At 38.1% G+C, this 144,179-nt stretch overlaps 1 protein-coding gene across 9 annotated transcripts; it reads right to left on the bottom strand.

Annotated features, from left to right (window-relative positions):
• Positions 1-66,517: 66,517 nt before the first annotated feature.
• On the bottom strand, positions 66,518-133,664 carry RAB28 (RAB28, member RAS oncogene family). 9 transcript variants are annotated; one of them, XR_014618349.1, is made up of 9 exons: positions 133,479-133,664; positions 124,237-124,333; positions 118,836-118,924; positions 111,996-112,125; positions 77,505-77,608; positions 74,561-74,638; positions 70,801-70,894; positions 68,290-68,390; positions 66,518-67,369 (listed from the first exon to the last, which is right to left on the bottom strand). XR_014618349.1 is itself a non-coding variant. In XM_084285524.1 (9 exons), exons 1-8 carry the CDS (start codon positions 133,554-133,556, stop codon positions 68,295-68,297), a joined length of 714 nt encoding a protein of 237 aa, XP_084141650.1. In that variant the 5' UTR covers positions 133,557-133,664; the 3' UTR covers positions 66,518-67,369; positions 68,290-68,294. The 9 variants fall into 9 exon arrangements, 6 of the variants coding, with proteins under 6 accessions (XP_084141650.1, XP_084141649.1, XP_084141652.1 ...); XR_014618350.1 differs by lacking the exon at positions 70,801-70,894 and adding an exon at positions 69,967-70,025; XM_084285524.1 differs by having other exon boundaries at positions 70,853-70,894.
• Between the last annotated feature and the right edge of the window lie 10,515 nt (positions 133,665-144,179).

Raw genomic sequence — 144,179 nt, 5'->3', positions numbered from 1 at the left:
CTCTCCTTTGACAGTTTCTACTTTTCATCAGACATTTGGATAAAACCACTTAGTACCCAGCATACTGGTTGCTCTTTGTAATGTTAACAAATGCCTACAGCTAAACTTCAATAAAGAAATAATACTTTTTTTTGTTGTAAATAACAACTGTAAATAGCAATAGAAGTTAATATTTATAACATACTAGCAATAATCATACAGTGCATTAATAAACAAATAAGCTACCAGTTCTGGTATGCTTTAAGATCACCCAGAAAATTAAAAAACTCGCCAGTCACAGTCAGTACTGAATCTTAATCTCTTCATCCCCTTTAGCTACTTCATTAAGCTCCATTCCCTTTTATTATGTATTAAACTATCTAATACTTCATTCTACCAGCTAGAGCTACTGAGAAATCTGTCTGAATATGAAAACTGTTCAAGCTAAATAGCAGCTCAATATTTACCCATCAGGAAAAGGAAATAATCAAAGCCATCCCCACCTAAGGTACTTTAGTGCAGTACAGCAAGGGCATAATAATGTATAGCAGCTTTTGTACATACATGACAAATGAAGCAAGACCTGATGAATTGTGCAGCAGTTCTAAAATGGCCTGTAATTTCCCTCACGTGTCACTCCATTAGTTGCTAGCTCCAGAACTTGCCACATAGAAAAATTACTTGTGATTTGCTGAGTAATAAATACCCATTTATATTCAACAGAAAAGTTTGCATCTCCCAAATCTTGAAACGTGCAAAGCCTCGGATCCTATTATTGCTTCTAGATTAGGATTCTGTGCATGTAGCTTAACAATCACAAATTTTAGCAATTTAGGCATACTGAGAGAAAGCTCAGACAAATTTCCCTAGAAGACCAGTGAAATAAAATGTGATCTCATAAGGGTTCCTAGCTGCAAGTTCAGAGAAATCCAAGGCTGCAGACTCTGTCCTGAGTCTCAGACTTAACAGTGCTTTGCATTACACTGTGCTTAAAATATAAACCACAACTGTTACAGACCATGAAAAATCTACTGAAATGTTGCAACTTTGGTTCTAAGTCGCAACTTTGGTTCCCTCACATTGCAGTGTCTTCATTTGAAACTAAAGCTCTCCTAATGGAGTAATGAGTAGAATCTACAAATAAATAAATAAATAAAGCCACAACTTTAACACAGTTTTTTCTTAAAAACAGACAAGGACCCAAGGACCCCATGAAGTTTATTACAGTCTCGATGGTTACTATTTCTTTCATATGAAAGATACTCGAGTGCTGCAATGGTGAATAGCAACCTACACTTGACATACCACAAAATGACGTAACTGCAAGCTGTGCCCTAACAGGAGTTATACTCAGCCTCTTCTCCTGAATGCTGGAGCTCAGGCAGCAATATTTATTTGTGAAACTGTTTACATGACCTGAGCTGTGTGACATTTTAGTGATCCAGCGGGTAGATATTCGCTTGAGTTGTGAAAATGAGCTTGTTGGAGCATGGTCATAGCTGTCCAAGAGCAGCTGCTCCTCAGAGGTATAGGAAGACTTCTATTTTGCAGGCTGGTCTCCTTTCAGTGACGCCCTCTCTTTAACCTGCAGGGATCATGCAGGAAACATAAAAGTTACTGAGGCCTTGCTGACCTTGTCAAGGCCACGTGTGGGAATTTTTGAAGTTTGCATTGCTCCAAAATTATAGCAATTACTAGAAATATTCCAGGGAAAAAAAAAAAAAAAAAGACTCCCTTTTTTTTTTTTTCTTCTGCCAGTTCAAATTTCCCAACTGAAATTGCCATTTTCATCTGCTAGTGCCTTAAAAAAATAGAATTATAGATACTTTTTAGTCACTGGATAACAGATGTTATAAAACAGTGTGGCACTCAGTCATAATTAAGTCAGGCCTAATATGCATCTGTCAGAAACCATTGACCTTTGCTGATGATGGTAGGGAGATTGCTTTGATACTCTATCACACATTTAAGGATTTTTGAAGGAAAAATGTCAGAGGTTTGGGTGTTCTGGCAGGAAATTACCTCTTGCGTTCCTAATGACAAATGTTTTTAGCTTAATCTAAGTAAACAATGAAATGGTGATACTTCAATTGGGATTTCTAATCCAAAATATCATCTTTCCTATGCTTTCCCTTGCAAAGAATCAAGGGATTGTAGAATTTATGTAATTTTTAAGTCAACAATCTGTCTGAGCGAAGGAATAAAAGCTCCTAATACAACTGGCAGCTTTCAGCTACAGAATGTGGAGATGAAGGAAAGCTTGAAAATGGAACTAAAAAAAAAAAATTCAAACAGCATCTATGACATACCTTACATGTTGTGGACAGCAAGAGGACTGACTTCTCGTAAAGCTCCAAGTATCAGTGGCTGTCAAGTATCAGTAGCTCAGCAATAGCCAACCTATTGGAACTTGTACCACAGCTTATGCTGTTGTATTACTCAGTCTCTTACCTTAATTTCAGCACAAATTGAATGTTGGATGCCTGCTAGCAATGCCTGTTTGCAAAGAGTAGAATCTGAATTAGAGCTGCCCTGAATGTACACCAAGTTAAATGATCACACCCTGCTCATACAACACCATGATGTAGGCACATTATGAGCAAACACCTGTGAGGATTGGAAGGTGGGAAGCAAAAGTGGAGAGAGGGGCAGAAAGGAATGCTACACCATGGCTAGAAAACTAGCCTAGCATCTCTGTGTGATCTCAGCTTCAATTTCCTGCTTGACCAAGGCTCCCAGTGTTTTCTTGGCCAAAAATTTTCTGCTCAGATCACAAAAGTCCCCAGGCATTTGTGGATACAGGCATCCAAGTCCCACAGATATCAGCATAATTGGAGGATTTACGCCACAAAACTCCCTTATGAGCCCAACCCTTAATATCTTTCTGCCTCAGCTCTCTACATATAAAATAGTAGTAATACTCTCTTTCCTCAGGGAAGTGTAGAAGGATTAATGAGTTAAAGACAAAGAAGAGTTAAGGGAAAACATTAAAAACTTTCAACAGAGAAGGGAAACATTATTTTTCAAGACCTACAGCTTTGAGAGAGTCACACATAGTTTTCATATATTGAGAAGTTACAAACACTTCTAAAGTCTTATTTAGGTTCTCCTTTAGTTTTAAAGTCTTAATACCTTCTCCTTGAAGCTAAACAATACAGTAACCTCCTTAAAAGAATCAAGCTATGACCACCTTTTTCTTGTGCATAAATTATTCCATAATCTATGATTCTATGATTTCAGTATTTTACATAAATTTATACAAATTAACCTTTCCTCAAATTATTTTTTCTGTCCTTCAAAGGTGTATCAACTCAGCTACCACAGTCCTAAATATCTTGTGGATTAACTGGTACACAAGAAAAAGGTGGTGTTGTCATAGCTCGATTCCTTTAAGGAGGTTACTGTATTGTTTAGCTTCAAAGAGAATAGAAATTTACTTAAGCCCACACAGAATCTCCAGCTTGAAAGCTGTACAAAAGCTATGACAAACAAACAAAGAACTTATTTGGGAGATGAAGGAACATAATCTTTTCCCAGTGCATCTGCAGAGTAGACTGCAAGACAAGTGTCAGTGAGCAAAAGATCAAATAACATCCCTCATTGCCTAAAACAAATAAATAATCTAATACCAAGGATTAAAGCTCAGAAAATTTAATATATATTTCTTCTTGGTCTTTGGAAGAAGTGTCTGTGGTAGCATATAATGTTTAGCTTCATGAAAATTTGCCCCAAATGCAGGGTTCTCTGCAAAATCAACTTTTCAGCTTCGGAATAGCTTTTGCCTTCGTATTCCATAAAGGAAGCTAGTGCTTCCCGGCTCTGCCCTGGGAATGCCATTACTGCACCTACCTAAACAACAACCAAAAAAAAAAAAAACCAGAATGGAAAATAAAATCACATGGAAGAGAGGGCAACAGAAAAGCAGCAGCCCCAAGACAGGAAAATAAAACCACCCCACACATTCAGAAGTAGAAGGTCTTGTGTTAAAGACACAGTGCCAGGTGATTCAGTCATCATTTACTTTCTGTGGTTTGACAGCACATAATATTACTTGTTCTATTGAATTAAGAGGACTTTAATGATATTTAAACCTCTTGCTGCTACATTGGCAACTTTAAATTTTGAAGCACATTCATAGCTTTTTTGGAAAGACAGAGAAAATCACTCCAAGTAAGGAAGTGGTGTTCAGAAGGAAACCCATGACTGTGCTCCTGATTCGGCATTTATGCAATGAAACATAGGTGTTTCCATTAAACTTTTTTCTTTTCTTGGCTGTGAAGAACTACTGTAAAATTGACACCACCTTTATTATGAAGCACCAGACCTTTCTTCTTAAAGTTATTTTCCAATTAAATTAATGGGCATGGTAATTCCATCTGATAGCAATTTTCTGCAGCTTGATTTGCAAGGGTAACAGAGATAATACTTTCTCCAGTTAAACATTACTATATTGCATTTATTGCTAATCCTCCAATTTCCAATTTTAATTAATCATGACAATGTTCATTACCAATGTTTAGAGAAATCAGCCCCATCACCCGAGTATGTTCTTTACATCAGGAATATTGATATTTTATTCAACCAGACACACAAAGGACTCAAACTGGGAACTTTAGAGCTGTCCTTACTGAAGAGATTTTTGGCAACTCACCTTGTCTTGGTGCAAAACCAGTGTCTCACAGCTGCCACACTCCATTTCCCTCTTCCACTCTCCAGCACCTACAGCCAGAAATTGCCAAAGAAGTCTTCAGTGATAACTTTTAACTCCAGATGAATCAAGGCCTAGTTACTTCCACTATGCCATTGAAAACTTGTTTCATTTTACATTGTTTTTTATCTTCCATTGTCTCTCATCTGTCCTTTTTATCTGTGTAGTGTTACTAAAGAACATGGGTGGACACCCTTTGCATTCATTCTTTATGTTTCCTGTTCACATTTCATTTCTTTATTAAATGCTCCTTTCTTTTCCCTCTACTTTTATGAGTACCAAACCTCCATACTGATCTCCAAACACAGCAAATGGTGTGGAAATTTGGACCCAAGCCTTGTGAACAGCTTCTATTTCTCTTATGGTCCAAACTAAATGCCCTGATCTGGCAGGAGTTCAGAAATCCAAACAAGAGTGCTGATCCCACAAAGCTCCAGCAAGTATCACACTGCGAGGAGGTGAACGGGCTGTTTTGCTGCCACAGACCTGCTCACACATTCAAAGCTAAGTGTGCATCTAAGCTGCCAAAGGGAAATTACAGTCAGAGCTCTCTTTCACTCATGCTAATCCTTCATTTCTGGAACAACATCTTACTTTCTTCTTGAGGAGTGGGTCCACATGCAGATGTAACCATCCCTCGCCTGTCCTCTTCTCAGGGTGTACCCAGAGCCATTTGGCTGCAGACAAGGATTAAGGGCTACACACAGGACAGAGATGTCACAGCTGACAAGGAAGCATTGGATGGAGTTGACCTTACCTCTAAAGGGTTTTTTGCCTTGTTTTGATTTTTTTTCTCCATATGGAGGGTCTAATATTTATCTGAACATTTGGGTGAACACTCAATGCTTTGTCAGGACTCTGTATGAATGCTGAATTCTGAAGGACTTCAAGTGTACCATGAAACTGGAAAAATTCAGTTGCATGCTGAGAGAGGTGGCTAAGATAGAGGATAAGGTCACAACCAGGAGTGATAGAAACTATAAATCTTGAAAAAATGTTGTTTGACCAACAAATATTCTTCCCTTGATGTCCATTAAATTTTACAGTGCAGGCAGTGCTTGAAAACTCAGAAGTAAATGTGTTTCATGCAGCCCAGCCTTGATGGTAAGCGCTTGAGGGGGGAAAAAAAGCCTTCAAGAAAGATGGTGAAAGGTTTAAATCTGAACTTAGATGTTTCTTCTTATTTACAATCTTGCAGATTCAGAAATAACTGACCATTTTTGAAGGGATGAAATTTTCTCCAGGAAACAAATGCCAAAACTTCTTTATCTGAGCCTGGTGAGCACTGGGAACCCAAAACTGCCTGGAAGTCTTTACTGGCCAAACTGTGGTTTATACCCCCACTCTGATGGGTAAAGAACTGATGGAAGAAGAGTTATGCTAGTGAAGCTTTTAAATACCTCATTGAGGGAAGGCAGACTCTTGGTTTCCTACAAAGGCACTATGCTTAAGAAACCATCACTTTGTTCATACTGTTCAAATTTCCACTTTCCACAGAAGTAGCTGTGATGAGACAACTCTCACAGGGCTGAATTCTCCATGTACTATTGTTCCTTTATAACCTGAGCAGGTCAGGAGCTATGAGCTGTTCTGTTGGCATGTCTTCTCATGGCTGTGGGTAAAGGTCGAATGCTTCAGCTGGTATTTGCTTTGAGAGCTCCTGAGCTGTTAGATAGGTCACCAACCACAGCAAAATTTTGAAGTTTTTTTTCTTTTCCAAAGGACGTCATGGGAAAATGTTGTGCTTAGTGTTGAGGTTCTCATATAAGACATGCTTTGTCTTGAGACAATTGGACATAGGTTCCCTGAAAGAGTCAGGGAGCAGCTCTGCTTTTATGTAGTGTTTTCAGAAAGCAGTTCATGTTGCCCAGTTCCTCTGCATCCTCTGAGCTGTAGATGACCTGCATTAGAGACGTGTGGTAACTGAGAAGTAAGGCTCAGTGTTGGTAAATCTGAGCCAATTTTGGCTGAAGAGAAGAAAGTAGCTATCAAACAATTCAAAGGAGTCATCTTTGACTGACTGCACCTACACGTATCTCCTCTGACAACTATGCAACCTGTGGGGGCTTATATCTCCACCTGCTGCTCAAAGTTTATGTAGCACCAGCTACCTTTTTTTTTTTTTTCTTTTACTGTGGCTGAGCTGTGGCTCTTTCACAGACAAATGTAGAAATCTGATCAACTTGTAGCCTACAGCCATAACTAAGAGGAAGTAGGTGTGAGTGTCATGCTGGGGAGGTGAAGATGAACCCCAGTGGTACATAGGAACATCATTAATCGGCAAAGAACATAAGTTACATGAAGCTTGCCCAAGGCATTTCAAATTTTCATTTAGTCCTAAATCATAAAAAGCTTCATACAGTTCCTAATGCCGTTACAACCATGTAATTGGGTTACAATATGAGCAAATATATAGCTCAACAGATATAGGTAGCCCACTGTATTAGGAGCCCTACGCATGCACAGAGATACAGCTGCCACTTAGAGCTGTTCAGAAACTGAGTTGGGCTGTTTTAAAGTAGTATATTCACCATGAGAAATGGTATTTCAGCAGTGGTCTAGAAACTGTGCTGGCTGCTTGTCAGTTTCCAGAGGAACAAAAGTGTTGACACTGACAGGTAAAGCCCTATGAAAGTTTCATACTTACTGTCATGATACTAGAGCTGTTGGTGGCAGAGGTAACTTAAAATGAAGTCCTAATCCATACAGAAGAGACAGGTTATTTAGCCAGAGAAAGGTCCTTTATTTTTTTCTTGTCTTTGGGCTAGCAGTCAAATCCAGCCCCTTCACTGGTGAGAAGATGCAATATTACACTGGTGTTGCAACTGCAAATGACAGAAACGTGCAGAACAATTGGAACTCGGGTCTCTCTTTCCCCATGACTTTCTGCTACAGTTTTCCAAGCTGGGCTCAGGTTTCTCCTGGTTTTCATGTCCCTGAAAATCTGAAAAGCAAGAGCAAGCAGAAAACTGGCTGAACTCTAACAAGTAAAAAAAGAGGAACTTTTATAGCCCTCTTCAGCTAAGGTGCAGACAGCAGTTAACCCTAAGTTTCCCTCCCCTTGCACACAAGGGGTCATGGATAATCACTTATGACTAATTGCACACTTGTGTCAGGGAGATGGCTTTTCACATCTGGTTCAGATAATCCTGCAGTCCTGAAATGTTCCACCAAATGTTGCAAAAAAATACAACCTGTGCAGTATAACAGCTGGTGGATGACCCAAGCCTGCAGACTGACACCTAATAACACATTTGCACCCTGCAAGAAGATCTTATTACACTACGGTCATTTTACATGATGAAGGATTATCATCTTCAGGATGAGAATTCCACCTTTAAAGCAGAGCTATAAACATTCAAGGAAATGCTGACTGAAGAACTGACCAACGTATGGCATGTATGTGCTATAAAGCCAAATGCTAGACTTGGGGAGAGGGGTCAGGACAGGAAAAAAGATCCTCTTTATAAAGTTTGAGTAGCAGCTTCCCAGGCAGGGGGCTGAACTTTCTGACACATCCACAGCTTCAACCTGCCTCACTATTTTTACTTCATAAAGTGCCACCTACACACCTAAAAAGTCATCTTCCTAACCAATCTCACCTTCCCCCCCCCCCCCCCCCCCAAAAAAAAAAAAAAAAAAAAAGTCAGAAAGATTAAGAGTAGCTAGATGTGGCATTTCAAATACATGAAGATATGAAAAATATTTCTTTACTCCCAAGAAATCTGTTGCAGGTTGTCAAATGGCTTTGCCAAGATATCCTCTACTTCATTTACAGAGGCTGACAGTTTTTTAGTCCACCCTCTCACAGTCGTTGCAACTGTTCGTTAATAGTGAAATATCTCCCACTAAAGCTTTTAAACTTTGTTTGAAAAGTTGATTACGTATATGACTGTTCTGTACGTATGGTACAAGCAATGTAAGAAGTGATACACTCACCCATTGCAGACTGCTGAGTTTGAGTTCACAGCACAACTCTTATTCCTTATGTTACCTTCAGAAAAGTAGCTCTCTATACCAAATAGACTCCTCCGGGACACTAAATTACTAATACAGATATGTCCCTCAAGAGCAGGTAGAATTATTTCCCTGATCTCCAAAGGTATGAGCAATAGTTTTAGAGCACCTGTCCCCCAAGGTAAAACTGTAATTTTGTATACAGTATATCCAAACATGTCTAAAGATTGGTATCATGGATAAGAGAGGAAACTGATGTGAAGAATGACATCAGTGGGTTGTTTTTTCACCTTCCAGGCCCCAGATATTCAGTCTAAAGATGTGGGGTTTGTATATTTAATGAACTATAAGCACAGTGGATATCTGCAGGAAAAGTATCTCCAGAAATGTTGATATGTACTGTTCTGCATTGCATGTGATATAGTGAGTCACACAGTTTAAAGCTGCTGCCCCTTTGTAATTGTATTATACGAGTACATTTAAACTGACCAACAAAAACAACTGTTGACAATATGGTAGGCCTCACTGCTTTAAATACATTAGGATGAGAATATAAGAACAGATATAGAAAAATTTGTTCCAAAGAATAAAGGATTCTGTGGAAGTGAGTTGAAATAATGTACAAATACTCTTGCATATTAATAATGAGGTAATGATAATAAAGAATGGAAATAATGTGTGCTTCTCCAATATTGCAATATAGGGAAAGACAAAAAGTAGATCTTTTATACATCTAATTTAGTAGGAAAAAAATAAAATAAAATAAAATTATAGCAGAGAGGAAGTAGAAATTAAATAAATCACTAAAAGTGAAACAGACATGGGATTATAGCCTTCAGTTCCCTCTAGAGTGCATTTCATGAAACAGTCCTGCTGGTTAAAAAGGTTTTGTTTGTGTTGCACATTAGGAAGGCATGTATGTAAGAAATTACTAAAACCTAAAACACAGCCTCAGCTGGTTTTAAGCACTCTAATGGCCAATATGTTGTTCAGGGCACTGAACAACAGTACTGTGTTACAACAGTACTATCCTCAGTAGTGTGAGGTCTGCTATGTCACATGTTGCTTAAACATCCCACCCGCCTCACTGGCTTCCTTCTAGGAGGACTCTGCCTTCACCTTATCTGCCTGACATGAACCATATGACGGTACCACAGGAAAGCTGTGATTGCAGTGCACCTGGCAGGTCCTCTCTCCAGAGAGGGACAAACTCAGATCTGTACTGACACGTATCTTAGTCCCAAAATGCCTCATCTGGCAAGCACTGAAGCTTAATTAAGGCCACACCAATTTATGGGCTTACAGTCACACAGTTTGGACAAATGACAAATTTTCACTTGAGTGGAGGTCTGAGTCACAAAACACAAAGTGGATGTAGTCAGGAGGATTCAGCACTAGAGTAAGGTATGACCTCTTACTCAAAGCTGGATAATTAAACAAATACATATATATTAAAAAAAAAAAAAAAAAAAAAAAAAAAAAAAGGTTCTGTCTTTTCTTTTAGACAAATATGGAGTCCAGCAGGAAAAAACAACCCTGTTTTCATGTTTTCATGAGAGAGCAAATACATTTAAATGAAAAAAGTCCCTATTTGCCTCGCCAGAAACTGTTTCATGGAACTGTAAGATCAGTCCTTCTAACTGGAGGAAAGGGATCTGGTGAATGATGCTTCCTTTATATGAGCAACAATATGACTCTCTCCCTCTAAAATATACATATATATATTTATATATACACATACATATTTCTATTAATATAATCGAGGATAAATTCCAGTATTTCAAAGTCTGAGCTAGAAGAGCCAAAATATTTGCAAAAACATTGTTCAGCATTGACAAAAGTAGGTCTCCAACACACAACTGGAAACCTACATTAATGAAACCAGCTGGGAGTTCCATACATCCCCTAGCACAAGGTCTGTGTGTTCCACAAATCATGAATCACAGATGTAGGATAAGCCCTAAAAAGTTTATTTTAGGTGAGAGTCCGCTTTATGGGTAATACTGGCAGGACTCCACAACTCAGATCAGTTTTGCGTAGTGAACTACGCTCCTACAAAATAAACTCAGCCCTGAAGTATGACCCAGTTTCTTGGAACTATGCAAGATAAACTTCAAAACTGAACAGCAACCTCTCGTACATTTTATTTAGTTAAAGATATAACAAAAAATAACTTTTAGAAATGCAATAAGGAAAAACAATTATAAATAAATTATAGCAGTTATTTAAGGTAACAAATATTACTGCAGCTGGGACCATATTCATAACCTCAGCTCTTCAGTAGATCCACTGAGGTGAAACATGCCGTCAGCTACAAAGAGCACACGTGCTTATTCATATCATATTTTTCACTCTATCTATCTATTTCACTCTATCATATTATTCACTCTATCTATCTATTCATGCTAAAGTATTATAAAGTATTATAAATCTCTTGGGCAAACAGAACTTGAAAGGCCATGAAAGGGGTAGTTCTTAAAGCATATTACAGCAGAAGGCTGCATTCAAACACAACAGATTCATTACCAGCTCCTAGTCATTTAGAAGAGCCCCTTTTCATATTGAAATATATCAGAGTTATACATGTAGATCCATCTCGGAATTACAAAATCTAAAAACCCAACATATCATAAGATTTGTTACTAAAATTTGAAACAGTATTTTTGTCTGACTACTGTAAAATATTATTTGGATTTCTTCTGATCCTGGCTAGGTAACACAAGAAAAAAATACACTCTGAAAAACAATCCAGTGAAGAACCTAGTAATGATATAATACAAAATTATTACAAATGAGTGTGAAGATTGTGATTCCTGTCACTTTCTGGAATTATACATGCAAAAACTCCCATAACCCACTGCGGCCTCTTTATAGTACTCCAGCAGAGCAGAGGTAGCATGAATTGGCCCCTAGACATTCCTAGAGTTCAGGAGTGGCCAGAAGCCAGCGCAGGCAGAGCTGTGCTGCCCTGCTGCACCGACAGGTTGGGAAGACACTGGAGGGAAGGACCTGCTCTAATTTACACCCTGGAGTAGTCCAGACTCTTCTAGCCTTCATTTTTTCTGGCACACTTTGCCTCTCTGGAAGCAGAGATCCTGAAACTTGAAATGGCGTTACATGCACTTTACATGAAACTAGGAAAAACTTCTTGATCACACCTGTTTTCCTGACTTGGATCCACAAAAGGAGCTTTTAAGAGCCTTTATGAAATCCAGAGACAGGCTGGAGAATTAAATAATAATAATAATAATAATAATAATAATAATAATAATAATAATAATAATAATAATAATAATAAAGTGCCTAAACCACAGTGCCTCTTCTCTTGTGTTGTGTACAGTAGTTGTGATCTACAATTACATCAATGGTAAAGTACAGCTAGGAAAACTTCTCAGCTGTGTGCTTCTTTGCTGAGCTAAACAGATAAAACACAAAAACAGGTTCATGTTCATCCTTTGAGTTTTGTTTAGTGGTATTACTGAGCAGGTCTAACATGGTTTTCTTTTCCCCCTTCAATTCTGGGTACTCTTGGCTGGTAGATTGGGTTGCTGGGGGAATATTTGCAGTGGAAGACAGAATTTTTTCCTATATGTTCCTGTTGAGACCTTCAATAAATTAAATTGGTGGTTTTGAAGTTTTTCTGCCTACTTGCTACCATAAGTCTCTAAATAGAGCCTCTATAGTTTTTTCTATATAACCCATCTTAGTGTTTATAAGGTGGTAGAAGTTGTGGAACTTACCTGCGGGCTTGCCAAGGTCAGTGTATGAGCATAGCCCTGCTTTATTAGACTTTGGATACATTCCCATTTGGAGGTTCATTTTCAAATGTATAAATCTCATTTGGTAAAATACCATGACCTTCTAGCAACTTCTAAGCAAAAAAATCTACACTCACCTCATACATCAGCATAAATCTAACTCATATCACCTTTTATTCTTCCTTCTTCCACAGCTGGTCCAGCACTCAGTGGGAAACTGCTGAGTTTCACATCTCAGGGGAGCACTTTGCTTTGCAGTGGTTGCCACTGTGCCAGTGCAGCAAGAGCCATTTTTATCTCTGCAGGTTTTGCTAGAGGGAAATAAATAAATAAATAGAAAACAACTAAAATGACTTTGAGCTCCCAGAAACAATTACCATAGTAAATAACCCTGAATTAGAAAATGTTATAAATAATTATTGCTGCTTCTTCCCTTTGCAACTGAAAACAAGAGCTTCATTTTCCCACATAATTTCTAGAGTTGCTACAGAGACATTAAAATCAATTTCAAAAGAGCATCACAAGCCAGTTTTACTCTTGCAGGTGCAGGGAGATGGGGTTTGCATGATCGAGGGCTATTGTTCTCTGCAAGGGCTTCTCTCTCTGCTAAAGGAAGAGCGCACAGAGCTTCCACCTCTTTTCCATGCTTCCCTGAACACAGCCATCCCCAAACAAGCTCCAGGACAAGAACTTCCTGGGGGGTGCACTGAATGAGCCTTGTATATCGGCAGCAGACAGCTTGTTTTAGATGACCCTTAGCAAAGCTAACTCCATCTTCAGATTGTGGCAGCTGCCCAGCGGAGGAAAGGTTATGGTCATCCGTGTACTTACTCAAAAAGGCACTTAACATAGCAGTCCATGTTGCTGGATGTTCTTTTCGGGGATGTGCACAGCCAATTCACATCAAATGCAATGGATTGTACAGAAACTCTACCACATTACCTCTTGGGCTTGGGCTTTTTCTCCTTCTAATACCACATTTCTTCTTGAGAATGAGGCTAGATCCCTTCCTTAAGTTACTGATTCTTTTTCACAGTCAGCTAAAAATATGAAAGAGAGCTTGCATCTCTTCAGGAAGGATGGAAAGATGGAAGGACAGAAGGAAGGAAAAAATGGCAGCTGAGCCATAGAACTCAAATTTCAAATTTACAACCTCTTTATTGTCAGCTGTAACCAAACAAGAGTTTCAATCACTGTGACTGAATCTACTCACAACATCTCGTAGGCTACATGCATTCACAACATTGTTCAGTGCAAACTGTACACTTTGTTATACATAAATAGCCATGAAAGAGAGGATGAACATGAGCTCTGGGAAAGGTCAAATAAGTCTAATTCTTTAATGCAGAAACCATTTCAACTATATTTTTCCACAGAACTCAAAGTCCACACCTGCAACAGTATTATAAAGAAAAAATATTGGGGAATAAAAGAGGGAGACAGGAGAAAAATAAACTTTTTTCTATTCCTTTTTTTTTTTTTTTTTTTTTTTTTTTAATGAGATAGTGAAGTTGCAGAAAACTAAGAAAAATTAGAAACCGAGGTCAGAAAAGCAAGAGGGTAAGGGAGCAGATTTTTATTTATTTATTTTTCTGCACAGGAACAGTTATAGCTGGTGTAAAAGACTGGTCTGTAAATCTGTGCAGGTGCAGAGAAAATAGTAAAAGTGATGAAGGGATAAGGGAGAAGGTGTTCTTGCTGCAGACAGTGGTGTAGCTGGGACAAGGGGCTCCTCCAGCCCCAAATGAAGGCAGGCAGGAGCAGCTCCACCCTGCAGCCTTGCAGCCACCACCGGCTCGCTGCCTGCCCACCAGCCCCATGCTGAGCAGTCAGTGCTGGAGGCAGGAGGAGCCCTGTGCTCATAGGCACACGTGCACGCAAGCAGAGAGCGAAACCTGCAGCCAGGGCTGTTCAAAGCATTCTTTTCTAAAAAGACTTTTCATTTTAAAAAGTCTCAGAAATCCAAGCCTCCCACACCATTATATTTCTTCTGCCTCCCGTGAATGCCAGCATATACTCAGGCAGTGTTATGCTGAGGAACGCACTCCTACCACCTTGAAGGAAAAGATTAATTTAAAGCCTCCCAGAATTCCCTAAAATCAAAATACTCCCTGGCTATTACCCTGTCTGAAACATTACAGTCAACTTCTCACAAATGGTATTACAGAAATAAAATAAGCAATAGCATACGCTACTAATTAATTTGTTTAGAAAATGCCATGCACATTCTAGATGTTCAAAAAAAAAAAAAGATATATCCTACCCAAAGAATCCAGTTCATGGTGTAATGACAGCACACTGGATAGAAAAGAAAGCAAACAGGGAAAGCAAACAGCAAGAGAGGCACCATTAAAACACAAGCGAGACTTTCTGCATTGGCCAGTCGTAAAGCGGAAGATGGAATAATAGCCCTTCTAGCACTGAATCTATACAGCTATGAAAAGAAATGTTTTAATTTAAGATTAGTTCAATTCACCATAGTTAAATCTAGCTGAATTACAGAATCGTACAAGTCAGATATTTGTGTGTGTGCTGCTGCTTGTGTAATTTACACTCCAGCCCTAAGTGATTACTGGATCAGCCAGCTGACATATGGGAAATATTTGCACAGAGCTGTGACACGGGGAAGCTTGTGGTTTTTCAAAAAAAAAAAAAGGAGGTGGGGGGGAAGGATTGGGGAAGGTGCTGTTAGTATGGAGACTGTGCCACTCCAGCTGAGTGAAGCCAAAGTTTCACTTGGAAGTTTTCCCAACAGAACTTCCATCCTCTCAACAGTGTTAGCAAGAAAAGTCTTTTGCATTCATAATACTTCACTTTCACAGGAAGAGAGACCTATAGCTGCAGAGCAGCAAATGCATCTCCCTCTAAGAATCTGCCCATTCAAAGAACTCTGACAAATGGAAATATTACAAAACGAATATGGGGCTGATGTAGGAACTCAGGTGTTGAGCTCTACTTGTGTCTGCTGGGCCTACTTAGAGGAGAAAAATACACTGCTCTTGCTAGCAGTGCTGCCAACAATTTCTAAATTTCTTTCCCTCTTCAGCCCGCAACAACAAACTGCAGCAGTTTGGGTCTGCAGTGTTAGCAGTCCACTAAGCAAGGCTCAAGATTGAGCTCATCATGACCACTGTCACTATCAACCCCAGGTTATGTTTCCCACAAGTAGCCTCGGGTCGCAGGTCCTACCTAACACACACTGTGCAATGTAAATTCTCCCTCCCAAGGCTCCCAGGGCTGTTTCAGCTGGAGATGTTTTCTGTGCTTGCTGCCTGCCATGTTGCCGCTTGCTGCTACACGCTGTTGAACAGATGCCATGATTCAGTTCATAAGTGGCTGGCTTTCAGTGGCGGGAGAAGTAACACACATTAACACATTGTATAAATGAGCTGGGCTGTAAAGCCCTTTTAAATCCACCTGAATGATAATTGCTTATATAGCCAACAAGGGAGAGTCCACGTTCCATTTGTCCTTTCAGGGGTTATTACCCGAGATGCTGGGTTGTTTTGCAGAAGATGCAAAATCTTGTAGTGTGAATTATTGGTTCATGTACATTATTTGGGCCCGATCCTGTCTATTTAGTCAGCTTGCGTTGCCAGGACAGCTACAGAGGAGGGTGCTACCAACCTCTCAAGTTAAGCCTGTGCCTGACAGATTTTGCCGTTATTGAATTGTTTATATGAAATTGCTTCTCCTCATACCACTAGCTTCTAGTTTGAGGGGGAAAAAAAAGAAAAAAAAAAAAAAGATTCAGGATTAAAAAAAAAAAGATTTGACACTTCATATATGAGATGAACCAAACCAATTCATGGAAATGTACATCCTCTAACTAGGGAAAGTATTTTGTTACCATTGGTGTTACCAGCTTATGAGAACTGACAAGATCACAGCCCACAGTGGTGTGGCTAAATGCCTGCAGAAAGAAAAAGGCTTTTGTAAGTCTGCTGGAAAGAACCTACTTGCAGCTCTGACTTCTGACTGCAATGGAAGAATTAGTCTACTTTCAAATGGGAATCAAAAAATATTGCTAGCATATTTCTCTCCATCAGCCAAACAATTTGTCTTATAAATATGCTTTTTTGCTAATTCCTCAGAGGATGACAGCTGGGTGGTAGATTTATACAGCTAAGAAAAAATTTTTGAGAGGAATCCAAGCATTTTGAGGCATCTGAATTTTTCCAAACTTCCAAACCTTTAGAGCTTCATTCCTCACTACTGAACACACAGTAGTTCCTCTAACAGTGTGTCATTAGAGTTCACCGTTAAAAATAAAAATAATTAAAAAAAAAGTATGAATCGAAATAAATAATATAGTACAACTTTATCTGAGGTAAGAGTATAAATTGTATTCTTAAACTTCAATGACAGGGAATTCATTATCAAGGATATTTCAGGGCTCAGGGAAAATAAAAGCAGGGCTGGGGATGGGGAAGAGACCACTCAGTCTTTGACACTCTTTCCTTTCTTTCTTAAAAAAGAAATGCAAGGTAAATTTTGTTAGACTTTTTCCATACTTATCTTATAAATAAAGGAGGAGCCAATGGAGAAAATGGTGGTGAGGCAACTCAGCACTAGAAATCAAAAAGTACTCGTATTCAAATTTCTAATGCAGGATTTCAGAGAACTTAGGAGGAGCTGTTAGTATTACCAAGAAAGCTTTGAAAAACATTTTTCTATAAACTGAATAACTGTGATAGATATGCATTCACACACACATTAAAAAGAGAAATAAAAGCTAATGAGTTTTTAGTCTGGCCTCACTGAGAAGAAATACTAAGATAAATGGGGGAAAAAAAAAAAAAGATACTAAGATTTTCAAGTAAAAACAAAAACATCTGCATTTAGTCCAATCAAATGCAAACAAATACATTTGGATCAAAGACAAAATACTGAATAAGGCTTTTTAAGTGGTAGCTCCAAGTTCACTAGGGAAGAGCTGACAGCTTAACATCCGTAGAGTTCAGTGCTATGTGAAACATAGAAAATTACTATACGAGGGTTGTGCTGTGCACTCACAAGCATGATCACAGCACAGAGGCATGCTCTGTCTCAGGTACCTCTGTTCCTCTGTTCTTGGTACCCAGCTGGACGCATAAAATTGACCAATGTGGCTGACAACACTGAGATCACATCTCTGGCTTCATCAGGCTCAGCTATTGGCATGAAAGAGGCTGTAGATATGAACAGACAGTGTAAGCAGTTCAGTACAAGAAATAATAAAAAATAAATAAATAAAATTAAAAAAAAAAAAAGAGAGAGAGAAGAAGAAGAAAAAAAAATAAAATAAAAAAGGTATTCACGGAAGAGCAAAAGAAGTGCCTTGGCTAAGTGACTACATATTTATAATATAGCCGTTTCCTACAGTTTTCTACATTTTTCTTTTGACACTCTGAAGTCAATCATCAAGGACAGACATATATCAGAAAAGACAGACATATTCTGCATTTCATAACTCTAATATGTTGCATAATTATAAATGCCCTGCCATTTTTACAGTGAGTTGTAATTTCTGCCCTAAGCACTGTGTAGTTTTGCTGTGTGCCGTTAAATGGCAGCCATGTTTTGACACAGGATTGCTGTATTCCAGGGGTGAGAAAAATCAATGCGCTTCTGTGTGAGTGGTCTGTGGAGCGCTTTGAGAACCAACCAACCAAAGTGTTCTGTATTTATTTCATTATTTATTGTTATTATGCAGGGGTGGCTATAAAGTCTGCTGGAATTAACTCCCCACATGCGTTTGATCACAGCACCCGTGCATGGACAGAGGGCAGCTCTGTCCCATCAGGAGTCTTCCGAGAGAACACGGCAAGACGTATTCCCCCCAGGGACTTTGTTTTATTTACTTTATATCTTAAACAGAAATATCAACCAATTTTCCAATGCTACACTGGTGCTCATCATGTGGGAAGGCAAAAGAAGTTTTTTTATTATTATTTTATTCTTTAATTTACACTATACTAAGAACTGAAATAACTGAAAGCTCTCCTTTGTCAACAATGGCAATACACTTACTAAGCAACCACAGGAGCAATATGCATTTCATTAAAATAGCTGTTTACTTAGTTTCCCTAACAAAGACATACATGTATTTTTCAGTTAGATCCAGGAAGGGATGCATGATGCTGAGAACTTTTCAGATCTCCTGAATTCCTTCAGTTACTGAACTACCCACAAATGAGAGGTTCCAAATCCAGACTGAAACAGAAACTCTACAACACACAGAGATGTGTGACAGCACATTTCCTTTGACTTGCCTTTGTTGGGTTTAAGGAGTTTTACCTCTAGCACGAACATGCATTACTATTAAATTGTGATCACCCATGTACTACATATTTTTAAGCAAGCACATGCCTAAACAATAATCCTTAAGAAAACTGTAAAATGAATACATGACTCATCCTTCTCCTGGTGTTAACAAACACCAGGTAGTAGAAAGCAAGCAAATTCTCTATGCCTCTAGTAGGAACTCAACAACATATAATAATAATAATAATAATGAAATTTTAATATATTTTTTAAATATAAATCATTGTTATCCATTTAAAATATTTAATAGAATTGACAAATCTACACAAAGAAGTCTGACATGATAACTCAGCCTGTTTGAAAATGAAACTTACTTTTTTATTCATTGGGTGATCTCAGAGTTTGGAACATTGTATTGAATCTGTTTTGTTACTCCATAAAATTTTTTCAACATTTTGAATTCTTTTCCATCTCTAACTCGAACAAAAATTCAGATCAACAAATTTTGTACCAAGCAGTGCACATTAAAATTTCATAATAAAAAGTTTTCTGAAAAGGGGGAATTCGTTATCTTTCAGAAAAGTCAGAAAGATATTTCAATAAACCCTTCTTTAAACTCTTCTTTAAAAAAGTTTGCATTAGGAAATTTAGCTATGCCATGTTTTTCTCACAGATAGCTTCTGTTTCCACAAGCCAGAATTTTTTGATATACTGTTTTTCACCAGAAAATTCCTAAGTCTGTCTTGATTTAGTGTATTTAGTGTATGCATACATTAACAGCATATCAAATTCCATAGAAAATTATTTTCATTTAAAAATTGTCTCCTCTAATTTTAATTCCTGGAGAAAGATACTCTCATTTGTGCTATGGGCTGCACAAGCTAAAGAAGCTACCTTAAAATGTACATTCAAAGCAGTGAAGAATAAAGGAATTCTTTGTGTGTGTGTGCGCTTTACAACTATATGATTGGTTTTGAGTACCTTGCCCAAAGTGTTGTGTTTTCTCTGTTCTGGAGCCAGATGTTAAAAATAAATAAATAAATAAATAAAAATAGACCTCCCAAATTAAACTTGGATATTTTACTAACCTGCTAAGCTTTCTCTTCCAGAGATAAACAAGGAAAAAACAAAACAAAACAAAACAAAACAAAAAAAGACAGAAGTGGATTTCACCCCTATGAAACCTCTTAAAAGATCAAATTTTACATTTTCATTTTATTTTTTTCCATTTGCAAAACTCAGCTGAGAACAGTTCATACTCCCATGTTGTCTCATGGATTACTACCCCAGAGAGTAATGACCACTCCACTGAAAAACCACTGTCATCTGACTGTCATCGCTATCCTCTAGTTTCGAGCTATTAGGAAGTATCCCAGGAACTTGCCAAGAGATGCACCAGGTGCCAAAGGTAGAATCACTTGTGTGAAAGACTCGCCGATTTCCTACTTGATATTACAGACCCCTTTAAAATGTACATTTCTGGAAAAAAAAAAACTCCTGAACTCTTGCTTTCAGGCTGGAAAAAAAATGCAACCTGTAAGCCCTCTGAGAGAAAGAGAGAGGCAGCAACAGATAAACAGGGGTAGGGAATTTCAGGATATTTTAAATCTTTTCCTGAACTTTTTTTCCTCAAGAAAGAGCCTTATGTCTGACTACTTTCATGGATACAGATTTAAAAATAGCTGGGTGACTTCCTGGCTGAGGGAAACAGAAAGATATAATTCAAGTTTATTGGCTGCCTAGCAGACATTACATTCTGTTTTCCTCTGCACATTCACACAAGTAATTGCCTGTACATACACAGCCCTAGATGTGAAAGTTACATTCAAATTCATAACATGCTTGTTCAGTTAGTTGGGTGCCTGGTGCTTTCAGGAAGCTACTGCATATTCCATCAATTCATATTCAGGTCTTCAGATAAAATACTACTGTAAATAATTAGATACTTTACTATTCAAGCAGAGACTGAATTCTCTGGTTTCCATTGCATCAGCACCCATTCATTTCCAAATCAGCAAACATTTCCAAACATTTTAAAGAAAACAGTAGTTCCTCTTGGGTTTTTTATTTCATAATTCCATTACTAGAGGCCTTGGGAAACTGTTGAGTTATGCCTTGTTCAATACTATGCAAAGGAAATTAATGTATCTTCCAAGTGTGCTGGAAGAACACAACTGTAGAAAACCCAGGAGAGCAGCCTATTTGAAAGAGGCTAGAAAGCTGAAACCTGCACAGCATCGCACTATGCACAATGCTCACACATGTCCATGAAGGTGATTCTCCTACTGCAACATGTGGCCACGCTGGTGATGATTGAGGTGTCATACATAATATATGCAAAACACCACTGAGAGCAGAGCCCAAAGAGTCGTATCCTGTCTCTTGTGCTGTTTAGGTTTATTTACTTGGCTTGAAATTAAATAGGTTTTTCATCTCTGCCTCTGTCTTAACTCTTCACTCCCAAGCTATGGCCAAAGACTGTTATGCAGAACTGTGTAAATATCCCTGTTTGTATAAAAACAATGTCACTGCATGTTGTTTATTTTTAATAAACATTTAACTGCTAAGAATCACAAGAGAAATCACATGAAAAAACATCTTCCTCAAACATCCTCAAGTACAAAAACCTCTCATACGAAGGCATCAGCAAAAAGACAGTAAAGAGTGAAATCTAGATGAGTCATAACACTCACAAGGAAATATGTTTAAATATGGTTGACTAAAATGTGACCCAGTCAATGCTTACAACCCTTACATTCTCAAAGAAGCATTGAAATTAGTAGGAAACAATTTTAACAGGGAACATCAAGGATAAATATATATATATCTGGGAACAGTGGTGCTTTTTTTGGTCACTAAACATCCTTTTTGAATTCCTGATTTCCCAATTTTAACTCAAACAAAAGCAAGGATTCACTTAATTTTTTGTCAAGAATTATTCAAGAAAGATTTTCTGCAATAGACTCTGAGTGTTTTGAGAGACCTTTCACAATTCTTTTTTCCTCTCCTACCTCTGGCGGAAGGCACCACAAAAAATATGCCAAAAGCAGTGGAAACCAGAAGCTGGATTGAACAGATTTCACTTCTGACACTACATGCAGCAGGACTTACAGGGGAAGCATGTGTGAGGTCCCCCACAGTGAGGAAAGAAAATAGAAAATCTCATACTGGAAGGCTCTACATGGGCTCTCGGATCTCACATCCCAGTGAACGTGTCCAAGTGACCAAACAAACTCACAGCTAGAAATAGTAACTTAATCCCCTCTTCCAAACACATTTTAGCAACATGTGGAAGCCACTAAGTGGGCCGCAACAGATAAGTGACCACACAGGACAAAATGAGACTCATCAAAACAGTTGTAACCCATTGATGGGGAATAAATGAAAAGAAAAGAAAAGAAAAGAAAAGAAAAGAAAAGAAAAGAAAAGAAAAGAAAAGAAAAGAAAAGAAAAGAAAAGAAAAGAAAAGAAAAGAAAAGAAAAGAAAAGAAAAGAAAAGAAAAGAAAAGAAAAGAAAAGAAAAGAAAAGAAAAGAAAAGAAAAGAAAAGAAAAGAAAAGAAAAGAAAAGAAAAGAAAAGAAAAAAGAAAGAAACAGCACACTTAAAGTGAGCATACTACTAGTGCAGATCTGATAGATCTGAGTGTAGCTGAATTTATGTTACTGATACAAAATGTGATTTGAAAAAGGGTGTGTGATTTCAGCAGAGCCTTCAGATTTACTGAGCATGAAAAGGGTTAATAGGAAACAAGTGGCAGCATGGCATGGAGCTGGTATCGGAGAGCACAGCATCAGCTTTCAGCTGGCAGGGTCAGAGGGGGAGTAAGCCCTTGAATGAGTAATCTACCTGCTTTGTATGAATATGAGTTAGCACAACAAAGGAGAGAATCAAGTCCACACCTTTCTGAAACCAAATGACTTTCAATAGAAACACACCACACAAAAATTTATAGAAGCAAAAGGGTGACTCACCGCTTGCACACTGAGTTTATTTAAGAAATGCTTGTCTTACTCGCAGGGTTACATTTTAAGTAGGTGGTCTCCCCTTTTTGAATGAATATTTTCTTCCTCTTCTCAAGCAGCTACAGAGCTTATAAAATGTTAAGATTTGTTTCAAAGTCTTGCCATTCTGCACTGTTTAAATAGCACAGCTCAAGAAACCTACACATTTTGAACACATTACCCACCCACATTACTGGCCATTAAATGAGCAGCTGTGTCCCAGTGCTCCGTGCACACCGGAGGAGCTTGGAGGATCCCAACCTCAGTGTCGGATCTACTGACCCACACCACTCCTCATCTGGTGCTCTTGCACAGGAGATGAGGCCACTGTTTCGAACACACCTCATCACCTTGCTTTGCTTCATTCTTTGTGCTTTTCACCGGGTGACCTTTTCAGTCACCTGCACATTTTAGTTTAGAGGTCTTTGTTTGTTTTCTGAATAGCTCATATTTGTGGCTCTCAAGCATGTGCCCTTTGACTCCGTCTTCCCAAAGGACAGTAATTTTGGTCATACCTACTTGCTTTTCTAAACCACAAAACAACACTCTGAGTCTCTTGATAAGGTGGTTACTTCTGCTGCTAAGCTCCAGACACACAGCTCTTTACATCTGTTGCTATTGTGTTAATTCTCTTTGGAGATGTTTTACTTCCCAATGCTCATTTCAGTTTGAGCATAACTGAGATAGATTTCTTCCATATTTGGTCAAATCAAAATGGCTTTTGCTTTTTCCTCTCTTCAGGAATGATTTCCTGGGAGAGTTTTAGAGTGCAGAATTCTACATAAATAATAAATATCTACTTTTATGATTTGAGGTAAGTAGTAATGTAAGCTAAGGAGTAAGGTAATGTTAGGTAAGGAGTAATGTAATGTCATAATTTCTGGGCATACTTATGTATGGCAGACACTGAAGATGCAAACTGGCCAGGAAATACACAACATTCAGTGATCTGTGACAGCAGACACTGGACTACTGAATAAGGCTGTTTCCTGACAGTGAGTGTTGACCTAAAGGGAAAGGAAACCTGCAAAGTGGCTGGATGGAGAGATTTTTAAGAATTGAGAGAAAAGATCACAATAATCTGTGACTAAAAGAAGTCTGCAATAAGAGTTTTCAGTTAGAAACTTCTCTGCAACTTGTGGATACAAAAGATTTGAAAGAGTCAGCTAGCAAATGTGGGGGGCTCCATTGTTTTATGTGCTGTGTGTCACATATAAACATACACACTCAGAGTGTTTTTTCTTCCTGTCCTTCAAGCTTTTACAAATCAAGAGAAAAGAGAAAGAAGTACATATTATAAAAATTACAAAAGAAGAGGTGGTTACTAAATTTTACATCAAACAAATCCATAATTAAGTAGGAAATTCAACACAAAAGCCTCAATACCACTACAACAGAGTTCCTAACCTCTAAACAATAATAGCCCGTCTCTCTAATACTGTTTTGTACATACACACATAAACATAACATACATCTAAGATGTATGATTAGAAGATTGAGAGGCTGTTCTCAGTTATGACAGAATTTCCAGCTGAAGATAAGCATTGTTTTCAGGTAGTTTGCATCATCACAATTACACTAAAATCAGTAATCCTTGTTAGCAATTATGTGTACAAGCTTCAGACATCAAAGTTATGTTCAGGAGTACTAAACTGAATTATATGCATTAAAACATCTTGTACTGCATCCCACTTCGACTAATTAAGATAAAATAATATTTTTTCCATTAAATAATACTCTAGAGAAGCTTAAAACTATTGTTTAAATTTAGTAGGGTTAAGACTGTGACCCATCTCCCTTGATTTTTCAGACACACTGACCATCTTTAGCTTGCACTGATTTCAACCAGAGCTGCACTCCCATAGTTTGTATGAAAACTACACACCCCTGTAAACATAGGTGTAGCAAAGAACTAAGTACAAAACCAGGGACCTAAAGGGACAGAACAGAAATATCTGCATATTTCAGTAATCAAAATTTGACCTCCTTTGTATTCAAATTGACATTGCGAGGGAACTCTTGTCAAGCTTTTGAAAATAGCCCTATTGGTAGCTGTAGAAAAGCTGTCAGAGGTACCTGGCCTTCTGCTGCTGGGTCACTCTCTTGTGAAAGATTTTTAGCCAGTTCAGCCTCCCACTAATAACAAACAGATGTACTTAATGCTACTGAATGTAAATATTATTCTAACACACTTTTGCCTAGTTTTCCATGAGGCCCTATTTTGAACCGTAAATGCTTGTGAATCCCCCTGCCCAAGGGTTCTGCAGGTGGCCTATCTCACAGTGCCATTAGAAAGTTAATTACCTACAAGGGAAGTTTAAACAAGTTGTTCCAAAAGCAGTGGAACTAATAAAGCCCAGTTTCCTACAGATTTGTGGCTTGCATCATTCCCCTCTCCATAGTGCAACAACCCAAACCCCCTTTCCATATTCCTTTGATAAATTCTCCTCCCTGCAATCCACACCACCCCCCATTCCTCCTACATCCATCAGCTTCAGGTCATGCAAGAGGCAGCACACACCCTGCCTGTTTCTGAGCACTGTGTGTACCACTTGGCTGGCCAGGATATGCAGGCTTACTGGCTTATGGTCTATATTGAAACTTTTCCTTCCGTAGGGGTACTCACGACTTTCTTAGCTATATTTTTTCACAATAAACAGGAACCTAATAATTTTCTATGACAAAGTGACGTGCTGGGTGGACGAGGGAAAGGCTGTGGACGTGGTCTACCTTGACTTCAGCAAGGCTTTTGACACCGTCTCCCACAGCATTCTCCTCAAGAAACTGGCTGCTCTTGGCTTGGACTGGCGCACGCTTCGTTGGGTTAGAAACTGGCTGGATAGCCGGGCCCAAAGAGTCGTGGTGAATGGAGTCAAGTCCAGTTGGAGGCCAGTCACTAGTGGCGTCCCCCAGGGCTCAGTGCTGGGGCCGGTCCTCTTTAATATCTTCATCAATGATCTGGACGAGGGCATCGAGTGCACCCTCAGTAAGTTTGCAGATGACACCAAGTTAGGTGCATGTGTCAATCTGCTCGAGGGTAGGAAAGCTCTGCAGGAGGATCTGGATAGGCTGCACCGATGGGCTGAGGTCAACTGCATGAAGTTCAACAAGGCCAAGTGCCGGGTCCTGCACCTGGGGCGCAATAACCCCAAGCAGAGCTACAGGCTGGGAGAGGAATGGTTGGAGAGCTGCCAGGCAGAGAAGGACCTGGGAGTGATGGTGGATAGTCGGCTGAAAATGAGCCAGCAGTGTGCTCAGGTGGCCAAGAAGGCCAACAGCATCCTGGCTTGTATCAGGAACAGTGTGACCAGCAGGGCTAGGGAGGTGATCGTCCCCCTGTACTCAGCTCTGGTGAGGCCGCACCTCGAGTACTGTGTTCAGTTTTGGGCCCCTCGCTACAAGAAGGACATCGAGGTGCTTGAGCGGGTGCAGAGAAGGGCGACGAAGCTGGTGAGGGGCCTGGAGAACAAGTCCTACGAGGAGCGGCTGAGGGAGCTGGGATTGTTCAGCCTGGAGAAGAGGAGGCTCAGGGGCAACCTTATTGCTCTCTATAGGTACCTCAAGGGAGGCTGTAGCGAGGTGGGGGTTGGCCTGTTCTCCCACGTGCCTGGTGACAGGACGAGGGGGAATGGGCTTAAGTTGAGCCAGGGGAGTTTTAGGTTAGATGTTAGGAAGAACTTCTTTACTGAAAGGGTTGTGAGGCATTGGAACAGGCTGCCCAGGGAAGTGGTGGAGTCACCATCCCTGGAAGTCTTCAAAAGACGTTTAGATGTAGAGCTTAGGGATATGGTTTAGTGGAGGGCTGTTAGCGTTAGGTCAGAGGTTGGACTCGATGATCTTGAGGTCTCTTCCAACCTAGAAATTCTGTGATTCTGTAATTCTAAGAAAGTAATGGCGTTTTGTTAAAATTGGCCTGAAGGTTTGGAATTTATTATTTTGAAAATTTTTCTCTGATCAAAATAAAAGAACAATTTTACTAAGTGCCTTCCCTTATAAATTTAGTCTGAAATATTCCCTGCTCTTAGATCACCTGTGTATATCTCCCCACTAGTTTCAAAGATGTTTTCTCTTTTTAACTAACTGTAAATCTTTGAGACTATTCCAGTTACTGCTTCCTCTAGTCCTACATCTCAAATATAGGTAAGGCTACAGAAAGACAAATGCATCCTTACCAAAATGTACAGATTATCATATAGCACTAAAATGAAAATGAGAATGTTAATCTCTCACTGCCACAGAGAATGAGATCACAGTTTGAACCACTCTCAGATCCTTGAACTCTTCAAGAACCAAAGTGTTTTATTTCCTGTTGATAAGCTTGTCCCACAGCTCTCATGGCATCTTTTCTTCACTAAGCAATGATCTGAAAGTGCAATTTTTCTGTGACTTTCCACCCAGTCCTTAGGACTATTTATGAACTTTGTAGGTCTGTAAGCTATACAAGGCAGGTTTCCTCGACCCTCGCTCACAGAGAGATTAGACTTTTACAAGAGAGACTTTTCCTAACTGCAAAAAAAATAATAATGTACCTCCTAAACTAGCATCTGTGAATGTGGCCCAGCCCATGCAGAGATATTTTTCTATCACCCAGTAACTATAATACACATGTATATTACTATCCCTGAGGTTTCTGGGCCAGTTCTGATTAATTTTTCCCCAGGACACAGCAGCCTTCCAAGCCATGAATCATTTTGCTTGATTTTGTCTGCACTTTTCCATGTCAGCAGTTTTCCTGCCCCACCGCATGATGACAAGAGCAGCATGCAGCGTTTGTTGACTGCCAAGTGTTACGCTAACTGTCACACCAGTAGGAAAGGCAGTGGAAACAGATCTGCTTTGTTTAAGGATGTGCTGTGATTTCACAGGCATCTCCCTGCTCTCTAGCTCCATCTGCAGAAATACCAAATCTCCCTTCCCAAAATAATCCCCATGTTGGATTCCCACAGAGTCCAGGAATATTTGAGACAAAATTGCTTTACCACAGGGTAGTGTGATACAGCCTACAAAAACGTAAGTGGTGACTCCACGGTTACAGCACCCAACCTATTTTTACAGGCTGATCCATCTGAAGAGCCTGACCCTGTAACACCAGAAATTCCCCGTGACATACTTGGCCTCCCCAGCACACTTGCATTGCCCTCGTTAATGAACACACAGCTGCTAATGCTCACTCCAATGCCCATCAGCCGTATCTGCCTTGCCCTTTGAATCTCTCCCTTGGTTGCCCCCAACTTGATGTGTTGCTGACTCCGCAGCAAAGCTACACCCTTTTTCTTTTCTTTTTTTTTTTTTTTTCTGGTGGAGAACATGTTAACTACTTTTTCATGACAATAGTCATTAAAGATCTATCATGAGTCAAGCCTTCGGTCAGGACTTTGTTTATTCTGCATGAGAGCTTCAATGGAACTTGTTCCAACTGTATGCATTCATCTTACAGCTGATGAGAGACGTAAAATTTTGTTTTGACCACCCAAAATAAACATTTTCAAGAAAAGAGATACAAAGTAAATAGTACAAATACCGTTAAATATTAAGAGGAAACTTGGAATGTCTGAAGAAATTACATAGTGTCTTCCAATTTAATTAAATTAATTTATTTTCAAACTCTTCTTTAAACTGAAAATTATCAAATAAACATCTATTTCAGTAATTACTTAGAATTTTAAAAACAGGGTAATGAAATTGGTAGTGAGAACTATTAGAGGAGCGGGAAGATAAGGCTCAAATTTATCTTAAAACCTGCCCGAACAGAAATCTCCAATAGGGTGCTGTATGGAAATGTATGGACAGCAGCAAGAGGCAGTAGAGCAGCAAAAGGCTCTCACCATGCTGGGTGTGGAAGAAGAGGTTTGGGGCAGGCTCCATGCCATTGACAGGGAGATATTACTCCAAATCCCTCAGTGTCTTTGCTCTTCTTCATCTGATTCTGCCTCTATCCTCCTCCCCCCCAGGCTCATGAACCAGCAAGCAGAGGAAGAAAAAGTGTTTTTCCTTGCAGTATTTTCCCTTCCCGTGCTCCTCCCCATTTCTTCAAGGAACAAAGAGGGGCCTAGGAGAGGAGGAGGTGGGAAAAGAAATGAACGTCTAGTTGTTCTCTGCAAGGGCAGGGATGAAGAAATAAACAACTCACATTACTCACAGGAGGGGGTGAAAGGAAAGCAGAGCCAGTCTGGACAAGCTGTATTTTCCTGGCTCCAGCAAACCCTTCCTGGAGTAATATATTGAGCTACCTCACCCCCTTCATTCCTTTATCTGAAACACACTGTCCACTCTCAAGCAGCCCTTTGCCTTCCCTCGCAGACCTGCCTCTAGCTGCTTCGTGTAGGCAAAGAAACAGAGGAACCAAGAAGCCCGGAGGCCTAACAGAGGAGGAAAACATTACAGGAGTCATAAGCACCTGGGAACTCCAGTGCCATGCTGGAAAGAGAAGGGAATAGCCTAAATAGTTGGAAGAGAGGCATCCTAGCTGCAAAGTTGTTAGCTTTCTTTTTGACCTGCCACCGAGTTCATTTTGTGGCTAACACACAGCAGGCTGGTAAGCTGCATAGAGCCTAAGGAAAGTAAAAATAAAAGTTTCTATTTATTGCATCAGATTCAAAACTTGATTGGCAGAGCAGCAAACTGACAACACAGAGAGAGGACTGTAATAGTTTCAGTTATTGTAACTGTTTGAATATTTTAAATCCAAAGCACATTACCAATATTGAAAGCTGGCAGGGGCAAATTACGTATTTTACCTCCTTGAGTACTCACTGCAACTTAAATTGCCTTTATCGATACTTTCATATTATCAGAAAGACTGCATACGCCCACCCATTTCTTTATGCTCTCCAGTAACTATACAAGATAACAAAATGAGATCACAACCAATCACAATTTTACATAACCTCCCAATAGCAAAGAACATACTGTGATTAGTAGAAACTGGAAGACATTGACATCCAACTGCTGGATGACTTTGCAACAGATCTGTAACTGTATTAGGAGGGTAACTTGAAATTTGAAGGTAACCTTTGTGATGAGTGATAGTATTTGAGTTATCTTGGAAGACAGCTTACTCTTCCACTGAAGATACATCATAGCAGAAGGATTTACAGAATACAGTTTTCATTCAGTTTCATTCAAATTCAGTTTTCTTTTTTTTTTTTTTCCTCAAAACAATTCAGAATGAAGAGAGAGTGATCCACAAGGTCCAGGTCAGACCTGAAAAGATGGCAGCCTAGCAGTGAATAGAGGGTTCAGTCCCCAACTGAACCAGGACAGCGTACAGGCGAGAGTGCTGCATGGGCAGGACACATCCTGACCCAACTGCTCTGGTCACCTTGGCCTCATAAAGTACCTACAGCACAATCCTCCTGTGTGTAACTGTGTAATTTCATTAGAGGCCTTCAAAATAGGTATCCCACATCCAGGTCTCAGCAGGGACCAAACAGCCAAATGGAAAGACTCAACTCTCATTCACCTTCTGCAAACCCAATCTTTGGTACTTGATCCTCCTTATTCGTTATTTGAGATGACTCCTGGCACTTACCTTGAATTTGAAAACTTGTCTCCTAAAAGCAGAGGCCAGAGGTCAGGCATAGACAATGCACAGGAACACTTAAACTCCTCTCTGCCTCTGCTTATCAGTAGATAAATGATTTTGGAGACCAGGCCCATTTTTTCAGATACAAATGATGTATCAAGGACTTCAAAATCCACTGGCCTGCAGTAGGGCTAGGCCTAAACACCTGAGACTTCAAAAAACATTCCTTAAGTTCCTAAGTCTCTGAGTTAGCTTCTGTGTGTTGTTTCCTACAAAGCATTTTGGAGACAAGCACAGATCAGAGGACCCAGTTGAATGAATTTGCATTGACTGAATGTCTCTTTCTCTCCACAGAGGCAGTATAAAGCAAAACCCCCACTGTCCAAGACCTGCAGATTTTAAACATCCTCCCCTGCACCATCTAATGTCACTGCTAGCTATGTTACAGCATTGACAGAGATCCCACGGGACCTGGCCAACATTCAGATCCCACGCGGAAGCTTTTCACTGGTTGGCCCACATTTACAAGACAGCTCTTTGACCCGGCACAGCCTAACACAACCCACAGCCTAGCAAACGTTCAGGCTTTATTATTGGGTCCCTAGTCTTTCATCAAAATATTGGTGTGCTCCAGCTAACAAGAGTCCATGCTAAGATCATCAACGATGTACTTTCCAGGAAGAAAATTTCTTGGGAGTCATTTTGCTGTCTAGGTCCAGGATGAGGCAACTTGCAGTAGTAAAAAAGAAAAGCTTAAATGTAGCTTCATTGGAGCTGGCCAGTGACTGAAAAGTAGAGAATTCACAAATAAAATCCTGGCCCTGCTGAAGGCAATGAGCAAAGTCTCACTGATTTCAGTGAGGTCTGGATTTATCCCAGATGGACTCAGAAAAAATGGTCAAAAAATCACCACAGAGACAGAGCCAAGTATTCACATTCCTGCTTCTGTAAAGAACCAATTTCTCTCAACCCTCAGCGCACAAAAACCACTCCCATATCTAATGTAATTGCTTTTATCTTCAAAAGCATAGTAACTGGTCCAGAAAACGGATCAAGAGGCTTGTTAAATGTTAAACAAGTTACACTTTTCTGTCTCTCCCCTATGTTTCCTCCTGTTTATTTTAAAAGGGAGCTTTTTAATCCAAGAACCTAATTCCCATCCTGCAATGTTTCAAGTGAATGAGTTATGGGCATTACTAGACCGATAAAATACTTACAGGATTTCTGAATTAGCTTTACCTTTTCTAAAATCATCAATTCTTAAAATAAAGTAAGAGGAATATCCGGTGGAAATGTGTTTTATCAAAAGGAAAAAGAGTGCACCTATATTTAGTCCCATTGAATACAGACAGTTTCAAAGAAGGACTGTAAGTAAAACTCTTAGACAACACTATATAAACACATTATTTAAGCTACATTCTGGATCTGATTAATTATAACAGGAGATCAAATGTTAACAACTTAAGAATCTTCACTCCCATCTACACATATGGAGTACTTTAAAAAGTACTATAATTTCAGAGTAATAAATAAGAGCTCTCACCTAAATTATACAAGCATTATCTTTTGGTTTCTTTAAAGGTGAACACACAATACGTAGTTTTTATTGCAGGTTTGTTTGATAGAAGTTGCCCATATATAGGCTATGAGAGAACCAAAAAGGAAAATTATGTCCTTTGTAAGTACATTTAATTCACATTCCTGTTCTGTTTTCTGTACAGCAGTTATGCTTATGACAGGTATGCATTCCTGCACTACTTACAATGTGTTTTTATACAAAAAAGACATTCATATTCATTCGTAGCTGAGAACATGTCTTGCATTGCAGTGTTACAGTAATCCTTGGTTTCTTAACAGAATAAAGCAGGCCAACTTTCTCAGTATTCAAAGTCCAAATTCAATTTGTATCCTTACCATTTCTCTTCCAGTTATTATTCTCAAATACTTGAAAACATCCACTAAGCTCTAAATCTTAAAGAAAACATATATTGAATGTTTATTGCCTGATAACAATTACAGCAATTTTCAGTATAATCAGAATTGCCACATCCTGTAGTCACCAGTTTAACAGAAGGGGAAAAACCATCTCCAGTCCAAACCATAACACAGATAGTCCAAGTTCATTCCAGATGAGAGAGAGCAGAAACACAAGCATGTGATCCCAAGCTACCAATACAGGCTTTTATATGCCACATATCACCTTATATAATACAAAAATGGAAATGAATCTTCCATTTGAGGTTTCTTTTATTTTCCTTTTTCCTCCACTGTCCTAAAAGTAGACATAGTGAGCCAAAGCTTCATTTTGAATTAATAGCGAAAATGATAAACCTCAAGATGGGAGACTTACAAGGAAAGAAAGCCCAGTATTTTGGAGAAATTACAGCTACAGAACTAGAGCTGAATTCTACCTCCACAAGTTTTCATGGTGGGGGATACTCCTGCAAGAAACACATGTACATGTCAACAGCAAGCAACCTACCCCTTTTGTGAGGGCTCAGCAGTACTGCGCCCTGAACTGGGTAAATTCAGACTATGAAACTCTGGGCAGGGGGAAAGCTTTTATTCTTGCATCAGTGCCATGTTTCAATAAGAAGTAGGCAGGATTTGTATCAAGTGTCACCATAGCATTATGTTAAATCAAATATATGCTATCTTTATTATGCTGCTGTATCCACCCTCCATTTACAAATGAACACCAGAAACCAAGCTATGGTTTTACATATTCTCATCAGTGGAACAGGAAAAAAAATGTTATTCTGGAATTCAAAATAACCATTCACTTAAAACACTCATTGCATGTCTATCCCATTTCACAGCAGGTAAATCAAATAAAAAAGATTCCTCATTTACTCTACTTTAGAAATCAGCAACTATGTACAATATCAAGAGCTATAAGCACAAATAGAAGAAAATCTCTCTAAATATTCATTGATCTTCTAAAAGCACTCTTTACAGACAACAAAATAGCTGGCCAGTCCAAAATAGAATGAAAAGTGAAAGTGATGAAAAAAAGGTTAGCAAATAAATAATAGTGCTGGCAAACTGAATTGTTCATTTCGAAATACTTGCTGTTTGACCTGCTAAATATATGCACTTTTTCCCTCACAACTCAACTACAGTTTCAGAGCAAACCAACTTTGCACTGGAATCAAAAGGCACACACACACAAACTTTCGTTTGGAAAATAGTTAAACAGGGGGAAAAGGCTTGGTTTGCTTTGTTTTGTTTTTATTACAATACTCAAAGTACCCTTATTCTTTAGATAATCTCATTTGTTTTCCATTCTATTCTGTTGTTCTCTAACAATAAATGCATAATCAGAATATATCCAACCAGCTGAAATTTTCATTTCCAGAACCATTAAGAGATGAATCTAGATAGTTGATTGATGTCGGAGCTCAACAGAGCAGTGACTTAGTTTAACAAACTGCAATCTGTCCTGAAATGAGACTGAAGGCCTCGCCCCTGCACTATGCTCTCTTCCTCTTCTCTACCCTCCCAGAACCTTCATGTTGCATATCGATATAACAGGGTGATATCATCTCATCTGATGTGATATCATCACCTCATCTGAAATGTGACTTTTATTTCAGCACCTCCATTAACTTCTATGCTTGCAGAAACGTTCTTTTCTCACGCCTTGTGTCCATAGGCATGGTCCATGTTTTCTTTATATATTAACCTGATGCTTGCACTTGAACATGCTGTCCATAAAATCCTTCAGAAAGAAAGGCTAAAACTCAGGACTCTTGCATGCTTCGTCTTGCTGCTAGGGAAAACAATTTGCTGTAGGTCTGATGTGACACAATATTATTCTTTAGCATTAGCCAACTAAGAGCATATAAATATTTCTGCATAGTATCATTTCCTCCCAGATTATGCCTGATATCTAAAATCTAGATCACATGGTTATGATGATTTCTGTAGTAAATAAGTATGAAAGGTTACAATGATGACAGTAGTATTAACCACTTGAAATAGTACCATTAATTTTTTCAGTATGAACTTCCAGTATATTTCAACAGTGTATCATAATGGCTTGACTCTAAATTACCATTTCAAAATTGCAAATGGATACTCCTGTAAGTGCTTTTCTGTAAAGTTCCAATTGCTTGATTTCCCCAACAAAGGAGCAAGTAATACACCCTCCAAAATCTTATGCAGTGTTCCTAAAAACATCTTTTTTTCTAAGGAGCTTAAGCACGTAACTTTTGAACATGCAGTTAAGCAATAATGAAAAACATTAATACATATATGGAGAGGTAAAGTGTTCGGGTCTAACAAGCAAAAAAAAAAATTTGAAGGGGAGTCAAATTTTTCCTTCTTCATTAAGTTAATTTACAAAGATACCAACTGCTAGAAGACTTGAACTAGCTGGTATTAACCTTGTGTAACACGTTCACTCTTATAATCTTAGTTTGGGATTAACCAGTAACATTAGTCAGAGCAAGGGTGAAATCTGGAGACTGGCTTGTTGGGAGATAAATGGATAGCAGGTCTGGATTTTTTACTTATACAAGGGGTCAACCACATGAAAGCTGTAGCTCTAGGTTAAAGGTACATACATATGAAGCAGGTGCTGCCCTCCTCCTTTTCAGCTAGTACCAGAGCATTTCTCACACAGTAATTTTTCATCTGCTCATGGTTTTCGCTGTTATGATGTTAAAGTGACTTGAAGGAGGATCAAGCCCTAATTTTTTGTCCTGGTGCAGAAATCTCCCCTCCAGGTGACTGCGTATGTGGTTCATGGATAACAAGTAGATATCACGCAGCAGCACTGAGTACAAGGAATGGTGAGATTAAGCAAAATGGCAAGTCTCTTCATCGTAAGGGACTTGCTGCTCTTTGGGGACCTCTTACAGGCCTTGTGAACAGAGATGTTGACAGGGCCAAGCTTCTGGCTGTAATGGAGCCCATCACTACAGGCACCTAGACATGTACAGGTACTCTTGGTGTCATTCAAATGTAGGTCATCAAATGCAACATTAATCACTTTTTTTTTTTTTTTTTTTTCTTTATTAGGCCTTTGGGCTTTATGAATCACAATGGCCTAATCAGGCCTACTGACCATCAACAGGCCTGAGCTATGCCAGAAGATCAAAATGATTTCATCTTTTCTTTAAGTAGCTTAATCCAAGGAGATTGGGACTGAGTGGCTTCCTAGTTATAGGAAGAGATCTTGTTCATTGCCTTCATCCAGTAAATGATCCTTTTGGGACAGACATGATTGACACAAACTCTGTAAAGGGCTGTAATTGTTACGGGCTGCTTCTGAGGGATGGAAACTGCTGAGGAATAGTAGAATCTGCTGGGACATTTGTGTCTCAAATAAATATTTTGCTGTTATACATGAACTGTCATTAACTTCTATATGAATGGAAGTCTCACAAATTAATGGAGGTTCCCCCTCCCTCAAAAAATAAAAATAAACAACCATGGGTGAGCCAGTGTAAAAATTCACATCATAAGCAACAGAGTTCAATGTGTTAAAAACCATTAATCATGCTGAGGTCAACCAGTGCTTTACATATTTCCTCCCCAAACTCTGTCTTGTGGGTGATCTGTGTCCTAACAGGTTTTGTATTGCTGAGTTGTAAAGCGTTCCTGATGAATTGTTTTTGGCACTCAGTCCAAAGCCTTGAAAGCTTGAGTCCTTGAAAATAAAAAGCAGAGCCTTCCTTTAACATTAGTCTTGGACACAACACTGGAACACACTCTGCATTGTATGCATAACAGGAGAACAGCCTACGGACTGCTCATATTTTTGGCTGTGACTTTGGGGGAAGTCAGAAGGCTATCAGCAGTGTCATAAAGTAAAGCCATTAGAGAAACAAGCACGCTGGAAGGGAAGGCTATTAATATTAACTTTATTCCTCCTTCACTCTGTCACAGTGACTGTGTGACTTGTTACAATCCCACCATCAAACAATGACCCAGTCCATTCTCCCTGCTGTCCCGTTACTCTCCCTGCCTTTCCTTAACTTCTCACTCACATTACTTTCCTCACATGTTTGACTCAAACATGCCTTAATCTTCTACACTGTGTGAAGAAGACACAAAAAATCCTCTGTCTTCCACCTTTTTATCCTACTTTTTGTACAGTTGCCATGAAAAGTCTTTCTTTGAAGTCTTATTGAAGTCTTCCTTGCCAATTTCATCCTTCACTCAGGCCAGCCTGGCTTCTCCCTTTAAATTACATCCTTCCAGGTACAGTGAAGCATACCTCCCACCTGAAGCTAGATGGGCCTGCCCTACCTTCATGGTCCCTCAACTTTCACATGCTTTTATTAACTCTTTCCTGTGCTTCTCTTCTTTACATCTAATCTTCTACTTTTTGCCTTTCGATTATGCATTCAATGTGTTAGTCAGAATAACTCCTTCCTTTTCATTCCCACTTTCAGCAAATGATCCAAATACTCTATCCTCTACCTGCCTTTTCTACTTGAGCTTCCATATCTATGTAAACTGGCTGTCCTTTCTATCTCCATTTCCTCTCCAGTCTACAGACCCATTACAGAGTTGTTTTCAAGTAAGAAACATGTGTTGGATGGCCTTCTTCTCTGTAGGGAACTGTGTGTTTAGCATAATCTTTTGTCTCTATCAAGATTCCACATCCTCCAATTGTTTTTGAGTAATTTTCACCATGGCCATTTTACACATCAAGTATATGTCTAAAGTATTCTTCTAGCTTTCTTCTTACATCATCAAAATAGTATCTGTTTGTTGATAATCAACAAGACCTTTATTCAAGTGTCTATCACTTCACGTCTTTGCGTGAAGTGATAGACACTTGTTCATATCTTTGTGGTCTGTGCCCTAATTTTCTGCCACTTGTTAAAGAGCCTTTAGTGAACCCCTACCTCAAAAAACTCCTCTCCTAGAGCTGGTGAAGACTTCAGCATGAACATTTCAGTAAGTCATTTATATGTAAATTCTGTTTTCTGACAAACTGAACTACAAGAATTATGTATAGCTAATAGATTTAAGCAGGAAAATACTCTGCCTCCCAACTAGAAATAAGTTTCAGAGACAGTGGACAGTAAAAGAACAATTCACTATTACAACTCCTTCAGGAAACAGAAAAGCACAACTACAGTTAAATTTGTGATCCAGAGAAAGTTCTCGAGCAGAATGACTATCAGTTTTGCATGATCAAGATGTATCATCCTATGCTCCTTGTCAGAGGAATTTTGATTCTGCGGTTTCTGCCACACCATGTTAGAAATTACATGTGGCATAATCTTTATTTATGAAGATAAAGAAAACCAACTGTATCAACATTAAAAATCAACAATATTACATTCCATAAATAAGCAACACTTTAGGAGTGCACAGAAAGACACAGAAACATTGTTTTTGCTCTTGTTCTCTTATCATATAAAGTTATTGACTAAGAACTCTTACAGTATTTTTAGGCAATAAATAAAAAGCAATATGTAATTCACTTTCATGTAGTGCTGCTATATGATATACCTAACAGGTATACCTCATCTATACATGCATAGACACTATCTCTGTCATAATTTATTTTGACCTTCATAAGACCACCCAGGTCTTCCTAAATTACCCATAATCGATAATGTAAAAGGACAACTCTTCTACTGTCAGACAAAGTTTTCCATTAATAACCCCCTTCTGAATGTCTAAAAATTATAGCACTACTACTTTCTTATGGCTGAGGGTCTATGTGATTTAAATCTGTATACTAACTTATAATAAAGTTTGCAAGCTGAAGTGACAGATCTTTTCTCCATTTATTTTCATCAATGTCAATAGGAATCTATTCGTGGGTTTCAGCAGAAGCTGGATAAGACACCTATTTTCTGCAATATTCAACTTCATTCATCATTGTTATCTACTATTTATCCTGCACCACTTGAGTAGGGTTGTGATTACAATACAACTAAACTAAACAACCCAAAGAAAGTTAAAAGACTTATTAAAAAACATAGCTGTCTTAATGAAATAATAGATGGCAAATAACCATTTATAAAAAGACAAATACCATCCGTATAAGAATTTTTAAAAAACTTTAATGAATAATATTTAATAAAATTCTGCAGTGCCTTCATTCCAGTAGTTTGTTGTTTGCTTTTAAATGAGATGCGTACTTTTAAAAAACAACTATGGATTGTTCATAGTAATTACATTTTTACCCATGATCATGAAAAAGAGTATTAACATGGGGCTGTGAAGATCATTTCATTCATTCATATGGTCACTTAGTTATTTCACCTTTGGTTGGTTATTTGTCCATGTCATGCCATGTCCTTTTTTTCCAGTAACTTCTCAGAAAGAATTTTCTATTCTTTCTATTCTAATTTATTGTGCTTAAAAATAACCAGCACAACAGGACCCCGATCCTGGATACAAGATTCAGGTGCTTCCAGAAATAATTTAACTTCTATTTATAGTGACTTCAGCTTTATTTATGGCCAGCCACAAGAACAGTCCCATTTAATTCTGTGTTAACTAATATTGTAAACAACATTGCTGTCAGACCCATGTTTTTGTGATAGAAATACTGGATTGAATGAATGCTTCAAGCATCATAATTTTCTCTCTCAAGTATGAGAGAAAATGTTTTTATATATCCTCTCATGTCAATAAACACAATGTACCATTTAATTCTTCATGGAAACCAGTGATCGATGTTCCACCTCAAAATTGCTAAGAAGCACTATGTTAGCCTCTAACCTCAGCTGCCCCAGTATCTGCTGGGGGTAAGTGGATGCAGCAAAAAATTTCTTGGTCCTTCGAGCCTGCCAATGGTCTGATTTAGAGCAGCCCACGTCACATCTGGCTAACTATGACCCCAGAGGGCTGCCTGCCAGCTGGGATTTGCCAGAACATAGTGTGCTTTGGACATTCCCCTGTTCCCACAGTAACGTTCTTGTCAGGGGCTGTGGGGAATGTGCTAAGCAATGAGAATACCCAGCTGAGGAGACACGGCAGCTTTCCAAACATCTACACTGCAGAATAAAGGGGCTCAGGCAGACACCCTCAGTTCTTTGCAAGAACAAAACCCCTTATACCAGTACCGACAGATCACACTGACATTACACCAGAAGGAGAGAAGGAAAAAATGTTGCCTACAAAGGCATTTCTATTTTAATTAATAAGATAAGAAGTGTTAAGCTATGACTGTATTTGGTAGGAGTACTTAAGTGAAATCCAAACAACAAAACTTTGTGCTTACAGGGCTTTCTGTCCTGAAGCAGTCGTATCCATCTTTCACAGGGTTTTACATGTGTGCTTATCACTGTCCATCAGCATCTTTATAAAATTAGTGTATATAAATACAGGAAATATTCTGAAGAAATGAAATATGTTTGTGCTTTGTCTCGTTTTGCAGGGTTGAACATCTACTTGGGACAGGCCTGGACCAACACCCAGCAGCGTGTTAAATTATGGCTTTCTCAAAAACAAACACCTCTGAACGAGAGTTGAAAGTGAGTCTCTAATGACTAAGAGCACTTAAAAATCCCAACTCATTTTAAACAAGGACCCTATCAACTACCTCAGCTCGTTATCTGCTGCTCTTTCCCTTCCTGTCCCAAACCACTACCCAGGACTGCTCCACAGCACTGGGCAGTTACTGAATTCCTCCTCCATCGATCACGGTCCTCCAGTGCTGTGCTTCCGAAGCTGTGAATAGTTTTGCAAATCCCTGATGAAATGCGTAAAGCACTTTGGGGGAAGGTTGATAAATGAAAGCTCAGTAGAACTTTTTTGTTTAACGCAAGAGCTTAATGGAGCATGATCGTGGTGGGTGGTGTGCACCTTCGATGGGTGGCGGGGGGAACCAGAGAACAACCTCACTGAGAAAAAGGATGAGACAGACAGTAAACATGAAGCCATGGACTTCTTGAGAGATGATTTCTTAAATAAGTGTGTTCCAGTATGCAGCACACATTTTCTATTGCTTTGAAATTGCATCTGCTTCTTATAAGAGTAGGGTGATTATTATATAAGAAAAGCCTATTTGCCTGAGTATGTGGTTACACATTTTCTACTGACTTCACAAATTGTTCGAATTTCAGTACTTGTTGGCTTCATTATAAACCAGTGTTATTACTGGCAGCTACTATAAGGTATTAAAAAGTTTTTTTTATTGTTACTGTAGTGTGGCATTAAGGATCAGAAACTCATCTGAAAAAAAAAAAAAAAGTGAAAGCTGAAAGGGCTCAATATTCAATACTATAAAGTACAACTCAAAGCACTGTACTTCATTTTTAAATCCTATTAAAGTAATTATATTTTCCTCACCGATCCAAGGTACCTGCAGACCCCCTGGATGTGTGACTCGTAAGGTCTCATCAGCTGCAATTTTCTCGCTCAAACCAAACACTGCTGATCACAGTGCTTCTTGAAAATATTCACTTTGATCTTTGAGTTTTTGTATGCCTCCTATGAAAGTCATTTCTGGACTCTTCATGGTTGATTTTTTCCTCCATATTTTAATATTTGCTATTGATTTTGGTCTTGTATCACCTGAAAACAAATTTTTCACCACAATCACCCATTAACTTAAGGCAGTAAAGAGGAACACACAGCACAAGTTGTGAACACACAAGCCAATGAATTATCATAGGTCAAAACAATAATAAACATCCTTATTTTTGCCAAGTTTCCCACCATTGTGCAAGATGTTTCAGGGTTGCATTCCTGCCACAGTGTCAGAGAGACAAACCAAGAGACTTCCACCAATCACTCATCAAAGCCAGCATGGTACCTGGTACTTAGCACTGGGCAATCCTGTGACATGAACACAGGCTTTCTGTAGCACCTGAGAGGGAACACAGATTCAAGTATTGTTTTCCAAAGAAGCAGGCTTGGAAGTACCCTTTAGGTCATCAGATCCAGCTCTGGCTCTCACAGGTATCAACTCAGGTAAGTGTTTTTATTCATCTCAAATAATCTGTGGTTTGTTTTGTTTTCATGGGTTTTGTTTCTCCCATTCATTGTGTTAGAAGACTGTTTCAGACATTCACTGCTCTGAAGGGTGGGAACATTCTCATTTCCAGTCTGCATTTATGACCAATTTATATCCATCTCTTTGTGTTAAGGTTGTTCTTGGTTTTTATTTTCTCTTTCAGTAAAAACTCCAAATAAAACCAGATTTTTTTTCAGTGAAGCATCTGCTAAGTGATTAGTTCTCTTCCTTACTGTAGCTAATTCAGTCCATCACCGTGGTAAGCAGAGAGAGGGGAGTGATTTTTAGGAGAGAGATCTTCCAGTCAGACCTATGCCTGGAATCCTCATTGAAACCAAAAGGCTGCCTCTTTTGCCACATGTGGGTGACCAAAATTGAAATAAACTGGAATTAATAGTAGCAGCACCCTTCACAAAGGTCAGGCAATCCATATACAGACACATAAGACATCTTGAGGAAACTAGAAAATCAGATAAAAATACATCCCGAAAGAGACAGGTTAAACCTCTGCTCACAGCTTGTGTATTTCACTCTGTTCCTTAAACTGAAACACAAAAAAAAAATGGTTTATGACATCTACTACTATAGATGCAGATAAATATCCCCCTTCACAATACTAAAGCAGAATTGCACAAGCAGATGAAGTTTTAGCACAGCAGCAGACCCATGCTCACCTACATACAGGTACACTGAGACCACAAAATATACTCATATGCATTATTAAATAGGAAAACTTCCGGCTGAAAAGAATAAACTTACACCTGAAAGTTCTGTGAGCTGTTGATTTTGATGGGGGGGGGGGGGGGGGGGAGTCAATTATTTTTCTGTTTTCTAAGCCAAAGTGCTCAAAGACCATGCAAGTTGTTCCTAATCCAAATGCACCAAGAATGTAAATAGTCTCCCAAGTGTTTCAGTGAGACACCAAATCCGAATAAACTATTTCACTTCTTAGGGTCACCAAGAGCAACCTTGCACCCTGAGGGCTCATCTCCTGTGGTCTGCTCTCAGGCACAAGAAGCTCAAGAAATAAGGTTAAGGTCAACTGTGGAGGGACAAAAGAGCTGAAAGCAAAATCAACAAGACCAGCAAAGGTAAGTGTTCATCTAAATTTACGGGAGCACAGCATGCAGACTATTAGAAAGCACACATCCAGCATGCTAAGTAAATATTCAATACCTATTGAACCAAATTTGAGACAGTGTCTGTAATATTATTTTTTACAGCAGGACTAAACTCTTCGTAAATTGCCTCAACATCAGCTCTGTTCTTGGGTAAGGATGCAAGATACTCACTGACCCCAATTCTTCATAAAACATAGCCAAGACAAAAGATTATCAGTTTCCTGTCAGTAACACACTGCAGTTGTTCAAATGACAGGTTATTTTGACACCTACTGGCCAACCCTGAGTACAGCATTGTTAAATTTCCAGATGAGACAGTGCCAATAGTAGGCAGATGTTTAAACCAGTTAAAAAAAAAAAAAAAAAAAAAAAAAAAAGATCCTTTTCCTGACCCTCTGAGCCCCATTCCCTCCTCAACTGAAGGCAACATACAGTTGGAAACTGGAAAGGCAGGACCAGCTGCCAAAGCTGCTAGGCTAGTCTGACTGTTGGGGTTACCTTAAAATTATTTGAGAGAATAGGGAGAGGAAGGAAGAGAAGTATGGAGACTGGGGAGCAGGATGTTGCTTTGAGAGAGCAGCATCTACATTTGTAAGCACTGGTGTGGCTAATGGCTCTAAAATAGCTCTTAGGCATTGATGCATGAAATCCATTGCCAGGTCCAGGTGTTGAAAAAGGACTTGACTGATAAGAAAAGGCTGGTCAGAACTAAGAGCGCTATCAATGATATAAACAACTGCCAATACGGGAGGAAAAAAAAAAAAAAAAGAGAGAGAGAGAGAGAAAAAAAAAGATTAATCACCACTGGAAGCTAATCAGAACACCATTGCCCCTAAATACTGTTAGTGGATTATAGTATCAGGGTCCATACAGAGAGAGGGGTGCTTGTATATTACAAGTCAGTTAAAAAAAATACAACATGGAAGTAAGGTCTAGGAGTATAAGATGAAAAGATTATGGAGCCTTGCTAGGTTTTGACACTGGAAATCAAAAAACATGGTCATTGTCAACTCTCCTGCCAGGCTGATAAAAGTACAGAATCAATGGATATGGACACAAAATAATAATCCAGCACAATTAGTTTGGTCTAAAAAACAGAGAAATTGTGAACATCCAGATATAGGAATTATTTGGAGAGAAGAATCGGGTGCATGTATCAATCCTGTGATTTTCCAGTCTTCTTTCTAAGGGCTTCCACATTTCATATTTCCCTGGCCATGCACCCACATGAAGCAGGGATCCCCAAACACAAGGCAAAAAAAATTCAGATAAAAATTCAGATAAAAAGCCCATCTGAAAACAAAATAAATTTTCCAGCCTTCAGCTGTTCCCAGCCAGTCCTTCGGACTTAGCTGAACTGTAGTCAACAGTCATCACATACTTTTTGCAAGCAAGAAATATAAGCAACATGTTGCAAGCAAGCAAGAAAGCAAAACATACTTGCAAATTATTTTTACCAAGTAGAATATGGAGCACCACAATTGCCATATATCATATTATGTAGTAAAAAAGGGTTAAGGAAAAAGAGATATAGGGAAAGAGAAATATAGGGAAAAAGACTGTAATGTAAGTGTTGAAAGCTAGTCCTGTCGCACCTTAGCAAGCCAGACTTAGACATGCAGCACCTGTTCAGCTGGAAAACTGAAGAAAATGAAACATTGATCAGAAGAGATGAACAACTTTTCCCAAGCTAAAAAGTTTGTGAAATTTCTCCTGCTGAACACTGGTATTAAGTGTGCTCAAAGTTTTCAATTTTTTTCTTTCTTTCCTCTTTAAACCTTTTTTGTTATGATAGGGGTAATGTATTTTCAACTGTTCAGTTAAATGGAAACTGTTCTGCACAGCGAGGGATACTTCTCCACACCCAGCCCACTGACTGGCCCACACAGTACAAAGAACATTTTCAAACTGATTTCTGCCCTTTCTAGTCCTGTTTCTTTATCCTTTACCACCTTCATATTTGTTTTTCCAGAGGAAGAAGCACTCAGTAGGCTTACATTTTCACTGCATTTTTTTTTCTCTGACTACCTCAATCTTGGAATGAAACATGAGCATGGTAATGTTCAAACTTCAGCTGAACCTCAAAAGCCACAACATCTGAGTGGGCTTGAAGTTAGACAAAAGAGTTGACCCCCTCCATTTAAGTGCTTGGGGGAAGGTGTCAACCTGTTTACGGAGATTTGGGGACTGACATATTTTCAAACAGCACTGAATGGTTTTGCAATAAATTTGTGCAGTATTTGGGATACTGAGGCACTTGGACTCCACACTGGGAGAGCTCATGCAGCCGATTGAATTAAAACTTCATTGGATTCTTAGTGAATATAGCCATTTTTGAACAAACAGTTTTGCCAGCTAATATAGCCTTTGCATCATGGCTATGAAAAGACAAAATGAAGTCGCAGACAAGATACTGTGAGCATCATTTCTGCAACTTGACCTGATCTGGAAAAAAAGTTTTTTCTGCTCTGCTTCTGTCTGGGATGGAGAACATTTTCCTGCTTTCCTCTGGGGGAAAATAAACAAACAAAAAAACAAACAAGTCCCAGATCCCTGGTAATGTGAAGCACTGTGTTAAGAGGAATATGAGCATACGCATGCATACAAGAAGAATTACACTGTGAGGACTTCGTCTGCACCTGTAAGCAACAGCCAGTGTAGGCATCAGCAGCAGAGAGGTGCTTGCTGACTGCAGCTCCTGAAGCATGCTTCAGCTCATTTTCGACTGTATTTTTACTAGCTGTGGGAAGACAAGCACTGGACATGGACATGAGTGTGTGAGGTATAGGAAGACCCTGAGCAGAAAGGCCCCGTGACAGAAACATCTCAATGAGGTACAGGACAAGAAGGTAGAAATGCAGGTGGACAGATGGAACTGGTCATCCTGGGGTGCAGCAGTCTCTGCTTGTCTGATACCTGCCTCTTTTTGTAGGCTTTGTGGAAAAAGAGATGTTTAAGAAGTGATACTTAAAATTCATCCTCACATAAAGCCAGTGTCAGTCTCTCTTATCCAATAAAGTGAAGAGAAAAATTCTTGAGATCATGCCCTCCAGCCAAGTTGTCTGAAGAACTAGAGGCATCATCCACTGTACCTAAGGCATTTGCGGGGCAGAATCGGTGCTCTTGAAACTTTATACCAACAAACGATGAAGGTAAAAGTCAGTGGTAGCTATTGAGCCTTAGGTCAGATATTCCACAGCTGCACTCCTAAAACAAAAACAACTTTTATCTTAAGCCTCCCACAATACTTCAGGTGCCTAAAGCAAAATTCCCCTCTTACACATGCACACTAGGTTTCATCTCTGTTTGCTCTCCTCCCGTGGGCAGAGCCGGTGGGATTCCTGCTTGACCAGAGCAGGCAAAATAGCCCAGTAGAGACCTCTGTGACTCCAGAGGGGAAGAAGTTGGATTTTAACAAGGCTGCCCAGGAAGACCAGCATGGATGTCATCACTGAAACATTCACATCTCTCCAGCATCACAAATACAAGTATGCCCGTCCCAGTCATGTACACGGGAGAACAGGAAAAGCTTGTGAAAACAAAACAAAACAAAAACATATAAATGGCTTGATTGTGCAATCTCACCAAGATTTTATCTGCTCATGCTATCATTAGAAAAATAATAAAATAAAAATCTTCACTTCCAGGGATCAAGGTTCCATGCAGGCACTACAGAGAATAAGCATGGGAATGACAAGGCTGGTGCAACACCAGCATTAGTGCTGCATGCTACTAGCTCTGCAGCTGCACTTGGAATGGGTATGAAGAGGCCATGTACAGTGAAGGGGGAGAAGAGGGAGGCAGTAGCTGGGCAAACTAAGGTAATTTTGCAGCTATATGGGTTACAAAAATGCATGGGTGAAACAAAGGAAGCCCCAGAGCCCATTTTTCCTCCCACTAAACTATCTGGCCTCTGATCTCCAATCATCTGCTCTCACTACAGCTATACTTCTCCTGGCTTATTTGAGGATTTAATTTCAAATTATACATGTGAAAATACAGACTGAAAGCCCATTTTACCACCAGTTTGATCACTAGTGTCTGAACTATAATTTTAAAATGCAGTGGCTGTAATGTAGTTATGTTTCTCGTCTGCTATGTGAAGTATAATAAGACACAGAAGCCAGGAACCCACTGTATCAGGCACTGTGCAAACATATCCCTGTACAATTCTTCCTCCATGAGTTTACAATTTCAGTACACAAGTGTTGAACTATGTTAACACTACTGCTACTTCCTTCTTTTTCTAGGCTCTGAAAGACCAAAACATCAAGTTGACTGTATATATTATAAATATTTTCTAAATATTATTTACCCAAGAGGCAGGATAACAGCTTTGAAAGTATAAGTGCAATGTAGAAACACTTAAAACACACCCAACTTTCCCATGCTTCTCCCTTCCAGTCCATTTAACACAAACACCCACTACTGTTTTCTCCTAACACCCTTATGTTAAGCATTTCCAAGCAAAACAAAGCTCGTCTTTACCTTCGAGGCACCACTTAACAACCATCTTGTTTCTTCGCCCAGACAGCGGTATCTTCTAGCTGTCCCATCTCATATTTATTTCTGACTGTGGCTTTTTCCACATTACCATAAAGTTAATGGAACATCCAACCAAAAAAGGGCAGAATCCCCTTAAAAACACTTTGATTTCCCCCTGCTACGTATAATTGCTAGCAGGCTTCCGTACTATGCTAAATTGCCTTTTCTGCCCTATGGGTACCCAAAGATGGCAAGTCCTGTAGGGCCTGTAATTGAAGTGGCTTATCCAATGGAGAACTTGACATATTTCATACCAGGGAAACAGAACTGAAGTTTATGATAAATATGATGCCACCCTCACTTCTGAATTAATTCCATCTTCTTCTGCCTAAAAACATAACTTGTAAACTAATCCTTCCAGTGGGCTTCCCAACGCATATTCTCTTTCCATCCTTAAGCACTGAACGCAATGAGCAGGGGACTGTTTCCATTTTGTGTCTTGCACAGAACTGAGTGGTTCTGTAATTTGTGATGAATGTGTGAAAGAGAACAAGAGAACATACCACCTGAAGTTTCCATTACAGGCTACTGAATAAATTTTTATCATGACATTAAATGTGAATTTCTGCAAACAGACTGGAATAGCTTCTCCTTGGTGACCTACTATCAGACCTTTTGTGACTTAATCTTTTTTGCTTTCAGGAATCTTATTTAGACAGAAGTAAATCTCTGTGGAGATTTTTATTTAAGAATTTTTCTTTTGGTAGCCCTGTTAGAGAAGCTATTACAGTCAAAAAATGTGTAGAAATTATTATAATAAAAGAATACCTCAGAAGCATTTTTCAGCCGTACATGCTTTGTTCAGGAAAGGTGTCCTTATTTTAACCACAGGCAGGTTGACCATCACTACCATGAATGCATTCATCTTAATATAGTGAATTCTAATGAATCCAATCTGGTGATCAAAAAGATCCAAAATTTTATTTAATGGATATTTAATTGCTGAAGACGCTACAACTCTAAAGCTATTCATCATGTTTTAAGTAGTTTATTACATGTAACTAGCCCATTTAAAACTCAAGGAGCTTTGATTTCACTAATATTAATATTTGTCCTAAGTTACTACTAATGATGGATACCAGTGCGAAATGATCCCTTTTCTTTTATATATCTGACCTGCAACCACCCAGGCTGTGAGCCCACTGCAGATGCACCAGAGAATCCATCTTATAGTTGCAGTCATGTCTAGTTTTTCCTCTTTGCTTTACAACTTATCAAAACAGCTGTAGGAGCTCGGAGGGAAATGAGCAATTTAAAATTATTGTGTATTCTAAATAGTTGACTACTCAGCCAAAATAAACTTTGGCCTTCTAGTAGCTTTAAGGCAGTATTGGCACACGTAAAACAAAACATACAACAATACATACCACGATGAGTGCCAGATGTTCCCAGGAGAAAACACACAGCTGTTGGGCTTAGATCACCTGAACTCCTTTAAAAGCCAAAGACACCGGTCACCTTTGTTGAGCTGTCAGATTAGCAGAAGGACGGCAAAGACTGGAAGCAAGGAAGGGTCGTCTCAGTTACACTGAAGAATGCCAATTTATGCCTCATCAGCCAGCTGTCATGTAAAATTCCTTATGATAGACAGGACTAAAAATAACTAATTTGTCTTAAAAGTACTGTTAGGCACATTGAAATAATCTAGTTGTAGTTACTCTTCTATTAGAAGCTGAGGGTTTCTCAAGTTTACTGTAAAAATCCAATTGACTCTAATTCTGCTGTTCTTCTATCCAGAAATAGTGTTGAGCAATTCATCATGAACAGGTCATTTAGCAAGACTAAATTTCGGCATGCCATGAATTACAAGCAAGTGGAATGCAGACTCCTAAATTCTATATAATAATAAAATAATAGCTCAGAATTATGATTATCCCATATACACAAACATAAGATAAATATTGGGTGAGATATATCCCTGACATGGTAAGTAAAGATGAATTTTGTTCAAAAGATGGAGATAGATTACAAAAACTCCTTAGACTATTATAGGTAGAGTTGCTCCACTGCTGAAATACATTCTGGTAAAATTGGTACTTCCCTCAAGAAGACAGGACTAAGTCATTTTGATGAAAACCATTTGTAACGCTAAACACTATGGTCCATTCCCAGTGCTGAAGTACAGTAAAAGCAATAAATAATTTCCCATTTTCTGAGCATCCATACAGCAGGGTCTTGTATGCTTCTAGAAGGATTCAGAAGATACAGGCTTTGGATCAGTTATCTAAAATTGTACTAATGTACACAGTCAGAAACATAAGCATACTATTTTTCAATCATAATAACCAACTAAACAATCTATCCTTAAGGCTATTTTTGCTCAGCTGTCATGCCATGCATGTATCCAGATGAGGATACCTAATGACATGTTGTGTCAGCACACACAGTTTCATCTGTTTCTCTGGAATTCGGTCAAGGCTGGTTCCATAAGGGTGTTCACTTGTCCATATCCTAATTTTTATACTAATTCCCACTGAAATTTGGAGATTAAATACTTCTAGTGCCTGATACTTAGAAATCAGCTCTGCTGAGCTTTACCTCACATCTCAAGACAACAGTTTTGTTCTCACTTTCTTGATAACATGAACAGATGCACACATTTTGAATTGGCTGGTTTGTGTTCATGGTGAATCTAGAGTTTTATAGCAAAATATTTTAAAGGCATTTCTCACCACAATTTCTGGGACTATTCACTTAATATATGAAGAATTCAGAACTGTGCTGATGGTGGCTAATCACTATTCTACATTTTATTCTCTCCTCTTCTCAGTATTCATCACTGACCTTTTTTGCTTTGTGCAAAGGATCTATCAGGCCCATCTGCTTTCCATAGCATAAGAGAACCTATGGGATTCCTACTGCTTCTTATTCTGCTGTTAGTTAAAGATTCAATTGTTCCCTAAATAAATACAAGTCAATCCATAAACTCAGTACTGTATCACATGTTGAGTACAACAGGTCTGACATTACTCATCGGAACACACTTACTAAAACCAGGTGGACATATTTTTGTTCAAAGCCCTGTATTTCTGAGCTGAGAGAATCATAGAGGAAATGTGAAACTATCCTAATGAAATGTAACATGTATCTTAAATATTTTGGTTTCAGTAAAATCTCATGGGTGGTTTCACGGAAGTACCCCCTTCTTATGAAGTCTAATTAATTCAGTGCTTCCTTAAATGGCTGCATCAACAGAAGATTTTAATTGTTATAAAAGCACAAAAAATATTCACGCATCTGGTTAGAACTCCTTTTCTTTGACAAATTTAATCAGTGTAATTATCTATTTGACAGATGCATAGTTAGACAAGGAGAAACCTCACCAAGATGTAATTTACATGCTTCAATTAATCTTTCTAAAAATTTGTACAATCTAGCAGATGGATCAAACTCTATGTGAGTATTTGACCAAAGGCTATAAATCAACAGTGACATGTTTTCTTTTAGGCAGTAGCTTGAGAAATTAATATTGTTTCACAAAGTTAGACAAAGGAATTGTAAATCTTACACTTATAATAGCTCCCTTCCTCATAAAACTATCTACTACATAGAATATTAATGATGTAGCATTCTTAACCATGGCAAAGAAAGGATAGGTTAAATATATATATACACACACGCACTGTTCTTGTTCAAACATTTTCTTTTATTCATATAAAGAACTTCGTAGCCCTGCAGCACTGCAACATAATTCACACTAACACGGATGAGCAAGTAGTGAAAATCCCTAAAAGGCAGGCACCACCATTACCATGTGATGTCACAGCACTTGCCTGATTTCACTTTTTCCATTAATAAATAAATAAATGTGCAAATACTGCAATATGAAAGCAAAATCCAACCTAGGGAGATGATATTTTCCTGGGGAAGGTTCTGACAGATGATTTATACTGTGCAGGAAGGAGGACCATGTCTATTTAGGCATCATATCTATTTAGGCAACCTTTAAAATAAAGCTTATTTCCTAGCAGAGCATGCTACCTTACTGCTGTCACAGTATGCTTCAGAGTGAGATGCATTTGAGAAAGAAGCAGTACTTCTTACTCTTTCAAGCACCATGAGTGGGAGAAGCCATAGGAAGAAAGTTTGCCTGGCATAAAAATGCAGTCTTGTGGTTGTGACTATCCTGGTTCTGCACTAAGGGAAGTACCAGGCAATTTGAGAGCTAGGGAGCAGCCAGCATGCAGTGCAATCCAGACCGTCATCACAGAATTGGGTGGGAGCAAGAACTTCATTCAAATCTATCACTTGTTAGATGCATTTCCCCATCCATCTCTAACTTGGCAGCATTCCCCTCAAGGCTGATGCAAGGCTCAAGAGGAAACAAAACTGCTCCCAAACATTTTCCAACTTCATTTATCAAAACAATATTTAAAATCTCTGAGGTTAAAAAAAAAGGGGGGGGGGGGGGTTACTCCTTTCTAAACATGAATGAGTGCACTTCAAATGTGTGCTCTTTCCACTTCAATGTGAAAAGCAGAGCTCCAAAGCTGCAAAGTCCTAATGCCCTTGATGTCTTAAAGATTATTGAAAATAAAATAAAATTAAAATTAATACCAGATGGGAAGGGGCAAGGAGGCCAGAGAAAGTTAAAAAAAATTAACATTCTCTTTTATCTGGAGTTATTTTTGGCATTTCATATTGGTACTTTAATTTTTTACCCTTCAGTCTGCTATGACTAACTAATTCCAAGCTTAACTGGTAGTGACTATTGGCAATTTTGCTCACTTGTCAGATAATCACAGCAGTTAATATTTCCAGATCTTTTATTTCATGCTGGCTAATATGCCAACATTTATTTGCAAATACTATCCCCTTGTCAATTATTTCTTCTGGTGATTCACTGCACTGGTATTTGCACCCTGTTTGTTCCCTCCTGCCTTGGATCCTGCTCATGCCTGTGTGCACAAACTCTTGCTCACGCAGAGCCAGCCAGCACCATGCACACACAGATCAAAAGCCATCCCATGCAAACCACGGATACACACTCTGCATTTACAGGAAAAATAAAGCTGTTATTCCACAGTATAGAAATAACCATTACAAATCTGTAGGCAACTTGGAAACAGAGAACAAGATAGCACATTTTTCAGTCTTAAGCTTTCCATAAGGAAACAAAAAGAATAATGTGCAAAACCAAGGAACGATCATATGGCATGGATCATTTGTAGCAAGCAGTATAAGAAGAAGAAAAAAGTAACATGGAGTAAAATGAATTTTCACAGATTACTTACTGATTGAATGTTAAGAATATGAACACATTCCCCACACAGTCTGTTTGCGGTAACTTGAAATAACCTTGAGGGATATATTTTAAACAGCTGAAAGTGCCCCTTTTTACAACGTTGCTGGGGCAATCTATCTGAAAACTCAATTAAGACACAAGATAATTTGCTTTAAATTCTACTACACATTGCCTTACAGGCTTGGCTCCACCTCAGAGCAATTATTTATATGTGTGGATCAGGTTCCACCTATATTGAATTCAAAGACACCATCGGAAGGAACCTTAAGGCTCCGAAGCGAAACACCAAAAAGTAAGCAGAAAGCCAGAGTCGGGGTCTATTGTTCTCCCCTAGCACTGGCAACTTGTGCCCATGCATTGCGGCACCATCTCCCATCACACGGCCACTCACTCTTTTTTCTGGGCACCATCCTTCAGACACAGCACCAAGAGGTGCAGCACATCCTTCGCTTTACTGCGCCTGAATGAAAACCTTGCTGCGAGAGCAGAATTAATTTTCTCTGCGGGCTATTTTGTGTTGAGTATCACCATGGCAACCTGCTTGCTTCTGGCCTCTTCGCGGCATCCCCGTCTCCATCCTCTGTCACCTCACTCAGCCCCAGCCCCTTTGGCCGACGCTCACCTTCTGCGCATTCTCACGCCCCACTCACCCCATTCCTCATCCAGCCTTGGGCTGAGCCACACCTAGACAGTGAGGCTTCCATCCAAGTCGCAACTCTGGGCAAAAAAACACTTTAGGTTATTCTCCTGATTTCTTTGAACCCCTGCTGGTGAAACTCCTCTCCCCATTCCTGCAAAGTACGTTTTTTTTTACGAACTGAGAGCAGGGAACTGGAAGGGGGAACGTAACGGGGTAAATCACTGCAGGAGCTGCAGCAGTTCTGCAGACAGTCTTTACAGAAGAAAATACTAACTTCTGGGGAAAGGGAATTTGATTTATATATTTGATTTATATATATATATATTATTAAATTAATAATGGGTTAAAATCACCACATGGAAGAGAGAGAGGCACTCGCTTGCAAAGGCTACCTCCAAGGTGAGGGGTGCCTCATTTTGTACCACTTCAAGGGCCAGTTCCCAGAAAAGCCTTCTGAGGAAAGAAAGATGATCCAATTGAAGGCAGGCGATGCTAACGGTTGTGGTGAAAGGTGTTGTTCCTGCACATTTTTTTAATTCTTCAAAAAGGCAAAGTATATTACACATTCTGAGCTAACCCTTGCTATCTTTGTAGATTTGAGGTTTTGTTAAAATAACAGTAACATGAAATTCTACTTTTTTTTTTTCTCCTTTCCCACAAGCTCCAATTTCTCATCTCTACAATAACTGAAAAAGAATTATTTGAAAATTTCTTACATTAACCTGCATTTTGGTTGTCAAATCAGCACACTCCTGCATGTTGAAGAAAAATTCGTGTTGATGGGCTGGTCAGCCACAAGCATAAGAACAGATGCGCTTTTTAAAACCTGTGTTTCTCTGCATCCCTTGCTGCAGGTTCTCCTCATCCAGACACACAGCTACCCAGTACAGATGTATCAGTGGTGGGTGCATGCCTTGGATCATACACACATCTTCTGCAGTATCTCTGCACATCAATTACACTAGATCCTAAGAAGAAACCAGAAGGATGTAGGAAATGCTTATTTAAATCTTTACTGTCCTGAAATCAAGCTGTCTGCTCTCTATTGGCTTCTGAAGAGAGGCCTCTCAAACACTCCATCACCATCAGTTGCTTTAAGCCTCTGAGTCTGAAGGAAATCCTGGCACTGCCTTTACATCCCAGAGTTCATGGTCAGAGTGTGGATGTTCAGTGCAGAGATCGGCAGCATTCAGTCTAAAGGCCGAAGGCCTGTCTGTACTCCTTAGGTCACTGGTGGGTCTTTGGAGCTCCAAAACACCTGGTATGTCATTGTATTATCTACAGCTATGCAGCTTCATTTGTAGACCGAATGAGACTACAGAAGCACAGAGATGCTGGTCCTCCACTGTGCAGTATCAGCTCTGGTAGCATACCCTGGTTGGAGGTGTGAGGCAAAATTAATTTTTCCTTTTATCAAATTCATATAGCAAAACCTCACAGCAACCAGGAGCACTCAGTCTTCATGGGGAGTGCCATAAAGACTTGTAAGATCAGAGACCACAACAGAAACAGTTTTCCTACTTGCAACTTTAAGACCAAATGAAATGCCTCAAGTTAAAAAAAAAAAAAAAAAAGAGCAGCACACTGACAAAAAATAATATGCTTGGGTTTATTTCAGCTTTATCAAATCCCTGTGACTTTTTAGAACATTTATTCAGCTGGCCTGGATAAAAAGTAAGATCTAAAATATTTTGAAGTATCATCAGATGTAAGACTGGTTCATAAATTACAAATTGAAAGGTCAATGACTCTGTGAGTGTAAATGGTAACCAATTAGCAATCTGGGGCAGGAGTCCAACTCCATGAAATCCATTTCCTGACTCAATACAGTCAGTATTAGATTCAGTAGTAAGTACTGTGTAGCTGCATGGATAAACTCTTAGTCATTTATGCATCGATTATTCATTAAAATTTAGCAACTCTTCTGAAGGCTATACCATCTAGTTTAGTGTAGAAACAACCTGGAATCAAGGAGCCTCTGCTCTCTTACCATAATTAGTTGTACTGCTTGTGGTTTTAACATTTTGAAAATGGATGCTTTCCAGGTGAAGGACATAAACCCACCTGATTATGTTTCCAGCTATCTCCTTGGGTTGTCAAGTATTAATGTGGGCTTGGAAGAAAAGAAACCTTGTGATCCTAACATAAAACTCATATCATATCTGACTATATGCCACTGTTAAGCACAGAACAGGACAATTTTCCATCAGGAGCACAGAAGCCCCTGTGCAGCTAACACATTCTCTGAATTTAGCAGAGATGGCTCATGTGATGCCAACAAACTCACAAGTCACAGATCCCAGCCACAGGCTCCTATTTGGAAGATGTTTGCAGCACCACCATTCAGTTTCTGTGCAACACCTCCATCCAGCTTTTCAGTGCAAGGTACAAGACCTTCACACTGAATATATGATGCTGATATCACCATTTTCGCCATACACGAACACACTTGTCTGAACAGTAGGAGCTTGAGCAGACTCCCTTTGGTCTCTGTGGGAATCCAGGAGGCCTCATTTGGCCTCCACCTTGAGAGGGTGGAAGCCATGGCAAACAGAAATGTTTCTCAGTCTTTAGTAGAATCTAATAAGTAAGTTTAATTGGAAAATCAGTGCCACCAAGCATCCCAGATACAGCAGAACAGTGAGCTGTTGCATTGGTCATACAACCAACCTAGAGAGCTTCCCATTTCCACCTGTAAAGGTACACTATTCCTCCCCTTACACTTATGCCTATGAGGGAGATCTACATTTGCCTATGATGACAGCTCTTTGGGGCAAACGTGTTTCTTTCTGCATTTGAACAACATACCTTCAGGAGTTCCAGATCACAGTTAGAGTTTTTAGCACTTTTTGATAAAGATTACAATTAAATGTATTTCTGTGCTTCCCAAAACAAACACACACAAAACAATCAGGAGGGGAATACTCTTCGGTTTGAATTATTTGATAAATGTGTGTCATTTACATGGCATAAGCATTTATGTATATAACATACTCCAAAGTATAAATTAACAAGCTATGCCCAGGCACTATAGTTTCTGTTTGAGAGGGTAACATGCTTTGATGCATGTAGACACAATTACATGAACTTCAGTTGCAAGTCACTATACTGAAGTAAGCATACACATTTCTCACACACATTTTTGATCCAGGAGCAGAATTAAACAAGAAAGTTATCAGTACAGAGCCATCACTGGCATGATGTTGCACTCCCTTTCTCAAGTCAGTTATTCACAATCAGATGGAAGAAGAGAAAAGCCAGGTATGTTAAGAACAGCAACTGTTCCTTTTATGAAAAGAAAAAAAAAAAAAAAAAGCCAGCAAACCCAGAGAGGAATGTAAAGTATTTCTTTATAACAGACTTCAGATAGACTGAAAGTCTATCCCAGTGCATTTCTTGCTCTTTCCTTTGCTGTTTCAAGAAACCACTGTAGAGATGAAGAAGAGAAGGAACAGGTCATTTTATGTTTATTGTAATTATCTTTCTTTATCGAATTAAAAGAAGAAAAAAAAAAAAAGCAAAAAAAAAAAAAAAAAAAAGCAAGATTTTATAGAACAAAGTGAGAGAGATCAGTTTGTACAACTTGGAGTAACCCGAGTCCTACTGTTAGATGCTCAGGTATTCAATGTCTTATTTTTGATATTTTCACCTGTCCAGACATACTCACGAAAGAAATCCATATACAGAACAAAGCGAGGTCTGTCTTTTTGTGCCAGAAGTTGTTTGGTAAGCCAGCTGTCTTGGCAAAAGAAGAGGAAATTCTTGAAAATCATTGTCTTCTGTGCCCTTGCCATTAATAGCAACATGCAAGGAACTGTGAATTGAGTATCTGGGAGCCCAGGAAAGGATGTGTTTTCAAACTGACTTTCTGCAAGTGAATAGACATCAAGAGGAGGTCATACAGTGGTGAGAAGAAGGTCAATTTTCCTTAAAACTTCTGTATGGCTTGAGGAATGCAGGTCATAAAGACCCACACATATTCCCAAGTTTACAATTCCATGAGAAGTTGCCTTCACAGAGATATTGACCAAGGGTATGTCTGTGCCACTGCTCCCTGTTCCCTCAGCTATGCTTAACGAATGTGTGTTGCTCCACACTCTGCTCCTGTTTTTTAATAAAAACTGATTCTCTTATGCTCCTCTTGCACATTTTTTTGGCAGGCTCATTTTTCTAGTCCAGGTTGTAACATGGCCAGACAAGTAACTGTGCTGCCTTAGATGGTGAAGAGGAAGGAGGATTTGAAACACTATAGGCTGATACTACTGGCAATTTCCAAGTGTTTTGGAGAAATGAGAACAAGACATAGTTTGACAATTACTCCCCAGCCATGTTCCCATTTCTATACTTATTCCAGCACCATGCAACTGCACCCAACATGTAATTGGAAGTCAATGAGCTCTGAGCAGGCATGTCAAGTCTACACCACCATAGTGTAAGCAACAATGCACCACTGCTCAGCAGCATTCCTTGGAGCTGCTTAATCTACTGTAATGATATAGTCATCATAGTGTAGAGACAGCTATACTTCATGCAGTATTTTATACATAATATCAGTAATTGTAGGTACTTCCAAGTTTTAGCCAAATGACCTAATATGTAATTTTAGTGGTACTTAAAAAAAACACGTTAAATCAGTAAGAAAAGACAGGTGAGGAGAGAATCATCTAAAACAACTAACACCAACTACCATGAAATATATACATGTGCAAGAGTATGCACATTTATATATACTTATACACACACATCTGTGTGGGTATAAGCAATATAATGTCCCACTAAAGAGCTCAGCAAGAAAAGAGTCAGTCGTGCTTAGAAGAAACTTAGGGATGTATTTGTGAACTTGCAAGACTAAATCAAGTTCTGGATGAGGCAGATCCAAGACATAACTTTCCATTGAAAAGTGCATATTGGAAGTTTAATGCTTAAATGAAGATAAGGATAAGGAAAGAGTCAGTTATACATTACCTGCTTGATTTAAAGAGCAGAAAAAAATAGACTCCAAAGAATATGAACCCTACTTGTGCTCTTCAGAAAAATGGTAGCTGAAATGACTATAGTTTGAAACAAAGCCGAAGATTTCAGACCAAATGCTTTAAGAAAACAAAAACAAACAACAAAAATCAGATGATGTAAGCTAATATTAACAATTCTTCTGCAGTTGTATGTCTTGAATAGATATATGTAGATACATGGCTGCTGTTTAGATGACTGAAGTTGCCAAATATACAAGAGACCACAGCTCTAATGAGTTAAGCATTTTAACAAGGTGGTTTTGTTAAATTCTTGGGTTTTACTAGAATAATTAGGGAAAGGGCCAAAACAGTAAAAAGACTAGTTTTTCTTTTGTTAATTCAGAAGAATCCCAAGACTGACTTACATGGCTTGCAGTCAAGCAAACCATTCATCCATCCCCAGGCTTTGCCAAAATACCTCAGCAATCACTTGCATAACAGAAATAGACTTTTTTAATGTTGTATGGTTTGTGTGATGCGAAGAGTCAGCTAACTCCACAGGGATAATTTGTACACTTGAACCTATTTTCCACTTGAAATACATCTGGCCCAGTTCTCCACTGCGCGTGTGATTATAGCACAGACACCATCAGACTGCATAGTTGCACAATGAAAGCATTAGCAATAATACCTAGACAAGATTGCTTGACGCCTCCCATGTCTCAGCAAGATACCAGTCAAAACCACAGCTCCACAGCCACAGTATATAAGCAAAGGGCATCCCCCATCGTGTCCATAGCAGTCCTGCTGGGTGAAGGGTTATGGTCACTCTGCAGAAAGTCCTGAGATCCAGACAGCTTGAGTGTTGTACAAGGGCACACGGGAAGCACTTGTACTTCCTCCTTGTACACCAGAGATGCTGTCTTGCCAATTTCTGCTGAAAATGCCTGCCTGCAAAGCCCAGCTCCAAACACACAAAATCTGCCTGCAAAAAATACCTAATAAAAAATGGAGGCTTATGTGCACTTACAATAGTAATAATTTGATTAGTCACTTTGAAGTATCAAAAAATGGGTACAAAACCAGTTAAAATAATTTAAGGTTAAAAACCTATAATTAAATGCAGAGCCAACAGCACAGTTCTTGCACTGATCCTGTCTAGAATTTTTCTACCTTTCCACGTGGTCAGCTCCACAAATCTGTGTAGGACCTGCATGAAACGGAAGGCTCTGCATGGACCTTGACCACAACCTTCTTTCACATGTATGATTTACGCCAGTATGGTAAAGAGCAGATGTGCACAAAAGCACCTCCATTTTGAAATTGTTGCATTTTCCTCAGTTCTGTCATTCACTCAGAGTTCTTCCCTTATTTCTATTTTAATGAAACTATTAATGGGGCTACGTTGTATGAATTCAAGTACATTCTTATGGAGTACATATATATAGCAAAAGAGGAGATGACTATTTATGATATAACAGCACAGGTATCATGTAAGTACCTATATAATAGCTGCAAGGAACTGGATTTACTCTGCATGTGAAATGGGAACATTCACCTGGAATTCCTAGACCTACAGAAGCAGGCAAAATCAGTACAGTTAACATCTTTATACCGCTATGATTTTCTCACCCAAAGAGGAGAAGACTATGCACACACCCAGGATAATGCAGAAAAATCCAGCCTGCTGTCGTAATTACAGAACTACAGTAAACTTCTACTCCCCTTAAAAAAATATCAGTTTGTCTCTTCTCCAGAAGAGTGGAAGACATTCAGCTGCCGGTTGCTGTGTACAAGTCAAACTGATCACATACAGTTCTGCAACCGCACAACTTGGCTGAGCTTTCCCCAAGCATGACACCACCGCCTGTCATCTCAGTCTCTGCTGCTGGGGACCCGGCAGGCTACCAGGTCCTCTTGACTGAGGAGATCAGGCTGTTAACTGCATGGTGACAGACTCACATTCTGACTTTCAAAGGTTCCCCTTTTAGTCGGAAAGAAAAATTAGTCAAGACAAGAAATTTTAAAAGGAGGAAGCATAGCAGAACCACAGTGGGGGGAAGAAAAAAAAAAAAAAAAAAAAAAAAAAAAAGGAGCTCTCTCAAGACTCTTGATTGCACTTGAGCTTATTCTCTGCAAATGCAAATTGTACTTTTGAGAATGTGTAATCTGTCAAGAATAGGCCAATTTCCATCCCTGAATTTCTGGGTGATAAAACCAGAAAAGATGTTATTCTGAAGGACATCTATTTCCTTTCTTACATCAGTGTGTGATTCCTGGGGGATATGATTAGTTTTCTTGTAGTTTATGCTAGGTTGTTAGCTCACTCTGTGTTATAAATGGGTTGTCTGTATAATTGTTACCAATTACATGCTAATTGCTGCTAAACGGCACAGACAGCCCATTTGTGCCAAATGTTGGTTTACACTTTACTCTCTTTCCAAGACAGTGGGGAGATAAAAAAGCAATTGGATTGATGAGTGGGATGTCAAAATTTCTCTCCAGTTTCCATTATGCAGCTAAACATTGCCTCACCGTTCTTTGACAAATACTGGAATATATCCAGAAATCACACTTCATTTTTTTCCAAAATGATGATCAAATACCTCTCCAAATCTGAGCAACAAGTACCAGCTCTTGTTTATCCTCCTTGTCAGATCTGCAATTCAGACGCTACAAATATGTTTTGGTGCACCATAGGTCCAGCATTCAGACTTCAGTGTGACTTGCCTATACCAAGCCTCTCCAGATTATTTTCTCTGTTTCTGGTTCATCATGGATCCAAAGAACAGTTGTTCCAAAAATGGCAACTCACCCAATGACAAGTAAATACTCACACTGATGAACCACATTTCAATTTCTCACCTTCTTTTTTTTTTTTTTTTTTTCTTTCTCTCTCTCTCTCTCCACATTCTGTATCATTCTTGCTAGGAAAAGGCATCAGAAAGACAAATGAATATCTGAAAAACACCTTTTCCACTTTTTTTTTTTTTTCTTTTGAACTTGGGAGTGGCTTTAGGTTATACCCTTCACAATGGATAGTAAATTTCAGAAACAACATTGAAATTCCTGAATGAACTTTAGCCTCAAAGACATTTACTTCAATGAAGCCAGAATTTCTGTGTCAGCAAAGTATGCCAAAATGTATTTAACTTCAAGTGTGTACTTAAATCTTGTAGACTTCAAGGGAACTTAAATATGCGCTTAATTTTGAGCATATGCTTAAGTGCTTTTGGTGAATAGTATTGAACCACAGCATTCAGGTCTCTGTAAAGGAGAGAATGCTTTCCAAAGCAACATTTACTTCTCAGGGCACGGTGTGTGTCTTTTAAATCCTCCTTTGATGTTTCTTGGTCTACTTTGTTTTTAAAAGCTCACCAGAAATCAAAAAGGATTAGTAGGTCATGATCTTGCAAGCTACCTGGTATGGATCAGCCCAGGAAAGGACAGAAATGGAGCTTAGCTGGCAAAGAAAAAAATGTTTGCCTGGAGCAGTTTGCAGGATCCATTTTTCTGAAGTAGAAACTAGCTAAAATCAGTTTGGTATCTTTTTTGGTATCCATAATCATTCTAGGACATATTTTAAAATAAAAGTAAAAAGCAGAATATGGAATATTCAGCTTATTTTAACTAGTAAAGCTGGCTATCAGTAAGTATCAAACACTTTCACCTATTCCACTGACACCTCATACATGTGCACTTTGGTCCAAAAATCCTGAACAAATGCATAATTACCACATTTTGTTTTTTAAACAGGGACTTAAATCCATATCTTTATGAAAATGCTGATAGTCAATATGATATTAGGGAGCAGATGTAGAGAAAGTCCTGAAAGTGAAATTAAAAAAAGATCTGGATTCCTAGCTATTTCCCCTAGAATTCAGTGCTCTAAATGTGGTATCTGGGCAAACACAAGCTCTTGACCTCAAATCTATATTCTTCTCAGAGGTTTGTCCACCAGAATAAGGAACTCAGTGTAGCGGTTAAATACAAAACAAACCTGAAATTGGTACCTTCTTAGGTTTGGTTCTGACCAACCTTTGAAACAAGATTGCTTTCAGTCAATTGGTTATTTCAGCACTTGACATCACCCCCACATAAAACAAGGCAAATGGCCAATTAGCTAACTGGAAATTTTCCAGTTCAAAAGCCCCGTCGGTGCCAAAATGAATGAAGATGAAGTGGAGTAGAAAAAAGTTTAAATTGGCTGAACAGTCAGCTCTCTATGGGAAGTTGAAAATAGAAATCACAGTTCGTGGAACTCAGGAGCTTCACTATCTTCTATTTGGGGAAGATCAAACTTCGGCATTTGCAAGTTAAACAGGGATCCCCAAGGCTTCTTGAGAGTACATTATAAAAAGAAGTTTTATATAGAACCTGTGTATTTTGTAAATAAAGCTGTAGCACATTAAATTCTAATCACATTCTATTCATAGTGTCTGAAATCAGAGTATAAATTTGCTTCCTTCAGATAATTATCTGGACTGGTGTTTTAATCTCATATGTATGCCATTACCCCTACGCAAACACGGATATGTTTTGGCTGCTTCTTTTCAGCAGCATTCAGCTATTTTGACATTTTAAGTGGTTATGAGTTGTTTTTAAATAAAGACAGCCTAAAGAAATCAGATGATATGCTAAGCAGTAGTACTTGAACTGAGAAAAATAAGAATTCAAGTCCAACATTGTAGAAGAACAACTTTGCTTGGGAAATAACACTAAAATTCCAGAAGAAAGAAGACAGCAGTTAATCATGTCAGTTTTGCAAACATAATTTCTGTAAAAGTCATTGCTGCTTTAAGCACATCTATAGCACAACCATCATACAACTACCAGCATACAACTACCAGCAGGAATGAATGCAAGTATTCTGAATGAGAAAAATCCTCTCACAGAAAAATTCCCAGTGTTGTAGAATTGTTAATTATGTTAAGGAACAGCAGTTTAGTCTTTGGTCAATGATAAAAAATAAACAGAACAGCACAGTTCCGGTCACATATACCAAGATGTATTTCAAAAGAATTAAAGACACAAAGTTACAAGGGGTTTTGTTTTGTTACCAGTAAAATACAGCTCTTGTGCCAGCTCAGAGCCATTATCTGACCAGAGCAAAGGTACATACTGACCATGCTTCAGTGCCGCCTGCTGCTCTTGTCCAGTGGCCTAAACCTTGGGTCTCAGGTCAACACACAAATCATAGAATCATAGAATCATAGAATCATAGAACGGTCTGGGTTGGAAGGGACTTTGAAGACCACCCAGTTCCACCCCCTGCCATGGGCAGGGACACCTCCCAGCAGATCAGGTTGCCCAAAGCCCCATCCAGCCTGGCCTTGAACACCTCCAGGGATGGGGCAGCCACAGCTTCTCTGGGCAGCCTGTGCCAGTGATGAAATAGGGGCCTCTCCTAAACAGTACTCCATGCTATAACTACTATGAAAAGGTCATGATAATCTTGAAACAAAAATTACAAAGCTCTTTCATGAAAACACAGCCATTTAAAATGCAACCCTAACACAGGGTAGATGTAAAAAGGAAAAACACAGTTTGATTTATTTAAATTACCGTATCACCTAAAAAGCAAAAGAATTGCCAACTTTAATCAAATAGCACTGTGCCCTTTTTCATTATAAAATTATTACAAAACTTTGGCTACTAGTTTCATCATGAGGTGAATTTGCCAGCACTTACTATGACAATCAACTTAGCTCTTCATTTCAAAGAAACAACCTAATCCAAAAGCCCTTTACTTTAATTGAAACCCAATCAGTGCTTTATGGAACAAATTCTTAAGGTAAATAGATGCTTAATGATGCAGATAGATAGCACCAACAATTTTCAAACCCTCAAAAGAGCATACTTCATGTAATTTTGACCTTGTATGTGTCCTTTAAAACCTTTTAAAAAAAAAAAAAAGTTATTTGGTTAAAAAGAAATTCATGTCTTTTCATAGCTTTTATGAACTGTCAAAAGAACAATATACTTGGAGAGGAGATCCAGGACTCATCAGAGGTTCTGGCACTCATTGCAGTTGGTCATAAGGGAAAATAACTTCAGGAAAAAGACTAAATTTGACCCTACCAAATTTTAGAGACACAAGAGTAAAAAGTTGCATGTGTACAACAACATTTCAAATACTTGTTTAAAAACACTGGTAGTTGAATGTACCATCAGCAAGAACATAGCCGCTGCCATCCAGGACAGCACGTGCGGCTAACTGCAGTGGCAAGCTGAACTCAAAAACAATTTTTAGCTGCAGAGCTGTTACTTCAGTGATTACTTACAACAGCTCTGAGCAGGCAGATCACTTCATCAGTGTGCATCTGTGTAAGATCAGGGCCTAAACAAGCCTCTTCCCTTCATCTGGCCTCAGCTTCAGGAAAGAACATGCTTGCCCCCCCGCCCCCCAATGTCAATGGACATTAAGCATATGTCGCCTCACTTCAGGAGAGTGCTGCATTATTTAACCTCATTACTGTTTGTTGAATTGCTCTCAACCCATTCTCACCTTGCAAGAAACTTTTAAGTTCATTGATGTGGTACATGCTTAAATTCAGTTGTGTGCACACCCTGGAGATCTGCAATATTACCTGCAGCAGGTGATATTGCCTGCTTCCCCACTACACACCTTGCTGACTCAATCAGTTCCTCCCTATCATTCAGCCTCCAGATAGCCCCTGCCTCGTCTGCAGAACAGGCTACTCCCTCTCTCCACGTAGCTTAATCCTCCAGAATTATCTCTGACCTCTCTGCTCAGCTTGGTGGAGCACAGGCCATACAGATGACAAAGGCACCCGTGAATCTCCAGCAACAGCTGCTGCGATACTTCAAAGGCAGCTACCACAGCCAAGGATTTAGGCTGCAGCTGGAATCCAAAGACTCAGGGTGGGGTCCCCAGGGCCGAGCAAAAAAGAGCAAAGCTCATTTGTAAGGATTAAAATGTGGACAGGTAATGGATCTAAATGGGGTGGCTAAGGTAGGGAAAGGCAGGGAGAGTGGAAGTGAGTATACAACACAGAAATTTTGAGGAGGTTAAGAGGGGCAGCACGAGGAGGGGCTGGGGGCATAGAAGACAAGAGATTCATGGTTAGCGTAAATAATACACATGCTTGTTAGGTAGGAAGAATGAGAATGGCTTGCAAATGTAAACAAAACACATTCAGAGGAGGTAGGACTGAAACATAAAAAATGGTGAAGAGATCAATGGGAAGAAAACACAAAAGGAAGTAAAAGTAAAGACAGCTAGAAAAACACACATTGAGAATAAAAGATCACAAAGGGACAGAGACAAAATCTATCTGTAAAATAGCCTGGACCAGGAAATGTAAAAGCAGAAGTTTTTGACTATTCAGGTAGTAAGGGGCTTTGCTTAACAAGTTATGAAAAAAATATTCTCTTGTGAAAAGTGAGATTACAAAAAAGTTTTAAGAGAAACAAACTTTTTTTTTTTTTTAATCGAAATTGCTAAGGGCTTGTCATGTTGACTTTCTGTAGCTCAAAGTTGGATGCCTCAATTTACATTGCAAAAAGTCTTCAGTAGACCTGTCTGTATGACTATGAATCCTCCCACTATCTGAACCTGCATGCCAAAAGCATACAGGGAGCAAACAAATTTCATAGCATTTGCTGTCTTGGTCCTGCACACAGAACTTCCTCAACATCAACACCAACAGAGTGAACAGAATGGAAGATAATTGCCAGTTAAGTTCCTGAACATCTTTGACAGGCTTTCAATACAAACTGATGTGCATCTTATTTCTACCATTTTTCAAATAACTTTATTAAAAACCATTGATTTTAGTTTACTATAAAATGTGGGGAAAAGTTTTTGGAATGCCAAAAAACATTTTAAGACCATGTTACATATTACTTGGGAAGCAGGACTATGAAGTTGACTCACATGCTAGAAAAAGATCTAGGGAGATCTCAGAGAGGTTCTTAGTTCTCATGAATATCTGAGCATATGGGCAGTGTTCAGGACACGGACACAAAAAAAAAAAAAAAATCTGAGGGTTCAAAAAAAACTTACCACACGCTTTGGAGTATATAAACTTATAAATTCATCAGCTACTTCAGAATAAATGTTTGAGGCAGATGTTCTCATCTGGTGGCAAGTGGAAGATAGTTCAGTTGCATTTAACTGTAAGGTAAATGCTATGCAGTGGGACATGAGCTCCATGGGACAGAAGCAAGAACACAGACTATAGTTCTGAAATTAATAATCTATTGAAAATTCACACCCACCTCTAGTGTACAAGCTCTCAGTAACACAGATTGTTTCAGAAAACTTCCCGCATTTGATGCTAAAATATCACAACACAAAGTCATTATCATGACTTTATAGAGCTATGCATCAAGCTGCATACTGAACAGTTTAAAAATGGATTTAGCTTTTCAGTTAACTTTGAGTATACCAAAATGATAATAAATAGCGTATTCATGCCATTTGTAATTTTTTAACATATTTGTTCCAACTGTTAGGCCCTTTCTTGAACAGCTCAACAAAAATATTTTCTTAAAGGACCTCTTCATTTTTTCCACTTGCAATACACAAGTTTCCTTTGTTTAGCCTCATTAATTTTCTAAATCTCACGATGTTTTGTCATACTTTATAAGAAAACACATTCTAGAGTTAAAGCAGGAAAAGCTTTCTAGCTTGGAATTAGGTTGGCTTGATTTTTTTTTCTCACCTTACCTTTCCATTTAGATGTGGCAGTAGAGAACTGCATGTATAAGAGACTGCTAGAAAAAGAACAGAGGAGAAATGTGATCACAAAGGAGACACCTTTTATTTTTACTCTGAACTAGAAAGAAAAGAATACCAGTCCAAAAGTAAGTCATTCAATTAGTTATTAAAAATGACTGATCCTAATTGATCTATCAACAGTTTCTAATGCATGCTGAATATATCACTCAACATTTACAGCCCAAACTGCCGACTGAGGTTCATCCATATTCATGAAGACATATGAGCCTATCTGCTGCTGCAAGAAGTAATGCTGGTTAATAAAAATACACAAAACATTAGCATTTTCCAGAGCATCCATGAAGACAATTTGAGACTTCAGAAAAGTAACTATTTTTATATTACAGCTTTATTTCAAGCACTGTTTCTTCCTGGATACAATTTATACATTTCACACTATGTAGATACATTTATGGAGTACTTTCCAAATTATCCTGATAAAATATATTAGTGTCTAAAATTATTCCAGCAAGAGCTTTTCCAAGTAACAGTTTGCTGAATGTTAGTTTAGATCACAGGAGCAAAAAAAGACAAAGAAAAAAAAAATAAAAAACCACTTTGGCAAAATACCCTTCCGTAGTGATGCTTTTAAAAGCTTTCAAATGCAGGACTTCTTCATCCATTTGTATTCCAGTACCAGTCAAACAGGTAGGAGAAAACTTATAAACACAGTTATACTGTTTTATTGAAATATAATTTAAAAGAATATAGACCTCAATTTTTCAAAGTGTGTGGTCTAACATTTCATTTCAGCCAGTCAAAAAAATGCCTGCTGCTTCTCAACGAACAATGGTACAACATGTTTTTGAATTGCATTGTAGCGATGGTCACTGTTAAAAGTTCCTGGAAATCCCAGAGCCTGTGTCAAGGTAGGAGAACAGTCAAAGGTATCAAACCAAAGGGAAATAATATGGTCATTGAACTGCACACATTGAGCTTCTAGGAGGATTAACGGTTCTTGTCACAGGCTCCTGACTGTAGTTGACAATATCTGCCTTCACCACCCTCTGTCATAAAAGAAAACACAGCAATAATGAGAAACAAAATACAATATTGATGCTGGCAAAGCATTCAAGAGATATTTTACTATGAAACATAAAAGAAAAAAAAAAAAACAATTAGGCAAAACAGTCACAGTTCAGTTCTCTTCAGCACCTTATAGAAAGTCTTATCAGGTCTCAGTCTAAATACCAGTCTATTCATACCAAACAGAAGGAAGGTTGGTTTTCATAAAAATTTTACAGGACTAATACAAAACAGAACTCCTTTGCAAAAGCAATGAATACAGTTATGCTTCTATGAGAATTGTTTTGTATGTAAATAATAGAAGTTTACAAAGAGTATAGTATGCATTCTTTAAGAATAACTCCCTTAATTATAACTGGAAATTGTAGGCAAGTTTGTCTTTCACTCTTTACTATAAGCACTTTCAGAGGAAATACAGATAGGATACAAAGCAAATTTCATATACAACCATACTTCAAAAAAAAAGCTTCAACAGGCATGCAGACTAAAGATTAACAAAAAAAGAACTTCTGCATACTATAAATATTTATTTTCTACTATAAATCCAACAGATGTTACACATTCTATTTACAAAGCATTTGACAGGACTGTTGGTCTCTCATATATGAGAGAGAAAAAAGATTCCAATTTGTCTCCATTTCCATTTGAGGCAGCAGCGTAACATTTCGAACATACAGCACTGAAAGCCTTTCCTAATACTATTGTGAATTATTACAGATTTTCTATGAACTAACCAGTTATTAGAAATACCACGTAATTGCACACTGTTTCAAATTCAGACGCTATTAAGTATTATTACTGCTTACAGATATAAAATATGTTTTCCCAATAGAACTTACTGTAGTTGTTACTTCATGTAAAAGCAAAGCAGCTTTCAAAAATACAAGTTTTACATCAATACCTGAACTACTGCATCGAGCAGACTTTGCTCTGGCAGTTGGAAGTGTTGTGATGTTGGTTATCTTCTTCAGGATATTTCACTAGTTCTGCCCTGACAACATGCTGTTGTTAATGATGTATCAACACAATGGATAGAGGTGAAGGAGAAGAAGGCAAAAAGAAGAGACGGAAAAAAATGGAAAGACTGATCAGTAGCCGAAAAGGAAGAATGAATGACATATAATGACAATGCAGAAGCAAAAACAAAATGCATTTATTTTCAGGTCGAATGCTGAACAAGAGCAGCAAGCTTAGCTGAAAGCATCACTAACAGCAGCTGAGCTGGTTCTCAAGCTTCTTCAAGGACATGCAACTTTCAAAGCATCAAAGTGAAATATTCATACATGCAATCAACAAAAATGTGTTAAAGCAGAGGAAGAGACAGAATAAAAGGCAAAGCAATACAGTGGAAGGAAAGATGACAATGGCCTCTTCTTTTAAGCATAAAGTACATAAATTTTTTACAGTAGTCAGATTCCTATCAGCAACTGTAACAAGTCTACTAGGGGTATGCATCAATCTTTTCCATTACATAGCTATTACATTATAACTAAATATTAATCAAAAAACAGTGACAAATTTAAAACCTCACATCAAAGTGCTGCAAGCTTTGATTTTTACTTAATTCAAAAACATAAAAAAGTCGTTTTTCCCCTTAAAGGCAAACAAAACTGTTAAGAGCTTTTTATTAACACAGTGTTTATACAAAGGGGAGAAAAATTCATACTATAACTTGAGCAAAAAAGCTACAGAGGTGGTCTGCTATGAAAGATATGCTAAACCAATTTAATTATTTTTTCTTAAAATACTTTGATTTTTACACAACATATTTTCACGGTTAGGATAAATGAAATTATGTTATTATGTTGAAGAAAAGAATACATAAATGGATTATATGAACATATAATCAGTACACTGTACATAAAACCTATATGTCAAACAAGTAATAATAATTAGATTGCCTGGTAAAGGATCTGGATTTATTAGCTGCTGATGTACTCTTCTTGAGTTTAATTGATCACGTTCGTATTATCTTATCTAGTAGACAACGCTCATGATTTAATAGACTCCTGGCCTGATGTTATCAAGGGAAAGGTTGCCAAATCCCATGTAAGGCAGTAGTAGGAGTTTTAGCATTAAACAGTGTTATCTGACCTCACAGGACCTAGTTTCTTCATACCAATCTTTTGACTGGAGCTGAGAAAAAAATCTTGCAATCAGTAGGCAATTAATTGTTCCTCAAAACATTGGGCTAAATCCCATCATGTAAACAGAGCTAGGTTAGTGACCCCTGTTTAGGCACATTGTAGCAAGAAGCTGACTAACATAAATGACGTGGATTTTCTCAAGGAATTTCACTTAAATAAGAAAAAAAAAAAAAAAAAAAAAAAACACTGCAGCATTTATTTTATTAACTCCACAGTAATTAAAAACCTCTTTGTATCTGTATCTGTAGAAGGCATATCATTGCCAAGGTTCAAACCACTGTTGGTAATGAGAAAGAAACTTACTTGGTGCAGGTGCTCCGAATTCCCAATCTGACTTATCTGCCAAACATTTTATTGTACAAAGCTGGCACATGCACACCCTCATTTGCTGAACTGGCATGTAGTTAAAGAGAAAACTACACATCACTTACAAAAACGCTACCTCTTGCCAATGCCAAGGAACAAAGCTGTACCCCATGCAGTTTTTATACTATGGTTGAAAGTAAAAAATATAGAAAGAAAAACATTTGATTAGTAAAGGAGCTATTTCCTCAAATTTCATCAGACCCTTGTGATTTAAAAGAGAGGAATTTGAGGACTGAAAATAAGTCAGAATCTGCAATTTTCTTACTTTGGAACTGTTCCATTTCAAAAACACGTTCCAGTCACACACAAACAGTAATCTATTCCTTTGTTTCACCACAGTTCTGACCAAATAAAGGTTTGATTAACAGTCAACTCAGCATGGGAACAGACAAGATTTAGTAGCTCTAGCTGAGATAGCTTAAAAACTTACCACCCCCAAATGTCTATTCCAGTCCTCTGCTGGAGATCACTGCTGCCAAAGGAAAGCTGGTGGAATGTAACGTGTACTTGCACCTCATCCGCTTCAGCACAAAGTCTGGCAACTTCACTTAAAAATAACTTTCATCAGCAGTTTAAGCTAAGCTGCTGAACTTACCCTGATGTGGCCAAGGCACATGATTGCCTTCCATTTTGTGATTCTGCTGTGGGAGCGATAAATTCCAGCAAAAGGGCAGTAACAAATAGCTTTGGTCGCATTTACATGTTAAACTGCTGCAGCCATTTTCTATAACAATGCATGGTAAATAGTTCAATTGCTATGGTTTGTTCTTGCACTTAATTAATGGTTTAGCCGTTAATTTGAAGGGGACCAAGAACCCCATCTACTTTCACATGGATTGCTGCAGTTCTGCAAGTTATCAAAGCTCAGAAGACATGAGTCAACCCCCCCAAATTCACACCAGTTCCAATAATGTGTTTAGGATTCCTATTGTTTCCAACGAAGTGACTCACTTCTAGGGTCCTCTTACTGACTGCAATAATTAGAATTGGTTTCTAAACAAAGAAAACAGCATCTTCAGACATAGAATCACAAGTGCTAGAAATGATTATTAATTAATAAATACATAACAGATTGTAACTAGCACACAGCGTTCCACTGTTCGTGTTTTACTCAAACTCAGTGTTTCATTTTACACTTTGTCACCTCCTAGACTGAATTAAGACATCTGATGTTCTCTGACAAACATACTCAAGCAGACACCTTCTTATTTTCCAAAATGAAGAAACCTCACATTACACAAAATACTGAAAATTCAAAGATATAATCCAGGTAGTAAACAGCGCACTCTTGTAAAACTAAAATGTGTTCTACTCTTTGATCAAAGATGAAATTCAATTCATTACTCACGTATTTACTGAGATAAGGATACGTCACACTTATTTTTGTGTTTTGTTTTGTTCCTTTATAGCATCTACCCATCTATCTACTTTTATAGCACAATAGGTAGAATATTAAAGTCCCAGAAATTTTTAGGAGCATGACCATATAGCCATTCTACAATTTAAGGAAGCCTAATGCCCACTTGAGAGAAATTTAAAAGCAAACATCCCCCCATTACGCACACTGTAGAATCTATACCTATTATACAAAAACATTTGTAGTAAACCAGTACCCAAGTAATGGTAATATCATTTAACATCACCTCCTCCCAGCCAAAAGACCAGACCCATGCTTTTGGACAACAGCATCTACACATTACTTCAGGTAGGCTTCTCCACTGCAGACTAATACATTTCTCTCAAGAAACATCCTTCTATTTCTCTCTCTGAAGCTGTGAAGGTTAACATTTTCCTTCCCCAGCAGACTTTTCCTTCCCGTTCTTAGGAAATGACCAGACAATTTGGTTCCATACCAAATGAACAACAATGAACCTTAAGATAAAGCTAACAGACAGACTCTCAAATACAATTATCATTGGTTTCTCACTGACTTAATTATGGACAATTGCTACTGCCCACTCAAAATAGCACTCTCAAAGGGAGCAAACATTATAGCTTTAACGGCAAATTATTGCTTATTCAGAATAGATTGATACTATGGTTGATTAGAAGAATCTTTCAAAGACGGACAGGTTTTTTACACCTTTTAGCTACATGAAGCATATCACCATATAGTGACTTCTGCTGTACCTAAATGATGAGACAATTAAGTTTCTTTTCTATCCACTTCCATTTACAGGCTTTGTTTCTTCTTTTGTTATTGGTTTTACTGTTTATGTTCAGATTTATTTTTTTTTTTTAATTCTGACAACTTGGATTCACACTAACAGTAATGTGTGGGCCACGGTGAGTATTTATATTATGCACATTATTTAGAGGCTATTGCTACTGTAATTTGCTTAATATCAACCTTGTCCTATCCTCATATTTTATATTCCATTGATCTGGTCAACATAATTAAAAATTGTGATTATTATACGAAGGTAAAAAGGTAAAAAGGAAAAAGCCAGTATCAGTTACCTTAAAAATAACCTATAAACAGACACTTTCTTTAGAAAGCTACAATATTCTGTATAACCTCATTACTCATGTTCTCTTTATAATTGAAGGCATTTTCATACCTATCTACAAGTTTACACCTGATTTATGAGGACACAATAGCACAGACAGATCTGAGTCTACTGTTCCAATCCAAGCTAAACATCCAAAGAAAAATTAAAGAATATTTGTGATAAATTATTTAAGTACAAGCCATTATAGGGTTCAGAACAACAGAAAAATGATGGCTAAGTAGTAAAAGAATATTAAAAAGATATGCTCCATATTTCTCTACTTATAAATCATAGCTTTTTGAAGCTTTTCTGCTTTACTTGTTAGATGTGCACGCTATTTTGCCATTTTACTGTTTGCGATACAGTTTTCTTGACCACTTCCACAAAGATTGTAAACGCTGCCATGCTGAAACACTTACAGAAATTACATATTCAGTGTATATTTCAAAAAGCAGAAGAGCAACCTGTATACACAAGAAGTGTTTTGTGTTGGCTTTTTGTTTGTTTGTTTTTTAAATAAACTTATTGCCTTTTTTTTGGAGTACTTGTTTAATATTAACAGCAACTAGCAATTCCAGGATACCATGCCAGCAGCTCAGCCACCTTTTAGTTTAACAAATAATTTTATAATAAGTGTACTGTAATCTTAAACGTCCTTATACAGTAAAGGTTGTCTCAGTAGTATAATCTTTGTTTCTGAGGTTTCTGAAACTGGTAAAATCCTTTTGGTTTAAACCTATGCATATAGGTTTCTGGCAGCAAAATTATTTTTAGAAGCAGGAACTAGGAAGAAGGAGGTGGTAAGGAAAAAGGAGTTATAGTGGAAAATGTCTTGCTTGCTTGCTTATTTGAACAATTAACACATTTTTGAACATTCACTGATATTAAATAAATGGTTTAACTCTATTAAATGCAGCTAATCAAATTAGAGTTCAAATTTAAAAAAAAAAATACGGAAAACATCTTTTCCCCACTAAATTAAAAGGTTATAAAACTGCCCTCATTAGAGCTATTTTGCATACAATTACATGAAATATTCTTTAAAGAAAAATAAAAAAGCTCTGTTACAGTTTAAAGCAGGACATGCAACAGGGTTTTGACATGTGTACACAGTAAAATCACTGCATTCATATCCCTAACTCACTACTAACCAATATAAGAGAATGGGGGACATCCTTCTTAATGACCTTCCCACCTATTGTTGGGAAGCACTGTCCTCTCTCTCAGCCCTTTCATACAGCAGAGGAGGTGGCAGAAAATCCCCAACTCACTGCAAAGAACAAAACACAAAGTCCAAAGGAAGAAAACTACGCTACTCCTTTAGGGGGAGATTATTTGGGACTGGTATGGTGAAAAAAACAATTTCATACGGCAAGGAGACACAATAGCTACCAAAACATGTGATTCCACAGGTATGTATACAGTTGAGAATGGCTATACTGAAACGGAACAGGATTCATTTCTCATCTGCAGATCAGAAACAAAATTGGAAATAGTGCTTTTACAAAATCAGCATTCTTTCTCTGAGGCAAGCAGTCACCACTGAGGAAAGTATCCTTATCCTGTATTATATACGCACACAATGAAGACTAAAATCCAAACCAAAGGACTTTACATAGTTAATTCCTGACTCTGTGACTGACAAATAATATTTTTTCCTGTATTTCTACACTGAACATTGATTTAGAAGATTTCCATTCACAATTTATGCCTTCTATCATTTAAGTTTGTAGTATTCTAAAATTAAATTTAATATTTAAAAGAATTAAAAAGGAAGGTTATCATAAAAACTGTATCTGACATCATTGTACAGTAATTCATGTATATAGAAGAGAATCTTCCATGCTACCTGTATATGCAAACATATAGACACATTAATTTCTAAGAAATTTTTATGTACTATTTTTAAACAAACAGATCTAAAACCTTTTTTTATTATTATTTTTTTGAACACATATTTTCTTACTTCAGCATGTTTATCATGATGGATAAATAAAGATCGATAATGTTTTTAAAAGGCTGTTGTAAAAGTAAATCATTGTCTCTAAAACAATAGCTGTAGTTTGCTTTATAGGACAGTTAATAATTTGCAACGTGATCTGTGTTGTTCTTTTTTCTAAATACTAAGCAAAATATTAAAGGAAAAACATGTATTTGTGGAAATCACCTGTGATTGTTCCATTTCTGCTTTGTTTAATTTGATGCCAAGGATGTCAGCAGCAATTCTCTGAAAACACAGGAAGACCTACGGGGAAAAAAAAAATTAAATCACATTTAAATGATTAAAAACAGACATCCTCGAAGTTCTTTCAAATATATCAAACCATTCTTGAACTGTAAACAATGAGATATACAAAATTATGACCTGTGCAAAGCAGATCTGAAAATAACCTCATCTGGTACTTTCAATTTTGTTTAAAAATTGGAGAAAATAATTCAACAATGGTATGAGGAATGAACAGTATGCTAGATTGTTAGGCAACACTTCTACTCTGCCTCCAGAGACTCAAGTTTAAACAAGCTTTTACACAACCCACCTCTCAAATACCACTCTCAGTGCTATAAAATATGAATAAGGGTATTCACTAATGTTTAGCACAAAAATATTTTACCGGTGTATTGTGCAACAGAGATGTAGATTTCTGAAATTAAGAACAACGGAACTGTGCATCAACATCACAAAAATCTCTGCTGCACACGTTTTTAAAACATTATGAACACCAATGCCAAGCAATGATACATTTGTTCAAGAGTCTTACAAAGCATTAAATGCGTTATACTGAACTGAAGTATTTAGGAAATAAGCAAAATGTTGTATGGCATGAAGCAGTCTATCAGAGTTAGACTTCAAACACGGTTTGACAGATAACATTGGGAGGCAAGGCTATCTTAAATAACTCCTATACTTCATCTCAATACAGTCCACCAATCTGACTGTTTAGGCAGCTGCATTTTAAATTACATTAAAGAACAGAACAGACATTAAACAGGAACAGCTTACGATTGTATCACTGCTGAACTCGCTGCATTGTTAAGCTGCATCCTACCTATGTGGCTGTGCCACGGTGCACAAAACCTAACCCACCAGCATACCTTGCTTTTCATCATACAGCCACCACCCCCAAAAGGTAAGGCCTCTATAAAAGTCCTTTTCAATGAAAAGTCAAATAAAATTACCATTCACGCAGTCTTTTCTTACAGCTCAGGTGGAAATTGGTAGCACATAAGTGGCACAACAAACAAGCCAAAGTAGCTTCCAAAAACCATTTTTCTTACTCTGCCCTCCTTGGTCTAGTATTGGTCTATTTTACTAGCATCCACACAGCAAGGAAGGCAACCTGAAGCAGGCAGACCTCCAGAGACCTACTTTAACCTACACCAGGCTCTCAGGTGTACTAAACTAGATCACCTACCATGAGGATGTTTTGTTCACAAAAACATGAGGCATGAGCTCAACCCTTTAGGTAGGCAGTTTGATGGTTAAGCAGCAAGAAGTCTTTCATGAAGATCAATTCTCCTCTGAGGAGACATTTGGGTTTTTCTAAGTATATAAAATTATCTTCTGCAAATGAGTTTGTTGGAAAGATCTGAGGTAAACCAAACAAATCACTTCATCTACCTTAACTGAGTATGTAAGACTCCCTAGTCTCTATCCACAGTAGCAACAGACGGCCTCTTCTCAAATCACTGGCACCCTGTCTTTTCCACACAACTACCCAAATACATTAACTAGGAAGATTTTGAAAGGCCAGTGTGCAGTAGTAGGTAGAAAGAGTTAATTCAAATCTATACCAAAACTCAAAATGAATTACTGTAAACTATAGCTCATACCTTCTTTTGTTAGTAGCCATTTAAACAGAAACTTCTGGTTAGTGTTTTCTAGGTATATTCAGATTTCCTTTTGTTTTTAAACAGCAAGTTAAAAAGTATAATCAGTATATATAGTGGGATGCTGCTGCAATCCATGAATCAATTAAAAAGACATAATAAAGATTCCTTCATAGTTTATAATGTTAACTATATCAATCTTATAAAAATGCTGGTTTTCCTATTACCAGTTCCCACCAAACAGTTGTCTCCTTGAGAAATAAATATATTTTACCATATGCAAGCTTCACTGCATAAAGTATTATAAAATTTTTCTTCTTCTAGCATAAAAAGCCATTTTCCCATTTAAACAAAAAAATTATGCCAAAGATTTAACACAAATTCTCAAGAGAATCAGGATTCACTGCACTTGTATCAGCAGTGTAACACAATAATTAACTTACAAAATTTGACAATCCATTGTAGAAGTAAATGATCTTTCATCAAAGATCTTAAAACAATCAGTGAGTCCACGTGTTACAGAACTATACTTCCATATAATTGATCATGGTCTTACTGTTCAATAACATTAAAATAAAGTAAATTATGTTGTCATAAATACCATTACTGAGACATACTGATTTATTTTTTTTCATGGGAATGACAAAGTCATTAGGCATATGACAGAAATCAAGCAAAACAATACAATGTGATTTAATCTGACGGATACAGTCAACCGAAAGAGAACCTTTTCTTCCATACACTTCCAACTAAAACAAATATCCCAGCTAGGTCAGAGTCAAATGATTGTTCAAAAATACACTCTGCAAAGCATTACAAATACCAGAATGTTCAAATTTCAATGGACCCAGAGAGAGAATGACTACTGACTCAGGACCCATATTAAAACTGTGATAATAACAGGATCCTGTGACTTTATCGACTATTAAAAATTTCTGTATCGATGCTCTAGAGATGGAACTTCATCTGGAACTAAGGAACATGTTTAGTCACTGGCTGACAGCAGAGATCCAGCGGGTCACATTTCTCATGCTGATGTATAAGCCAGAGCATTTCCATATTAAGATCTATACCTCAAACCACAAATCAGATGAGAAGCCACTGTAAAAAACATATGCACTCATAAAAAGATCTATTTTCATGCAAGCAGGCTGGCAAAAAGGACCTGCAGTAGCCAGAGTTCTTCAGTGTTCAATATGTGAAGTATAATAAATCTCAGAATAACAACTTTCTACAAAATAAATTTAAAAAAAATCTACAAGGACTTTATTTTTCATACTTACAGAATCTCCTGTCTTGGCCGACACGAAATGGCTACTGAAATTGTTTTCCTGACAAAATCGTTGGTGCTTGTCAACTTTCACTGTACGCATGTGCTCCAAATCAACTAAAAGCAAGTAGAAAAAAAGATAAATTACTACAGTAGAGACCATTTATTTAGTTACCTGTCTTAGAAAACACATTCAATGGAAATACATCAAATGTAATCTTTTTCTTTGCATATGCAAATACACATTTCTTTTTATAATCTTATGCCAGAAAACAATAATAATAAATAAAAATGAAACCACAATTAAAATTGTGCAACCAAATGCAACAAATTCATATCTGAACTAAAAGACAAATTTATTTCTGGATTCACACAAGCAATTTGTAAAAACTTTCCTGCTAACTACATGAAGAAAAAAAAAAAAAAAAAGACAATTAAATTTTGTGCATTCCATTTGCCAGCACGATGTATGCTGGATATCTATTGAAATGTAAAGACTCTTCTAAAATAGAGTTCACAAGGTACAGATAAATCTACATATTTTTTCTAAGTTAAAAAATGTAAATGAGTTGTAAAGAATTTTATTGCAGAAAACGGTAAAGCAAAAACATTCACTATAATAAAAAAGAACTGAATAAAAACTTTGATGTGCTTATTTACTTGTACGTGAAGTTTTCAGTACCAAAAAGGTATGAATCCAAAAATTAAGAATAGTAAAATGCATATTTCAAGTCTCACACATTTTCATTTTTATCATTTTATAACCATTGGAAGCAGGGTAAAGCTTTCAAATGGCATTTTCTGTTGAAAATCCCTGGTTGCTTACAACGTAACATGGAACTCAAGTCTCGCACGGGTTTTATTGTGTACATTCCAGTTTCTCCAAATCTGATCCTAAGGTAACTGGAAACTATATTGAACAGTTTCTCTTTTTATTGCATTACAGTTCCTATAAGGGTGTTGACTCAATGCCGTCAAATTATAAGGCAAATATATTCAGAAGGATTTAAGGACAACCAGGCTCTTTGAGTCAATACAGGAAAAAAAAACTTAAACTGATTTCCTGAGGAAGGGACCCAACTGACTTGTAAAAACTTGTAAATTTGCAAATCTAGTAAGCCTGCATAATAGTGTCATTTGATTATCAGCTGAAAAAATGCTCTCATACTACATAAAAGGCTTTATTTTAAAATGATATTGGAGGTCTTTAATTTGTAGGCTCTGGAGATTTTCTCTTGGAGATTTTTAGTCTAACAGGGGATTCCTATACCCCATTTATACTGCTTACTTTGGTTAATGTGGAGTTTTTGCCACATATTACTGTTCCTTGCACATCAGTAAGGCCTTGTTTACAAGAACAGGCCTAAAATCATCCAGTTACCACAGGCATTAATTTGTGAAGGACTAAAATACTAAGCTATTAACACGAACGTTTGTAGTACTGTATTTCATAATACTAAATGTAGGTTATACAGTTTCACAAAAAACAGGAAGAACAAATACATTTATTAAGCTAAATCCCAAAGTCGATAAAAAAACCTCATGCAGTCTGTGTAACAGCTACTTAACTTTTTCCTTTAAAAGTAACTACTGGGAGAGAGCCTCTGTTGAAATGCTTTTTGAAAACAAAAAAAAAAAAAAAAAAAAAAAGCACAGCATGCTATCTAAACTATGTCATTATTAAATATTAATTTTACTCTTTATATATTATGCTAAGTGGAGCCTGGAAAGCACAACAGTAAGATTAATCTTTTGGGAAAAATTAATCAATAAATATGTTTATTTGAAGAACCTTAACCCCACCTCCAAATTTCACAACATTGTATTTCTTCAACTGTACCAAAACTCCAAATACCCCCACACAATTTCAATTTAATGACAACCATTGATCCAGTCAACCAATATTTACTCTGTATCTGATGATACCATGGCATACTAATGTGAGCTTGTGCTTACAGACTTAGAAGTTACAATCTCTTCCCCAAGGAGGAAAGAATAGGGACCAGAGGAACACAGGAGCATGCAGAAATGTAAATGAATTTTCAAGAAGAAAATGCCTCTGCCATGTAGGAAATCATATCCCCCAAATGCCTCCTATTTTCTATTCAAGCAAATAAAAATCTAACAGAATGGAAGTGAAAATCAAAGTGAAATTGCATTTCTGAATTTTGTGCGATTATCAGTCCTTCTCCCCACTTAGGAGTATTTCAGCTCATGTCTTCTGAATTATGGGCAGTCTGCTGTGAACTGTACAGTTAGTGTTATGCTAGATAACTGCCAGGTAACTGTCCATGCGCACACTCTCAGCCCACAGTAAATGCAAGGCAATTCATGTTACATTAGCCCTCAATGAAAGAGGGCACAGTTTTAGTACAAGAAAAGGGTTTCAAGCGTTAATAAATATTTAACTATAAAAAGTTGCTGTTTGCAGTCAATGAAAGACGACTATGCTAACTCAAATTACATTGCATTGCCACAGGCTAAGGGCATAATCATAGAGTCACTGAAGATCTGCTAAAATGAAGTGAGCAATTACCCTCCAGTCCTTTTCTTTTTTCTTTTATTTTGATTTTTTGAACATCTGACGTTGGTCAGCTAAACAGGCAGAACTTCTGGTTACCAGGAGATAACTCTCGTCTAGTTTTTTTTTTAGACATGACAGTAAAAGACTGTAGGAGGGATATGGATGAGAAAAATGATTTTCTGAATAGATGTTTATAAGGAATGTAGGAACTTCATAGGAAAAAAAAAAAAAAAAAAAAAGAAAAACAGCTGGCCAGTGTGGTCTGGTATGATGAGCCAGTTAACAGCAGGAATGGGTATCTTTGGGATGAAGGATGATAACAAGGATGCACTTAAGCCATGAAAAGTTTGATGGCAAAGACAAATAACTTTTGGATAGAAGGAAGAGAATTATATATATAAATACTGTTTGATTTTACAAACCAGGAAAATGGTCTTGCAGAATATTCTAAATGACTAGATAACATTGCATTTGCCAAAATTAAGGAATTTCAGCAATTACAAAGCAAAAGAAGAACGTTTTAACTGTGATAGCAGTTATCATAGGCCATATCTAATAAAGGTCATGAATAAAGAATGTTTAAGATTTGGACACGGATTGAACACAAACATTTAGAGAAAGGCCAAGAGAAGTTTACTTGCCAGATGGTTCAATCATCCTCCTCATCTGAAGTGAACAAGGGAGAAGACAATAGCAAGAGGAAATTAATAGCTCCATTTTTACCAAGTAGAATTGATGTTTATGGCTAGAAATCCACAATGAGATGTCAAAAGGAGACACAGGGATTTTGTTTGAAAATGGAAAAGAGATTTAACAGTTCACAAACATCACAACCCTAGAATACATAAATGTTACAAACCGGTACTCTGGTTAAAACACTTGCATACAAACTGTGTTATCTATATTAATAAGTAATGGTTTCTGTTCATAAAAAGCTAAACTCCAAGATGAGTAAATTTTGAAGAATACAACAAGGATATTTCTTTTATATATCTTCAAAACTCTAAAGGTTTTAAAAATGGGGCCAAGGGGAAGTGGTAGATAGTATAAAAATTAGTAAAGTGATAGTTAAAATCTAATAGGAATACAAGAACATTACTAATTCATTGGTTATACGGGGACCACTTTTGCACATTTGCATTAAATGTAGTACTTTTACATCAAATGGAGTAATAGACCACAATAAAATTGAAAGCAGGAGAAGCAGAGTAGTATTACAACCAACAGGAGTGAGAGAGAAGTCCCAGTATTGTTTCCCTCACTGGCCAGATGAGGACAGAAAGAGGGGCTCACAGAATTACAGAATGGCTGTAGTTGGAAGGGACCTTCAAGACCACACCTAGTTCCAACCCCTTTGCCATAGGCAAGGACACCACCCAGTAGATCAGGTTGCTCAGGGCCTCACCTAACCCGGTCTTGGTCTCATCAGCCTCCAAAGTCATTTTGAAGTCCTCTCCTAAGAACAACACAGGTTGCTGCCATTTGGTCATTTTTTATTCTTGAAATACACACTAAAAGTTGGTGTGACAACTACAGAAATACCATTTTTCCCAGATGTGCTCCAAAAATTATCTCCATTGCCTTATTTTTCCTCTTGTGCAACTTTGTTTCTAACTAGTGAAGAACCTAACTTTTTGTTTAAAAAAAAAAACAAAAAGGGATCAAACTAAACATTTACCTTTAAATTGTCTGGTGTGAAGAGTCACTTCAGTCAAAGCTTGGACATAATTGCTGCTCCTTAAGTAACATATCTATAAATGTAGTATGCACAGAGATCCTATAAAAATAATGGCACAACGGAAGTAGATTGGGAACTTCATGAATTCAGACATGACTTCCACCTAGCCAGATAGATACAAGTGGAACTCATAGATGAAACTGGAATAGATCAGTCTGCTGTAGCAAGAGATGAGACTTGCCATAAGACTTGATTCTCATGAACTTTGCAGAGTTCAATTCTGATTTGTAGGTGAGACCAGAGTTCTAATGAAGTGAACAAAGACAACAGAACCAAGGGGAGAGGTCTGGATCTCCCACTGAAGTCCCAGAGATATCCCCTCCAAGACATTCCTGAAAGTGTGTGAAGAAAAGCAGGTAAGAAGAAAATTGCAGAATCAATATAAGGAAAAAGATGTAAACATCACAGTTGCTTCTTGGAAAGCAAATGACAGTTCAAAGAAGACAAGAACAAAAGAGTGTGTTTAAGTCAGAACTGGAGAAAATTAATTAGATCCTATCTTCAGGTGACATATAAACAACTTTTTCATCATCCTTCAAGTTGCTGATATACATCGCTGAGAGACAATGCTAATTTTAAACAGAAAAGGAAACAGAGTAGATGTGTATTTTAAATGATTGTCTGCAAGGCTAGAAAGCATATGACAATGGGAAAAATTCTGAGTAAACACTTGAGACAATATAAGCTAGTCTACTGTAAGACAAATTCTTATATAACTTCACATGAGTAATTAGGAGTAAACCACAGACATCTGAGTTTATTGGTTAGCAGCAAGGAAATACAAAGAGACTAGAAAGTGCTAGCTAACAGAAATACGTGTCTCACAATCTCCACCACACGTAACCATTCAATAGCAATACAATCTTGATTCATTCTGCTATTTTTACTTGAGACTCTGAAACTACTAAAGGTAAACAAATTAATGTCAAATGTGTTTCTGTTACACTATTTAGTCTACGTATATACCACTCTAAGATAACAGAGGCTTGCAACAAGCCACTTCACACCACTGTGCAGGAGCAAGAGATCATTCTTGTGGGTCCCTTCCAGCTCAGGATATTCTGTTTTCCATTCCAATACATCTTATAAGTGGAAAACCAATAGTCAAGCAGCATAAATACTAGTTTAGTTCACTGAAATGAACTATCACAAACATAATTAGCTCACCAGAAGTAATAAAGTAATGCTTCAAGTAATAAAGTGTGATATCAAATCCCAGAGCTGTATTGTCTAAAATTATGGTATTAATAAAATATGTATAACAATTTACAGAGTAATACAACTGGGAAAAACAGGAAGCTAGTAAACATTTTAAAATATGCATCATTAACCAGTGAAATGATGAATGTTCTGATTTCATCATCTTTCAAAACACAAATAATAATAGTTTATTCTGATTTAAATATTGTCACCAAAGCAAATAACTGCACATATTTTAAAAGGACACCAGAACATCATTTATGCAGAATGTAAAGGCTGCTACTTCTGCTATTTATCTCCCTTTCCCAAAGGACTGCCAGTGTCTTCTTTCATTGAAGAAGAGCTCCATGTAAAACTAGAAGCTTCCTTTAAGTCAGAAAACACACATTCTTGCAAGAATCTTTCTTTCAGGTAAGTCTGGAAGAAAAACAAACATATAACTTGTACAGGTACTTCCAGGCAGCTGAAAAAAATAGTGACAGTACTTGTTCAGAGTGCCATAAACAGCTGAGTGGCATGCATAATGCATGTTAAGCAAGTCTGAATGTTTAATAGTTTGTTGGCATTTCTCCTGGACCCTGAGATTATACTTGCAAACTATAAGGCACTATACAGTCATTTCAGTTGATAATACTAGTGATAACTAATCTTGCTAAACCATGTCTATGAAAAGAAATATTAGAGTTCAGAGTATTTCAGTAAAAAAGACACCCCTCTACCCAAATCTGATAGTCTTTCACTTTCAAAGCTTGCAAGGGTAATAACTATGAGGGAATCTGTTATAAAGGGCTAGTTCTCCAGTTTAAGCTGAACTTATCTATTGATAATTATAGTATCTACCATTAAAATTTGTATTAACACTTACATAAATTTACAACTATTTTGATCCATAATTATCATGCATAACTTTTATATTTTAGTATAATTAAAGGTGGTTTGAAAGTTATGAGTAAACATCTATATTAATCTATGGTAGTGCACAAAAATATATTCTTTTATAGTGTGCTGTGAAAAACGAAATATAAATCTTTCTGCAAAGTATTTGCAGCTGTTCACACAAGGTATACAATTACATAATGTTTAAATAATGAGCTATCACGATTAGCCCACACAGACATGACAAGTAAAATGCTTTAATAATTTATTAATTTGATTTACATGTGCTTAAAATTATGTACATATTTTCCCTTCTGAAAATACTCCAGGGCTGTAAAAAAAAAAAAAAAAAAAAAAAAAAAAAAAAAGAAGGGGAGGAGGGGGCTGTATATGAAAATTTTTTTCATCCTTTTTCTGTTAAAATTTCAAAATGACTTCTTAAGAACAAACCTAGCCTGAGCACCTGAAGCCCTGACAGAGCAGTGCAGACAGCAGTGCTACGCGGTATTGTAGCACTTCACGCAGCATGCACGGCTGATGCAGGGCATGAAGGCTCTGCTTCGCCTCTACCTAAGTAAAAGTGCCTGAAAAAGGGAATATAAAGGGGCTTTCTCCGACATGTGCTCTATTCGAAAGAATAAACCAGAAATCCCTACACATGCTGGGAGCAGTGGGCTCTGCAGGCCCCTCAGCAGGGCCTGGCCTGGTCAGCCCCACAGCGCTGGCCACCAAGAGTCATCCAGGCCTCGTCTGCACTAGATGATACCACCCAGCTTTTCTTCCAGCCCTGCCGTCACTCTGAAGAAAATAGAGAAAAAAAAAAAAAAAAGCAACAACAAAAAAGCACTTCCCCAGCTTTTTATTGTCCCGCTTGCCAGTAACCTTCTCACTAAAAGATGTAGCTTAATTAAGCCCTAATTTTTCAAGAGAATTTTAATGGGTTACTTGGAACTTCAAGCAAGTGCACTTTCATTTTCTAATTAGACACAAAGGTTATTTCTGTGTAAATAATTATCTGATATAGTAATTATCTGATATTATTACTAATTATAACTAATTAATCTCTGACATAATACTATAAGACTAACTAGAATAATGCAGAAACAATAATCAATTGCAACAAATTGCAATGAGTCTGCAGTATTAAAAGACTCTGTACATTACTTAGCTTTCTAAAAAATCAGTTTTGATTTGGTATTTTTAAATTAATATAGCACTTAATTTTCAACACTCTAAATGCCAGAGTACAAACAGCAACTTTTTGTATATTTTTTTTTAATACTTTCAATCTTTTTCTCACACTAAAATTGTATAGCTGCCAAGAAAAGAAAACTCCTTCATGGAAGTCCTGAAAACTATGCCTCTAGTCTGATTTAAGGAAGCTCAACGAAATATAAATATAGTTCCAGTACAGATTTTCTCAGTAATTTTTTTAGGTTATCAAGAAAACATCTAGAGTGTTGATCTGGTTATACTCATGTCAGACAAACTACGTGTCACATTAACTACCTCCAGGAAGTTATTCCAAACACAAAATAAACTGTTTATGCCCCTTCTCAGATAGATAGCATGACAGATTGTTATTAGTTGAAGACAGATGAAATACATTAATTTGATTGCAAGCATGTGTTTACTTTCTCACTGTCATGTACACTCTACTGCTGATGCTTCCCTATGAGGATGTAGTAACAAATCAAATGTTGTATTAGAAGACTTGCTAAAGCAGAATAATAATAGCTGGTGCTGTACTTTAATACTTAAAAAACTATACTTAACATTTCCAGCTACAACAGGAAATCACTGGTTTCAGAAAGAAAAAAAATGGATAGCTTAAAAACTCTTGTGATTTACACAAAGCATTGTAACACTTCCTCCTCTAAAAAAATCAGAATTATCAACAAACATGTACGTCAACCTTATAAAATGTCAAATCTCTGATCTGAGCTCTTTCTGATCCAAGACATGAATTTCTACAGAAACAATAAAAAATAATATAATATAACAATAAACAATAAACAATAAAAAGTGTATGCTTAATACAGGAAATATAAGGTGTGCAATCCCCAGGTTTCTTCAGTTAAAAGCAGGAAGGCATCTTGTCCATTAAGTGAGGTTTGCCTGCTTTCAGGCATACCTCTCTTATGGGCCTGCATTTATTTGTACAGAGCTTATGTGGAATTCTCTCTCCTCTCAAAGAACATATTACAAAAAAAAAAAAAAATGTAATGAGCTCATGTGATAAAGGTAAATGAATAAAATCAGGTTGGTCCTAATAGCTCTTTCTAATGTAGGAAATAACAAGAGAAAAAGCCAGAAGCAGGTCTTTGCTACTCAGCAAACCCAGTGCAGCTGACAATGGAGGACACAATGAGACAAGATTCTCACCTAAGAACAAGCATGTATGTTTGATAGATGACAGGTCATTTTTAAGAAGATATGTTAACCTTTGCAAATATAAACTGCAGACATCTTTTCATACCAAAGTAAAATTTATTGTGAAGGGAAAAAAAAAAAAAGAATAAAAGAATACACCAAAGTTTCTTTTCAAAAATAAGATGATGATTGGCTGACACAGCTTGAATAGACAGTTAAAGAGAATACATATTTTTTTTTCTCAGTTAGACAATTCCCATTTTTATTTTTCAATACATTCTTTGCAGAAATTTTTGCAACCATTTATCATTTGAACAGACTACAATTGCACTAATAGTTACAATCTAATGTCCACTGTTAAGCACCTATACTCCTTATCCCTATCCCTAGTGAAGATGTTTTTGGAAGCAAGTATTCAAAAGAGATATTATTAAAAAAATATAGCAATTGAGTTACTTTATAATATTAGCTCAGGATTAAAATATTACTGGAACTATTCTCCTATTTATCTATTTTTCTTTTAGAAGAGTATCATAAGGACACATAAAGCAAGAGGAAGATGAAATGCATCTCCCTGTCCTGCAACTCCAGTGAGACTAAGTGCACTGGAGATATATCTGTATTGCAGACTGTGACATAACAAAGAGATGACCAAGTAAGTGCATTAACCTGGTCACAAAGGGTGTAGATGTGGCAGCCCAGATGAACTTATCGTGTACCTCTGTTTACTGTCTGCAGTGTACATAGCTAAACAAGCAAGCCCTTAGGGTAAGTTTAAGACATCAAGTGGGGGTGTGAATGAAAGAACACGAGACGTTTTTTCTGGATAGTGTTATGGAGAGTGAACAGCTTCGTGTGAGCAAATTGATGCCACTCTCTCTCAAAAGCATCATCTCACAGGGCTTTAACCTTCTTTATTTTCACACCTTTGGATAATTAGTTTTTACTTTCCACAGTGAAATGTGTGCTGAGATTATAAACTACTCCAGGAGAAAAGACCGTTTGCTCACTTCCTTTTAACTAAGATAGATTCTTACACAGCCCTTATCACCATCATTTAGAAGCATTTCGCAATTACTAACAGATTATTTGCTGACTAATTCTTTTCCAAGTAAATCAGGCAGACTGTCCATATTTTTACAAATGAAAAATGAAATACGGATGAAAAGATAAATTTGAAGCCTTGCCTAAGATCACATGAAGTTTCACTGAACCATAATTTTACCGCTTTATGCATTAAATCATCTTTCATCTTCTTTAATGCTTGTGGCTGGGTCTCCTAATCCTTGTGCCAACAAGAACTTTGATAGCAATTAGTTCTTCTTCCTTATTAAGTTAAAGCTGCTAATTTGGACTCAAACATCCTTATAAATAGCTATTTCCTGGAGATAAAAAGAACTGAGTGTGGCCAGACGAGAAGAACACCTCCAGACGGATTTTCCTTGCTGTATTAATTCAACCATAAAAATCACCGGGCAGGCACAACAGACAGCATGGCACACGAACACAGTCGGGAAAGACTTATTTACTGAACAACACCAAGAAAGCAAAACAAAACAAATCAACCTATACTCACGCAAACCATAATCCAGGATGCCCAGCATCAACACATCACACAGGGACTGGAATTCCAGTCCCCTCTGTCCCACTCTAACACACTGGCAGTGGACAATGAAAAAGCTAGTGGAATTAGAAATAATACCATAATAGCATTAGGGTGACCATCTCAGGGACACGGCAATTCTGTTAATTAAATACTGAAACTCTACTGAAATACAGCACAAAAAGCTGTAGTAATTATTTTGTACTTCTAAAACTCCAGCTGCAGCATTTCTTCTCACATACGTAAAAGTTTCTACAAATAATAAGCGCAATATTTCACTTTTTGTCTCCAGCATCCTTCATAACGACATAACTAAGTATAAACACTCAAAAAAGCTGTAAATGGTATTTCATTTTCTAATTGCCAGTGTTTCAGCAATACTTTGAAAGAAAAAGTTATGCCATTTAGAATGTACATTTCCTCTCACAAACACAGAACAACATATGAGAAGTACAGAATGCTTGATTCATAATCTTGTAAGAAAATTTTTAACACTGATGACTGCAAGATGCATTTTTAAATATTCATATGAACTCCTCTGTGCAAATGAATTTCTATGAGCCTAACCTCAAAAACATATGCTGCTCTTTAGATTACGCATTAACATTTTTGGAAGTAGTTTTCAAATTTTCCCATACTGAATGTTAATAACTGACCAAACGCTCTAAAACAAAAGTTACTGACAGAAAAAACAAGAACTGTTTTTATTCAGCATGAACTTTTTTAATCAGAATTACTGAAACAACATTAAAAACTGCTTATACTGATAGAGTTGAACTACTAATGACAAATTGCTATATTTCAATAGCTTTCTTCACAAAATAATTTCCCTCCTTGTAAGATTAGATCTGCTTTTTAGGACGCAGATTAAAAGATAAAGTGTTTAAAAATGTGGATTTCTCATTAATTCAAGTGGAGATGTTCTTGATCTTGGTTTAATTGAACAAGTTCATAAATTCAACAGAGTGTAAAAGGAATGTATTACAGTACTATGATCGTTGAAATTCAAAGCTCAGTGATTTTTTTAATGTGGTCTTTAATACCTTAGTGAAGACATTAAGCTGTAATGTAGCAAACATTCAGAAGATGGTGCTAGTCCAATATATCTGCAAGCCACAGATGGATCAGCTTCTCTTCATCTCTCAAATATTTTAACTAATTTTGATGCATCCACTACCTCATGGCTGAATTTGTCAATAGCAGGAAAAGGTATAATCACCTTTAGTTAAATGCTAAGAACACTACTAAATGATTTTGTCATTCTCAAATTCATGAAGATTTAGTGGATTGACAACCAACAAATATAAATTTCATTATAATTTTGTAAACTCAGGGTTTGGGGATCTTTGTGAAGACTTGTATGTTTCTTGAATCCTACCTGAAGTCACTCCCATCTGTCTTCTACAGGCAACAACAGGAGTTTCTGGCCACAGTTTCAAGACAAACTAATGTCAGCACCAAAGCTCAAAAAATATCACCATCCTGTCTCACTCCTGGTTGTTCATTCTCATCCTCATGCCACAATGCACTTATTCTCTCCTCACCAGCTTAGGAGGCCACGCAGCTTGTATGAGCTTATGAAGCTCAGTGAGCTGATCCATCTTAAAAATAACCATTTCTTTTTTGCTATCTTCTGTTTAACCCAGATCAAGTCACCCTTCTGATTTCCTGTGGGGCACCAGTGCTAACTTCAAGCTGTAAACCAGCTTTGTTGCAAAACCAACCACCATGGAACTAGAGCCTTCAGGAACTCTGATGGGTTGAATTCCTGTCAGCATTCAAAAGAGCAGGCATGTTAACAAAGTCAGTCTCACTACTGAAAATGGAAAACTAAATCTTTCAGGTTATTAAAGGTAGATATCTCCTTATTAAGAGATTAGATGCAATTTGTGATTACATGGTTCTCTGTGGGTTTGTTTGTTTGTTTGCTTTTGTTTTAATTACACTGAAGTGTTTGGCACATTTGCAGTTGTGTCTATATTCAAGCATTCTATAGCATCTTGTAAGCTAGGTACAGTTGTACAAGTAATTTCTTCCAAAAATAGAAAGTCCAGACATACTACAACATCAAGGTTAACGCTTTATCCTTACATAGCACTTCCTGGAACAGTTCTCTCAACAGAATGGGCAGGAACAAAGAGTAACATATTTCATGAAGACATGGAAATTAATAAGAAACTTCTCCCTATAAAAAGCATTTACCTAATAAATAACACTTCCTCACAGGAGCCACTCCAGCATTCTTAATGGCCACTGCTCCATCCATCTATACAGACTGTTTCTCTGGGTATATTTCTGTTCATTTCAGGACAAACAGCCATGTTAAAAAACTTGTGTGGTGTTTTCATCCAATACTCTGAATTGCTTGCTCCCAACAGAGCCAGCCCAAGTCACCTCCAGGGCCCTTCCATGCCTGATTCCATTGTTGCTTCCAGAAGATGTTATAATGGGTTGGAGACACTTACTGCTTCTCCTACATAGCCCTCTGGGAGCTCTCCCACAACAAAAATTATAAATGAACATGAAATCATTCACTAGGATATAAAAACAAGCCTTACATGTTCAAAGATCAGTCCAAGTCAGTATTATTATTATAATAAAACTCCAGCATTAAGCAATTTAAAACATCACTTCAGTTCTTCTTCCAAACTTTTTCCAATGTAGATGCAAGACTGGCACATATCTGAGTAAAATTACTCAGTTACTAAGCAATTTATTACTGCTTAACTGTTCCATGTGTATCAAATCCTCCTTGACAGCAGCCCAGATTTTCTTCCATTTGGAAGCTTTTGTAACTAATTATTAACCAGCTAACCTGTTTTCAAGTGGCAGTGAAAAATTTTTCTTATAAAATCTTTCTTATAAAAAGTAAAACTGCTTAGTAAAGAAATATACTTTGATTAACTATAAAATGAGAAAATAACATCAAGTATATTCAGATCATTGATAGTAAATTTATTAGCTATTTCTTAAACCAATCTGTGGCAATTGAAAGGCTACAAAGAATTGAATTCAGACTATTTATATTTCAACAACTGGATGATTTCAAACCAGGCAGTAGAAGTGGGTCTGTACAAATCTTTCACATTTGCTACCTCATGTATTTTAATATACTAAGGAGTTACCCAGGCAAATAATAATAATTTCACTTAATACATCTACTAATAAGGGATTCATCACAGTATGTGTAAAGCTGTTCTCATCTCCAAGTAGAATCAGCATATAGCTTGTTTCTTCTTGACAATTTTCTATCATGACATGAACACTTCAGTCCAAAAATTCATTAACTTAATTGAAAATTATAATTGATTATACTGAAGAAAATATACTGAATATAATATAATGAATACAATATAAAATACTGAAGAAAAAATGTAAAAAATCTTCTACAACATTTGTATCTACTATTTGTCTAAGCAAACTAAAAACATCAGTTAGTTGATAAACTAAGAGTACACTTACACTTGCAACATTACAGTATTACCAACTCGCAGATGAGAAAGGGGAAGCAACTCATCAGGCTATTTACAAGGGACTGAACAAAATACATAATACATAAAGAATCCAAAGACGTAAGAAAAATACTTTGTAAATTATTTGATTGTTACAGATTTAACAAAGCAGCCTCTTATACTCTTTTTCTAAACTACCTCGTTGACCTGGCTGTGCACAGCAATCCTATTTCCTCAGACTCTACTAGTCTGAGGAAAAAAACCTACTTCAAGAAATGTTCAGTTGAAGAGGCTAGCTTGAAATTAGGGTTAGAAAGCAGTCATTTCTTCAGCAGTTTAAGCTAACTGCAAGTCAAATGGATGGTCCTGGCTGCTGCTGCTGGCCAAGCACTTCCAAATCTTCTTATGTGACAGCACCACCACAACACAAGATAAATCCATAAATTCATGCAAATAAGAGCTCCTCCCTTTGTTCTGTTCAGTTTAGGTTGGATCAATGAACTGAACCCTCTGTGCAGTACTACCATGCCTACAGTTGACAAAAGCAAAACTGAGTTAAATCAGTTGTGAAACCACATTCTTAGAGCCTGAGTGTTGCAAAGACGCTGAGAGCAGTTGAATGTCACACATGTATGCACTCAATTTTTTTATTTTTTTTATTTTTGTCAAGAATCACTTTTATTTGGAAATATTAAGCAAGCAAGTTAGGTTAATCTGGGACTCCTACTTGTAAACTTTTTTTTAACTTTTTTCCCTAAATCATTCTAAAAGCAAAGTTTTTTAAGAGTTTCTGCCTCATTCAACTTTTATTGAAGTTACAGAAAAGCAATCAGCTACATCTGACTTACAGAGGAATTTAGATGCTCTAAGCATGTTTCTCCAGATCACTTTGGTCTGTCACAACCTGAAACAGTTCAACAAACCCACTCTACTTTTTATAAGTAGGAGCCCTCAAGGATAAGCCACGCTTCCTTTGCTAGGTTTGAAAAGGAAAGGGAGAATGAATCAAGAAGCTAGAAATATCTTGGGGTATGCAACCCTAAGATATTATCTATTAAAATTTTAGCGTGGCCCTATCCTATTTTCTTTATGACTTAATACACTCCTCTTCTAAAATATATTAGGAGGGCATAATTTCCACGGCCAAGATTTTCATAATTAGAATGGCAAAGAAGCTTTGGCTTTAGCTAATGATTGGACATCCATTTAGGCTACCATTTAACATACTTCCATCTAAAACACTTTTATAAAAATGTATTAAACAACACATTAGGTTTCTAGATCTTTCCAGTGAAACAAACATTTTTAATACATTATAGACAAGAAGTTGGGTATTCAGAAGAGTTTGAGTGACTACCACAGCTGAATTTGTTCATAGCAGATACTGTAAAGAACCTGAGGAGATAACATTAATGACTAGTGATTGCTCAAATACAGAGTTCCTCTCTCTAGCCCACAAACTTCTTAGTTTTCAAGTTTTTCATCCAAAAACATTGATCATTGAAACATTGAATTGTATAGAACAGTTCAGACCATGGCCCATCAGCCAGAACCCAGATTCACTTATCTCAATTGTTCCCACTAACCAGCCACAAAGTAATACATATAAATTCAGCTACACAACGTAAGGCATTGAATGGCAAAACAGTGAGTGGGTTGGTTTTGTTGGCTGTTCTTGTTATTTTGGACGTACAGGGGAAGGCTGGAGGGGCTGGAGAGCAGGGGTTGTAACTGCTCAAGGTCAGGAATATAAAAAAAAAATCATATATATATATACATATATATATATATATATATATATATATATATATATGATATTTGAAGGTCTGGTTTTACCCAGTTAGTAACCTGCCTCATTGAGCAGTCAGTAACAGATATTTAGAAAGCAACATAAGCAAATAATAAGCTAATATAGTGACTGTTCCTTGATACACACCATCAGCCTGATACTACATCTCTGACCTGCTAGGAAAACAGCTGAAATATTTACTAGCCACTGGTGGTTCAGCCCTTCCCAAATCTTTGCAGTCCCTTTCTGAACCCATATGCATGGCTTTTACAACAGACAGCTATTTTGGCTTTCACAGTTTAATTACTTACCACGTAAGAAAATAATTTAATCTGCTTAAGGCTTGCTGTTTAACAAAATTTCAAAAACTAAGGAAATCTCATGACAAGATGCTAAATAATTGCTCTTTAGTCTCTTCTCCACAGCATACACATATTTGTCTCTTTTTCTAATGATAAGGAATCCAACTATTTCATTTCTCTTCATACTAAAACTGTTCCATTCCTCTGATTGTTGTTGCTCTCCTATATACACTGTGCAGCCTGGGACCACCTTAACTTTTCTTGATTCTTGAGGATAATTCTGGGGTTTATACCCAAAAATCTAATTCCAGTATAGACAGAGTCCTACAGGAGCTTTGCAATATGGCTTGAGGGATACTCCCTGTCACATGCGGAAATAACAAACCTAGCATTTTTTGGTTGTTGTATTCATCTCTTCTTTCCCTTTCAGAAAAGATGGTGGGAAATTTTTAGGGAATTCTGACTAAATGATGCAAAAATGAGACATCCAAGAAGTTGGAAATAATTAACAATCTTTTTGAATCTTGCTTGCTAATAATGATGTGAAGACATAAAATAATTTCATAGAGTTAACAGTGCTATCCAATACTTCTTCACTAGCTGCTCAAGCAAAGAAAGCACTGGCATACTCTAAAGACAGCCATGTCAAATGACAGCCATGCTGAGCTTTTAAACACAAAACATTAGGCTGCACACTGCGGGCTACACTCTTGGGAACAAAAGTGATACTGAAGGCATAGCATGAGTGTGGAAACCCCAACACAGCAGCTACCAGTATAACAAAGCAATACATACCAAGCCATTTTACTGACAGCACCAGTTAGCACAGGCCATAATCCGCTGAGATTAAAAGAAAACAGACACCTCAATAACCTCAATAAAAAACTGCAGCTTTGCAGAGATTTGAAAAGCATTTATTATCATTCTGCTGCCCCATGTTAAAGTCAAGAGACTTAATTAGAAAGTGTGGCTCAGCAGACCTCTCACCTCAGTGGCTCAGCATGAGTTACCACCAGCTTGTTCTGTCACACTCACGCTTCACATCCATATTCCACACATTGCCCAGGCTGGTTCCACAGCCAAAAATCTGTCAGGCTTACAAACTGCATGAAGATGATTCTACAGCCAGAGGCATGCTCTGCACGAGTACCAGTGCATAGAGACACAGGAAGCTTGAGCAAAGCCAATTTATTCTCCCCCTGCCATGCTGCAGCGTGGGGGGACGGGGCAAGCCTGTTCAGGGACGGGGCAGGCCTCTCTTGGAGGCATTGCACTGAAGACACCTCACTTATAGAACAGACTATCACAGGCCCAGAGAAAACTGCCCACACTAATTCCAGAGATACGCATATAAGTTTATTAGGACACAGGTTATTTCACACTGTTGCCCCTCACCACCAGTAAAGCCAAAGCATTTTTGGAGGAAATCTATTTTCTTTTTTTGCCTCTGAAAGTTGTGGACTGGATAAATAACTTTCTAAGTCTTTCCTCTTTCCTTTAAATAGTCAGCATCTGATTAAGTTCTTTGCATGTTTCTATCCAGCAGATTAACCAAATTTGGTAACTCAGACTCAAACAGAAATTCTATAATTACTTTAAAATGCTGCGGTTGTGAACAGGACTATAATACCTGTAAAATACAGTGCAAGTGAAGTATTACCTATGCCTAGACTTGGAACTCTGGAATTTCAATGTACAAGGTCCCTCATTAGAATCAGATGGAGACAGATGTACCCACGCAGTGGGTGGGCGCTGATGGACATCAGCCCTTCCAACCTCTCTAATGAGCAATTTCCCCAGATTCAAAGCAAATTTTCATAAAAAGTTAAAGAGAAATGGCAAGTTGCCTCCTATTACCACTGGCCTAACTGCTTGGGCTGCTGCTTCTATAAAACACAGGTTGGATATTTTTTTTTTTCAAAGAAAATTATTGTTAAAACCATTTGGCTGAAAGTGAAGAGCTATTGAAAGGTACAGTCAGACTGGCAGCTTGCTCTTAAAATTCCCCCCACCACTTTTACAAGTATCGTTTTGCTTGTGGCTTTTAACAGCTGTTCACACACGCCTAAGCTAGATGTGAACTTTTATTTTCCCAAAACTAAACGGGAAGCTTTAAACAGCATCTGATTTAATTTTTTTTAATTAAAAGCGGAGGTTAAAAGGACTGTGGAAATGGATGATGCAGCTGTGCTGATGCTAGGGAAAAGAATTCCAGAACAAGAAGTGAGGTAGAATAAACACACCAAGTAAGTTTCACAAAACTAAGTGCACACCACACTTATGAGACTTTATTAGCTAGTGGAAAGTTAACCCTATGTTTCTTCAGAAATATTTTCGAAAATTAAACTGTCATATTTTGCAAATATAATAGAATTTGGCTACCTGCTCTGCTCTTCCTTCGGAGCAATCCTAAAATTAATTCCAGAATGAAGTGAGTTTGCAGGTTCCAGTATTACTCCCAAATACATCTTATGTGACACACAAATCAGCACTAGCTCACTAATATTGCCATATATTTACTGCTTTGGCTCTCAAAGGAATTTGACTTCCACTTACATCCGTTCTTGGAATAATTAAACATTTCTAATCAGATTTGCAAACGTACTGGGATACTGAAAGATGCATGCAGGCATGCCTAGAGGGACATTTTAAAGCACCAAAGCAACTACTGGGCAACCAGGCAATGGTTTAGCTACATTTGAAAATCCCATCAGACAGCTATCTACATTTCTTAGCACTGGCAAATTCATGAAAGTTTAATATTACTTAATAAATAGCACTATAGACTTTTTTTTTAAAGGAGAGTAAAAATGTCAAGCTACATATTTCTACATATACACATTACACATAGTTCAACATATACACATTAAGTTCAAAAACACACAATGACGATAAAATAATTCTAGATATCTTCACAGTATTTAAAGGGTCTTTTCTACTCAAACATTCAGGAAAAACATACACACATTTTTAAGGCAGAAAACTCATAGGATTATGAAGGAAATGCCACATTAATTCCCATGGATTATATACACTGCAGACTGTAGCAGCTCCAGAAGAAATCTTTTTCAGTGCAGCGGTACATATACCATTTAAACCAGAAGACCTTAATAGTTCATCCATCAAGTTTACTCAGCCAAAGAAACTGCTAGAATTTTTAGAAGATGTCTAATATACTAAAGAAGTATGCAGAACAACCTGTACTTTCAAAAGCAGATACTATTAAAAAGAACAAGAACCTGGTGTTCACACCTAGTGATGAAGCACCAATCTATGAATGAAAAAGAAAAGCAACAACACTAAGGGCGCTCCCTTTGCACTAAGTAAAAGGGACTAAGCATAGAGAGAATGGAGAGGACAAAGTAGTGTAGGAAGAGTAAGAAGTAATCCAGCCCAGCAGTGACTAGTAGAGGAAGGCAAGTGGAAAATTTTAGTGATCTCTGTTCCTTCCAGTGTCCACACACATACAACAGACTCAAGGATGAGACATAAAGCATTCACAACAAATTTGACCAGCTGACCTAATCAAAACCAGGAATCCAGAGTATTCTAGCCAGGTCAATAAGCACACTACAACTCAGACCCCTGCCTAAGAGACATAACCTGATACTGTCTTTGATGATACGAAGCCTTGATTTCTATTGGGTTAGTCCCTTGCTGAAACCAAGACACAATTTGAAAATTAAACAGAGGTCATATGAAATACTTTATACAGGTGCATATAAGTTACACTGGTGCACTTCAACATAGCAAACCCAACAAACAGAAGTTCACTACAGGGAAACATGCTGATAAAGCAAATAGAGCATTAATGTTGCTGAACCTTCTCTGAATGAAGGCATGCTTTGAGAACTGAGATTAATATACTGTACACCCCTGACAGATAAAATGATTCACAGTGAACCAATTAACAAAACATGTTTCATATTAGACAGGGCCAAAAAAATAATAATTTCCCAACTATATTTTTCATAACTATGAAGTGGTTATAAAAGTAACTTTAAGTAAAGTAACTTTTTGTTCAGTTGTCTAATAGTGCTCCCCTCAGCCCTACAAATACATATAAATCAATTATTATAGCATCAGTTAATAAAAAGGCATAAGGAGCTATCAATGACCAATAAAGACTTGGCAGAAATACAGTTCCTTAATATTCCATAAGTTAGCTTAAAAGAAAAAAAAAAAAATGGCTAAATGTTCTGAGAAATGGATATGCCCAATAAATAGGACCACAGGGATGTATTCACATTATAAAATGCTCAAAAGTGGATGACATGGAAACAGAAAATGGCTCGATCCCATATGATATTTCTTTGTCCAAAAGATAACAGAAATACTCTATTTTTCCTGCTGTAAGCTAGAAGTGTTCTCAGGTTAAACAATTATAATAACATATATCCAACCTAATAAACAAAGGCATAATGTGGTGAAACTACTCAAGTTCAAATGAAAAGAAAGCATAACCATTTTCATCAATAAAGGACTATAATCTGCTTAGGACAAATAAAGTGGTTTTATTGCACATTTGCTCGTCGGTTTCCTTGCACCTCGGTTTCCTAATCTCTGACTTTGTAAAGAGACAGACTTTGTCTCCTTATGGCAGCAGTGCTTGGGATGTTAGCAGATGCTGCACTGGGTGAGAATAAAACTGACATTTGACAGTGATCTACTCCAGTGCAATCTAAATACCAGACATGAAGCAAGAACTAGCCAGCAAAATATTATCACCTGTGCTGCGTAGGTCGAACTTCGTTATAAAAAGGAGCTTGTAGCTAAAATCTCTGAAATGAATCTTAGTCACACTGATGTCACAGGCAAAACAGCACTAGTGACAGCAGAATGGGACATTCAGTTTTGAATGCATTATTTTTCATCTCCTTCTCAAAGCAGAATTAAGAACATCCTAAAGCTTATCTCCAAACAGCTGTCAATATGACAAAAAAATGAATTCAGTGGAAATATCACAAACAAAATGTTATTACTCATTATAGGATAATTTATCTCAAAATTAGAAGATGAGGGGTGTTAGCAGTTATTTCTGGTGACTATTGGAGTGTCTGAAGATATGAAATACATTAGAGCAAAACAGCTGATTTGTAAGTACATTTCAATGCGCTTAAGTACATTTCAAGAACATCATGACCACGTACAAGATGTTTTTTCTGTCCATTTTGCTCTCTAGTGGCCTGCCTGCATTATTCATTGCCACACTTTAAGTCTAAATATATGAAGGAAACTTTGGTGTTCATTCACTGCTTTTGAAGTCACTAAGACCGCTTGGAACAAGCTAGGAGAACTACATGCCGTGGGACTGTGACGATGCTGTAGTCCTTGCTCTTTCACGAATAGTAATTACTCCAGCAAGTGCGTAAAGCAGACAGGCCCAGTTACATAAGGCTCAAGTGCAAGTTTTTATGAACTGCAGAAAAGCATGGTTAGTATGGGGAGGGAGGGGGGAAGCATGTTTCACACTTTTATTGTAAAGAACATGAGAATCTTACAGAAACTGCCAGAACAGATGTTCATAAATTGGGCCCTTAATCTACAGCACTTTCCAGGTTTTAAGCTATATCCACTGGTCTGTAGAACATATTCCTCTCTTTTTAATATAATTCTTCTGTTTAGTTTTTTTAATAAATAAGTTTATGACTTTAGTAGTGTTGCCAGCTGTTCAATTTTGATTTACTGTCAGAGTCTGCTTTAATATATAGTGGCTTTTGTGGCTTACCCATATAGATTACATTTTAAGCTTCAAGATATCACTATAAAGCAGCTGGAAAAAGTACTGGCTGTGCTCAGAAACCAGCATTATTGCTCTAGTGATCAACCACTTAAACATGCAACTACACCAGTAACTATTCTCTAAAAACCCTTTGGATACACCATTCCTAAAACTAAACTGCAAAACTTACTGTGTACGAAGAAGAGCTGTTAATGTATGTTCTTTAAAAAGCCAATTCAAGAAAATTAACAATTATCAATTTTGCAGTGCATTAGCTGGCAATGAAGAGATTTCTACAGTGATCATTCTTTATTCTTCCATTATATTGTTTCCATTACTCGTACTTTGTAGCTTGGGACAACTTAAGAAGTAAAAAGCCTTCACTTTAAAAACACCTCCCAAAACAAACAAACAAACAAACAAAACAACTACAAGTTAAATGTCATTAAGTACACACATTTTCAGTAACTGCTCTTGATAAACATTAATAGTGTTGTAGAAAGTTACAGTTACTTAGCATGAAAAGAATTTACAGAGTAAAGAATACAATAACTTCTAGGAAAACCCAGAACTTTTCTACACCCTGAACTTGCATTGCATACTTTATGACTCCTTAAATGGTGCTTTCTAGAAAATATCTTTACAGCATCATGAGAAGTTACTGAATATTCCTCTTAAAGAGCTGTTAATACCCTTCAATTTTTAAGTTCACAGAATTGCAATATAGCTTTTTCTTTTGCCCCTAATATGTGCAAGTACAGGTTATGTTATTAAAATAAACTACCCCAACAGCATTCTTAGAATTGAACAATGGATCAAAATAAAAAAACCTCTGGCAATACTCTACAACTGGACAAGTCCAGAATCATTAGCCAGTGTCTTGCACTGTTGTTTTCTCCCAAGTCTGGATTTGCCAATCAGACAATATTTGTAACATGTTACTCTGACAAAGTCCTACCATACCTAAGACGATGTGATTCATCATTCATGGAAGACAAAGAGAAAACAGAAACAAATCAAAACAAAAACAGCCCTTATAACCACAGTGTAAGGAGCCCAGCCTGTAGGAGAATAAGAAGAGACTTCCCATGATATAGCAATGGCATCTCCAAATCAAAATACATAAAGATTTTCCGTAATGGTTTTGAAGAGTGTTCAGTAGACTCTAAAATGCCACAATTTTCTATGTGGACATAGAACATAAACATTTTTAGGAACAGTCCTACTTAACAGCCTGACCAACACCTCTTACACCCTGCTTTTTTCCTTTACATGACTACACCACATGAATTTTCATACAAACTTCTCCTGTAAATGTATAAAGTAAACATTTAGCAACTGAGGGCCTCTCTTCTCTTCTTTCAATAATATCAAAGGTGCACTATCAGTACAGATCTTAACCTTTTTCCAGCCTTCATTCAAAATTAACTTATCCACCACAAAAATGTTTAAGATTTCAGAATCAGGCATTTTAAAGTTGCCCTCAATACACATAATGATTTTCCAAAATAATTTTCGTAGTATTTTCCAAAAGCAAGCCTTTCTTAAGGGAGTTTAGTATTCTGTGTGTTCCACTAAGCTGTTTAGCCTACACCTTTTCTGAATTTGTTTTTGTTCAGCATTTGAAAAAAAAAATAATAGCAATAAACCTGATGGCAGTGTTCAAATGATTTTTATTTTATAAATGTAGGAATGCTTAGGAATAAGTTCTTTAGTCTCAGAAAAAGATGTTATTTCTCTTTTATTCAAAATATTAATTCAAAATATTCAAAATATTAAGGGATTCTATCATCACATACATCTACAGTATTATCACACAAAATTAAGTAAACCTATTGGATGATATTTCATGAAAAAGAAACAACATATGATGTGTAAAAAAAAAAAGTAATCCACAAGAATATTACAATCTATGAGCTAGTCATGAATATATCAGAGTAAACTTGGAGCAGTCTAAATAAAGTCCCTAGAATTGCTCCACATTTATATGTACATAACCAACTGCAATTTTTATCCTACAGCCAACAATTCCCCACACTGAACAAAAGAATGCAGAAAACATGGTATGGCTCATTTTACACTATTAAAAAAAATAAGCATTAAAAATACTCATCTGGATGAGATGGGATCTCACAGCAAATTACTTTGCAAAAGATCAACATAGCAAGATAATCCTATAGTATTATCTTAACTTTAATCTCTGTAAGAACTTCAAGTTTTCTAAAGTACTTTCGGGGCATTGTGTCAGAATTGTATTTTGCATACTACAAACTGTTGTTAATCTTATTAACGGAGGTTATTAGTTATGACTGTCCTCCAAATTGACAAAGCCTATCTAATAGGCTCTAATTCTCTAATTGGATCTGAAATAATTACTGGTTACTTCTGATAAAAATCAGAAATGTTTAGGGTTTGTTGAACTAAATGGAGAAAGGTTAAGTCTTCCTTCCTGGTTAGGAAGAAACCTCTCTTCCACACTTTCTGCCTGTACAGAGTAGTAAACATATTCAGTTACTGCATACATTTCAGTTGAAGTTGTAGTGTACACATAAATACAGTGCAACTGTTACTATATTTTATTAGTGTGACCCTAAAACTATGAGGCATTACAAAAAGATAAGTTTTATCTAGGTTTTAAATTGAAAATAACGCTACAATAGCACTTGTCTCTTTTCCCCACTTTGTCCGAAATCCGAGTACTAATGTCCTATTCACACCTGAACATTGGTTATCCTCTATCATCGACTTCCTTCAATAATAATATATGAGAATATATTTCCACGGTAGCTAATGGAGACATTCCTACAAATCAATGTGCTGCAGTGATACAGAAATAAAAGCCTATTTCACTGTAATGATGCTTCCAGACTTCCCTCAAGTCAGGTGGTTACTTGCAGTTAATGATCTGTGACATACCACACAAGTAGTCCTAAAAAGACTTATTATCCACTGCATGTGCAACAATATTTGCTTTATGGATGGCTAAATGAATGAAGACATTCAATGTAACTGTAAAAGTAAAATCAAAAGAAAACTTACAAGTAACATGTTTTCTTTGAGTAAAAGAGCTGTGAACATTTTCCATTAATACTTAACCTTTTGCTGGAGCAGTGCAACCACATATAATGCTTGAATCCATAAAGCCCAAGAGCTGTTCAGGGTTAACACTGATTAACTGCCCCTAATCAGAAGCTATAACTTTTAAAAATTTCAGAGAGCTTCACTCGACTAGTGAAATCAAACTGCATTTACAGCACGTGGCAAAGATGGGAGCAGAAACACTTGCAAAGAAAATAAATTCTCTCCTATCTTAAAAACAGGTATTTTTTTCAATCCAATAAAATAGATAAGAAATTGTTTGTTTTTTTTTTTAATCACATATTTTATCCTGCACTGAATTCCATTAACATAATAATAGAAAAGAATAGCAGAATAACTTACGATAAGCTAAAATGCTACAGCACAATATCTCCCATGACTCTCAAGACTGTGCAGACATTCACACATTTTCTGTTTATAATTTTTTTCATTTACTAGACTCAGCTTTTGTCCACCATATGTCCACCGTAGATTAACTATTCCCTTAGGTACAATTAAGGGCTTTCCATTTGTTGTAAGAAGACCTAAGTATGAAGGACGCAGCCAGAAAAAACATTTCTACCTAAACCAAAAACAGAAGCACATTCAGCCTGGACTATGGTTTATGCAGCATCTTTTTTATTAGACGTGTGTCTACATTGCTAAATAAACTAAAGACAAAATCCATGGAAACAGTAAGAGATCTCTCAGCATTACGTTTGTGTATTATTGTAAAAATAGGATACATATACTGTTCTAACCTTTGTATTTAAACGGTTTACTTCTATTTCCATTTTTCAATGACATCTTTAAAGATTTTTCTGAATTTAAGCATAACTGTTAGTGAATGAGAATATATTATTTACTGGCACTTCTGTCACATTAGCATTTGAGTTCCAACCACACTAATAATATTCTACCAGATCTTTGAAATTGACCTCAGTTCTTGGTTGGTCTTAGCAGGCAAAACTTATGTGAGCAAATGAAAAAAAAAAAGTGACAAGCAGACTCGGGATTAAGTGCAGGAAGGAGAAGAAACCAACTTACCCACACTCACTGAAGTAAGGAAGCATAACATAAGAACAGTCTATTGGCTGGACTAGTTCAAAACTACCCTCTCTTTTTGTTAAAGCACCGTAAAATTAGAATGAGGAAATGTCATTTTCAGCAAGCAGTTTGCACAACAATGATGCCAATGATCATTAATGATCTTTTGAGCAACACAACAGAAAACATTTCTGTGTGTGTGTGTGCATGTGCGTGTGTTACCACTCTGGCACAGACTATTTGCTCTCATCCTTGAAGAGTCACCATCAAAATTCATCATGTATAGATATTACAGTAATGGCTGTGGCAATGGAAGAAAGTCCAGAAAGTCTGAAATTTAGTTTTAACTACCTGATTCAGCAGCTGCTGTGTCCTCTGTGACTTCCCATGTACAAGACCACTTTATGAAGGATTCTTTGTGAAGGCTACAATTATAACATGGGCTAATTTTTTACCTGGACAGGCTGGAGAGATGGGCAGGAAAAAAACAAATGAGGTTTAACAAGAACAAGTGTAGAGTCCTGCACCTGGGAAGGAACAACCGCAAGTATCAGTACAGGCTGGGGGATGACCTGCTGGAGAGGAGCTCTGCGGAGAAGGACCTGGGGGTCCTGGTGGATGACAGGTTGACCGTGAGCCTCCAGTGTGCCCTGGTGGCCAAGGAACCTGCAGGGAATCTGCTTTGGCAGGGAGCTTGGACCCAATGATCTCTCATGGTCCCTTCCAACCCTTACAATTCTGTGATTTTCTGTGATTTAATTTGTGGCCAGAAGCAACATTTATCACAACAGATCTGGGCCAGAATTCATTATGTATGTATGTCCAGATCCTTGTGACATATCCTTTCAGCTGGTTTCCCTTCTCAGGCAATGGAATACTAAGTAAATACTACAGAACAGCAGTAAACCTTCCCCACACGTTCCTTTCCTTTTGTTCTATACAAATTTCTGTGAGCTTAGTTACCTTCTAAGGAATCACACTTGTGGCTTCTATCCCTGTGTGGCATATATCACAGTTAAGTATTGCCCACATGACAACGTAACAGAAATAATTAAATAGACCATTTTGGCACTGAAGACAGCCAGCTCCACTACTATTACAACAAGCACGGTTTAGGATCAAAATCTTTCAAGACAGATGTTTTCTCAGACAAGCAATGCAATTTTATCACTCCAGAATTTGTATGTTTTCACCTTGCTCCCATCTCTAAAGTAATGCAAAATACATTCAGACACTGAGTTGGAAATTTATCATTACGATGAATAAAAGACCATTTTCACCTGTGATTTTCCCATTCGTTAATTTCAGCGTCTTGATAAAAATAATTTTTAAAGAGTTAACTGACCACTGAAAGAAACAAATACATAAGACTGTGATTTTCTATTAACCTTACAAGTTAGTCGAGACAAACATTCTATACATATTTTAAAACAGGGTAGCATTCTACATTTATTCAAATGAGTGGGTAAATTGACCGTAGCATAGGACAAGGTTTTCTTTTTAAGGGAGTCTCTACATGTAAGTAGTTTACCCTCCAATCCCAGGAGCACATATGGGACCTGCTGTCAGACATACACGAACTTTAGTTTAATCAGGCATAAGACTCAAAAGAACAGGGGTCTTTGCTTTACTGTTCAACACTTGTCTTAATTACAGGTGAATGACCTAACAAGTGCAAGCCCACAGGAAACAAGAACAGAAAACAGCTGGGGGAGGTGGGAAAGGACGAGAGAATAAATGTGTAGTGCTGAACTTTAATATGCCAGACCCAGAAAGAGTATTAATGAAGTAGTGTTCTCAGTACAACTGGGGAGACTAAGTGGCTAAGGCAGTAACCAAGTACAAATGCAGGCTGGTTATGTCCTGTTACCAGCCAGACTCACATTAGTACACAGTACGCCAAATGTTCATTGGGTTCAGGGCTGGAAAATGTTTCTTTCCGCACTCAGATAAGATAGGTAAAAAGATTTTACATTGTATGTAAATGCAAGTTAAAGGATACACTAAAATGTAACCTTTCAACTTCACAGTGTAACAGCATATCACTTCCTGTTCAGAGATAGCACTCCAAGATCAATTAATCATGGCTAAGACGAACAAATGGTCAACATTCTTAATTAGTGTTGATGCATTCTCCTCTGTGCCCTCATCTGTCATGAAGACTGTTTAAAAATCTGAGTTATTAGTCTTTATTGAGGAGTTGGTCTGGTTAATATCTCTAGGGATAGAAATCATTCATCCATCCACTATACAACAGTACCTGATAATTCCTAGTCCCTATATAAGCTACAGATAACCACCGCCCTAAGACCATCTAGGTAGCTATAAATCAAAATGAGTGTAGCTCCCATGCAACCTGGGTTAATTTTTGTTTACAATATATCCACTGAAAAAGTTGGTAGGACACTTGAGGACTCTGCCTATAGATTAGTGCAGAGGAAAATATATATAGTAGTAGTCAAGGTAGAAAGGAAAGAAACACATCAGTCACACATAACACCATAAAACCTCTCTAACTCACACTAACAACTAGAAGATCCACTGTGAATTACTGAACTTTAAATCAATCCTAAGTTTAAGTAAACATCATAAGTGAAAAAAATACATTCATTTGATGACCACAGCTTAATTTATACTACACAATATAACTCAAAAGTATTTCACAGTAATATGTCTATAAAAGTTACTGCACTGAAGCTCAAAAGTACTTGTTAATCTTCACAATAAGCCTTAAACCTTTATCACTGGTGCAACTGAAGTTGTACATAGCCACACAGAAGTAAGCATGGTTCAGATATACGTGACATTAAATAAAATTAAACTACTGCAAAGTAAGTTACAAAGAAAGTTAAATTTAAGATTCCACGCTAACTGTAAGTTTTGGGATTAGCATCATCTTACAATTTATAACTAATATAAAACAACCAAAAAAAGAAATTCAACTTTACACATTTAAAATTCTATTTATTATCAAATGCACAAGTCACAGAATCACAGAACTGTAGGGGCTAGAAGGGACCTCAAGAGATCATCAGGTCCAACCCCCCTGTCAAAGCAGGTTCCCTAAAGCAGGTTGCCCAGGTAGGCGTCCAGACAGGCCTTGAACTCCAGAGGAGGAGACTCCACAACCTCCCTGGGCAGCCTGTTCCAGTGCTCCATCACCCTCACCATGAAGAAGTTCTTTCACATGTTGGTGCAGAACTTCCTGTGCTCCATTTTGTGGCCATTGTCCCTTGTCCTGTTCCCACAAACCACTGAAAAGAGGTTGGCCAAATCCTTCTGTCTCCCACACTTAAGGTGTTTATAAACGTTAATAAGATCCCCACTTAGTCTTCTTTTCTCAGGGTTGAACAGACACAGATCTCTGTCTTTCCTCATAGGGAAGATGCTCCAGGCCCCGTAACATCTGTGTGGCCCTCCGCTGGACTCTTTCCAGGAGATCCCTGTCTTTTTTGTACCAGGGAGCCCAGAACTGGACACAGTACTACAGGTGAGGCCTGACCAGGGCAGAGTAGAGGGGGGAAAATCAGTTCCCTTGACCTGCTGTCCATGCTCCTTTTAATCCACGTCAGGATGCCATTGGCCTTCTCGGCCATCAGGGCACACTGAAGGTTCATGGCCAACCTGCCATCCACCAGGACCCCCAGGTTCTTCTCCACAGAGCTCCTCTCCAGCAGGTCATCCCCCAGCCTGTACTAATACTTGCGGTTGTTCCTTCCCAGGTGCAGGACTCTACACTTGCTCTTGTTAAACTTCATTTGTTTTTTTCCTGCCCATCTCTCCAGCCTGTCCAGGTCTCACTGAATGGCAGTACAGCCTTCTGGAGTGTCAGCCACTCCTCCCAGCTTTGTATCATCAGCATACTTGCTGAGGGCAGACAAATTTCTTTCATCAAGGTCACTGATGAAGATGTTAAACAAGACCAGACCCAGCATCAACCCCTGGGGAACACCACTAGTCACACGTCTCCAGCCGGACTCTGCGCTACCAATCACCACCCTCTGAGCTCAGCCAGCCAGCCAGTTCTCAACCCACCTTACTGTCCACTCCTCTATCCCACACTTTCTCAGCTTTGTTAGCAGGATGCCATGGGAGACAGTATCAAAAGCCTTGCTGAAATCAAGGTAGATGACATCCACTGCTCTCCCCCCATCTAACCAGTTGGTGATGCCATCATAGAAGGCTACAAGGTTGGTCGAGCATGATTTCCCCTTGGTGAATCCATGCTGACTACTCCCCATAACCTTCTCTTCCAATTGCTTGGAGATGGCATCCAGAACAAGCTGTTCCATCACCTTTCCAGAGAGGTGAGCGTGACAGGCCTGTAGTTTCTCAGATCCTCCTTCTTGCCCTTCTTGAAGACCAGAGTGACATTGGCTATCCTCCAGTCTTCGGGCATCTCTCTTGTTCTCCAAGACCTTTCAAAGATGATAGAGAGCGGTTTGGCGATCACCTCTGCTATCTCCCTCAGCACATGTGGATGCATCCCATTGGAGCCCTTGGATCTGTGTGCATTGATCCCACCCTGACACTCCTGAACCACTTCCTCCTCAACCAGATGAGAGCTCTCCATTTCCCAGACTCTTTCTCCTCCCTCCAGGGTCCAGGAGTCCCAGGGGAGAGTCTTTGAAGCAAAGACCGAAGCAAAGAAGGCATTCAGTATCTCTGCCTTCTCAGCATCCCCTGTTACCAGGACACCCCTCTCATTCAGCAGGGTACCCACATTATCCCTAGTCTTCCCTTTAAGGTTTGCATACTTTAAAAAACCCTTCTTATTATCCTGTATCTCCTTTGCCAGCTTCTTCTCCAGGTGTGCTTTAGCATTCCTCGTTGCATCCCTGCAGGCCCTGACAATACTCCTATACTCCTCCCAAGAGGACAGATCCTTTTTCCACATTTCATAGACCTGCTTTTTGATCTTGTTGATGAGCTCCTTGCTCATCCACAAAATGCATACAGAAAGATCAGGTTAACTGACAACAGGACATAACTGCAGGAAGCAGGTCTGGGTAAGGTCTGACTTTCAGCAGGTCCAAATGAAATCAATTTTTTACTTTCTCTTACAGAATCTGTTAGAGAAAAAATGTATGGGAAGGAAGAGTGAAGAATAAAACTAAGCACCCAGCAGGAGAATAGGCACCTTAAGATGACTTAAATTCTCAAGAATTTAGGAGATCTCAATTCATAATATTACATTATTTTCAAATAAATTTCTGATAGATGAGACTGGAGACTGATTAGAGTTTTGTATGTAGAAATTATCTTTCTACTGTTTCATAAGTAAATCTTAACCTCTTACAATCACATCATTTTAATGAATTGCCATCACTCAATTGGGGATGCTCAATTGTCGTGCTTTCAACAGACACACAGTAACCTACTGTGTGTGTTCTTCCAATCTATTGCAATGTACAACAAAATAGAATAGTCAAAACTAGCACTGATTAATTTAAAACACCACTGAACATTTTGTTTGTTTGGTGGAATACTGAAGAAATTGCAGGAAACTTAAAAAAATTAACAGATTGACTACAAATTGATGTAACAGAACACCAATAAATCATGAAGTTTTATAGCCAAATTAACAGCTAGTACATGATTACACACCATACACTACTGTACTTAAAGTAACTTGTGTTTAAGAACAAGATCATTTGAGAAAACAATTGATTTTGAGTTGTTGTTGTTTTTGTTTTGTTGTTTTTTTTTAATATAGTTATTTCTTTTATTTTTTTCCTGAAGCACTACAACAGAGATCCCAGATGTGTTCACCCCAAAACAGAAAAATACTGTCTGTAAGAAACGGATAAGTGAAAAAACTCAAATGAGAGCCAAAACTTAACTAAGTATGCTTAAAAGAGTAGCACTTATTTTACACCCAAATTTCAAAATGCATGGTTTCAGCAAGGTTTCAAAATTCTTAAAGGGATCTAAATGCTGGCCCAACTTTTCAAATGCCACACAATTATCTTCATTTATTCTTGGAAATATTTTTAAAACTTTTACCAGAAAAATAGAATTAGAATAGCATTAGATTGAGTGTTAGAAACATAAGCCCCATTCTTAAAAAGAGAAAAAAGGAAGACCTGGGGAACTACAGGCCAGTCAATATCACCTTTGTGCCTGGCAAGATCATGGAGCAGATCCTCCTGGAAACTATGCTAAGGCACATGGAAAAGAGGGAGGTGATTTGTGACAGCCAACATGAGAAGACCACATGGCATCTTTGTCTTCTAATTGGAGAGACAGATTTAATGGATGGACCACTTAGTTGATAAGGAATTGGCTGGATGGTCACACTCAAAGAGCTGAGGTCAACAGCTCAATGCCCAGGTGGGGATCAGCAATGAGTGGCATTCTGCTGGGACTGGTATTGGGACCTGCTTTATTTAACATCTTTGTCGTGGACAGTGGGATTGAGTGCACCCTCAGCAAGTTTGCCATCAACACCAAGGCCAAGCTGGATGAGGCTTTGAATAACCTGGTCTAGTGGGAGGTGTCCTTGCCCGTGGCAACAGGGTTGGAACTGAGTGATCTTTAAGGTCCCTTCCAACCCAAACCATTCTATGACTCTATGAATCACTTCTCTGGGGATGCGAATATAGCTGGCTATTTTTCTAAAACACACATAGCTCCAAAAACACAGTGCAGTTCTGAGCCAAACTACTGACTGAAATTTGTTCTTTACAATGTACAAGGTCAAGTAAGTTTGTTAGTTCATCAAATGGCTTTTACTGACTTCAAACCTATTGCTCTTATGTCATGCATAGATCTCTTATAATTTACTGAGTAAAGCTGAGCTATTCTGAACACAGTGATTCCATCTGAAGAACTTGTTATCAGTAGCTTTATCCTTTCATAATATGCAAGAATCAATACCATACTTCTATATAAACACTTACCTTGTTTTTTATTTCTGTAACATCAGTAACCTCTCACAGGCTATTGAAGTACTGAGATATTCTTCTAGAAGAATAGATATTCTTCTGTTTTATCAAATTCATGAAAGTAATGCAGTTCTAAAAGCTGAACTTCTTATCATGCTGAAATAAAATTAAAAGCATGACAACTGTAAAACTACCTCCTGCCTGCCTTCTTTTGAGAGATACCAAGGGGTTCAATGTGTGCAAAACCAACAAGTATCCTTAGGACCACACGAAAGCAATAGTTTGCTTTTTTTCTTTATACACAGTTTCTGATGAACAGCAAGTTAGCAAGTACACTATTCCTTCAGCTGCCATCACCATGAAACGAAAACCATTTCCCTAGTCAGCATCAGTCTTTATCTGGAAACTCACCTACAAAACCATATTTTGTTTGCAGATGCTCCCCAAAAAATACTTGGATTTTAAAGAATCAGAGGCATGTATGTGAGAAAAAAATACATACTAAAGGTGTAATAATTACAAAACAAAGTCCTTTAATTGCAAATGAAAAACAGAGTTTGATCTAGTACCTCTACGGAGTCATTCTAGCAAAAGAATTTTACTTATCCTATGTTACAAAGTATCCTACTACAAATGCCTCTTAAGATTTGCAGAACTCCAGTTAGCAAGTACAGTTTTGGGACAAAATATATATCAGTGAAATATGTTTTTCATATGAATTTCAACAGAATCTGTATTATTGACTTTGGTCTGATGCAGAACAACACTATGTTATACTTTCAGAAATGTTATCTGTATATTGTAACTCTAAGAGCTTCCCTGTTTTCTTCCCAATGTCTTCCCTGTTTTCTTTCACAATGAAGATCGTAAAATGTTATAGCATCATAGTAGCAACATTACATTAATGTTTCTGAATGAAAGCGTTGTCTCTAGATTGTATTAAAATTATTTTAAACAATATTACCTTTCTGGATGAGAATGGCTTTTTTGTTTGTTTGTTTGTTTAGTTTTTTTGTTTTTTTGTTTTTTTTTTTCAGATTTGTTCTTGATGTGGACATTGTGACACAGACACAAAGGAATCGGAAAGTGAAAAGAAAAAGTCTGTTGTATGTTGTTCAAATAAATATATTTAAATTGTTAAAAAAATGGTACCTGCTTCTACCACTTGAATTTATTTATAAAATTGTTTTATGTTGCTCTTATCTTTGATAGAAAAAGGGTAATAGAACAAGGATCAAGACCTCAGATATGCTAATAATATTGAAAATTTCTTAACTGGAAATGGGGGAATTTGTTATCCAGCTAATTAGGGAACTAATGAGGTGATCGTTATTTAAAGGAGCTAGTTTGTACTTACATGATCAATAAGAGGACAAGTTAAAAAAATTCCAGAGAACAGGAAATAAGTAAACTCGTGCAAAATCAGAGATAGCATGTAAAAAGGCCTTATAAACAACTCAAATATTGTGTCTAGTGTACTTTAAGTAACAGGTACAAGTGCTTAACATACCAGTCTCTTGACCTACAGAACCATGAAATGTTCTGTATAAATAATATTCATGAAATAATATCTGTTATTAGAGCCAGGAATGCTTCTCGGGTCTCCGTTCTAGATGCATGCCATGGCTATATCCTAAAGCCCTATCAAATTCAAACATGGATGAGACATCTCTCCACTGCTGTGTGCTGCTCTCTAAATAAAGAAAACACAGGCAGATAGGCTGCAAAAAGTTCCTCAACTTAACTGCCCAGAACCCTGAGGTACACCCAAATATGTCATCTGTACACAGCAGTAATGCACAAGACAGTATTATTTAGTTTTGTTTTACTAATGATATATGCCCTGTGACATTTCTTCACTAGAGAGCAACATCCAGAGTATTCCAATTAATATTTAAATATGAATAACTTACTTTTATTTCCAACCAAGGCCACAAGTGGCTGTGTTTCTGATTCTTCAGTCACTTTTTTTACCACATTATACCAGTCCTCTAAATTTTCAAAGCTCTGGCAGTTGGTAATATCATAAACCAAAAGAATACCCTAAAGAAAAAGATACATTTAAAATGCTACAAGTTGTAAAAATATTTTAATATGGCAAAATCTGCATTAGTCTAATTTATTATTATAATAAAATAGGGCATTTACAATTAATGACATTTTATCTTCTTAGGAATTAAACAAGAGTCAGTGTAAGCCACTGTAATAAACAAATTTTACTACAGTACTTCATCTGCACTATGTGTGTTCCAAGTTCAGACACTGGATGAACTACAAAGGGAGAAAAATATGGCAATTCAGGAAAGAGTACAATTAGTTACATTAGAAATACATCAAACTACATATGCATTGTGAAAAATCTAAAAAGCGTTTCATACTAATGGTAAGAGAAAAATCACACTGGAGAAGGACTTTTATTTTAGCTAATCTTATTTGTAGTTTACTATTCCCTTCCTGAGGAAAAAAAAAAAAAAAAAGAAAAAAAACAGCTTAAGCATACATTTGCCCAACTTGTTACATCTCTGCTTTCCTTTGGGAAGAAAGTCCAGCTCCCTTCCTTTACTGCTATAGAAGCCAAGCAAGAAGTACTAACAATCTTTTTAACTTTCAAAGGACAAATTAAAAATGGTTAGAAGTCAAGAAGAAGGTAGTTCCATGCATTTCAGAGGCTGTGGACCAGGCTACAGGTAATGAATACTCAAAACAGGCATTCCTGAGAATCTTGTATACAACGAATAAAGTTAGAATTGGATTCTGTTGTGCTTGTTTTCATGGAGTTCACATCTGGAAAAGATCCCCGCAACCAAGCACTGTTTCTCATATTGAATTTTAATGAATATTATTTCAAAATAATAATTAATAAATATAATTCATACAAATACATACAGATTTTTCAAGTCAAGTTTTTCAAAGGCTTGTCTGGGCCGAGCTTTACTTGATAGTTTTATAAGGACTGCCTTAGATCACAAAATATAATGTAACCGTTAAATTAATTTCACAGACTATACAAACTGGTAAAGACTACAAGAGTATTTGAGGACAGTTTAGATTATAAAATGAGAAACAATCTAAAAATAATAGGACGCAATTCAATAAGTACCATGACAAGTTCAAAGGAAGGAATAATCAGCTGCACGAGGATAGGAAACATCTGGCTTTGTAGCAGGTTCTATAGAAAAGGATCAAGGAGTTACAGTAGATCACAGTTGAATATAAATCAAGCTTATTTTGTAACAAAAAAAGCAAATATCACACTGGCATGAAACATTTCAGGTGAAATATTGCATCCAACTCTGGACACAATGTCAAGAAAAGGATAGGCTAGAAGATAACTAGTAGTATCAGAGGTTTAGAAAACATAACTGACAAAAGAAAATTGAAAAAAATTGAATGCTTCAACAAACACAAGACTGATGAAAGGCATGATAATGCTGGTAAAAGGTTGGAGAGAAGATATCAGTGGATCTCTTTTTATATGATTTTATGCATAGTTTGCAGACACCACTGAATTCAGAGGACCAGCCAACATGTTCAAGGGCAGGGCTACAGTCTGCATGTAGACACACTCAAGGAATGGGCAAACAAGAACCTTTCAACATTCAGCAAGGACAAATGCAAAGTCCTGCAGCTAAGGAGGAATAAACAGTGCAGGCTGGGGAGCAACTTAAAGTGACCTTCAGGTCGTGGTGGACAGCAAGCCAAATAGGAGCCTGCATTGCAAGGAACCTGGTAGCAATGATGGCCAACAGGATTCCGGGCTGCATTAGCAGTAGCACAGCCACTAGATTGAGGGACATATTAATATCAGCACTTGTCAAATCACATCTGAACTCCAGTCTTAGATACCACAAGACATCAGTAAACTGGAGTAAGTTCAGTGGAAGGTCACCAAATGACCAGAAGTTGGAGCACTTGTCTTAACAGGAAAAGCTGAGGGAACGAAACTTGTTCATTATGCAGAAGAGACGGCTTTGCAGGGACCTAAAATCAGCCTTCTCCAGCCAGGAGGAGTCTGTCAAGAAGACAGAATCACAATAGTGCATGGCAGGAGCGTGAAAAATAACGGGTAAAAGTTGAAACGAGAGATTCTGACTAGATACAAGGAAAAGCTTTTTCAGCATGAGAAGAACCAAGCAGTGGAATAGGCTGTACAAAGAGGTTGTGAAGTCTCCATCCTAGAGATTTCAAGAAGGAACTCAATAAAGCACCGAGTAACTTAGTTTCATCTCACAGTTGACTCTGTTTTGAGTAGGAGGTTGGACTAGAAACCTCATGAGACCCCTTCCAACGTGAACCTTCCTATGATTCTGTGATCAGTAAAACACACAAAAAATCCCCTTTACGGAAAATCCCCTTTTCCTTCAATGCCATCAACTCCTTGGCAAACTGAGTTCTTGTGACTTACATTGGTATATCAACTATTACTTCCTGAAGAACAGCTTTCACTAGTTACTTTAGGAAAGTTATAAATTGTGACGCCCATCTTCTTTTCTCTATCTTTCTTCCTTTACTTCACTACTCAAATCTAATATTAAACATCCACTTCCCTCATCCAACTATTCTACAATTTATCCCTTAATATCTTGTCTCAGTATCTCCTGAACACTTTTCTAACTATCCAAATGATTTTGTATGTATATATGTCTTTCGTAACATAAGCCTGTGTTATTAAATGTGTTATTAAATGCTTCTTGGAAATTTGAACTGAAGGACAGGTATTGTAAAGGCAAAAAAAAAAGCTGAAAGCTGTAAATGAGAAAAAGCACACAGCACATTTCTTTCACCAGCAGTCAAGTCCTCTTCTCACCACCTTGCAAAAATCTAAAGCATCTTCAGCACTGATAAGTTAAGCACTTAATGTTAGCTGTTTCTACTAATTCTTCTTCAAAATGCTACACTGCTACAAATCGAGTCAAGTGTAGCCAATTCCTTCAGAAGAAAGGGCATTCATTGTAGATTTACCATGAAAGATATTATTGAACAAAGTTTGGAACTAGCTTCCTTTTTTTTTTTTTCCACCCTTCTGCATGACCTAACACACTGCCATGAAAGCATATTCTTTTCTTAATTATTCTCTTTTTAAATCTTGTGAATACTTGTTGTACTTGACAGATACAGTATCTCAGAGATAAGAAAAAAGGCACCACATCATCCAACTCATAAAGAATACTTCCTGCCTAAGTTATGTCAAAAAAGCACTTTGTAAGCAACTTAATGCGATGTGAATAAAGGACTAGCCATAGCTCCGCACCTAAAATTTATTTATTTATTTTATTTAAGACAGAAAACCCATCACTGCTTTCCCAAAAAATGCATTATTTTCCACCAACTTACAGTATAGGGACTACTATGGAAGGAGTAGACAGTATAAAGCCTGTTATTTCCCTATTATGCTTGAGGAATTGAGATGGAAAATTAACACTGGCTTTTTATTATTATTATTTTAAATAATTAGCACATTTCACTGCCATGAAAAAGGTTTGGCACACATGGAGGACAACATGCTGAGAACAGTGTATTAATTCTCTAGTCTCCAGCAATATGGCAAATAGTCCCTGCTTGCATAATTGCAGTCCAGTAATAGGGACATTTTGCTTACATTAGTGCATATGTGAGTGCTTTTTGTTTCAGAATTATAGAATATGTTCAAAAAATAGGCCACTGGAAACTTAGAATATTGCAGAAATGATTTGCTGGTCTCTAGAGAAGGCAGAGTCTGCAGTACTTTTACTACTATTAACAAGCCAATTTATGAGGTAGCATATGCCAGCTTTTAAGGATACTTTAAACTAGATATGTGGATAGGGTCAGCAATTACAGCTGAGAGATGGGAGTGGTTCTGAAATATTTACTACACAAACAGCAGTAGCGCTATTATACAAGAGAACTGCAATTATGGAAGTGTCATAACAGTATGAATACAGTGACTGGTTGAATAGTGGACAGTCACCATTTAAAAGGTGTCAAGTTTATTGTGGTAAATCTTGGACATCAGAGAAAGCTACAGAGAACAATAACTAAAAACACTTGTTTTGGTTTTCAGGCGTATCCTCAGCTGCCCTCCTCCTATGGGGGATTTCAGTATGAATGAACTACGATTTTCATTTTGTTTTTTAATGTTCATGAAGTGTTAGAGCAAAACTGTATTTTTCTTTCTAATATTAACTTTAGTAGAGTAACCTCATTATGATACCTTGCAAATAAACAGAAATGGTATTTTCACATTTTCAGCTGTGCCAGTGCTTGGTCACCCCTCAGCACACCTTCAGTATTTCCTGATATTCAGATGGTACTATGTTTGTGACCACTGTCTGTCACTGGATACCACTGAAAGGAGCTCAGCTGTCTTCTTAGCCACCTTCATTAATGTATTTATACACACTGATAAGCCTTCTCTTCTCCAGAAGCAACAGTCCCAGCTCTCTCTACCTTTCCTCACATGTGATGCTCCAGTACATTAAGCAGCTTGGTGGTTCTTTGCTGGACACTCTCCAGCTGGTTCTCTGGCAGTCGATTCCCAGCCTGTACTGTTGCCTGAGGTTACTCTGTCCTAGGTGCAGTACTTTTCATTTGCCTTCACTGAACTTCACAACATTTCTCTTGACCCATTCCTCTTGTTTGTCATAGTCTCTTGCAGTATCAGCCCTCACCTCCAGCACAGTGACCCTTCCTCCCCCATTTGGAACCATTTGCAAACTTACACACCATGTTTTGTTCCATTGTTCACAGGATTAATAAGACATGAAATAGTATCGACCCCTAAGGAATGCAACTCATAACCAGACACCAGTAAGACACAGAGCTGTGGACCACCTCCCTTTAAGTCCAGCTGTCTGTTCAGTTTTTCAGTTACCTTATGGTTTATCCATCCAATTTACATCTATATATTTTGTCTATATGAGTACCAGGAGAAATTACAAAGGTCTTGATGAAGTCAAGGTAAACGACATCGACTGCTCTCCTCTCCACAGAGCTGGTCATCTCACCGCAGAAGGCAATCAGATTGGTTGGGCAAAATTAACCCTTGATAATTCCATGCTAGCTATTCCTAATTATTTTCTTGCTGTTTTGCCATCCATTCACTGGATTTTTCTGTGTATATAAAAGGAATTTTCCTTCTAAGTTTTCCTATTTGTTCTACTTCCTCTTTCTTCTTTTTCTTCTACACGGCTAGAGATGCTCAACATGAAATAAACATTTGTCTGGAAATAAACTAAAAGCAGGGCTTTTCAGAATTATTCATAGTGTTTCGTGAATAGATAAAAATAAAGGTAAGTTTTATCTGACTTCCAAAGATGCTGTTACAAAATTAATAGAATAGTGTCTTGAAAGTCAGCTCTGACAATAAGAAGCCTGTTACAGAAGTTGACATTGTTCACCAATACCAGGAGTGAGAGTAGCCATTAGTTCCTTAAAAAAAAAAAAAAAAAAAAAAAAAAAAAATAGGTTTGCAATGACATGGAGGGGGTTGAGTAGAAGTGAAGAAGAGATTGGATGTAGGGTTTTTTGCTGTTAATATGCTCAGAATGGCTACAAGTCATATTATTCTGACTTTAGACTTACTGATATCATTTTTTTCACCTAGTTTGGGGTACTGTCATTAATTTTTGATGTACTATCAAGGAACAAGGGATAAGGAACTGTTGAGTTTATCAGCAAATGCAGTGCAGGAAAAAGGTTAATAGCCTTTTATTTCTTTCACTGAGTTCATTTTGGGCATATGGCAACAATTTGTGATTAATCAAATTCTCTCTGTCATGGAAGCCAGTTTCTCCTGTTGCTTGGTATATCTTTCACAGGGCAGCAAAGTGTTTTTTATTAAAAATAAGAAAAACCCCTATAAAACAGATGCAACAGCTAAAAACACTTGTATTTGGTTTTGAAAGTGACAAAACGTTAAGTTTATCTTTATCCAATCAGCTAGTAATTCCTAATCTTCTTAAAATTAGCCATTCCTGTGCTGCACTTATCAGCATAAAGGTTCTATCCAAATCAAGTTTTAGGATTCCGTACTTCATAAATTATTGCAGAAAAAAGATACATTTTCTGATAAATGTAATATCGTATAATGAAATGTATCATGCTTATTGTTCTCATTAAAAACTCCAAATTAAATAACAGAGTACGTTATAGGATTAATCATTTTAAAAAGTCTGACATACAGTGCATCCTCCTAAATCAGCTCATAACTCAAGATACTATTATAACATTTAGGCTCTTACCTAAACCTACCATCACTTTATGTTCCTTAGTTAACCTAAAAATAAAATAAATTTTCATTGGATTGGAGTTCTGCAAAAACATTTAGCTACCTGGTTGCCTCCTTTTGTTTGCCTTCCTATAACCTCAGTTGCATGTATGAGTTTAATGGTGTAGGATTGCTCTTAATTTCCTCCTTCTACTTCTTCCCCCCAGGAGGCATCTGCTCTAAAAGCAGCCACTATATCTACCATGTGGATATCCAAATAGCTCTTACTATTTACTATGATTGCTTTTCTTAACTCAAGACAAAAAGCATGGAAACATACATCTGTTCTTGAGTTGTTCAGATCTACAAACGCACACCCTTCCTTTTCTTTTTAAATCAACACCAAAAAATTGTATATTTATATCAATTAAGTTTAGATTCAGAGATTCAACATTTCTGAGATTTAGAAAACAATATGATGCAAGACATCCATAATTTTGAGAATAAAGTTTGAATTAATTCTATATAATTATTACAGATATAGTTATAATCATTTATACTGTACCTGAGCTCCATAAATATATTTATCCAGCATCTTGCCTCCTATCGTTTGCCCGCCAACATCCCACACTTGAAGAGTAACGTTCAAATTTCCTGGAAAAGAAAGTTACACAGATATTGTATAACCTGGAAAATTGAGATAGAAATAAATTAAAGATATATTATCATGGCAGGTAATACACCATAGCATATCAACAGCAATAGCTTTTTATGAGTATAGCAGAAATCGTAACCAAATTTAAAGATAAAAATGACTATCACTTGGAAAAAAAATCACTTGTGTCCAGGTAGTTCATTACAAGGCCATAGAACCATAGCTAAATATTAACTTCCCAATATAGTTACCTCATAGAAAAGAATTAAAATTGCACAAAGTATGAGATTCCTAACTAGAAATTATACAACATACTTTACTAAAGAAATGCATAAAGCTTTGCAGAGAAAGCAAGTTCTATAGAGCAACACTTGGAAATGAAAGTTAATGCAATTAATATCAACCTAACCAAATTAGGTAATACTGTGTCCCCTTTCTCTTCCACCTCCAAAATTTGAGAGGAAAATTTAGAAGTGTGGAAAATGCACAGAATAATTGTATTTTAGTAATGATGCTCTTAGTAGTACTACAAAGAATTATATAGTTGACAAATTAAACTGGAGATGCTGATACAAGTCTACACCGAAGATGCAGACTATGATTATTTCCTCCATCCACCACCCCAAAGCAGGCAACTAAGCCGAATGTGATTTACATAATTTCATCTTCCAAGAATCTACACCAAGAACAGATCTTCCTTTCTACTCTAAACAGTCTTCAGATTTGATATTAAAACTATGTTAAAACTGTTAATGGGCTTTCAAAACATAGTTACAAGAAAAAAAAATATGTGTAAATGCAGAATATTTAATATTCTCCAAGTCATACATACCCTGCAAACCCACAGACTAAACATGGGCACAGAGAAATCTGTCACAACACACTTACAGATTTTAAAGTACAATCTGACTCATTTTGCAGTGAAAACTGCAAAACTGTACTGATTACCTGGAATCACCAAATTAATGCAGTAAGATCTGACTAAAGTTTTTCTAATCTCCATAAAATCACATTAATGACAACAATGTACTCAAAAACAACCATAACTGCCTATGAATTTTATTCCTATATATGTGTGTGTATACACAGAGAGAGAGAAAGAGAGAGAGAGAGAGAGAGAGAGAGAGAGAGAGAGAGAGAGAGAAAGAGAGAGAGAGAGAAATTCCCCATCACAGAACTTGAGTTGAGTGAAAAAGGGTATTTGGGGCTGTTAAGATATGCTTTTAATTCAGCTATTTTGTGTTATTACCAACCTTATTTTATACAAGGTGATCTGTTCAGCCATCAGTTTAAAACAAACCACCTTAGTTATGCAAGTGAATGCGCTCCTTGGAAATATATCCCAGCACTCCGTGACTATAAAGAACAAGTTAGAACTATATAGCTGAATACATACTACCTGTGGTATTAAATGTAATGCAGTATATTTTTATGATGTATCTTGCTTTTATCTGGTTAAAAGCACAGATTTCCTAAACCGGTAACTTGGTCTCAAATACGCAGGGATGAACGTGGGACAATCTGCTCAGAGTACTTTTAAGTTTTTTCAAACTTTTTTTTTTTTTTTTAAAGTTTTATCAAACATTAAGATCAAGAAATTCTGAATGGATCTTAGCAAATACGTCTAACACTCCAGTAAAGGCAACCTTTTACAGAGTAAGAAGTTTGTTTCTTTTGACAGTGCACCTACTGCAATTTATTATTTGATTATTTTTAAAGCTTAGAGCAGGAGTGACTGCAGACAATGCAGGTAAGAGTCTTCTACAGAGCATTTGTCATGGATAAGCTGGTCTTATCAGCTGGCCCAACGCCTGAAGTGACCACGCATCCTTAGTGAGTAAACAAAAGAAACATGCTCAAGAAGTCCACAGCGCTCAAGTACCCAAACCTGGTTGCATGCACTCTACTGGAAATTTAGCACATCATTCATACCAGCTATTTAGAAAAAAAGCTTTAGAACCATGACCACTTTCAAACCCAACAACTTTCGGATGCCTGATTTTGTGTTCAAATGCTTTAAATCTAGCTTCATCCTCTCTCTCTCCTTCAAGAGTAGCAACCATGCACAGCAAACTGGGCTTAGTACCTGGATTTGGAGATTATCTGAGAAACTTTATTACAGGGCATTAAATTAAATGGTCTGCCTCAACTTAAAAACCTACTATTTACCTTCCTTTACTAACAACAGAAGACTGGAGAAAAAAATATTGGAATGTTCATTTGCATGAAATGGTTCTTTATTAAGACCTCAATAACTACTGAAATTAATATCGATTGTCCCTTATGCAATGTTTTACTTTCCCCTTTCTAAAAAACAGGTCCTGTAGTATTTGCTTTGTGCTCAGATTGATTTTGGGGGAGAAAGAAGGATGTTAAAATTATTTTGACAGAAGGAAGAACATCAGATCATTTGCCTAGCAAATATTCAATTAATAACTATGAGAACAAGAGATTAAATTTTCTGCAAAAAGTTTGAAATCTGTTTTATTTTTTGAATATATATTTAAAAGGAACATACAAACTGGAGAACAGGAACAAAATAAAAAGAACCTAACAAGGCATAAATTAAGACAGAAACAAAGTTAACACACAATAAAAGTAACTGAAGAATCCTGGAGCAATAATAATACACCGAACAAGAAAACAGTAACACTTTTTTACTCTGTTCAAGTACAAAGATAAAATAGCTGAAGCAACACAGTGCAGGTTTCTAGATCGCTTTTGGTATGAACTAAAGCCACTGGGCTGATTCAACAGCAACCCTGCGGAGGTACACTTGGTGCATTGGTTAACCTTACTTAAAGTGCTGCACAGTCAAGATGGAGCTAAGAACATGTCTGCCCACTTCTTGCACTGACAACTTAAAAAATCCTTCTCACGGAAGAATCTTGTTTACTGAACTGCACCCACAACCCTCCTAAAAGTTTCTGACTATGGCTCTTAAGGATCTCTATCAGACGAAGCTCAGACTAACACATACACTATTTAAGCACTAAAATCTGCACCGTGGTTGCATCCAGACTATACAACATACTGCGTCACAAAATATACTGAAATTGATTTGCATGTGAGAAAAATACTTCAAGTAAACTTCATGAAGAGAATTTTCAGCACCTAAATAATGTATCATATTGCACACAACCAAAGATTAATTTAAATCATCAATTAAATAGTAATCAAATAAATAGGAGTCAAATGACTATTTGTATTAACTCATACCGTTTTACCAAGTATTTTCCTCTTTCACTATAAGACTGCATCAGTTACTAAAAGAACTGGAGATAAATAGACCTTTTATTAAAAATTATAATACCAGTACTTTATTTTACAAGTTAAAATGGACTTCTAATGCATCATTATATAAACTTCTGTGCAATTATAGAAATCAGTAATTTTAAGTTCTGAAGTGTTTGCTTACATTTAAAGGAGAAAAACGCATTTCAAACACTGTAACATAGGCAATTGTTAACTATTCTACTAAATAAGAGAAATCAGGACTCTTTTACCTACAGATATGCAGATTATAAATCCTGTGCAGTGGTATGAATTAGCCTTACAAGTAAACATAGCAGCTCTGCAAACCCAGAACTAATCAAGAAATTAGAAAAATCCATTTACTTAAGTAATGCTTTCCATAGCAGTATTTAGAAATATTACCTCCCCCCTTACTTCCCTCTCACTCCCCCCTACCAGTCCAGGTTACCTATAAAACACAAAATTTATATCTCCCTACATTCAAAGGCAAAACCTGAATGACAACCTACAGAAAAATGTTTGGTTTTTTTTTTTTCTAAATATGAATACATTCCATGTCCGTTAGTATTTTGTTACTGATAAACAAAGAAAATAGATGCAAAGACTTTGTCGTTGTTTTGGTGCTATTTGCATCTCCATTCTGATTTTATGAAAGAATAAATTAGAACAAAGTAAATTATTAATGGGTCAACAGTTGATAATTTTCTAATTTTCCTGCTCAAGAAGAATATTTAGAATTCCAGTAATGTACTAATAGCTTCTGTATGCTTAGCAGCTGGAAAAAAACTTGCAAAATACAAGTTCTCAGCATTCACACTGCATGATTTGTGTACACATTCCATTTGCAAGTACTGCTGTATGTAATCTGCATACTGGTATTTTTAAAGGAATGAGCAGGACAATAAGAAAACATTCAGTTGATGATATGCAGAAATAAGCACTGAAGTTTGGTACTATATTGCTCAGCAGATACTGAAGAAGTACAGCAAAGTGGCCAAACCAAGACAGTGCTTACAGGAATATTCTGACTAGACTACTCTGTTTACGCAGAGTAACACATAGTCATAAAATTATCATCAATATAATTTTTTCACAAAAATAAGTTCAAGGACCTTGTATTTTCTTATGACATCAGGTTACAGTTGAAATACTAAATATCTGGGTTTGCTTCTCCCACCAACCCTCAAGGAAAAAACACAGAACTTGCATCAACTTTATCAAATCTCACTACAACTTTAACCAAACATATTTTTTCCAATTTTTATTTCAGAAAACAGGAGGAAATGCTTACATCGAAAAACTTCCATGCTTGGAAACTGAGCAACAAAGCACTCAGTGAAAAGCCTTATTTTACACCTCCAATTGTTCAGAAACAAGCTTCTAGCAGCAACTATTCTTTTTAATTATTTCTCTGCATTTTCCATGCAGTGTGCTGCAACTGGCATCTAAATAGTTTCTTTGCCGTCGTGAAGTGAAACATCTTGAATGCTCAAACTGTATTTTTATGAGTGCCGAGGGACCCTAAATTTTAGTGGTCTATTAAATGCCAGCAATTTCATGCTGCCTTGCATAAAACAGCATTCACATATTAGAGCCCTGCGATTCCATAGCTGCATTATGCTTCTCACACACAACCCAAATACAAGTTGTGTATTTCATTAAAAATATAATAATAATAATAAAACTATTTCTTTCAAAATACATATACATTTTCAACGAATACATTTAAAGTTCTACTTCACTGTTTTATGTTGCACTACTCACATGAACAGAGAGTATGCTCAAACAGAGATAATAAAAATCATGAATACAAATAGCACAGCATTCCTTTTACTTGAATGCAGTGCTTAACTTAAAGACTTAAAGATATGTTGCAAATGCATAACCCTTTGTCACCTGACAAGAACATACTAAGCAAATTTTCTCTAAATAGCCTGTTTCACTTTGCCATAAAAAGCACTGTACTAAGCTTATTTAGTATACATTACTTTGAAGACTGTTTCTGGAGTCTTACTGCATCTCAACCTTTCAGCATTAAGAATCTTTATTCTCTTACCTGGCAATATTATCCTTTTCAAGAAGAAGTCCAGTCCTATGGTTTGTTTGTACTGTTTTCCAAAAGTTTCTTGGGCAAAACGTGTGGCTAAGGATGTCTAAAAAAGAACAGTATCATATTACGTTGTCATTTTAAACAGCAAATTAAATTGTATTAAACCAGAAGTACAAAACACAGGTAAACAGTTTTAAATCAACGTGTGCTGCCAGTGTTCATGAATTTATATTGATAAGCATTCCAGCCAGCTTCAGCTTAGTAACAGCAGGTGGCAATGGCTACTAATTTATGCAGAAATCAGCAAGGCGCGTATTTCCTTTGCATTTCAAAGACACTCTGATATTCATATCACAAAATATTACACAAAATTGAGTAAGGTGCCAACAGCACGCTCAACTTGACACAAAGCTAAATGACAGTATCCATACCTGGAAAGCTCACTATTTTAAAAAAGTATTAAATTCCCAAACAAGGGTCCATCCCTGCTGCATAACACCACAATCCCAGACCAGCCTTCTGTGAGGGAAGGGATATCTGCACAGCGCAGTCCCACAGGGGCTCCAAGGTGTGGCAGGATTCCTGCCCCTGTGCATCAAAGCTTCCGGATCAGCAACTACATGCGGTCTAAGATAGGAAGAGAGACTGCACACACTTTTACAGAGAAACGACTAAACTCGGGTTAAGAATGTACATTTACAGAAACATTCCTCTAAAGAGAACTCTCGAATCTTATTTCTTCAATTTATGTTATATGGATTTATTAAATACACTGTTGGAATCAGGTTTTGCTACATACTGCTGAAAGGATACCCAGCTTACATAAAGTAATGAAGCAGGGCATTTCTTTTCTTTCACTAGCAATATAAGATTTCTAGACAGAAGCCCCACCATTTAAAAAAAAAAAAAAAAAAAAAAGAAAAAAGAAAAAAGAGAGAAACATGCAATTACAAAGAATACACAAGTTCATGCTGTGGAAAAAAAAAAAATGAAATGCTGTATTAAATATTGTAGTGGGTTTACGTGGCAAGGTTTTGGTAGCAGGGAGCCATAGGGGTGGTTTCTGTGAGAAAGATCTAGAAGCTGCCCCATGTTTGGGAAGGGCCCCATTGTTTTCCAGATCCGAGCCAATAAGCGATGTTGTTTTTCGCCTCTGTGAGAGCATATTTAAGACAGGGAAAAAACGCTGCGCCACACAGCAGCCGGGAGAGTGAGAGGAGCGAGGAACAGCCTTGCGCCAAGGTCAGTGTAGAAGGAGGGGGAGAGGTGCTCCAGGCGCCGGAGCAGAAGTCCCCTGCGGCCTGTGGTGAGGACCATGGTGAAGCAGGATGTCCCCCTGCAGCCCATGGAGTACCACGGTGGAGCAGGGTTCCACGCTGCAGCCCGTGGAGGAGACCACGGTGGAGCAGGTGGCCCTGCACCGATGGAGGCTGCCGCCTGTGGAAGACCCCTGCCGGAGCAGATTCTGGGCCGGACCTGTAGCCCGTGGAGAGGAGCCCACGCAGGAGCAGGTGATCTGGCAGGAGCTGCTGCCCGTAGGGGAGCCAGGTTGGAGCAGTTTTCTCCTGAGGGATGGACCCCGTGGTACGGACCCATATCTGGAGCAGTTCTGGAAGAGCTGCTGCCTGTGGGAAGCCCACGCCGGATCAGTTCATCAAGGACTGCATCCCGTGGGTGGGACCCCACAGCACAGGGGACGAGAGTGACCGAGAAGGAGCGGCAGAGAAGAAGTGCTGTAGACTGACCATAACCCCCATTCCCCGTTCCCCTGCGCCGCTCGGGGGGAGGAGGTGGAAGAGGGTGGATGGGGGGAAGGTGCTTTTGTTTTTTTTTTCCTTTGTTTTCTCACTTCTCTTGCTTGTTAGTTGTAGGCAATAAATCTTACTATCTCCTTATGCCGAGTCTGTTTTGCCCGTTACAATAATTATTGCGTGATTTTCTCGTCCTTATCTCAATCCTTGAGCCCTTTTCACATATTTTCTCCCCATTCCTCTTTGAGGAGGGGGAGTGAGAGAGCGGCTGTGGTGGAGCTCGGCTGCCCACTCGAGCGGAACCACGACAGTCTTTTTTGGCGCCCAACGTGGGGCTCGAGGAATTTGAGATAAGGATGATAGTTAGTAGAAGTAACGGGCAAAAATATGTGCAGGATGATTGTTAGGAATGTACAAGTTGTGAAGAATTTAAGAAAGCAGTAACTGTGATATGTTAGTGTGGTGAAGGGACGAGGGGTGGTGTGTGTGTGTAAAATGTCCACTTTGTCGGTGCTGTGATGATGTTATGTTTATTTTGGTGTGGTGAATTCTTTTTCATTTTGATTTAAGTGAATTTTGTGAAGGTTGTTGTGATAATTGTAAAGTAAGAGTATGTTGTGAGTAGTCTTAAATATGCTTTTAACAGAGGCGAGGGGTGGAATGTAGTGGGTTTACGTGGCAAGGTTTTGGTAGCAGGGAGCCATAGGGGTGGTTTCTGTGAGAAAGATCTAGAAGCTGCCCCATGTTTGGGAAGGGCCCCATTGTTTTCCAGATCCGAGCCAATAAGCGATGTTGTTTTTCGCCTCTGTGAGAGCATATTTAAGACAGGGAAAAAACGCTGCGCCACACAGCAGCCGGGAGAGTGAGAGGAGCGAGGAACAGCCTTGCGCCAAGGTCAGTGTAGAAGGAGGGGGAGAGGTGCTCCAGGCGCCGGAGCAGAAGTCCCCTGCGGCCTGTGGTGAGGACCATGGTGAAGCAGGATGTCCCCCTGCAGCCCATGGAGTACCACGGTGGAGCAGGGTTCCACGCTGCAGCCCGTGGAGGAGACCACGGTGGAGCAGGTGGCCCTGCACCGATGGAGGCTGCCGCCTGTGGAAGACCCCTGCCGGAGCAGATTCTGGGCCGGACCTGTAGCCCGTGGAGAGGAGCCCACGCAGGAGCAGGTGATCTGGCAGGAGCTGCTGCCCGTAGGGGAGCCAGGTTGGAGCAGTTTTCTCCTGAGGGATGGACCCCGTGGTACGGACCCATATCTGGAGCAGTTCTGGAAGAGCTGCTGCCTGTGGGAAGCCCACGCCGGATCAGTTCATCAAGGACTGCATCCCGTGGGTGGGACCCCACAGCACAGGGGACGAGAGTGACCGAGAAGGAGCGGCAGAGAAGAAGTGCTGTAGACTGACCATAACCCCCATTCCCCGTTCCCCTGCGCCGCTCGGGGGGAGGAGGTGGAAGAGGGTGGATGGGGGGAAGGTGCTTTTGTTTTTTTTTTCCTTTGTTTTCTCACTTCTCTTGCTTGTTAGTTGTAGGCAATAAATCTTACTATCTCCTTATGCCGAGTCTGTTTTGCCCGTTACAATAATTATTGCGTGATTTTCTCGTCCTTATCTCAATCCTTGAGCCCTTTTCACATATTTTCTCCCCATTCCTCTTTGAGGAGGGGGAGTGAGAGAGCGGCTGTGGTGGAGCTCGGCTGCCCACTCGAGCGGAACCACGACATGTCAGGTAGCTAACATACATCCTACATCCAGCTGTGGCACATGCTTAGGAATTTCTTGTTGGTGTGACATCTGAAATATAAGAAACTAATTGCAGAAAAATATGCATTTACATGTATGGGAGGAAGACTGAGAGCCTCACAAAAGCCCTGGAACAATAATAAAAAATAGTCATTACAAATAAATAAATAAATAAGCAAGAAGGATTTTTTTTTCCTCCAGATTTCAGTTCACCAAGGCCTGAAAAAGCGATTCACATCAACTGTTATTAGTAATTGCTGTTAGAGCACATTTAATTAAAAATGCAATAGCAAAATAGCACCAACAGTTAAAAAAAAAAAAAAAAAGAATCAGCAAGTTCTGTTAATAGAGCTGTTATAACAATTATCTAAATTATACTAGTAATGTGCCAAGCACACACAGAAAAAAAAAAAAGGTAACTTACTCTTTTTCTGCATGAAAACATGACCACAAGAGCTCCAGCATTAAAGCTCTAGCATGAAAAGGCAAACATCTATTGAACTACACAATTACCTGTGAAGTAAATAACAGAAGATATACTGTTTTCTTGGTTCTAATCACATTAAATATGACAGTGATAGGAATATGCTTAAGTGGTATTTTGGGATCAGAAGATATGTTCAGGAAGTAATCCAAAAAATCACTTAAAGACTATGGCAGCATTTTCATTTACTTCACTGAACTCAAGCCCAGAGAGAATTAAAAATAAATAAGTAAACGGGGAAAGAAAAAAAAAAAAAAAAGTAAACTAGAAATAGCACAAGTATGCTTATATATTTATATCACTGTGTAAAGGATAAAGACCACAGAGGATGAATTGTGAAAAGATTCTTCTGCTTACAGCTACATAACAGTACTACCAACTACACGCACAAATTAAATTCAATACAAACTTAGACTGTAGTACAAAAAAACAAAAATGTCAGTAGGTAGCATTTCAGGATTACAAAGACCTTTTTAATCTTTTAGGACCTTAAAGACGTAGATAAAAATAAGAACACTGCAGAAATAAATACAGTATAACAGTCTTCCTGAATTTTTCCCTTTCATAAAAGGAAATCAGTACCAAAGCACAGACGACAATATCATCTGGCTCTATCATAGTGTGCTGTATTCTCCAACATGCTAATTTAGATCCCTATTATATAAGCAACCACTCCCTTCTTGTTTTAAGGGCTTGGTAAATATTAGCTTTATCACTCTGTGACACTCAATATTCCCTGAGGGCTTCTAAGGGTGTTAGTAAAAATAAACAACATCCATTCAATTAACAACCAGCCCATAAGAGCAGCAAGCAATCAACAGCATGGCAAAGTTCTCTTAAATAGTTTTCTTCCACTGTGCTCTTGAATGCAAAGGAATTTATAGCAGAAAAGTCATTGACTAACTCCTTTTTAATTTTTTTCTAATGAATGTTAGTGCTCACGGAAGGCATTGGGTTACCAGACTGGAGTTCTCTATTCATTCACAGAAAAACCATTTATCCACAAAACGAGCAACAGTTCAAACTCCTCCACGCCAGTCAGAGGAGTTTTCTCAATGTATATTCAGGTACCTCTACAATGCAAATACTCCCCTCGGTCCTAAAATTGTTCTCTACCATGCTTCCCATTAAATACTCTGCCTAACAGCTTTACCTGTAAAGATATGATGGGGATGAGCTATGTAAAAATACAGTGGAAGTTAAATAATGGTTCAGCAGAACTGTAGCTTTCAAAAGAAATACAATGATCAGAACACTTTACAAAAATAAGTTTGGATTCAGAAGGTTTCAGTCACTAATCTAGAAATCTGGGGACAGCATGCTGTCAAGAAGGCCTTCTTCCTTGACATCTCTACTAAGAGAGATGCCATCACCTCTCACAGCAGACTTGCCATGAGACCCAGCTTGGCAGGCTTGCACATTTTTCTTAATACTTCAAACAATCTTCATGTGCTGTTGTGAACAAAAAAGCACTAGTGAAATCTTACAAATACCCCTCTCAGATAATAAAAGTTATCTGGTTCTAACACACAGCAATCAAGGCACGCAAAAAAAAAAAATACAAATATAAACACTTGTCTAAGCGTGAAATATAATGGGCTATTTGGGAGGTTCTTCTGGAAATAAACCAAGACACAATTAAACCTTGCAGGTGAGGAGAGACAATTTCTTGTTTGCATTTTTCAGTGCAATCAGCTAACTCTATAAATTGTGCCGACACGCCGTTCCTAAATACCTACATAGTGAGAAACTGAAAAAGAAGAAATACTGATGAAATAGTAGCAGACGAGCCAAATAGAACAAGCAATGATAGGCAGCTCCAACTACCCACCCTGCCAAAGGCAATTCTTTTGAGTAGATTCCTACAGAAGAATGCTTTCAGAAATGAAGCCAAAGGATAGTATCACAGTTGTTAGAAATTAAAACCGAAGCCAAAAGTCAGCAGGATGCAAGCACAGAATCCTGGAGCCACAAATCTCCATTCACATACCAACTTCACCAACCAATTGAGAAAAATTCACTTTCCAAACAGCAACATCCATCTATTCCTTCCCTCCCTTCTTAAACACCTAGTTCTACTTCTCCAAGCACAGCAACATTCACATACCATCCCTACTGGCAAGAAGCTTAAGACAAGCTAAGTGAAAAGGTTAGGCCAACTAACGAAATGCTTCAGCTAGCACAGAAGCTCGTAATTGTCCAGCACAGAGGACTCCTGACAGAACAGCCTCGCTTTGCAGGGCGAGAAGCAGGAAGTATTTTGAGGAATACTAACAGAGGAAGCAGTTCTGTCATCTAATAGTCCTTCCGCTCTTAATTACTAATGAAACTTTGCTCGATGAAGTAGAGAATACCAAGACTTTCCCAAATTAGACATTTGGGTGTGAAGACAGGCCAATCTGCACAGGACAGGACACTTGATGCGGTTTTCCTTTTGCAAGACTGTACATTGGCCAACATTTACTGAGTTTTTGAGACCAAGCATGACAATTAGATCCAGAATTAGCACAATATTAAAAAAATAAATAAATAAAAGTGCTATCCCACCAAATCCTCAAGGGAGTAAGACAACCCTCTGTATTCCAGCCTATGCTTCAACTCCTGCAAGTTCCCACACCGGGCTGAGCATTACCTGCTTCTTTTTCATCATCTACTACTAGATAACATGAGCCATTTCTGCTAACACCCTTCAGTTCCCAGTTGCAAGGGACAGCAGAAAGACAGAACCTCAACCGCTTTCCTCCTCCCACACACCTGGTTTTCAGGACCTCCTTGCCCATGAATAGCTCCCAGAGGCCTGAAACATTTTACAATGTCAGCAAATAAATCAGTACAGTCATATACTCCCATATCACACCAATCCATGTCCAGCAAGAGTAGAAATATCTGAACCACCACATTCCACCTCCCCAAACCCCAATTCATACTTGTATTGATGGTTTATTTTAATGGAAAATCATTTAGGCTTGGGAAGAGTGGGTTGATTTAAAACCTATATACACAGCCTAATGCATCCACATTCCTTCTTGTCATCAAAATCAAGGAACTGATTGCTATTAATAATTGATGTTTGTTTGTTTTGGTTTTTAAACATATTATCCCTACCTCCAATTCCAGATCTGCCTTCAGGTTGATTTTGGTTTTCTAGTTTGTGTAGTTTACCATTCTCTTACTGTTACCTTACTGACCAATCCTGCCTTCCTAATTTTTCTTTTCAACAACTTACCATTTCCTTACTCTCTCCATTTTATTCTAATGTTGTTTTTTTTTTTTTTTCAGATTCTACTCTGTCTCACACCACTCTCATTCCTTCTTCCCTTTATAATCTTATCTCCTTCGAGCTTGCTCCAGCCGCACTTACTTCTTGCATTAAAACTCCCAAAGTATCCTAACACTCACTGAAACCACACACACACAAAAAAAAAAAAAAAAAAAAAGAGAATAGAAAGAAGGACAATATCCCTCCCTTGCCTCACAGACAGGAATTCCTAGCTAGTGGAAACATAAACATTACCCTTAGCTTAAAACTGATACTGATTTGTTTTAAAACTGCCACCAGCATGTCCACAGAACATGAATCACACTGCTTCTACACAATGTGTGACACCAGAGGAGGAAAAAGAACACGAGTTTTCACCTTCAGCTCGCTGATGCACAAAAGTATCATTTTTTTTTGCTAGAGAACTGAAGATCAGCCAGCCCCAGATGGCCAAGAGGGAATAAGTAAAATAACTTTGTTTAAAGGCAGGGGGGAGCAAGCAGTGGGAAAAGGTCAAATCTGAAAATCTCACACTAAACACATGAGATGTGATATTTCAAAGACATATTACATTATTTCCTACTCTCCTCCTGTCCAATGATCCCAGTGACAGAGGAAGAGAAAAAACAATGCCTTGTACAGTAAATGTGAGGCTAAGTATGTACAGCATACAGACCAGCTGTAACACAGACCTGAGAGGCAGGATATACAGAGTTGGAAACACACATATACACATGCTTCAACAATTGAGCCAAATGAAGGTGATGAACCTCAACAATTTGGCCTTCTGAGGTGCTTGAAATGGCACTAGGCACATTTTACCCTTCCATTCCGAGACCAAATCACTTCTTTATTTTACAATATCTTACAATAAATCTATTATTGCAGTGTTTGCTGCTAGGCCATCAGGATGAGTGGAAGAAGCCTCTATTACAGCATCATCTAGGGGGGACAGGAGGAAAAGCAGCCCACCACAATTTAGCTGCTGCTCATGGAAAATAAGCTGCACTTGAAGTACAGGATTCCTACAGCCAGCAGGAGATTCAATGAATGGCAGCTCCTGAGCGAGAGGTAGGAACCAGCAGGAACACACATCAAAACTCAAGAATGCTTGAAAATCCCTGTTCGGCGAGAGGTCTTGCTACATGGTGCTGAACAGGAGTAGTGAAAGGATTCCTCAGTTTCAATGGAAAACTCCTGAGGAAAGCTACCAGTGAAACAGCACTCCGACTGTCAATCCTGGGCATTTATTATGCTCTCCTCACACAGTCACTTGGAATTGTATCTACTGACTCACATGAGCACAACACGACTTCAGGCTGGGTTTAGGTTCATTAAAGACAACATTTCATTTTGTTTCTTCGCAGAGCTCTGCACGAGTGAAAATACACACATGGTTTTGCTAAGGGTTTCGTTTTGTTAGCGGCAGGTGGTTCATTTAAACCACCTCTGTGAGTATTTCTACTTTACATCTGACCTGTGAGGAAGACCTCCTGCCCCTCTTATGAGAAGTTAATGACAGAGATACAACTGTATTCTTCAAGCTAATGACAGAGGTACGACTGTCTAATACGCAATCAAAGGAATGTTTGTGGGTGCATCTCACCAAGGGATTTGGGCTACATATTACAATAGATACGATCACGAGCACTTCGCAAACATCACAAGACGTTTATATACACTCAGAAACTGTAAGGATGCTTATGCTGACTATGGGAAACAAAAATAAAAGCCACAAACGCTCTAAAACAGCCCAGAGGTGCCCCGACACAGTAACTGGAAGAGCCGCAAACCGCTCTGTACACCGGATTCACACCGGATTCGCACCGGATTCGCGGGCCGGACCCCGAGCCCTCAGCCCCCGCAGCCCGCCGGCCACCCCCAGGCCACCTCAGCCCGCTCCCAGCAGCTCCACCGGGACGACCACCCGAGGGGGTCGCGCCGCCCGATGTCGCGACAGCGGCAGGCGACAGGGAAGGCCGGGAGGGGCCCGGGGCGCCGGCGGCGGGGCCGGCACTGACCTTGCCGCAGGTGCCGTCCCCCAGCACCACGAGCTTGAGCTGGCGGTCCGGGCCCTCCTCCGAGTCCGAGTCCGACATGGCCCCCGGCCCCGGCGGGGAGGGCGGGCGGTAGGCGCGGCGGCGGCCGGGGAGCAGGGGAGCAGGAGCCGGCGGCGGCGCGGTCACGGAGCCGCCATCTTCCCTCGGCGCCCCCGCCGTCGCTAAGGGCCGCGCTGGGCGAAACCAACGGGACAGCGGAGGGGAGGGGGGAGAGGGGATTCCGACATCGAGCCCCGCAGCCGCACTTGTGAGCTGCCGCGGCTCGCTCCCTTTCTCCCCCCCCCCCGCGGCGGGTGGGCGAGTGGTTCGGCCGAGCGCCGAGTGACGCCCGGCGCTGTAACTAAGCAACGAGGGGAATGGGCGGGGCCACAGCCAGCCACGCCTCGGGGGCGGAGCTAACGGCCCGCTCCGGCACCGCCTCCCGCCCGGGAGCCTCCTCAGCAGCCTCCCCGCCGCTCGGGGCCGAGGCGGGTGCGCGGGGCCGGGGGCTGGGCTGCGCCGTGCCGCTGGCCTCCCGCTGCCGCCATTTGGCGTGGGAGCCTCCCGCGCCCGGTCCGAGGGATCTCGGGTCGGTGGCTCATCGGGTGTCACAAAGTTCTGCACTCATAATTAATCCTTGGTCTCAGTGATGGTCACGTATCACAAAGTTCTGTGCTCATATAATTAATTCCTGGTCTAAGTGATCGTATCACAACGTTCTGCACTGGTAGCATCACACTTCTTTCCCACCGCCACAATTCCTACCCAATTTCATCCACAGCTTTCAAAATTTATTCTTGGCTTTTCTTTTTTAATCTATAAGGAGTGACAGATTTCCAAGGAAGTTAGTTGAGAAGCACTGGATTGAGGCAAACTCCCTGCTTTTCACCTACCAGCACGGTTTCAACTGTCTTGCACCCAACCAGCAGCACCACCAGTCCAAATCACTGACTACTTCATGTCACTTGTCCCACTGGGATGGCCACCCCATGTCCTGCCAAGTCCTCGCATACCTTGTTACCCTACAGGCCTCCAGCGAAGGGCATTTTCTGGCCAGTCACTTTTAAGACTTACAAAAGGAAAATAAAAAATAAGCAAGTCCTTTGGATATTTCCTCTGGAAGCACAAAAAACATGGTCTGTGAGCCTGCTTAAAAGGTAATGAATTTGACAATGGAGCGATGTTTTCATTCTAGCTCAATCATCTTACATGGCTAAGGCTCTTTGTTCTGTTGTTTGGTTGGGCTTTCACACAGCAACAAGATATATTAATATTTATTTAAAAATGTACTAGCATAGAAAACAAATATGATAGCAAGCATCACACCTATGCCAACCTATTTTCCTCAACTTGCAGTTCAGCCACTCTTGACAGCTGTTTCTGTAATCTCCAAAAGCCACCAAAGACATCACAGTTTCCTTAGGCTACTTACTCAGAACTTTTTTTAACCCTATAGATAAGTGGTAGTAAAACCTTACCCCAACCAAATTTTAAACCATTATTTTGTTATGCACAATGGCCAATGGTTTATAACCTTCTCTTTACAGCAATCTTTCACATATTTGAAAACTGTTAGTATGTCTTCAGTCTTCTTTTCTGTAGACTAAACAACTCCTCTTCTTTCAGTCTTTCCCTGTGTTGTCTTCTCTAGACTTCTGATTATTCTTGTTCTTTTCCTTTGGCTCCTCTCCACTTTCCTTGAGTGTTGTGCCAAAAACTGGATACAGTACTTTGGTTGAGGCCTTATACGTGCTGAGTAGAGTGGAAGTATTACTTCATGTGTCTTACATACGAGACTCCTGTTTATATATCCCAGTATGATGTTTGCTTTCTTCACGGTATGACATTGCTGACTCATACTGTTTCTGATTTACTGAAAGAAAAAAAAAAAAAAAAAAAAAAAAAAGAAAGAAAGAAAGAAAGAAAGAAAGAAAGAAAGAAAGAAAGAAAGAAAGAGAGAAAGAAAGAAAGAAAGAAAGAGAGAAAGAAAGAAAGAAAGAAAAACACACACACACACCACAACCTCTGAATCCTCTCCTGTTATCAGAATTTCATACGCTTATGGTTTTATTCCTATTTAACTGTGGTGCTTTCTACATGTCCCCATGGAATTTCATCCTATATTTCAGGTTACTTATAAAATTTGTCAATATAATTTTATTCATAGTACTGTCCTCCAAAATGCATGCTACATCTCCCAACTTTGTTTTATATGTAAATTTAAGAATTGTATTCTTTATTCCAAAGTCATAAAACATGCGATAATGCCAGATCACCACGCTCCCCTAGTTGCCATATCCTTCCAGTATGACAAGTGATAACAATTCTTGGTGCAGGCTTTAAGCAAGTTGAACAAAAGAGACAGCATAAGGTGTATAAAGTATAGACGTACTTTAACAAGCTATAAATATTTAATACAGCTTTGTATAACATCTGAATAGAAATAATTCCTGTTTCAATCCCTTTCAGGTTTTGTGTTTGCAATGCATGTCAGAAGTTTTCAATCTTACAAGTACACAGTTTTACTGAATCCTCAGTGGGATCAAGGTTCCTGATGCAAAAAAAAAAAAATTACTCATGTATCCATGCATCTGCAGAATTGAGGCTAAATGCTTTCCCAGTGACATTTTTAAAGAGAGAGAGAGAGAGACTAATTTCTAGTGGAAAACCAGACAGACACACATCTATGTCACTTTCTCTCTATACTTGAAAACAAATTAAGCGTGTTACTCATCAACTATTTTCCACTTCAGATCATCTTTTGGCCTAATTATACTGCAAGTTATCCTAAGTAAGAACTTCAGCAAGATCAGCACCAGGGCCCAGCTGAATGGCAGCTCTCAGGAGAAAGAGCAATGGGGACAACAAATGTGGAATTTTCCTTGAAGACTTCTGACACAGAGCTGTTGTACACTTACCATTAGGCATTTAAAAGTTCCACATCTCTCATCAGGGCAGACACATGCTTCAGTAAACCGCTGGAAATATTGGTGGAACTATCCACAACCCTGCTGATTCTGCCTCAGTCACCTTAAGAAAGAACAGAACGGATAAATTCAAAGCTTCCCAATTAAGTTACCTAAAACTCATGAAAAAAAAGGGCGTTTTTTTCCTCCTTCCTCCAGAAAAAGATGTTTATATCAGTGCTCTCATAGCATGGGTTAGCAAGTGAAAACACAGCCAGGCTCCTCATCCTTCATTACATTTTTTTTCCACCAGGAGCTTAGCTTTAAGTTTTTCCTCACAGAGGTCCGTAGCTCTGTCGGGGGAAACTTTTCCACTCAGGTCCCACGACCTTACGGCAGCCCCAACCCTTGGAGAACTCTCTTTTGGGAAATACGGGCTCCCAGCCCAGAAGGGAAGGAGCTGGGCCATGTGAGAAGATGGTGACCCTGTGCTGACAGGGCACCTGCCAGGAGGCAGGGGTGGCATGGCAGTCATTGGGCATGCATGCTGCTCCCCTCAGGGTGAAGGGGCAGAGGCTAAGGAGAAGGCATGAAGAAGAAAGGTTGTTAAACCCTGGCAAAATAAAAATTCCCCACTGCTTTTTTGTGTCTGAGAGAAGATAATTTAGAGTGATTTCGGGCCACAAGTGCAAAAGCAGGACAGTCGGACAGTCGGAGAATGTTCTAGACTCCGTGTATTTCACTTGAAATACAACAAAGACACATCTGTGCTATAATACATCTCCCCAAACATAATTTTATTCCTACAATACATTAATTTGTCCTCTAGAAAATCATCTGAACTTATTAAAAGTTATCTTCATCACCTAAGTGAGTAAACAATACAGAACTATTTTATCATGTCCTTAAAATTGTCTTAAGGCTGCATAACTGATCTGCTTAAATAAATGTTTGTATGTTAAAACATCATTTTGCAAATAAAAAGAAAAAGTTGTTATGGGTAAAAAATGGATGTTTGTGATTGACCACCATGAAAGGTGGGGAGACAGCAGAGTAAAATAAGTAGAACACTCAGCCCCCAAAGCCTTCTTGCAGTTGTTAAGTGCATGGAAAACAATGAGGTACCAAAATCCTTTATGGCCATAGGAAAATCAGTGTATGAGACTAAAGTTGCCCAGTGCTGTCAAATCTTTAATTGAAAATAGAAATACAAAAGAATACCGTTATTTTGATTTATACTAAAAAAATCATTTTGATAATTTTGATTTATATAGCAGAGAAGACAATCAGGCTACATGTCTTTATATATCTTATTTGTCAAAGTTCAGCAAGCACATTAGCATTGTGCTGTGGTTATTTTACAGAGTGATATAGGTTGTCGATTCCAGCAGGCCCTCTAGGGAGAAGTTCAAATGTTTTTGTCATTGCAATCTTAACTAGTTTGTTTAATTCCCTAACCTGATGGTTCTTGATCAGTTGGGTTTTTGAAACACCTTGCAGAAGTCCCTGGGAGGTTGTTGAGAAGAGTAAACCAAATGTCAGAAGGCTTAAATTTAGTCAACATAGGTTTCCACTTTCAACTGAGACTTTCAAGAGTCCATAAAGCTTTGTTTTTTTATTTTTATTGCTGCTGCTGCAAACTAAGATCACTACTTCCATAGGAAATATCCATAGTAAGAATCAATCATTTGCATCATCCTTCCCTGTGTCAGACCTGTGGATGTTTCTCACATTCTGGTAATAGTTGTGAATCAAGCTCAATGAGGTAGAAATCTGGACTGATGAAAAAGGAACAGCATGTGTAAGATTCTGCAACCTTGCTGCCACCGTAATCAAGAATCCAGGGTCTTTAGCTAGCAAGTCATGCTGTTGTCTTCAGATCTTGATGGAAACAACACATTTATCAGTTTGACTGTGCGGGAACCTCGTCCTCTATTACCAGTACAAGCCCCTCCTTTAAATGCTGTTCTGCTGTTTCTTATTGTGCTTATACACACACTCATTTCCTAATATACTTCATTCAGACCAGTTCTTCTGTTTCAAGTCACTTGCAGCTGAAATCCATAGACCCTCCTAATCTTCAAGATGTGAATTCCTATTACATCTGTTTGAATGAGGAAAGTGTCTTTCCTGAAAAGTGAACATGTTGCAGAAATAGGTGGAATGTGCATCAATAAAAAATAAATAACATCTATTATTATGGTGATCTTGGCACCCTGCTCCAGACCAGAGTAGAAAGCAGTTGTTAGTGTTCATTGCAGTAGAGATTTCCAAATAAAAACAAAACAAAAACAAACGAAGAAACAAACAACAGCAACAAATGGTTTGTTCTTCATTGGTATCATCTCTAATGTCTTTACCAGATCATCTTTCTTCTGTGCTGTTTGATTATTGTGCCTTGAGTCAGGCTGAGTGATGAACACAGCTGACTAGACTGGCAACTGAACGGAAATGGCAAATAATCATTTGTTTTTAATACATGTAGAAAACAGTTCCTACTCAAGTTGGAAATCCTTGCTTTTGGAAGGGCATTCTTCCATCTTGCTTTCTGCTAAGCCAAGGTTGTTTAAGGAATAACTGCTTTAAGTGCTTGTTGATTACAGTGATGTAAATGTCTCTGGCCCAGACGCTGCAGTGAACAAGACTTTCCACACAGGAATATGGTTAAACTGAAGGCCGCAACTTTTATGAACTACATTGCATAATAAAACAGGGAAGAACCGCTAGCCAGATGTTCCCCACAAAATAACCAGTAAAACAGGACCAGTGAGGTTCACCAGGCACAAGAGTATGGAGGCCAAGCTAAATGTTTAAGAGAAGGCTAACCTCATCTTCCTTCCCGCAAAAGTGAAAAAGGCATTTGGTCCCAAATAGTACATCTCCTGCTACCCAGTCTGTGCTGGCGAGAGAAGAGTAAATTAAATAGTACAGTGTTGTTGTTGTTGTTGTTTTCTTTTTTTTCTTTGTGTAAGGTGCTAAATTTTCCCTGCACTGTGAAAAGGGAAATAGCTAAATAACACCTGGCCAGTACTTAAGACACCAACAGTAATTCTGGCCACAGCTAACCCGAAAAACCCACATTGGAAACTTGCTCTCCAGTTGTGTGAACTCACAAACAAGTTCTCTGGTCTTTCCATTAGCCAAATTTGCTACTGAAGCCACACCACATTTTCACTGTGGTAAACATTTTTTCTCGCTGTTGAAGGAAAGCACGCTAGCCAACTCAGAGTAGAAAATTCAGCTAAAGGCAGGCTAAATTACAACAACAGCTAGAGAAACAAAAGAGGTCAAAAAGACCTTCAGAACAAGAACTTATCTGGAGGAGAGGGAACTTACATTCACACAAAGTAGGTCTAACTGCTACTGAAAGAGTCACACAAATTTGGAATTTCTTGCCTGAACACCGGGGATCACGGGGAACTCTTGTTCCTTGTCTACAAACCACAGTGCTTGTTTGAATAACGGAGAAAGCTGTCCTTTTCACAGTGTTGACCTGATGACAGTCTAGTGAAAGGCCATGCCATGAAAATTTTCTTCCTCTTACAATAATTAAGGAAAATAATTCTCAGCCTCTTTTCTAGCATCTAAGAAGGCAGGATTGGAAGCAAACACCTGAATCATCAGTGTCCTCTTATAGAATCAGAAGAACCAGAAGGGCAAAACCAAGAAAAACTCATGGGCTGAGATAAAGACAGTGTAGTAAGTGAAGCAGAACTGCACATACAAGTAAAGCAAAATAAGGGATTCCTTCACAACACATGTTTAGCTATGTCATGGAAGGCAGAGCCTCAACATATGTAACAGTTACTTGGGAAGGCAAATGCCATAATCCTGAATGTCCTCCCTTCCTCCTCCTTTCCCCCAGCTCTTATTGCTGAACATCATATAGTAAGGAATATCCCTCTGGTCAGCTAGAGTCAGCTGGCCTGGCTGTGTCCCCTCCCAGCCTATTGCTCACCCCCAGTGTACTTGCTACAGTGGCAGAATGGGAAAAAGAAAGGCCTTGATGTTGTACAAATGCTGTTAAACATCAGGGTGTTATCAATGCTGTTTTAGTCAACAATCCATAACATAGCACCGTACTGGCTGCTATAAAGAAAATTAACTCCATCCCAGCCAGACTCAGTACACTACAAAACCTGAGCTAGTGCCTACAAATTAAACCATAAGCTAAATTCATTGATCAGAGCTCTCTGTCATTATGTTTGGTGCTTAAACTGTCTTGTAGTTTCTTGCCTGATGCTTTTTTCGTCCTGTAGCTTCAGCAGTCTTATAGTTTATAATCTTTAATTTTATCGGTCTAACCAAAACACTGCCTTTCAGTTTCCTTCAGTCTTTTTTTTCCATTCTAGTTTCCCTTCAGTGTCCCCTATCCCTTGATCATCTTAACAGTTCCCTGCACTTGTTCTAGTCCCATTTACCAGTCCCTCCAAGTAAGCATGTTAGAGAGTCAGATAACATCTTAGCAGTCTTTTGTCCAACTCCCTTCTCTCTGTCTTAAGTCTTCAGCCAATAAATGCTAGGATTGCATTTGTTTTTTCACAGATAAATCACAATGGTGACAGATAGTTCCAATAGATCTAGCAGCCAATGCATTCCCTTGTTTAATTGTTAGTTATGATGTGTTATCTTCTCCTGAAGATTCAGTTGCTAGTTTCCAAGTGCAGCCATTTATATATGGCTGAATCTTATCCCACAGTCAACCAGTTCTTTTGGCCCAATATCTTGAAACACTGCTATAGCTTTTGAACATTCTCTTATCAGTTACTCAGACTAATCCTTCTTTTTTGTGGTCAGCTCATCAAGAAATGCAAGATTGCAACTGAAACATAGAGCTCCTTGAGGTAGCCCAGCCCTTCCAACATGACACTTCTTTCAGTAATACCATAATCATTTTCCCTTTAGCTAGTCCACCCATCTTACAGATAATTTACTGATTTCCACCTTTCTAACTTGATGAGTAGCTACCCTGTCTTTAGTAAAGTCCACATAGATGATACCTACTATATACCTCTTGTCTAAAAAATCTTTCAGCAAAGAAAACTGTCACGTCAATCTGACACAATCTACCTGAAATAAACCTGTGTTGCAATGTATCCTATTTTCTACTTGCCTAGGGGTCCTTATTAATTTTTCTTTTCTCACACTACGCTTTATGCCAAGAGAAGTCCCTTGGAAGTACATCAGTAAATGCTTTTATATAGTCTATCAATCTGTGAAGATATGATCTACTCATGAACAATTTACAAGAAGAAAAAATCTGTTTTATTAATTGCAAATGATTATTAAAATGTCCCTGATAGTGAATTTGTCCTTTTCAGCATTTTTGTAGTTGGCCTCTCCAACAATTATCGTTCTTTATTGATATCTGTCCCAAGAACTGCACATACATGAGCTGAATGAATCTTGACCTGGGAAATTCACTACCATCCCTTTTCTGCCAAGCCTAACTGACCTGCTAAATGTCCTACATGATGTCAGCCTCAAAGGCAAGATTAGAGCTCAAGGCCTCCTACCTTGACCTCTCCAGAAATACATTTATCTCCGTCACTAAACCGCAGGTGTTACAGTCATGACTGCTCTATCTAAACAGGCAATTCTGTGTTCACTGCAGCACATGCCAACCGTGCTTTCAGTGTGCTCTAAACTAAATGGTTCCCTAGACTCTTAGGCTTTCTTTTAATAGTCTCTGAATAGCACAGAAAAAATATTCTGGGTTATGATCTGCTTGGCAATACCTGAACCTCTGTTCCAGCAGCTTTTTTTTTTTATTTTTCAGAAAGAGATCTCTGCAGACTTTAAGTGATGTTTGTTATGCTCATGGTTATGCATCTGCATTGCTCTTCAAGAAGACCCCATACTGTATGGGAAAAATCTGTTGCAAGTCCAGTTACCCAGAGACTCAGATGTGAAGAGATAAAAGCCTGTTGCTCCTGTCCTTCACAGCTCCACCTGCTTGTCTATAAATATCTTAACTGGAAGGTACTGGTGATCCAGTACAGTCGTCTATCCTGTTGAATAAAACTGCTTCGTTGTTTTCCTGGTTCTGCTCTATGACTGTGGCAAGTTCCTGTTTCTTTCTTTATGCCTAGTTTGCAAGTTGTAATTTTTATGGAACAAATATGAGCCACTGACTTGTTGTGTAAATCGCCTAGAGAACTGAGATCCCCATCCCTGACAACGAGTTTTGGGCTGCCTTGCCTATACAAGCAGAATAGTCTGTCAGTTGTACAACTCAGCCTGATTATTTAATATAAATATATATATATGTATATAAGTAATTATTTCATCTAATTACTTAGCTGGATGCACACTTTTCTGTGACACCTTCATGGAGACGTAGGTTTTCACCAACTGCAGACACCCAAGCTTGATTTTCTTGACTAGACAATTATTCCAGTCCAAAACGAGTTTGAAATGTCTGTAAAGTGTCATTTATTAGCCTCCCACTCACGCTGTGTTGCTGCTGGAGACTACACGAGATGATGGGCCTGATGTTACCTCCACAAACCATCCAGCCACTCACCCACCGAGCCATGTCAGTGCAACCTGTCAGCAAACGGAGGCAAAGATGATGGCAATATTAAATACCCCTGTGTACTTTGCCAGGATAGTGATCCCCATTTCAATAACCAAATGTAGCACGTCTTAATCGGCTCTGAAATGTCTATTGTGCCCGAGAGGCATTCTTGTCACCAACCAGAGTGACAGAGGGCTCTGACACATCAGAGAGCAAACAGCTGCAGCAGCTCGAGATGTTATCATCCCCACTCCCTCCATTATTTTCTACCACACCTCTGCCCACGGTTACCACCACCACAAGAGGTTTGGGAAAAATGAATGTGTACCCATACCTCCGTCACACCTCAGCCTCCTGTGAGCAGCAAGGCTGGGCACATATCCATCCCTTCTGCCATCTCGGCTATCCAGCAAGCCAGGCAGCTCATGTCCTGGCTGGGCAGCTGGGGAGGATGGTCAGATTCAGCAGCTGGCCTGTCATAGCTGTAGTAAACATACTCTCTTGGATATTATTGGTGTTATTTAACACAGTAAAGCTCACAGTTCTGAGATAATGTATCTCAGCTGGAATGACAGAGGGCTAGAGTTTCAGAGACTTTCTGTCTATCCTTCTTATTGCATACAATAAACTAAAATGAGAATGAACTGCTAATAATACATGAGTCTGACCAGCAAAATAATGTCTGGGATAACTGATTTTCAAAACTCTCTTCTAGTGTGTTATCAAAACTCACTTACCCAAAACTCACCCAAAATGCTTTCATTCAATGCTAGTCTAAGTGCTCCCAAACTAATTTCCTCCCAGGAAATTTCATATCTTTGAGGCCTCTTAAATTACTGCTGCCAAAACTATAGGTGTTCTTGACAGAGCTGGATTAGCTTTATGATATGATTATCTCAGATCTATGTCAGCCAAACTGTTAGCAGCCAGAGGAGTATAGAAAATGGTCAGTGAGTAAGAGATTGTTAGGGGTAGTACATGAGGAAAAAATAAAAGTAAAGATTGTGACATGATTTACATAACTAGTTCTGTACTCAAGTAGACTGCAGTTAAGGTTTTGAGGATATGCAGGTGTTACTAATGATATTAGGCGTTCTTTTCAATGTCTTGAGGCTTTCATCACATATCCCTGTAGAATCTAATACTTGTTGACTATAATAGAATAATCTAATAGAATCTAAACCTGTTGGTTTGGCTAACTTGCTCCTCGGGGAAAATTCTTGCTGATTAATAGATAGAGTAGATAGATAGATAGGT

Source organism: Netta rufina, assembly GCF_964035555.1.
Source record: "Netta rufina genome assembly, chromosome: 4".
NCBI lineage: Eukaryota > Metazoa > Chordata > Aves > Anseriformes > Anatidae > Netta > Netta rufina.
This window is presented reverse-complemented; position numbering and strand designations above follow the sequence as displayed.

Coding starts and splice junctions, on each gene's coding strand:
- RAB28 (XM_084285523.1), bottom strand. CDS start 133,556: ATGTCGGACTCGGACTCGGAGGAGGGCCCGGACCGCCAGCTCAAGCTC. Junction 77,609..111,995: donor GGCCTTGGTTGGAAATAAAA/GTAAGTTATTCA, acceptor ACTTGCTTTTAG/TTGATTTGGAGCACATGCGT. Junction 74,639..77,504: donor CGGCCAAGACAGGAGATTCT/GTAAGTATGAAA, acceptor TTTTCCCCGTAG/GTCTTCCTGTGTTTTCAGAG.